The sequence below is a fragment of the Lepidochelys kempii genome, chromosome 10 (genome assembly GCF_965140265.1).
Source record: "Lepidochelys kempii isolate rLepKem1 chromosome 10, rLepKem1.hap2, whole genome shotgun sequence".
NCBI classification, from domain to species: domain Eukaryota; kingdom Metazoa; phylum Chordata; order Testudines; family Cheloniidae; genus Lepidochelys; species Lepidochelys kempii.
Window position 1 is genome coordinate 84883575 of NC_133265.1, and position 135180 is coordinate 85018754.

At 57.2% G+C, this 135180-nt stretch overlaps 8 protein-coding genes across 14 annotated transcripts; 3 read left to right on the forward strand and 5 right to left on the reverse strand.

Annotated features, from left to right (window-relative positions):
* Positions 1-8579: 8579 nt before the first annotated feature.
* SERF2 (small EDRK-rich factor 2) lies at positions 8580-11661 on the reverse strand. Of its 2 annotated transcripts, none has more exons than XM_073361506.1 (3): positions 11557-11661; positions 9808-10020; positions 8580-8952 (listed from the first exon to the last, which is right to left on the reverse strand). In XM_073361506.1, the coding sequence occupies exons 1-3, from the start codon at positions 11625-11627 to the stop codon at positions 8889-8891; spliced, it is 348 nt and encodes a 115-aa protein (XP_073217607.1). In that variant the 5' UTR covers positions 11628-11661; the 3' UTR covers positions 8580-8888. The 2 variants fall into 2 exon arrangements, with proteins under 2 accessions (XP_073217607.1, XP_073217608.1); XM_073361507.1 differs by having other exon boundaries at positions 9808-9916; positions 11557-11643.
* A 1495-nt stretch (positions 11662-13156) lies between these two features.
* LOC140895183 (peptidyl-prolyl cis-trans isomerase FKBP8-like) lies at positions 13157-22072 on the reverse strand. Of its 4 annotated transcripts, none has more exons than XM_073304618.1 (8): positions 21255-22072; positions 20070-20239; positions 17521-17609; positions 17019-17236; positions 16607-16779; positions 15869-15946; positions 15279-15392; positions 13157-13706 (listed from the first exon to the last, which is right to left on the reverse strand). In XM_073304618.1, exons 1-8 carry the CDS (start codon positions 21580-21582, stop codon positions 13620-13622), a joined length of 1257 nt encoding a protein of 418 aa, XP_073160719.1. In that variant the 5' UTR covers positions 21583-22072; the 3' UTR covers positions 13157-13619. The 4 variants fall into 4 exon arrangements, with proteins under 4 accessions (XP_073160719.1, XP_073160721.1, XP_073160720.1 ...); XM_073304619.1 differs by having other exon boundaries at positions 13613-13769; XM_073304620.1 differs by lacking the exon at positions 15279-15392.
* Positions 13209-32953, forward strand: ELL3 (elongation factor for RNA polymerase II 3). 3 transcript variants are annotated; one of them, XM_073304616.1, is made up of 14 exons: positions 13209-14679; positions 16751-17027; positions 18876-19033; positions 23270-23311; positions 25094-25221; positions 27211-27374; positions 28033-28277; positions 28357-28481; positions 28836-28926; positions 29983-30253; positions 30774-30831; positions 31300-31471; positions 31541-31585; positions 31661-32953. In XM_073304616.1, exons 3-14 carry the CDS (start codon positions 18962-18964, stop codon positions 31766-31768), a joined length of 1521 nt encoding a protein of 506 aa, XP_073160717.1. In that variant the 5' UTR covers positions 13209-14679; positions 16751-17027; positions 18876-18961; the 3' UTR covers positions 31769-32953. The 3 variants fall into 3 exon arrangements, with proteins under 3 accessions (XP_073160717.1, XP_073160718.1, XP_073160716.1); XM_073304617.1 differs by lacking the exon at positions 16751-17027; XM_073304615.1 differs by lacking the exons at positions 13209-14679; positions 16751-17027; positions 18876-19033 and adding an exon at positions 22573-22833.
* A 1476-nt stretch (positions 32954-34429) lies between these two features.
* On the reverse strand, positions 34430-48311 carry PDIA3 (protein disulfide isomerase family A member 3). The gene is made up of 13 exons (XM_073304622.1): positions 48066-48311; positions 45635-45713; positions 44096-44213; positions 42779-42886; positions 40687-40816; positions 39904-40020; positions 39166-39291; positions 38134-38316; positions 37423-37531; positions 37062-37190; positions 35868-35947; positions 35151-35208; positions 34430-34775 (listed from the first exon to the last, which is right to left on the reverse strand). The coding sequence occupies exons 1-13, from the start codon at positions 48212-48214 to the stop codon at positions 34659-34661; spliced, it is 1503 nt and encodes a 500-aa protein (XP_073160723.1). The 5' UTR covers positions 48215-48311; the 3' UTR covers positions 34430-34658.
* A 6257-nt stretch (positions 48312-54568) lies between these two features.
* CATSPER2 (cation channel sperm associated 2) lies at positions 54569-66345 on the forward strand. Its single transcript, XM_073304623.1, has 13 exons — positions 54569-54643; positions 54716-54875; positions 55706-55879; positions 56559-56627; positions 57740-57912; positions 58606-58761; positions 59184-59308; positions 60076-60254; positions 60970-61069; positions 64439-64484; positions 64831-64927; positions 65329-65490; positions 66314-66345. Exons 1-13 carry the CDS (start codon positions 54599-54601, stop codon positions 66343-66345), a joined length of 1518 nt encoding a protein of 505 aa, XP_073160724.1. The 5' UTR covers positions 54569-54598.
* Positions 66346-68553: 2208 nt separating this feature from the next.
* LOC140895187 (zinc transporter ZIP1-like) lies at positions 68554-70392 on the reverse strand. Its single transcript, XM_073304624.1, has 3 exons — positions 70296-70392; positions 69806-69936; positions 68554-69629 (listed from the first exon to the last, which is right to left on the reverse strand). Exons 1-3 carry the CDS (start codon positions 70390-70392, stop codon positions 68973-68975), a joined length of 885 nt encoding a protein of 294 aa, XP_073160725.1. The 3' UTR covers positions 68554-68972.
* Positions 70393-82020: 11628 nt separating this feature from the next.
* On the forward strand, positions 82021-109886 carry STRC (stereocilin). Its single transcript, XM_073304663.1, has 29 exons — positions 82021-82968; positions 83065-83092; positions 83197-83221; positions 84161-84512; positions 84617-85048; positions 86757-86819; positions 87092-87182; positions 87318-87531; positions 87935-88121; positions 89677-89792; positions 90078-90210; positions 90750-90932; positions 93101-93139; positions 93471-93638; positions 93892-94035; positions 94150-94208; positions 94316-94439; positions 94607-94698; positions 96184-96319; positions 96402-96601; positions 96684-96774; positions 97651-97819; positions 98191-98360; positions 100038-100193; positions 100401-100543; positions 100860-100996; positions 107903-108000; positions 108857-108994; positions 109777-109886. The coding sequence occupies exons 1-29, from the start codon at positions 82021-82023 to the stop codon at positions 109831-109833; spliced, it is 4893 nt and encodes a 1630-aa protein (XP_073160764.1). The 3' UTR covers positions 109834-109886.
* Positions 109887-110158: 272 nt separating this feature from the next.
* On the reverse strand, positions 110159-133951 carry CKMT1B (creatine kinase, mitochondrial 1B). The gene is made up of 9 exons (XM_073304625.1): positions 133595-133951; positions 123546-123744; positions 120165-120260; positions 116427-116648; positions 115443-115528; positions 111748-111871; positions 111401-111535; positions 110809-110934; positions 110159-110383 (listed from the first exon to the last, which is right to left on the reverse strand). Exons 1-9 carry the CDS (start codon positions 133741-133743, stop codon positions 110267-110269), a joined length of 1254 nt encoding a protein of 417 aa, XP_073160726.1. The 5' UTR covers positions 133744-133951; the 3' UTR covers positions 110159-110266.
* Positions 133952-135180: the final 1229 nt, after the last annotated feature.

The window sequence follows — 135180 nt, forward strand, 5'->3', positions numbered from 1 at the left end:
CTTTGGCAGTCCACTTCAACTCCTTAGTCCAGTGCACTGGCCTGGTTGTTACTCTACTCACAGGCATAGTTTGATTTCTATGTTTGGGGAGGCAGGGCCCTGGGAGGGAGCATCACCTCCACCCCTGACTCACCTCAGTAGGCCACCCAGCCTGTCTGGGTTGGGGAGGGATAGGGGAGCACAACCAAAAATTTATAACTCAAAGTGGGAGACTCAGCTCAAGAAGTTAAAAAAAACACAGGGTGCAGGCAGGGGTAACTAGGGGCTGTGTGCGGGCAGGGGGTAGCTCAGTGCAGGGAGGGGGTAACAAGGGGCTGTGTGCGGGCAGGGGGTACACCAGGATGCAGGAAGGAGGTAGCTGGGGGCTGTGTGTGGGCAGGGGGTAGCTTGGTGCAGGGAGGGGGTAGCTGGGGGCTGTGTGTGGGAAGGGGGTAGGTCAGGGTGCAGGGACGGGGTAGCTAGGGGCTGTGTGCCAGGAGGGCCCCCCTGCAGTCGCTGGTCCTGGGTGGCTCTTAGTGGCTGTGTGCGCAGTCAAAGGGGGCTGGAAGCTGAGGAGCAGCCGCAGCCCCGGGCATCAGCAGCAGGAGATGGGGGAGTGCTGTGGCAGCCTGCTCTACAGGACCAGCCAGAGCATCCGCCTCCCGGCACTGCCCAGCTCCCGTTTCCCACCTCTGACCAGGCCAAGGGGTGGGATGTTGGTGGGGAGGGAGAGGTGGGGGTGGGTTTGAAGCTGCCACGGGGGCTGCCCCACTCTGGTTACAGCACTGCAGGTTTTTGGGGGAAACACCCTCCTATGTCCCCCCAAACTCTGCCCATGACTCCACCCTCTTTGTCCCCCTCATCCTTTTGTGGACGGGCTGCTCATTTTTACAATGCTTGGGGCTCAATTAGCTCTGAGAGCTGGGTCCTAGACACGGTCAGATCAGGCTACACAATCCAGTTCCTCTCCATGCCCCCTTCCCACCCCTCTCCCCATTCCCCTCCAGGGCCCCCTTTCATGAGACGCTGCTGATCCCAACTTTGGGGGCAGTGGGTGAGGTTCTGCAGGAACACCAGAGCCACTGCTTTTACCCCTGGGACTTCCTGATACCAAAATCCAAGGGGCGGGGAGGAGACACATTCTTGACCTTTGTGGCCTCAACAAATTCATGGAGTACGTGAGTCACTCTGTTGGCTATCCTCCCTGTGCTGTCTTACAACTCTTTCGCTGCTCTGGATCTTCAGGACACTTACTTTCAAGAGGCCATTCTGCCAAGCTACAGGAAATTCCTTCGTTTTGTGGTTGGAGAACCCCAATTTCAGTATACTGTTCTCCTGTTCAGCCTCTTCTGCCCCCTGAGTCCTCACCAAATGCATGGCAATGGTCATGGCATATCTCACGAGGAAGGGAATCCACATCTTCCCACATCTCAATGACTGGTTCCTGAAGGGCAGCTCCATAGAGGAGGTTCTCACCCACATCAACACGATGTTGTGTTTGCTCAAGAATCTGGGATGCATTTTAAACACTGCAAAGTCAACCTGGGCTTCCACTCAAAAAATTGAGTTCACTGGGGCCCTGTTAAATTCCACAAGGCCAAGAGTGTTCCTGTTGACCAACTGTTTCCGGGTAATTCAACAGCTCTGCCTCTGTTGGTAATCTCAGCCCTCCATGCCACTCCGGGTGGGTCTGAACCTGCTGGGACACATGGCCACTTATACACATCTGGTCCAGTTCACCACACTGCACCTTTGCCCTCTTCAGATATGGTTTACCACCCTGCCTTGCCTTCTCTGGAAAGGGTAGTTTGCCTGCCTCCACCCGTCCCAGATCTTTGCACAGGTAAGAATCCCCATATGAGATTTCTGTAAGGGCTTCTCCACTTACATCCTCTGGTTTGAGAGTTGGGCCCCCCTTTTAAGCCTCTTGCTTCCTGTCTGGTAGCGAATGGCTACGCAGGTGGTGTTGGAGAGAAGGCTTTGGATTCTTTGTCCATGGGGTGGTGTTCCAAGAAGGAGGAGTGCTAGCCAGAGACGGGCTCCACCTAAGGAAGAGAGGGAAGAGTATCTTCGCAAGCAGGCTGGCTAACCTAGTGAGGAGGGCTTTAAACTAGGTTCACCGGGGGAAGGAGACCAAAGACCTGAGGTAAGTGGAGAAGTGGAATACCAGGAGGAAGCACAAGCAGGAGCGTGTGAGAGGGGAGGGCTCCTGCCTCATACTGAGAAAGAGGGGCGATTAGTGGGTTAGCTCAAGGGCCTATACACAAATGCACGAAGCCTGTGAAACAAGCAGGGAGAACTGGAAGTCCTGGCAAAGTCAGGGAATTATGATGTGATTGGAATAACAGAGACTTGGTGGGATAACTCGCATGACTGGAGTACTGTCATGGATGGATAAAAGCTGTTCAGGAAGGACAGGCAGGGCAGAAAAGGTGGGGCAGTTGCACTGTATGTAAGAGAGCAGTATGACTACTCAGAGCTCAAGTATGAAACTGCAGAAAAACCTGAGAGTCTCTGGATTAATTTTAGAAGTGTGAGCAAGAAGGGTGATGTCGTGGTGGGAGTCTGCTATAGACCACCGGACCAGGGGGATGAGGTGGACGAGGCTTTCTTCCGGCAACTTCTGGAAGTTACTAGATCGCATGCCCTGGTTCTTATGGGAGACTTCAATCACCCCGATATCTGCTGGGAGAGCAATACAGCGGTGCATAGACAATCCAGGAAGTTTTTGGAAAGTGTAGGGGACAATTTCCTGGTGCAAGTGCTGGAGGAAACAACTAGGAGCAGAGCTCTTCTTGACCTGCTGCTAACAAACTGGGAAGAATTAGTAGGGGAAGCTAAAGAGGATGGGAACCTGGGCAGCAGTGACCATGAGATGGTCGAGTTCAGGATCCTGACACAAGAAAGAAAGGAAAGCAGCAGAATACGGACCCTGGACTTCAGAAAAGCAGACTTTGACTCCCTCAGGGAACAGATGGGCAAGATCCCCTGGGAGAATAACATGAGGGGGAAAGGAGCCCAGGAGAGCTGGCTGTATTTTAAAGAATCCTTATGGAGATTACAGGGACAAACCATCCCGATGTGTAGAAAGAACAGTGAATATGGCAGGCGACCAGATTGGCTTAACAGTGAAATCCTTGCTGATCTTAAATACAAAAAAGAAGCTTACAAGAAGGGGAAGATTGGACAAATGACCAGGGAAGAGTATAAAAATATTGCTCGGGCATGTAGGAGTGAAATCAGGAAGGCCAAATCACAGCTGGAGTTGCAGCTAGCGAGAGATGTTAAGAGTAACAAGAAGGGTTTCTTCAGGTATGTTAGCAACAAGAAGAAAGTCAAGGAAAGTATGGGCCCCTTACTGAATGAGGGAGGCAACCTAGTGACAGAGGATGTGGGAAAAGCTAATGTACTGAATGCTTTTTTTGCCTCTGTCTTCACAAACAAGGTCAGCTCCCAGACGGCTGCACTGGGCAGCACAGCATGGGGAGGAGGTGACCAGCCCTCTGTGGAGAAAGAAGTGGTTCGGGACTATTTAGAAAAGCTGGATGTGCACAAGCCCATGGGGCCGGATGCATTGCATCCGAGAGTGCTAAAGGAGTTGGCGGATGTGATTGCAGAGCCATTGGCCATTATCTTTGAAAACTCATGGCGATCGGGGGAAGTGCCGGACGACTGGAAACAGGCTAATGTAGTGCCCATCTTTAAAAAAGGGAAGAAGGAGGATCCTGGGAACTACAGGCCAGTCAGCCTCACCTCAGTCCCTGGAAAAATCATGGAGCAGATCCTCAAGGAATCAATTCTGGAGCACTTAGAGGAGAGGAGAGTGATCAGGAAGAGTCAGCATGGATTCACCAAGGGCAAGTCATGCCTGACTAATCTAACTGCCTTCTATGACGAGATAACTGGCTCTGTGGATGAGGGGAAAGTAGTGAACGTGTTGTTCCTTGACTTTAGCAAAGCTTTTGACATGGTCTCCCACAGTATTCTTGCCAGCAAGTTAAAGATGTATGGGCTGGATGAATGGACTATAAGATGGATAGAAAGCTGGCTAGATTGTCAGGCTCAACGGGTAGTGATCAATGGCTCCATGTCTAGTTGGCAGCCGGTATCAAGTGGAGCGTCCCAAGGGTCGGTCCTGGTGCCGGTTTTGTTCAATATCTTCATAAATGATCTGGAGGATGGTGTGGATTGCACCCTCAGCAAGTTTGCAGATGACACTAAACTGGGAGGAGTGGTAGATACGGTGGCAGGTAGGGATAGGATACAGAGGGACCTAGACAAATTGGAGGATTGGGCCAAAAGAAATCTGATGAGGTTCAACAAGGACAAGTGCATAGTCCTGCACTTAGGATGGAAGAATCCCATGCACCGCTACAGACTAGGGACCGAATGGCTAGGCAGCAGTTCTGCAGAAAAGGACCTAGGGGTTACAGTGGATGAGAAGCTGGATATGAGTCAACAGTGTGCCCTTGTTGCCAAGAAGGCCAATGGCATTTTGGGATGCATTAGTAGGGGCATTGCCAGCAGATCGAGGGACGTGATTGTCCCCCTCTATTCAACACTGGTGAGGCCTCATCTGGAGTACTGGGTCCAGTTTTGGGCCCCATGCTACAAGAAGGATGTGGAAAAATTGGAAAGAGTCCAGCGGAGGGCAACAAAAATGATTAGGGGACTGGAACACATGACTTATGAGGAGAGGCTGAGGGAACTGGGGATGTTTAGTCTACGGAAGAGAAGAATGAGGGGGGATTTGATAGCTGCTTTCAACTATCTGAAAGGGGGTTCCAAAGAGGATGGCTGTAGACTGTTCTCAGTGGTAGCAGATGACAGAACAAGGAGTAATGGTCTGAAGTTGCAGTGGGGAAGATTTAGGTTGGATATTAGGAAAAACTTTTTCACTAGGAGGGTGGTGAAACATTGGAATGCGTTACCTAGGGAGGTGGTGGAATCTTCTTCCTTAAAAGTTTTTAAGGTCAGGCTTGACAAAGCCCTGACTGGGATGATTTAGTTGGGGATTGATCTTGCTTTGAGCAGGGGGTTGGACTAGATGACCTCCTGAGGTCCCTTCCAACCCTGATATTCTATGGTGCCCCTCCTTTCCTGTCTCAGAAAACCCCATTCCTGATAGCCATCACATCTGCAAGAAGAGTTGCAGGCCCTGATGGCTGAGCCGCCCTTACACTCAATGCTCTCGGGACAAACAAGGTAACGTGACCACATTTATCCAAAGAGTGTTCTCTCTGTTTCATCCTGTATCAAGACTGTGTATGAAATATCTTTGGCTGCGCCTCCTCAGCCGATATGGGCTCACTCCATGAGGGCGCAATAGCATTCCTCAGTGACTGTTCCATACTGGACATTTGCCGGTCATCCATACATATGTTTACGGACCATTATGCGATTACCGCATCTTCCAGAGCGGACACAGGCCTCAAGGGCAGCCTTGTGATCCGCATTTCAATAGACTCCAAGCCCCACCTCCAGACTGGGGTACTGCTTGTGAGTCACCAAAGTGGAATATGTGTATCCACTCAAAGAAGAAGCGGCTACTTACTGTAATTGGTTCTTCACGATGGGATGCAGCTGTATTCCACAACCAACCTTCCATCCCCTCTGCAGCGGAGTCTTCTCTCATGGGCTTTCAGTGAGAAGGAACTGACGGGGGTTGGGATGGCACTGCCTCAGATAGCCAATGGAGCGGTCACAGCCATGCGCACCACCCCTCTACACGTACTGCTCGGCAAAAGGCTCCGGCATGCTGGGCACGCACACACCTCAGTGGAATTCCCATCTCCGGCACATCTCAAAGAGCCACAGTTACGGCAAGTAACCATTTCTTTCCTGTATTCTCAGGCCTACAACTCACTGTTCTGCGAGACCAGCGCCAAGGATGGCACCAATGTGGTGGAAGCTGTGCTGCACCCGGGAGGAGAGAGCCCAGCAGTAGGAGTGGGTGCAGCCCCTTCCCTGGGCCTTTGGGGTGGGAGACTGTTGGCTGCAGAAGAGCACCTTGCTTGCCACCCAGAGGCCCAGCCACACTCAGCCCAGGGGGAAGAGTTAAATGTGCACCATCCCCCTCCCTCTGGGGGGAACGTCCTTTGCCCCTGCTGGGAGGTGCTTGGGAGATGAGGGTTTGTTCACAGGGCCCCGCTTCCAGCGCGGGGGGCAGGAGGCTGCATGCTGGTAACATTTGTGCCCCTTGGCTCTGCAGGGTGGTGCAGACGACCATGGAGCCAAGTGAAGATGCTAGTGGAATCCTAACTGACCTGAGTGCCCCTGCCAGGCAGGCACCTCACTCTAGCTGCTGTGGGACCTAGTGCAGAAGAGAAGGGTTGAGCCTGTGGCTCCTTCAACCAAAAGAGGCAGATGGTGCCCTGCTGTCGCTTGGGCAAGACACCCCATGGAGTGGGGCGGGCCTAGGGCCCTGGCTGCAAGCTGAGACCACCCTGGGGCAGAAAGCAGGCACCTTCAGTACTTACCATGCTCGAAAGCCTGGGCATGCAGGGCATGGTTTGTTCCTGCGTGGAGCAGCTCTGGGAACTGTATTCTGAGTTTAATGTAGGTATCGCTGTCACTATGTCCCAGGATAGTAGAGACAAGGGAGGGAAATAATAATATGCCCCCCTGGCTGACACCCTGAGAGCAAAGGGCTACGAGGTGCAGATGACAGGTTTCAGAGTAACAGCCGTGTTAGTCTGTATTCGCAAAAAGAAAAGGAGGACTTGTGGCACCTTAGAGACTAACCAATTTATTTGAGCATAAGCTTTTGTGAGCTACAGCTCACTTCATCAGATGCTGTAGCTCACGAAAGCTTATGCTCAAATAAATTGGTTAGTCTCTAAGGTGCCAGAGGTGCAGATGGACTCCCTGATTGTCGGAGCCTTGGGCACTTGGGAGCCCTGCAATGAGCATGCGTTGCGGACCCGTGGGATCGGTCGATGCTACGCACAGCTCATGTGGCGCCTCATGGTCTCAGACACCATCCGATGGTCCAGGGACATCTACATCGAACACATCACCGGCCACCAACAGTACCAGGAGGGGTGAGCTGGTACGAGATCGTGCATCCACTACGGGAAAGGGACTGAGAGACTTTTTCCATTGGACCGTATGAACTGGAACCATAAACTCACTGAACATTAAATCCCACCAAATGAGGGTAAATCCATCCTCATCATCGTATCTACTCATTATACTCCACACCTGAACATAGCCGTTATATGGACAACATACCCCCATAGCTCAATGTCTGTACTTTGACCCGTTAACCTTTTACCCCCAATCGGGGAGATTGCAGATTATGTATTCCTTACGTCACCCGTTCCTAAACTGAATTTCGCAGCCCTTGATAATCTGTACCTTATTCCCTGATAACCAGAAACTTCTATGCTTAAACTCTGTACTGTTTTCTTTTTACTTCAACGTCATCTTAATAAAATTATTAAATCTCTTCTTGGACCGACTTCTGGGGGTAAGAGTGATAAGCTTTTGAGCGCCACAGGGACTGGAGGAAGAGCTGGCTCAAAAGCTTGGCACTCACCCCCAAAAGTTAGTTCTTATTGGACAATTACCTCCCCATTTGGCTCTGAGATCTTGAGTTGAAGTGGGACATCATTCTGCTGCCCCAGGCAGACCCCTCTCCATGTTTAACCCTTTGCTGGCTGCAGGGCTCTGGTTGGGTTGCCTTGATATTTTAGCAGCTGCTTTGCCTTACGGTACAGGGGAGGAGAGAAATGGGCATCAGGCTTGTTCTGGCCTCTCCTGGGGCAGTCTTTAACAAACTTTTTTTGTAATCTCCCTCTGGCTGGGTGGAGACTGTCCCCTCCCTCTGGGAGTGATGCAGGGCTCTCAGTTCAGCTCACCCACCATAGGGCTCCTTTCTTTTCCCTGGGTCCCCCTGCCATTGAGTGCTTGGGGCAATAGGACCTAAACTGTTGCTTCCCTGCTCATGCATGACCCAGGATGTGGTGCTGCCTCCTCCATGAGCACCTGGCACCAGCCAGCTTGCTCCACCCCAGAAGGCTAGGGTCAGGCTACATCTGCTCAAAGGATAGCCTAGCCTACAGCTTGGCATGGTGGGCTCCATGCCCAGGGAAGCAGCCAGCAAGGGGAGAGGTGGTCTGAGCCTGCTGCCTCTTAGACACATAAATCCCCCCCCCAACCCCCAAATAAATAAATCAAGCCTGCCCTGCACCCTCTCCCCTGGCTCCACCACTGCCTCCCCCATTTCTCTGGGGCTGGGACCCAGCTTTGACCACTGGGTGCCAGAGAAACACCATCGCTGCCTGTTGACAGCTCTAGGGGAGGCAGAGGAGAGAGTGGGGTCACCCCTGGCACTGCCAGTGCATTGGCCTTTAAGGATTCAGCCTGTGGCTTCCCCTGCCCCTCCTGTCATAGATTCCCCTAAGCCCTGCCTTGATGCTAGCTAGGTCCAGGGCCATGCTTTCAGCTTGGGAGGGCTTGAGCCCTTCCAGACTCCCCTGAATATGGCAAGCAGCTCCCAACCCAACCCCTCAGTGGCAGGAGCAGGGAGGGAATGGCACGTCAAGGGGGAAGGCTCTGCGGGGTCACGAACACCTACCAATAATCCAGCACCCCTGAAGAATCCAAAAGCTACTTTAATACATAGAAGTGGGTCTGATGTGACTAAGAAGGGTGAGGGGCTCCTGCAGCTGCTTGGCTATGCAGCCATAGGCCAGCCCCTCTGGGCCAACACTGGCTGCACATTGTAGAGAGTGGGGAGAACATACATCGGGGCAGACAATCCCGGCAGGGCTACATGCTTTGCATTCTACAAGCAAGAGGGCCAGGAGACTGTGGTGGGCTGGAGATGAGGGCAGGGCAAGCGCAAAGGTGAACGGCAGGGATGCTGCCTCACTTCTCCTGCGACAGACCAAGTTCCCCACACATTATTTTGGTTGCTCCTTCTTCTCACTGGCCTTTTTCTGCTTCTGCTGCATTATCTCAGAGTCTCTATTGGGAGAAAAGGAGCCTGTTAGTGGTGGGCCAGGAGGGAACAGGGAGAGCATCTCAGGTTTTCTGATAGCAAAAGTAGTAGTTTCTGGAGGCAGAGGATTTCAGCACGAGGGAGCTACTGGCCAGAGCAGGAGTGGCAGATCCAGGGCACCCAAACTGCAGATTCAGGAGAACTGAATTTGGAAACCTTGGGTGGATGGATGGGGCAGGCAGGATGCAATTAGTTGAGGGAGGTGGGGATACAACAGGGCCTTCTCAAAGCAGTAAGAAGAAACACAGGACAAAAGCCTCTGCTGGGGAACATAGGTGGTGGGGTGGGTACATGCTGCTGGAGGACAGGAAGAGCAAGTTACTGAGCATGCCAGAGAAATCTGATTGATGAAAGAGACATCATCCCAGAGAAGGGAAGACACTGCAGGAAGGAGGGGAAATGAGAAGACAGGGAGGCAGGACACTTATTCACCGTTATTTCAGAGAAAGCTGATGTTCTGCCCAGGGCCCAGCTCTATACACATTGCAAGTGAGAATGCTGGGCTGTGACCCCCCATGCTAAGCCTGGTTCCCGGCAGAGGATGCTACTTCCATGGCTAGACCATGGACTGACACAGCATGCAGGAGCCCAGGGCCCATTGAGCATGAACCTCACTGTTAGAAGGGAGCCAAGACCCTGCTTCGTAGGAGCCCTCCAGAAGCAGCTCTGGCAGGTGGAGTTGCTGCAGGGAGCATGGGGTTGCAGCCCCAATCAGGAACCTAGGGCCTGGTTAAGTCAGATGCTGTGTACCAGAGTCACAGGCCAGGAGGGGGAGAGAAAAAGCCAGCCTCTTGCCTCTTCCTCTCATCATGGACAGTTACCTCTGCTTCCGGGCAGCAGCCGACAGGCCGTCATCGCGCCGCTTCCCCTTGCCCGAGTCAGTCTGCTTCTTCATGTTCTTCTGACGGGCCAGTTCACGCTGGTTACCGCCTGCAACGACACCAGCAGAAGACTGACTCGCTGCACCCTGGATGAGATAAGGCCCCACGACCCAGCCCCACTGGACATCAGCTGCCCTCCTGTCTGAGGTACTTCTGGAAGCAAGGAACACAAGCCTGAGATGAGAGGTTACTGGGAGTTCCCCTGGTGCCAGCACTCAGGCTGGGTGACTGGCACAGCCATCAGCTCACAGAGAATGGTCGCCCGACCACCTGTCTTGAAGAACAAACTGGTCAGTATCCAAGGGCAGCAGCACTGCACTCTCAAAGCGGGCAGTCCCCGTGGAGCCCCAGGGAAGGGCTGTGTGCAGGGTTAAGGAGCCTGACTCAGGGTGGGGCAGCTGGGTGTGTGCCCTGAAGAGCCCGGTTAATTAAACAGCCAAGGCAGCAGCCGCTGGAGGAGGTATGCGGAGAACAGTCACTTGGGCAAGTGCGAGAAGAGCTCCACCTAGAAGCCCTACTGAGCTCTGACAATGGCGTTGCCAGCCCGCTAGCAGAGGGAGCTCTCGGGTATCCTGGCACCAGGACGGGCGCTGCTTCCAACAAGCCTGGATGCAAAACCCAGGCCATTCACGCAACCTTTCAGCCAGCACTGAGAGGGTGACCCCTTGACCCCACAGCCTCTGGCTCTCACAAGTAGGGCTGCCTACTCCCACACCCCTGCTCCCTACATAACCCCCCGGGCTCCCCAGAAACCTCCCCCCCGCAGACTGCCCCCAGGCAGAGACCTGGGCAGCCCTGCCCCACATCCCCCTGCTCCCCACATAACCCCCCGGGCTCCCCAGAACCCTCCCCCCCGCAGACTCTCCCCCTCCCCCCAGAACCCTCCCCTCCGCACTCTCCCCCTCCCCCCAGAGAGCCCTGGGCAGCCCTGACCCACATCCCCCTGTTCCCCACATAACCCCCCGGGCTCCCCAGAACCTTCCCCATGCACAGACTCCCCCCCTCCCCCCAGAGAGCCCTGGGCAGCCCTGCCCCACATCACCCCCCCGGCTCCCCAGAACCCTTCCCCCCGCAGAGAGCCCTGGGCAGCCCCGCCCCACATCCCCCTGCTCCCCACATAACCCCCCGGGCTCCCCAGAACCCTCCCCCCCGCAGACTCTCCCCCTCCCCCCAGAGAGCCCTGGGCAGCCCCGCCCCACATCCCCCTGCTCCCCACTTAACCCCCCCGGCTCCCCAGAACCCTCCCCCCCTGCAGAGAGCCCTGGGCAGCCCCACCCCACATCCCCCTGCTCCCCACATAACCCCCCCGGCTCCCCAGAACCCTCCCCCCCGCAGAGAGCCCTGGGCAGCCCTGACCCACATCCCCCTGCTCCCCACTTAACCCCCCCGGGCTCCCCAGAACCCTCCCCCCCGCAGACTCCCCCCAGAGAGCCCTGGGCAGCCCCCTGCTCCCCACATAACCCCCCAGGCTCTCCAGAACCTTCCCCCTGCACAGACTCCCCCCCTCCCCCCAGAGAGCCCTGGGCAGCCCCGCCCCACATCCCCCTGCTCCCCACTTAACCCCCCCGGCTCCCCCGAACCCTCCCCCCCCCAGAGAGCCCTGGGCAGCCCCGCCCCACATAACCCCCCGGGCTCCGCATAAGCCCCGCCCCGCCCGGCAGGGCCACGCCGGGGCCGCCCGGCACCTACGGGTCATGGCTCCGCTCGGCTGCGTCCGCTCGGCGGCCACGTCCCGGGTCCCCCCCAGGGCCGCTCCTCATTGGCCCGGAGATCGCGTCAGCGAGGCCCCAGGCGGCCCAACCGCCACATAGACCCCGCCCACTGGAGGCTCCTCATTGGCTCAACGCAGTGAGGGGCAGACTTGTGACCGGCTTGTGATTGGCTGCAGGAAGTGGGGGGGCTCCAGGCTTTCTGAGGGCGGGTGAGATCCAGGCGCTCTGAGGGGGGGGGTGCTGTGTTGGGGGGGGTGAGGTCCAGGCGCTCTGAGGGGGGGGTGCTGTGTTGGGGGGGGTGAGGTCCAGGCGCTCTGAGGGGGGGTGCTGTGGCGGGGGGGTGAGGTCCAGGCGCTCTGAGGGGGGGTGCTGTGGCGGGGGGGTGAGGTCCAGGCGCTCTGAGGGGGGGTGCTGTGTTGGGGGGGGGTGAGATCCAGGCGCTCTGAGGGGGGGGTGCTGTGTTGGGGGGGTGAGATCCAGGCGCTCTGAGGGGGGTGCTGTGGCGGGGGGGTGAGGTCCAGGCGCTCTGAGGGGGGGGGTGCTGTGTTGGGGGGGTGAGATCCAGGCGCTCTGAGGGGGGGGGGTGCTGTGTTGGGGGGGGTGAGGTCCAGGTGCTCTGAGGGGGGGTGAGATCCAGACGCTCTGAGGGGGGGTGCTGTGTTGGGGGGGTGAGATCCAGGCGCTCTGAGGGGGGGGTGTGCTGTGTTGGGGGGGTGAGATCCAGGCGCTCTGAGGGGGGGGGTGCTGTGTTGGGGGGGGTGAGGTCCAGGTGCTCTGAGGGGGGGTGAGATCCAGACGCTCTGAGGGGGGGTGCTGTGTTGGGGGGGTGAGATCCAGGCGCTCTGAGGGGGGGGTGCTGTGTTGGGGGGGGAGTGAGGTCCAGACGCTCTGAGGGGGGGGTGCTGTGTTGGGGGGGGTGAGATCCAGGCGCTCTGAGGGGGGGGTGCTGTGTTGGGGGGGGAGTGAGGTCCAGACGCTCTGAGGGGGGGTGCTGTGTTGGGGGGGTGAGGTCCAGACGCTCTGAGGGGGGGTGCTGTGGTGGGGGGGTGAGGTCCAGGTGCTTGGGGAGGGGGACTGTGTTGGGGGGGGTGAAGTCCACGTGTTTGGGGGGGGTGCTGTGTTGGGGAGGTGTGGTCCAGGAACTCTGAGGAGGGTGCTGTGTTGGGGGGGGGTGAGATCCAGGCGCTCTGAGGGGGGGGTGCTGTGTTGGGGGGAGTGAGGTCCAGACGCTCTGAGGGGGGGGTGCTGTGTTGGGGGGGTGAGGTCCAGGCGCTCTGAGGGGGGGTGCTGTGGCGGGGGGGTGAGGTCCAGGCGCTCTGAGGGGGGGTGCTGTGTTGGGGGGGGTGAGGTCCAGACGCTCTGAGGGGGGGTGCTGTGGCGGGGGGGTGAGGTCCAGGTGCTTGGGGAGGGGGACTGTGTTGGGGGGGTGAAGTCCACGTGTTTGGGGGGGGTGCTGTGTTGGGGAGGTGTGGTCCAGGAACTCTGAGGAGGGTGCTGTGTTGGGGGGAGTGATATCTAGGTGCTCTGGGGAGGGTGCTGTGTTGGGGGGGAGTGAGATCCAGGAGCTCTGAGGGGGTGCGGTGTTGGGGGTGAGGTCCAGGCGCTCTGTGGGGGTGCTCTGTTGGGGGCAGGGATGAGGTCCAGGCACTCAGGGCTGGGGTTCAGTATTCACTCCCTCAGCTGGAAGGGCCCATTCCTTCCCAGCTCTGTGCTGCCCAGTGTCTGGGGCCTGTCAGCAAGGCAGCAGCCGGAGAGCAGGTCCCGTGAGCCCTCTGCACACCCCAATCCCCCGCGCTGAGATCAGGCCTGGCTGCAGGGCTCTGGCTAAACAACAGCCACGTTTATTTTCAAAGACACAAAGGTCACTGCTAAGTCCTGTCAGCTGGTGACCCTGGCTTCACTGAGAACATGGTCTGCGTTCTGTGCTGGACAACCCAGGGCTCGCACAGGAGGAGCCAACAGGATCATACCTCCCTGGCCCCCCCCTTTGCCGGTGGAGGGGCTGTAAACCCCCTGCATCTCTGGTGTCCTTGGCTAGTCTCAGCTCCGTGTTGTCAGGAAGATGGAGGTCACCATGCTGCCCAGAGCCACAGCCACAGCACCAAAAAGCAGCTTCCAGGGGGTGACCTGGAAAAGACAGGAGGCAACTCAGCTAGTGTCCTTAAACGGCAGTGGGTCATTGGGGTCCATCTGCAAGAGGAGAAGAGAGAGATGGAGCGAATGAGCTTCACAACAGCCACCTGCACTGCGAGATCCCCACAAGGCAGCCCGGGGCCACGCCGTGTGCAGGCTGGCCATGGGCAGGGGTCACCAAGCCCGTTGCCTTGGGAGGAGAACGCAGCCCCTGTACCTAAGAGATGGAGGTTCTCTTTCCATTTCTGACTCCACAGGTCATCTGACTGGCCTGTGGTCTTGCTACTTGTGATTCAGGGACAGTGATGCTGACCTGCCTTGTGGGGAGAGGGTGCAGCTAAGGTTGTTATTGTGTGTCAAGAGCTTTGAGATGACAGGGGTGGGCCAAGGAATGCTCTGATTCATCTCCCTCGCCCCTCTCCCCCTAACCCGACTGGCAGCCAGGCTGCTTGTTCCTGCCTTAGTTTCTGGGTTTCATTACTGGGTTAGGGGCAGTTCTTCTCATGCCCAAATGGAGCCTCTGCAGCCTTCCAGCCCATCCCTGCACAATGCCAGATGGGGCTGGGAGTATCTCTGCATGGGCCCTAGCTAGGCAGGGACCTTGTGAATGGGTGTGATGGGATGTGCAAGCCCCACACTGGTGAGGGAAGGGGTAAGGAGCAGCCCTGGGCCCAGAAAGTTCTGCCCAGCGGCCCCTGCTGGGTATGCTTTCGGTGAAGGCTGAGCTCAAAGGGGACAGCTCAGCTCATTCTGGGGGGCAGTTGTGTGTTGCAGGCTCCTGCTGAGAAGCTGCTGGGGCCCGGGTGGCCGGGCCCAGGCCCTGCTGCCAAGCCACCGCAGAGGATGGCATTGCTGAGCCACGATGGAGAGAGGAAAACTCTCCAGCGGGGACCTGAGAGGACTCCAGGGAGGACGTAAGATGGCACCAGCAGAGGAACCGAAGCCAGGAGAGGAAGTGGCCCAGGGAGTAGGTGTACGCCACACATTTTTAAACTATCATTTGATGTGCCCTGAGTTGGAACCTGGTAGAGCAGGGACGTCCTGGGTTCCTCTACCCAGGCCCTGGCCTCTTGCCGCCTGATCAGACACCACCTCCCTCCCAGTCCCCTAACAATGAGGACCTGGGTTCTGCACCATCAGCATCAGCCCCTGGGAGAACATGGGGAACTATAAGAGCCTCACGGCTCCTTTCCGCAGTGCTAGCATCCACCCGCCAGCTTTCTGCTCACATACACTAAACCAGCAGACGGCCCCGTGTGTAGACCATGCTCTCCTGTTCGTGGGCAACAGGAGAAGTGTCTTCACCCACGAAGAGGTGACATAGCCTCTACCTGAGCCTTCCAGCTGGGAATGAATCCCTCTTTGATAAAACTCAGGGCCTTGGGCCAGGAGTTCCAGCTAGGCAGGCAGGTTGGGCAGGTCCAGGTTAACAAGGCAGGGCCCTAGGTGATCAGGCTTTGGACGCAGACACAGGCATAACTGCGACCAGGGACAGTAATGGGGAGGCAGAGTTCTGGTTCCGGAGCAGCACCAGTGTCCCGGTTGGGCCGGGCCAAGCCAATGTACCCATCTGCTCTGGCACGCTGCCGGCTGCACCAGGTCGCCCACGTCTGTGGGGGCAGGGCATTCCGCCTGCCCTTTCTGACGCTTCACTAGCTTTGAGAGCTCAGCATGAATTGCCTGGAAGAGACCAAGAGAGGACAGCAGGTCATTAACCCTGGAGCACTCCACCTGCTTCCTTCTGGAGCATGAAGAGAGTTCTTCTGTCCTGCGACTGTCATTCCTCCTGCCTCCCCACCCTTTTATATGGCAGCAGCTTCAGTAGGAAGTCTACTTGAGTTCACTCCTGGTTAGTCAGGGCTCCTGGCCTCTATTTCCTGTTCTGCCAGAGACCCGTATGACCTTGGGTAGGTCACTGCCCCCTGGGCCTGTAACATGGGGGGAACAACACTGAGTGCCTGGCTAAAGCACTTTGGGATCTTTGCGTGAAATAAGCAGGATATTGGCCACCCCTGTAAATGTGCTGCTTGCCTACTGTGCAAGGTAAGCCTCCCCTTGGAGCCAGGAGGGACGGCGCCTCGCTACCCACCCGCTCCAGTGCGAGTGGATAATTCAGGAACTAGCCCCTGGAGGGGGGCCCTTGCTCTGCTCTTTACCTTCGTGGTGGGCTCAAGCTGCAGGGCTCTCTTTAGGATTTTCATGGCTTCCTGGTCCTCTCCTCTTTCTGACAGCAGCTGCGAGAGGGAGGAGACAGTAAAGAAAAGAAGGGAGACAGATCAGGAGGCATAGAGCTGTGGGGGATGGGACACAGTGATAAGGGGGAAGGGCTCACAGAGAGAGAGCAGGAGTGTAGGGACATGGAGAGAGCTTCAGATACACCCAGAGGAAAAGCTATTTGGTTACTAACTCCTAGTACTTTCCTCTTTGCTTGTTTTCCTTCTCTCCTGCTGCCTATTCTCCCCCTGTCCCCTTCTCTCTAACTCTGACCTTGCTTTCTCATACAGTCCCTTTGGTGTAAGGCAGGGGTTTGTGACCCCTCAGTCAGTCGTGAGCGGTCAGCCTCCACCGCCAAGGCCTGCATCGCCTCCTGCATTTATAACAGTGTTAAACATAAAAAAGTGTTTTTAATTCATAAGGTGGGTCACATTCAGAGGCTTGCTTTGTGAAAGGGGTCACCAGTACAAAAGTTTGAGAACCACTGGTGTAAGGGTCTCCAACCCAGACTCCGAGAAGTTGGAGAAAGAGGGCCTGACTGGTGAGATCTCTTCCTGGAACCTGCAGATCCAATGCTTCTAGTCTTCTCCCTCCCCTCCATCTCCTACCAGCCTTTTCCCTCGTCTCCCAGGCCATGCCCCAGTCTCCTGGGTTCCCTTGGTGCGAGTGCTGGGCTGTACCTTTCCTTTCCTGTAGAGAGCCTTCACGTTGTCGGGGTCGATGTGCAGTACTGTACTGCATGATGCCAACACCTCCTCAAACAGCTGCAGCTTCAACTGGGCAGCTGCACAGTTATTAAGACATTTCACTTGATGCTCTTTCAGCTCCTCTTCCTCCTCGGGGCTTGGAGGGACTGGGAATGAGCCCAACAACAAGGTGGTCAAAGCCAGCTGGACGAGCTAGACGAGCTAGACGAGCGCTCTGCAGCTCACTCAGAGCTGCTAGGGAGAGGAGAATGTGCAACCCCAGTCCTGTGCCAGCCTCTTATCTCTGACTCTCTCCCTGCTAAACCCAGATCCTCTTAGGGTGAAGCCCCGAGACTCCCCTCCACTCAACTCATGTGCCCTGAGCCCAGGTGGCCTCTTATTTTACCTGCACCAGGTGAGTCCAGGATGCCCAGGGCCAGCTGGTAGGATTGCATAGCCCACTGGTACTCCTCCCGCTCAAAATGGAAGTTCCCTCGCTTCCTCTTCTGCTTGCTGAGGCTGATTCGCGTGGAGGGTGACAGGAGCCCCAGATCAGGGCTGTCCCGGATCTGTAGCAGGGTCACCTCATACAGTAATGAGGCATCCGATGGGATATCAGGGTCCCTGGAGGGAGGAAGTGAGATTTTTGCCTTTCCCCAGTACTCCCGTCCCTGGCCTCCTGCACTCTGGGAGTCAGGGTGCAGAGCCCGTTGGCTTCTGGAACCACAGAATCACGAACAGTGCAGGTAGCTGTGATTTTACTAGGGACAGCTGGGCCAGGACGAGAGGACCCCTTCAGGCAACCAGGGCTGGGATTACTCTGTTCCTTTTGCCAAAGGAACAGTGAGAGGTGGGCAGCACCTCGGTGCTCTAAGCCTAGAGCAGGGAAAGGATCAAGTCCAGCCTACCTGCCCAGGTGACCGTATGCATACTGGAAGCTGGTGAGAAGGAAAGACACCTCTCCTAGCTGCATGGACTGGACACCGAGCTCCAGGGCCTGTCGAGAGGGGGACAAAGTGGTTTATTCCTGCCCCAAGACTTGCACCCACTGCACTGCATGGAGGCTCCCCTTGGCCCAGCATGTTTGACATGGCATGCTGCAGAGAAGTTGGAGCTCAGCAGTGCCTATGCTGAGTTCCACCATCTGCCCCCTGGCATTGGAGGGAGGTGGCTGGCTCCTGGTGCTGGGAGTTCTCTAGGGAGTGGGAGTAGGGTCTCTACTCCTCTCCCTGTCGCTGCTGAATGCCAAAGTCAGGGGAGGAATCTGCCCCACAGGGCCCCATTTTTGTGGCATCTGTTCCCTTCCTGCTGCAGATATGGGGTGGAACAGTGAGGGGGTGTGGTAGAGAGGGGTCAGATCAGGTTCTGAATTGCCGCTGAATTGCTGGACCTTGCATCAATAGCAGGGCTTGGGGTGGTTGTGGTTCTCTTCCCCCTGACCTGGGGTCTCGCTCTGGGCAGAGGAGATGTGAAACTGGGAGTGTCTCTCCTCTGAGGAACCCTGGGGTCAGGATGGGATGGGAAATCTCAACTACTTCCCCCTGCCCCAACCTTGCCCCAGGAGTGTTGATTCTAGCCGGACCCAGAGGGGCTTCTTGACAAGAATCTTTTTCTGTACCTGTCCTCACAGTTTTCGAGGTGTTGGCTGAGCCACAAGCAGGGTGAGGGGTGGGAGCAGCAATGCCGCAGGATAGGTGTGCAAGCAGGGTGTAAGCCAGAGACCCCTGGGTGGGTCTGGCAGCAAATCTTGTCACTACACCTCACATGTTTGTCATGATAGATCCCCAAAGGTGGCATGTGAGCTATCACTGGGAAACGAATAACTTACTGCTCATTAATATTCTCGTGTGATGTCTGTCTGGGGGATGTATGAACAGTTACGTATGTGCGAGACTTATGTTCTCAGCCATGCACAGGCCCAGTCTGACCTAGACACTGCAAGGTATTTGCTTGGCTGACCAGCCTTGGCGTCAGGCAGGGAGGATGAACGTGCATGTACAATCAAAGGTAAACAGAGCCGTCTGGCTACTAGGGGGGTGGTAAGAAGTCAACTATCACCAGCGGGCCAGGGAGGAACCAGCCTGACATCTGAGAATGCATGTCAGTGGTTTACAGCCAGGGCTTAAGTAGTTGAATCAGTGGATTGTGTTATACACGTGTATCGAGTATGAAAGCTGATGACACACTGGTGATTACCATCTTTGGTATCTCTACTAACACTGTTTGAGGAACTGTGGACACTCACTGATATTCTGCTTTATAGTCTGTGACCGAACAAAGGGAAAACAGCCTGTCTCCCAATGACATCAAACAAGGTGTGACCAAAACCAACGGAAGCCCCAGTTATATATGGCTCAATGGGATGGGAAGTACACAGCAGGGAAGACCAGCCTGGGGTCGTCTGAATCTCGGGACAAAACAGTGAGTTTGGAGAGAGAAAAGAAGCCATCTTGGCATCCATCACTGGCCAGACACAAGGGCATAGCACTCTGCAAGCTGAGAAAGACAGGTCCTTCAGCTAACGGGGTTGGAGTCTCTAGGAACTGAATATAAGTGAAAAAGCTGCTTAGTCAAGGGTCTTTCATCTAAGAAGCCAAGGGAAACCACCCCCTTGTACTTCTGTGGAAGGTGACCGAGGGACAGTCATCCCAGTACATCTTGCATCTGTGTGGGGCAGGGACTGGCTCCATTTTGATCCCTGCACAGTCAGCTTTTAGCAAGTGATCAGAAAAACAGGGCCTTGGTGGGGCCTGCAAGCCACTGTGTGAGGCTGGATCCCGTGCAACCCCACAGCCGTCTCACTCCCCCCTTCCCAGGTTCTCCAGGAACTGAATATAGGTGAATACTGACTGGGACCCATTGCAGATGTGTGCACGTGTGGGTGTTTTAATAGAATTCTAGAGCCTGCAGTTGGCTGCTACTTCAGATGACACTTAGGCATGCACCATAAATGTCTGAGTTACACGCCTGTGGTCGTGCTGAGCTCAGGGACTGGAAGGGCCCAGGAATGATTTTAGACGTAACAAATCCTGCACTTGGCAGTGGGTTCAACTGGATGACTCTTGCAGATGGTCCCTTGTTACCCTGTTGATCTGTGATTCTCGTTGGCTGGACTGGCCCCCTGGGCAGCTTTCCAGCCAGTCAGCCCTTCCCCTGGGCTGAACCCAGGAGCTGGGAATTGACACCAGGATTTCATTTGCCTCCCTGTTTATGCCCCAGCACAGCCTGGAAGAGGTTTTGTTACTGCCTTGCAAAGCCAGCAGGAGGCGCACACGTGTGTTGTGTAGGTTTCACACAGCTGATGTCTTTGCAACAGCAAGAGGAGATTAGAACATGGCCACTGATGCCTGTGGCTGGAGTCGGGCATTTCAAAGCTGGCAAATGCCAACCTGCAGGGGCACCAAACCATCCAGCCTTGATGGTGACTCTGTCCTTAGGGTGCAGGAGGAGACCAGACCTGTATGACGTCCCCCTGCTCCAGGGTGAAAGTCAGCATCGGGTCCTTCTCCACCAGGCTACCATCCTCCAGAACCCCCAGCAGCTTCACAGTCACCTCCTGGCCTGGCTGGGGCCTGCCGGCCTCTCCTTGGCCTTCTCTCACCAGCAACTTCCTCAGGAATCTGTCCTCTGGGGGAAGCAAACAGGGAGAGGGGAATCAGCCCAGGGAGCAGGAGCCCCTGCCCCAGGACCTGTGGGACTCACCTGGGCAGAGAGGGACCCGTTCTTCCCTCTCCAGCCAGGGGCACTCCTCGCTCTCGCTCCGCCTCCCCCTCCCCTTAGGGGGTTCCTTCATATTAGACCCCTTGTTTTAGTGTTTCTGCTCCTGGCTTTGCAGCATGGGGGGACCTCAAGGAGATGACTGCACTTCCCTCAGGGCAGTTGTGCTTTATTATGTGTATTACAGTAGCATCGAGATTGGTGCCCCACAGGGCCAGGCGCTGCACAGGCAGCGGGAGAGATGGGCCCTGCCCACAGGCTCTTTACTCCAGACAGAGCCAGGCTGTGAGGAGAGACAGGCCAGGAGAGGGGAAGCGACTTGCCCAAGGGCACCCAGCAGCTCAGTGGCTTAGCCAGGACTAGAACCCAGCTCTCCCGAGGCCCAGCCCCATGCCCGACCCTCCGGCCCACACGGTTTTAAATGCATGTTTCTTTGGCAGCAGTGTTGTGGCCTGGAAACCAGCCCAGGGCCCCTGAAGCTCAGCTGCTGGAGTTCGGGCCACACCCCCGCTGCCCAGCAGCTGTGAAGGGGCTGAAAATGCCCCATGCTCAACACTGGGTGTCTGTGCACCCAGCAGATGCCATGCTGGGGGCTCGCCCATGCCATGTTGCCCCGGACTGGCCAGCCGAATGGCACTGTGCCAGGCCCAGCTGGCAGGCCAGAGACCCACCATCTAGCAGGGCCATGCCCCCATGATGCACTGCAATCCAGTGCCAGTCGGGGGGCAGCCAAGCGAAATGTGGCACTGACAACGCCAGTGTGGGTGCTCCGGGAGTCCGTCAACTCTCTGCCTTGCTCTCAAGAGACTGGGGGGTGCAGTGGCGAGGGTGGGGGGCAGATGGGAGCTTCCCCAGAAGTGGCTCTGGGGTCTTGTTTTCCGGTCACCCCTTCCTGCCTTCCCTCCCCCCAGTCTTGCTGACTCACCTGTGACATCTGCCCAGCCGGTGGCGGCGAACAGCTGCCGGAAGCAGCCTTGCTTTGGCCCCAGCAGCCGCTCCAGCCCCCGGTAGAATTGCTGCTCCTCCTCCTGGGGCAGGGGGGCCTCAATTGCAGTGTGAGGCAAGAGGAACCTGACCACCCTCCCCAGACAAGGGCTCCCCTCCAGCTCCAGGGCCGCTGCTGGCCCAGCTGATGCGGGCTGCTTGGCCCGCTGGCTCGCCCCTCCTCCCTCCTCCGCCACCTCCAGAGGCTCCAGGGCTTTGGCCCCGGGAGAGGGGCCCTGGGGCTGCGCGCTCGGCTGCGGTCCGATCATTCCCGCGGGCCCCTCCGCACGCCCCAGGCCGGCCACGCGGCAGACTCGCAGCCCAGCTGCCCAGGGGCTCTGCCGAGCCGGAGAGGCGGCGGCGGGGAGTCCGGGCAGCGACGCCCTGCCCCGGCTCTAATGCCATCCCTGCGTTCGCCGGGCGGATTAGCCTAAGCCCCCTGCAGCCTCGGGCCCGGCTGCGCTGCCCTCAATCCGGGGCGCTGCCCGCTCAGCCCGGCCGCGGGGGGCCCGGGCCCGGCTCCCGCCTGCCGGGAGGGCTCGGCTGGCTCCTGCGGACACGGAGGCTGTGTCCGGGTCCCGATCCCGGCCCCTCAGGCCCAGCCGTCAATGAAAGGGGCGCGGGGGGGCAGCCCAGCCCCCGGGCCGGGACCGCGCAGCGCGGGGGCGCGGCTAATGCGCTTAGGGGATTTGCTCAGGCTGCCGCAAAAATAGCCCCGGAGGGCGGCTACCCCGCTCCAGGCCCGCCCCGCTCGGACACGTCCCTCCCGCCCCAGCCCCGCACCGCTCCTCCCGGCCCGCTCCAGCCCCGCTCCTCCCGGCCCGCTCCCCAGCCCCGCCCCGCTCCGCTCCACCCCACCCGTCCTGCCCCAGCCCCGCTCCTCCCGCCCCATCCCGCCCCAGCCCCACTCCTCCCGGGCCGCTCCCGCACCGCCCCACCCCGTCCCTCCCGCCCCGCTCCAGCCCCACTCCTCCCGGCCCGCTCCCGCACCGCCCCGCTCCTCCTGGCCCGCTCCCGCCCCGCCCCAGCCCCAGCCCCACTCCTCCCGGCCCGCTCCCGCACCGCCCCATCCCATCCCGTCCCTCCCCAGCCCCGCCCCGCCCCGCCCCGCTCCTCCTCGCCCGCTCCCACCCCGCCCGTCCCGCCCCAGCCCCGCTCCCGCCCCGCTCCTACCGCCCCAGCCCCACTCCTCCCGGCCCGCTCCCGCCCCGCCCCAGCCCCGCTCCCGCCCCGCTCCGCTCCTACCGCCCCAGCCCCACTCCTCCCGGCCCGCTCCCGCACCGCCCCAGCCCTGCCCCAGCTCCGCCCAGGCCAGACCAGACTCCGCCCCTCGGCCCGCCGGGCGTCGGGGGGTGCCGCAGCCCAGCCCGGCCCCACTCCCAGCCATGCCGTGGCCGCGAGCGGAGCTGTCCGGGCGGCTCCGGTACCGGGGCGGCTCCCGCGGGCCCTGCCTCAGCCTCCTGCACCTGAAACTCACCGACCCGGCGCTGCGGGCGCTGCGGGACTGTCAGCGGCTGCAGGTGAGGGTGGATCGGCGCCCCCTCACCTGGGCCGGGTCCGGGTCCGGGTCAGCGGCCCCCATCTCACCCCGGGCCAGTTCAGCGCCCCCCCTGTGTACTCTGCCCCCCCCCCGCGCCGCGGGACCGGGTCAGCGCCCCCGCCCCCTCCCCCTCCCCCCCCCGCGCCGCGGGACCGGGTCAGCGCCCCCGCCCCAGCCACCCCTCCCCGACCGGGGTGGCAGCAGGCTGGAGGTGGGGTCCGCTCCTGCAGGCGGGTCGGTGACCCCAGACCAGCCTCTGAGGGGCCTGGTGGGTTCCCTGTTGCTGCCGCCCGGCCAGGGCAGCCCCGGGCGGTGCGATGCAGGGCCCGGCTCCGTGCTCCCCGGGGCAGGGCTGTTGGATGTGGAGGGGTCTAGACAGGTGCAGCCGCTAATTGTCCCTCTTGTTCCCTTTGCAGGGCTCAGCCCGGCCTGTCATCGCCTTCCAAGGGAGCCAGGGGGTGAGTGGGGCGGGGCTCCCTGGGGAGCGTGAGACTCACTGGGGGGGTTGAGGGGGGCCGCTGGGCTCCCCGAACACGGAGTGAGTGTGAGAGGGCTGCCAGCCCAGCCCCCGCTGGCTTTCCACAGCCCTGTCTCCGCTCCGCTTTCCAGTCTGGGTCCGCTAGCCCCAGCCTGTTCTGGGCCTGTCCCCAGACCCGCAGCCCAGCGCCCTGGGCAGTGACCTTGGAGCAGCGCTGCCCTCACAACCCCTTGGGCTGGGCTTGGGTGAGGGCAGCGCTTGTTCCTCCTTGCTCTGCTTCCTTGCCTCCCGCTGGGGCAGGGGCTGGGGGCTGAGCTGTGCTGAAGGAGAGACGATGGGGCAGTTCAGCAGCAAGGGGGAGCCCAGCCAAGCCCTGCTCTGGGGGAGGGGCAGGGTGCAGCTGGGGGGACCTGGGCTGAGCGCTCATCCTAGGCAGGTGGGAGCTCTGTTGCTTGGGACAGCTAAAGCTGGACACGGCCTTGGCACTGCGAGCGGGGTTGGTCTCTAGCCCCGGCAGCAGAAGCTGTCGATGGGACCCATGGGGTTTCCCCACCTCCATCCCCTGTGAGCCTCCTTCCAGGACTGTGGGGCTGGGGCTGCTCAACGGACCGTGGGGCCCCTCAGAGGCTGGGGAGCAGCTAGGCTGGGGGGGAGAGGGGCCCTTTTGATCTGTAGCCAGGGGAGGGGCCCACAACACTGCCTGGGGGGTGCCATGGCCTGTCCAGGCCTGACTGGCTCTCGGCAGCCCTGGGGTGGGGGTGGAGTGATTGAGCTCTTGCCAGCCGCAGCCTTCCTTGGCAGCTCAGGGCCCCGCCCTGTGCTGGGCCTGGCCGAGTCTCTTCTCTGCTGTTTTCTGGGGGCTCTGGGGTCGGGGATTTGCCTCCCTCCCCTTTGGCTCCAGGCTGCTGCAGCACCTCAGCTGCGCCACTTGCTAACTAGCTCTGCAGGGGATTCCTGCGGGGAGCTGCTGCCTGAAGCTCAGATAAGGGTCCCTCTGGCCTTTGCTTGCAAACACATTAAAGTTCCCTCACAGGGGGGCCGGGGGGGCAGGTGCTGGGCTGCGAGCTCAGCAGAGGCAGCTGGAATGAGAAGAGGTAAAGCGCTGGCTCCCCCCATGTACCCCCCTGCCTGAGCTGGGGCCAGTGTGTCTGGGGGTGCCTGCCCCATGTACACCCCCCACCTGAGCTGGGGCAGAGCCCCCCCAGGGTGTGTCTGGGGGTGCCTGCCCCATGTACACCCCCCACCTGAGCTGGGGCACAGAGCCCCTGGCTTGGCCAACAGTCCCCTGCCCAGGACGCCAGCCCTCCCTTCTGCTAATCCCTCTTCTGTTCTTCCACTCAGAGACCCAGCCCCAGCACCCTGGCTATGTACCCCACTGCTGGGAGTAAAGCCATTTCAAGTCTCCCATTGGCTTCCCCAAATCTGGAAATGGTCCAGCATGGTAAGGGTTAAACCTCTGCTGGTGATCTGCCCCCTGGAGAGCTGCTGCTAAAAGCAGGCTGTAGCCTCCTGGGGGGATCCTGAACCAGACAATTAGAGGGCAGTGCTGCTGGGGTCCTTCGTCTGTAAACATGGGGTCTGGGGAGCCCCCAGTCCCCCTCCCTGGGAGAGCCTGGAGCGTGTGCAGCTGAGCCCGCAGAGAGCTGCCAAGCCCCAGGCAGGGATGGGGATGTGGGGCAGGAGGATGATGTAGAGGAACAAGGACAATGCAGTGCACCACTGTGCTGGAAATGGTCCCATGCACTCCCTCTCTTCTGGATAGTATATCAAGATCCCCTGTGCCCTGGGCAGCCCTGGGGAAGGAGCTCGCCTCTTCACCTTCTACCTGTCCCGCTACAGCAAGGACAAGCCGCAGGCCAGCTTCGACTGCATCCGGCAGTACGTCTCCAGGTGAGTGAGTGGGCAGTGCCCAGCGCCCAGCCTGGGGCCGGTCTGTGCCCCAGAGGCCCTGTCCTGCAGACTTCCTGGAACTGGAAGCTTTTTTCCTGACCTGAAGCTCTAGGCAGGTAACCAGATTCCTGGCCTCTGCCCAGCTTGTGGCTGGGGGCAGGGCCAAGGGCTTGCGGGAACCTGACCTGGCTGAGTAGGGGCATGGCCAGCACCTGAGTCCAAGGCAGCTCTGAGAGGGGTGGTGTGTGAGGCTGGAGATGGGGCACAAGTGGTGGGGAAGGGGCTGTGTGCTCTGGTGTCAGGGAGGGAGCTGGCTCTTTGCAGATGCACCTGCCTGGCCGTGCTGTCCAGTGACAGTTCTGTATGGTGCTGCAGCCCCTGCTCTCCCCAGATCCACTGGGGCACTGTGTGCCAGGAGCTCCCTGCCTGTGTAGCCTTTCTCCTCCCCTCCCCGCCCCCGAGGACCGTCTCCTTCCGGACAGCGGAGGGGGGTAGCAGTGACCAGGTCGGGGCTGCTGTCCCCACACAGGCATTGCAGCTGCTCCTGAGCAGAGGGCAGTGCCGAGTGAAGGGGTGACTGATGCTCTCCGGCTGTTCAGCAGGGCGGGAGGTGGCTGGGAATTGCCTCAGCATGGCAGGAGCAGGCTGCGTGAGTTGCTTGGTGAGAGCTGCCGCAGTCTCAGAGCAGCCCGATCCCCTAACTCTTCCCACTGACCCCTGCTAACTTGCGGGGAGGGGGGGGAGAGGGGAGGGGGCGCTGCCCTGCTCTGGGGGCGGTTGCTGTTTGTTCAGGGTCAGGGAGGAGTCACTGGTCCCACTTCAGAGCCACGAGCCAGCCCAGTGCCCCTAAGGTGGAGAGGGCCTGCCATCCTCACCAACCGGAGCCTGCCAGAGAGGCGGGGAGGGAGGGAGGGAGGCAGCAGGGCTCTGAGACCTACTGGCCTGTGGGAGGGGCAGCCCCACATCCCTGCTGACTCCCCGGTGGGGCGTCTGCAGAGAAGGCGCTTCCATTCCAGAGTGTGTAGGAGTCACACGCCCACCAAACTGGTGCTGTGACCCCAGCTTTGGAACAATCTCTGGGAGGGCTGTTCAGTGATTCAGACCCCCGAGGGGTCTCACTCTTCCTCCAGGGTAAGCCACGCAGTGTCGCCGCCTCCTTAGACTGCATCTCTGGCCTGTTTGCCACTCTGCTTCCCACCATGAGCTCTGGTCAGCGAGTCCCACTGAGGCAGACCCCTGAGGGAGACTTGTACTATCTTAGGGAGCAATGCAGCCCCACCAGCATCTGCAGGGGCACTCACACAGTGCTGAGAAAGTTGGTTTATAGTCGGCTGGCACACAGCATAGGGAGGTCTTCGGTAGCACAGAAAACAGACAGTTACAGCACAGTCCATCCTGGTCAGCGTGAAGCCTAAAGCCCTGTCCCTCTGACCCCTCTTTGTCCCAGGTCAGGTGAGCCCTGACTGCTTCCCACACTTCACTTCCACCTCCACCCCCCAGTCCCAGTTGTTTGTTCTCCAGCTGGGCAAACTCGACTTGGCTTCCAGCAGAGAGGTGGAGCCATCCATGGTCCCTAGCCGCTAGGTATCGAAGTCCTGGTGACTGGATTTGCTGTTGTCGTCATGGACTCGATTGATGAGGTGCCAGCCCAGTGCCATTCACACCTGCGCCAAAGCCTGCCTCCGGGCCTCGTTAGCAGTGCAGCATATAGGGGAACCCGCGGCAGGCAAACTAGTCACACACAATGGGACAGAAAATCTCCGCTCCACCACAGCAGGAGGCTGCCCTGGGGAGTGGCCGTGTTGGGCAAGGACTGGGGATGAGACAAGACAAGGGCATACCACTGGCTCTGACCCCTGCCCCTGCCGTGTGGTAGCCAGTGCCCCTGGTCTGAGGGTGTGTCTAGGCTCCCTCTCCTAGGCATGTTCTCAGGGTGTGGCTAGCAGAGAGCAGGGGCCAGGCCAGTGACACAGGCTTCTGTGCTCTTAGGCTGGGTCAGAACCAGCTGGACTGCGTGGGCAGCATCCAGGAGAAAATCACCATCTGTGCCTCCGAGGACTCGTACCAGCTGACACGGGAGCGTGTGTCCCAGGCGGAGAAGGAGGCGTGGAGCAGAGCTGCTATCGAGATCAAGCCAGCAGCCCCAGGCCATGGTAAGGCAGGATCCTGCCTGGGTGAGGGCGTGGCTCAGGAGTGGGGCTGACCTTGGGAAGCAGGAGGAAGCACTGAGAGAGCAGAGCAGCCCCTCCCGCTCTGCGCATGGGCACAGGGCAGCGTGTGGCCTGTGGGAGTGCTGGCAGCTGGCTCCGTGCCATGCATGGGAGAGTGGGCAGAGCTGGGCTCCCATGGCCAACTCTCTCTGTCCCACACCGCGCACAGCTGTTCTGTGCCCAAGGTGCGGGGCCCTGGGACTCGGCCTGCACCCTGCTGGCTGCCCTGGGCCTGCTGGGCGGGGCTGGCAAGGCTGGGTTCAGGAAGCAGCTGGGCGCTGAGCTGGGGTTGCAACAGCTACTGGGTGAGCCCAGCTGCTCTCTCTGGGTGCCGTCTCACCTCCACGACCCCTACTCAGTCCCCCTGAGCTGCAGCAGAAGTGCCAGACCGCAGCTTGGCAGGATTTAGCCCAGACTCACAATGAAGTGGAGGGACCCAGGGGCTGCAGAGGAGAAGGCTCTTGCGCCAAGGGGGGCCAGCTGTGGGCGGGCAGAGAAGAGTCTGGTGCTAGCTGTGAGATCCGGGATGAGAGGCCTTAGGGGCACATCTGGAGGGGTTAGTTCTTTATTAGCAGCCATTTGTGCATTGATTCCTCTGCAGGTAAATGTGTTACCATCCCGAAGAAGCTGGGCATGAGCACCCCATTGGGGAAGTGCCCCGCTGGGAGCCCTGCTCCAGAGAGCAGGAAATGCAGCCCCATGGGGACAGATCGCAGTGTTCTTGTGAAATGCCTAGTGCAGCTTCTGGCCCTGCGGCCCCACTGCAAACATGAGCTCCTGGAGCGGCTGGACAGGGTGCAGATCAGCCTGAAGGACAAGGCCCAGCTGCTGCCCATGCTGGAGGAGGTGAGTGCGGGTCAAGGGGGCAGTGCGGCGTCTCCTGCCCCCTGAGCTCTCGCTGATTCTGCTGCTCTCATCCACGCAGGTGGGGCAGCTGAACCCCCGGGAGAGCAGCTACAGGCTGAAGGAGGAGCTCTTTGGGCAGGTGCAGGAGGACTGGCTGGGCTACACGGCTGAGGAGCGGCAGGAAGTCAGGCAGCTCCTGCGCAGGTGCAGCCCTGGGGCAAGGGGCAGAGAGCTGCCCTGGTGCCCCCAGGGTTAATGCAGAAGTCCCGGCTGTCTGTGGGAGGGGGCCAGATGTTTCAGAGCAGGGAGGGTTGCAGAGCACGCCTGTGTGTATAGTTGGCTTTGGGCACAGAACGCTTCACAGCCAGATGGTGGGTTCACACCTGGTTCCCCTCCCGTGAGCTCAATGCCATCCCAATGCCAAGGCCCTGACCGCAGCCTGCCTGGCCCCATGGCCAAGGCCTAGGTGCTGACAGGGCATCTCCTCTCCTGTTCTTGGGTGATACTCAGCCTTGGCCCATGGTAGCTGCCCCAGATCTCTTCTCTCTTCCGCTGCAGGAAACAGGCCCACGGAGCCGTGGCCAGGCCCTTCTTGGTGCCTCTGGAGTGCCCGTCTTGCCAAGGTGCCAGCAAAAGGCCCTTGGGTGTGGTAAGTATTGGTGATATGAAGCCTTAGGCAAATGGATGGCCCGGCGCAGGGACCAGAACCAGGCAAGGGCAGGAGAACAAGAGCTGAGAACCTGCTAAGGCTAAACGTCCAGAAATCTGGAGATCATCAGGATGACTTAATATCCTGATTTGCATATTTGAATATGCATGGCTTTATTTGCAGAAATTGCAGATGTCCTGATTACGAGAACTGAGCTGATTTGCAGATATGTTGGTGCCACTTCTTGAAGCCACTGTGCCCCCCATCCGCCTTGGGGCAAGATCAACTCCCTGCAAAATCCAGAGCCCCAGCATCCTCCTCCACTAACCCTGGGCAGGCCGGACACTTGTTCCCCCTTGTTCAGGGCCACTGCAGCTGTCCGGCCACCCCTGGGCAGCTTCCACCCACCACCCTACTGCTTAACAGCGCAGCACAATTCCCCGAGGTCCCAGCTGCAGCAGGGAAGGAGCTGTAGAGTCATGGGAATGACTGTGCCCAGGCCACTGGCTGGGCAGCTCCTTGAGGCTCTGCCTTGGGCTGAGTCTTTCCTGGGCTGGGAGGGGTCTGGTCCCAGCTGTGTGCTGGGCCTGGCCCTTGCTGCTGAGCCATGGCTACTGCCCGGTGTCACTAGCCATAGCACCAAGTCTCTGGCCTTGGGTGGGTTGGGGGGGAGGCTCTAGGCTCCAGCTGGGGGGCTGGAGTCCTGGCGGGCAGCAGCTGCAGGGGGCTGGAACCATTTGTACTGTGGGTTGCTGAGAGCCATTGAACGAAACGGTAACCCTGTGGGATGGAAACCGTGGGATGGAACCACTGCAAGCCAGGGGGTGTAGCAGCCTCCCAGCATCCTAGTTCCAGCACCTGTGCCTGGCTGGCCTAGAACATCAGCTCTGCCCTCCAGAGCGGGGAGTGAGAGCACTGAATGTGGGGAGGGGTAGCCCCGTGGGCCATGATGAAAGGGGTGGATCCCTCCTTGCTCACCTGTTTCCTGCAACAAGGACTCCAGCCTGGGGGGTGAATCCAGGGCAGCCCCCACAGCTGGGTGGGTTTGTCTTTCAGAAGCGGCTGGCACTGCTGGATGCCTCGGACCCACAAGGGCTGAAGAAACCCTGTGCCCCAGAGCACCCCCCCAGCTCTCTGGGATCCCACCGCAGACTGCAGGAGCCTGTCCTGGAGCATCAGAGAACCCAGAGCCAGCAGCAGCCATGCCAGCTTCCCAGGCCCAGTGCGGAGCTGCAGAGCTCAGAGGAGGAGCCGAGCGAGGGGGAGGGAGGCGATGACTGGGAAGAGGGAGCTCTGCGCCTGGAGCAGCACCTTTCTGCCCTGCAAGGTGAGGGGCTGCACTGCTCCCAGCTCACCTCGGGGATGTCCTGCTGCCTGCCAGGCTCTGACCCACCTTGTCAGCCGGAGTGCCCCTAGCCAGAGCTGTCTGCCACATAGGGCTGCACGGCCCCCAGGCAGCGAGACTAGGGAAGAGCAGCCAGAAGCCCGGGGGGGATGAAAAAGGACTTGGGGTGAGTCCAAAGTGAGGCTCACATCTGCTTCCCTGGGGCAAGTCACAGCAGTGCTGGGCAGAGCCGCACCTACTGCTCACATGCCACCCGATAACCTCCCGGAGCACCTCTGGGCTGCGCGACATCAGGGCACCATCCCGTCCCTTCCACACACCAGCATGGCTGAGGGGCTCTGCTGGGGGCAGCGCAGGTGTCTGGAGCTCATGACTTTTCAGGCAGCTCCTGCTGGGCTTGTCGGTGGTTCTATAACCCCAAGGAATTGAGGGACAGAGGCTGGGGGTGGAGGGGAAATTACTTTGAAGAGTTTCTACCCAAATTCTTTTGCTTCCTCCCCAGACAGCGGCTCCCAGGCAAGCCTCCCAGCCTCCTTCGCTGAGCTCCCAGATTACTGCCGGTAAGCATGGCTGGGCGGGCAGTCCTTGCCAGGCACATTGCTCCTCCTCACCTGTGTGACAGGCTAGCCACTCTGCAGGTACCATGAGGGGGTCCCTGTCCCAGCTCCCACAGTCTGAGTAGAGGGGAGAGGGCTGGGGCGTGGAGCCAGGCTGAACTGCAGCTTCCCAGCCTGAAAGTCCAAGTTGTAAATGGAATCTCAAAGCTGGACAAGAAGCAGACCAGGCCCCACTCCCTTAGGCTATGGAGCTACCGTGTGGGCAGTGGTGTGACAGCTCCATCTGCTTCTGGGCAGTGCCCGCCTTTTCTCTTCCTCATGCACAGAGAAGCTGCAGTGGTGCGGGTCAGAGAGATGGAGTTGCTCCTACAAAGCAGCATTCTGGCATGTGCTCCTCATACAGAGCCCCTGCTGCTCAGCTCACCTGGCCTGATGGAGGGACTAGTCAGTAGTTTCTCCCGGTTGTGCTAGGAAATACAGAGCCATCTGCTCCGTGGAGCAGCATCACGCCTACGTGGAGGCATTCAGTGCGGATTACGCAGAGTACCGGCGCCTCCACACCAGGATTGGGCATGTGAGCAGGACATTCATCCAGCTGGGAGCTAAAATCAAAATGCTGCCACGGGGGACGCAGCAGCATAAGGTGAGGCTGGGCTGGGCGGCAGGGCAGCGCGCCTAGGCCGAGTGCTGAGTCAGCTCTCTTGGTTTGCAGGCAGTGGAAGACAGAATCTTACAGGAATACCGGAGGTTCAAGCAGGTGAGGCTGGCAGTGGGGGGCTGGGGCTGATGCTCCCTGGCAGGAGCTGATGTGGGTGCTCTCTTCCTCTTGCAGACCTACCCCAGCTACAGGAAGGAGAAGAACCGCTGCGAGTATCTTCACCAAAAGCTGTCCCACATCAAGGGCCTCATCCTAGAGTTTGAGAAGACAGGGGCTACCTAGGGGAGGCTGCGGTGCTCTGAGCCTGCAGGAAGCGCTGCCCGTTCTCCTTTCCCTTTGCAGGGGAGCAAGGGGTGGGGGTTAGTGAACTCTCCTGCAGTAGTAGTTGCAGTCCCCCAGCCTAGTGTCCAATGCAGCCATTTGACTGATCTGGGGTGGGGTGAGGGAGGGGTTCACAGGACAGAGCATGGGGCTGCCACAAAGTACAGAGAGTGGGTGATGGTCTCAGTGAATTGTCCCCTGTGAGCTGCTGTCCCGCTGGTCCCAGCTCCCAAGGGGCACCCGGGCCTAGTGGTGCAGCTCCAGGTTAGGGGCAGCCTGTACCATAGAGCTCTGCTGGGGAGGGAAGGCTGCTGGGTCAGGGCAGGCTCCCTGGCTTCAGGCTTGTAACAGCCAGCTCCATGCATTGCCCAGCCTACGCTGCCTGCTGGAGAAGTAGGCTTTTGCTATCAAGTGGGACCTGCCACCTTCCGTCACTGGCTTCCTCCCCCAGGGGCTTAGAGCTAAGGGCACCATGCCCCTGGGGCTGAGTCTGGGCTGGGGTTTGATTACTGACACCTGCTTGAGCAGTGTTCTGTAACAGGAGTTGAGGGGACAGGGAAGTGCCTCACATTCCTTGGCTGTGCACCCCATTGTTGGTGTATTTCAACTCTCTCCCTGCTGCCATCAGAACTACCCTGGGAACCTGCTGACCTTGCTACATGGAACTGCAAGGTGTGGGGGCGGGAGAGATGGTAATGATTGCTTATGAATGCAGGAGGGGTGAAGGCCCTGGAAGTTCTGCCTTGGTTCTGGTTTATGGCCCTGGGTTAAACAGTTCATTGTACAATATGGAGGCACGTGTGGTTGTGCCCTTCAGCCCTCTCCCAGCACCTGCCTCAGCTCCTCCTGCTTTCAAAGTAACTAGCCTGCCCCAACCCAGCAGGAGAAACTGATGTGTCAGGGCCTGGCTGCAAGTGACGAAACCCTTTGCCTTAATTACCAGCCGGCCTCAGTGGAGGGGATGGAGCCCTCACGCACAGGCTCTGCTGCCTTGTCCAAGGAAGTGTGTGCACAGCACCCTGGGGCTGTGCTGAGGGTTCCTGGGTGCTCTCTGTAATAATAAAGCCACTCAGCCAGAGTGCCCTGCTGCCAGGGATAGGCCCAGGGTGCGTTAGCTGCAGGATGGGCCTAGCTTGAGCAAACAGGAGCATTAATATGAACACTCTACTGGCTAGGTGGGTAACAGCTATTCATGGCTGACATGAACAGCTGTTACCCACCTGACCAGTAGAGCATTCATATTAATGCTCCTGTTTGCTCAAGCTAGGCAAAGCCAGTGTGGGAGGTGGGGAGACCTTGTAAATGCTATCGTGCAAGCTACTGTACCTAGAGCGTGCCCTAGTAATAAAGGTGTAGAGACCCAGCCATGGTGTTTTGTAAAACACAAGTTACAGGGGAGGAGAAGCCCTGCTGGAGTGGTTTGAGTGCAGAGCCAGAACACAGCAGTACTCAGATTTACCAATCCTCCCCTGCAGTTCTCTGCCTCCAGGACTAGGAAACCACTCATCTCTCATTCCTGCTGCCCAGCACAGTGGCTCCTACCTGCACCAAGGTAAATACAGAAGGCCATCTGTTCATGGTAGTTCAAACACCTGTGCACAAAACCTTGGAAGGGATGTAGGCTTGGAGCAGCCAGCCAGCAGGAGACAGGACAGCAGGCTACAGTCAAAGGCTAGCTCCTTAGCAGCAGGGTTAGGAGCCTTGTGGCCAGCAGAGCTGTGTCTTAAAGAGGCCCTTGTCTGAGAAGTAAGAGGCACCTAGAGGCTGGCTCAGCTGCAATCTCAGCTCTGGCCTGCCCTCAAGGGAGCTGAGCACCAAGCAAAGTGCCCTGCCCTTCTATCTGGCTGGGGGATGCTTTCATGGCTGGTCCTAGCCTCTTGTGGCACAGCAGGGTTTGCTCACACCATTGCCACACCTCTGGCTACTTGCCAGGGAGAGCTGCTGTGCCTGCCAGGCCCAGCACCAAGTGAAACCCACTTAATGTTTGGCACAGCTTGAGCTGCTCCCACGCAAAGCCCAGACTCAAGCCCTGGAGATAGCTGCAGGAACACCAGGAGCAGCCCACAGCTACCAGGTCACCTGCAGCCCTGGGCTCTAGCAGACCAGGCCTGGACCTCAGGCAGGCTTCTTGCCACTTCACCACTGCCATCTGGGGCATTCATGATGGCAGCTGTGCCCTGCCACAGAGCTTGTGTTCTATACTCAAAGGGATGAAAGGACTCCTCTGCACCTCCTGCCCCTAAGCAGCATGCAGTCCTACCCACAGGCCCCATTCTAGGCCAAGTTCCCACAGAAGCATAGCAGTAGCCAGTTCCCCACCAGCCTCTTGTACTGGACCTCATGGACCACAGGATGAAGTGCACGGTTGGGTGGGATCTGTTCCCCATGCAGTCCCACAGTTGTCAGGAAACACCCAGGCAAAGCTTCCAGCTGGGAGCAGGGCAACACACAATAAACCATGGTCTCCTAGCCAGCGCATGGATGCTGGGGCCACTTACACAGGGCTCTCAGCAGCAGCCAGTTGCAGCACTGGGCACAGATGTGTGGTTTAAAGGGGTCCATTTTATTGTCTCACTTCTCCAAATGTACAAAAAAATTAGAAAACACATCTCCCCCTGCCCCACCCCCCTTCCCCACCCCCCCAATCACCACCCAAGTCTGGGGCAGCCCCATAAGAATGCAGCAAAGAGACAGCAGGAAATTAAACACAACTAGGTACAGCAGTTGGGTCCCTTCAGCCCACATTGCATTGGGCACAGTTTCTTCACTCCCCACAGCTGGCCCCAGGACACCCAGGGCTTCCCCAATGCCCCCACAATTCCTCCTCTGACACACTGGTAAGTTGGGTGCTTTACAGATCCTCCTGGGCCTTCTTCCTTTTCTTGGGCTTTTCCTCCTCCAGCAGCACAGGGGGGCTGGTTGCCTCCCGCTTCAAGTAGCTAATGAAGTCGCTCACCTCCCGGCCCCCCTGCAAACAGCACAAGAGCATGAGGCCATGGCTGAGCACTAGGATCCTGGCTTTGACACTCCCTGTGGTCTTGGGAATATCTGGACCTGCTGGCCCCAAATGGGGAGTGTTCACTGCCTCAAGAGAGACCAAACTTCCCCAGACCATTTCCCTGAGAGCCCTTTAAGGCTCTCCCGCAGGATGCACCAATGTGTCCTAGAGATGCAGCTACAGTGCAGGCATCCCGCAATGTGCAGGGCAGCGTTCCCAGGGGCCTGTGCAGCCCCACAGCACTCTTCAGCTGCAGGAATGCAGCTGAATGGGTGCTGCCAACAGCTACAGCAGCAAAGAGGAAACCTGCATACAGAGCTCCCAGGACAGGAAGTAGACACTCACCTCATATTTCTTTGGATTCTGCTTGTTACCAGCTGGAGCAAAATAGAGAGTGGGGAAGCTGGGGAGAGAAGAGACATGTCAGCTCCACTGAGTTTATCATTCTTCAGGTCCCAACCCCTCAGGAGTGAGTCTAGCACTCACTGTGCAGGACACCAGGTTTGCCTGGAGCCACAGAAAGGGGAGAATCACTGTTGCATGGAGTCTATTGCCACGCAAGTCAAGGGACAAGCAGTTCAAGGCACCTTCAGCCAGAGGAAGCCCAGAACAGTAGCAAGCCATGCCCCAGGAGGAGATATGAGCACCTTCTGTTTGGCCCTGGGAGCAGGGCTGACTGAGCACCTGGATTCAGGTTTGCAGAAAGACAGGTGCCCAGTGCAGTTCATCCTCAAGAACAGTCTCAGAAGTAGAAGGAAGGAAGGGCCAGAGACATTCAGGAAGTTGTGTGCAGGTATGGCTGGGATACACAACACCCTGCACAGGAGCAAGGGCAGATGCTTTTGTTTGGGTTACTCCAAGTCTAAATTTCTGCTGACAGCTGCTCAGAAGCAAGACAAGCAAGTTCCCAGCGACTATAACAAGCACATCGGCCCCCAGCTGCCATCAGAGCCAGTCTCTCCACCCGCAAAAAAAACCCAGAGAGATTCCCTAGCCCTTCTGTAGCACAGTCACTGGCTCCCCTGCCACCCCACCCAATATCATACAAGCTGAAGTTCTTACCCTCGAACTTCATATGGAGAAGGCACATCATTGGCTGTAGCATCCATCTTGGCTATGACAATGTTGGGGTCTTTGCTGAGCTGTTGGTAGGATAGCACATTAGTGAACAGATCATCACTAGTGTATTGTGGACACTGGGGGAAGATGCTGACCCCCCATGTTCCACTAGGGCCAGGAATGTGTGTTCCAAGGCCAAGGGGAGACAGGGGGGCTCTTGGCTAGATGTCTATCAGAACAGCTGGGGGAGGCTGGGGCAGGATCTGGGACAGCAGCATTCATTTGTACAGCGCCTAGCATAAAGGCTGTGGTAATACAAATAATCTAGTGAGTCCAAGCTTTGTCCTGGTGAGAGACTGGGCAGTGCCAGTTCAGGCTGGTATGGGTAGTAAGGAGGGCACAAGCTTGCTGTTGATATCCAGGCTAGCCCTAGAGATACATGGGCAGGTTTAGGAGGCTATCCTTCCAACTTACACCCTTACCCATTGCCTGTGGGAGAGAAGGCCAAGGCTTCCTGGGTGAGCAGGGGGAGTTGCTGCCTCTAACAATGTATAACGAGTTCACAAACTCTTGCCATATAAAGATCAGAAATAAAATCATAACAGGAAACTTCTGTTTAAAGAGACATTATACAGGAATAGATTCATCAGATTTTTCTATTTAGCAGGATGTTACCATATTACAGAGTGGGAGCATCACTACACCACCTTGTCACTTCTGGTGCTTTGATTAAGTTGGTTGCTGCCTATGCTTGTCCCCATGTGCCTTCGCCCTGTCCCAGAGAACTAAGAACTGAGGACTACAGGAGCCAAGGGACCAGACCTGAGCCAAATACAGCCAACCCTTCCCTCAGGCAGGCATCTTTCTAGGAAGGATTCCCTGGGGACCAGCTCTCAGCAGTGTTTGGACAGAGGACAGTAACCTGGAGACATGCAGCCACTGACCAGGGAATACTGGTGTGCCCTGGCCAGCGCCAAAGGAGATGCTCCTGGTGGTGCCCAACCTCAAATGTAACTAGAGGGCAGAAGTAGCCAGCTGCTTACAGACCAGTGCCAGTTTAGATAGCAGTCAGAGGAGGCCCCTTAGGCACATTCATGCCACCTTATGGCTCGGCCAGCTGAGCACAACCCTGGGACCGCTCAGTTCTGGGGGAGGACTGCTGCCTTCAAAGCTGGCAGGCAAGAGCTCCCAGCTTACCTTTTCTCCAAGTTCCTTGTACTTGGGCTCCAGGTTCTTGCAGTGGCCACACCATGGGGCATAGAACTCAATCAGGACGTCTTTGTCCTCTGCATTAACAAGGTCATCAAAATTTTCAGCAACCACCACCTGGAAAGATCGAATTCTCCAGATGAGCAGCATTTCTGCACGTTAATAACCACATGCTCACTCTCCAGGCTCTGACCTGAGTGAGCCTGATCCTCATGCAGCAAACTGCAGGCAGTGGTCCTTGAAGCCTGCACAGAACACTTCTGTCAGCTCAACATACAGTGTTCTAGCTGGAGAGAGGCAACAGCCACATACAGCCTTTGGCTGAACAGCATGTCTCAGCTGCACTTACCTTCACAGGGCCATCATTGTTCTCAGGGATGGGCTCCGATTTCAGGTATTTCTTCAGGTTACCATCAAAGTAATCCTGCAAGAATCTTTCCAGAGCTTTCCCATCACGGCTACAAATCAAATACAGGTGACATTTCAGAGCCATCTGGCACATAAAACTAGCAAGTGCACCCTACAAATCGAGGGAGTTTTGTTCTACCCACAGACAGCAGCACACTGAAGAAAACGACTCAGATCCTCAGTGCTAACCCAGAGCTCTAACTCCCACAGATGACCCAGGGCACAAAAGCCACGTGGCCACCTCCAGGATTTTGGGAAAGTCTGCCTGGTGCACATGTTCACCCTGGTAAGTCAGGCTTCCTGCCACCCACGCTCCTCCCACCCAGGAGATAGGCTGAAGTGTGTCTCCCATGCCCTTTATTTTAGGTATTCACTCTTTCGGCTGTTCAGTCTCATGTTATTTTCTATGCCGGTCTCTACTTTTTAGGTATCCTGGAATTAAACCCTCAAACCTTAGAGCTTGCAGCTCCTAATGTAATCCTTCCATAGTGTGTAACTACCCAGGGACAGGCTTGGCCTACAGCCACAGCTACTCCTCTGAAACACAAGCATCCAGCTCAGGTGTCCTCCCAATGAGCCCAGATGGGTAGTAAGTATCTGAAAGGCTTTGCCTGTGACTGGACCAGGAGGGTGCGCCACGCCCAGGACTTACGAGAATTCCTCCTGCATGACATATTTCTCTCCCTTGGCAGTTCTGATGGCAACGACAGGAACCTCCCCTGTGCTGCTGTCCAGGCCAAACTCTGAAAGCTCATGGCCAAAGGTTTTTCTACTAGCAACAGCAAAGTAGAGCTTGTGTCCAGCATCCAGGAACTTCTGCGCCACCATCATCACTCTGAGTAAAGCAGAGGAAATGTGCTGTTATGCTTACGAACATTAAACAGTTTCTCCAAGACAACAGAGCACTTGGGGAGAGGAAGAGAACCACCTCTTTCAGCTGAAACGGAAAACAGCTAGAAACATGAATTAGTGGGGGGGGGATCTGCTGGTTAGGAGGTTCTGCAAAGAGAAGGAACATGAAAATGCAGCTGGAGAAACAGGAAAGAAGAACATGCTACTAAACTGGGTGTAACCTAGGGATCTCCCGATGCATAGCTTCAACAAGTCTACATTTTGCACTGAATACCCCATAAACCATCAGTCAGCTCTGATCAACCAGGTCTCCTGTGGCTGCAGCACTGCATAGGGAATCAAGTCCCAGTAAGGTGGAGTACGAAAAATGGAATCGAGCATGAGCCTCCTCAGCAAGATTAGTTGTTCTGGGCCTCAGTCAAGCAACTTTGCTATGGACAGATAAAGGAATCAGAGCTCCTGATAAGCATGCCAAATGCACTGTCTACACCTGATGCTGAATTAATGCTCCAGACATGTTAGCGGGCTGCCTGCAACCTATGGAAACACCAACTGCTTGCTACAGAAGCACAAGTTGGGAGAGTCAGTTTTCCAGAATTAGAAGCAACATTTCAAGGAACTGGATGGTGGCCTGCAATGCCTCTCTACTTGTAGTGACAACACACCCTGTAGACAGAGCCAAGTGAAAGAAGAATTTACTAGAGTCTCAGAAATGATTTCTGAGTTTGCACACTGGGGACAGCGTTCTGCCAGATAAACCATAGGAATCCACCAAAACAGTGCACTGCAGAAGGGAGGAAGACTGGATTAGGATCTATCTTCCTCTGCTTACCTGTTGCGCCAGTAGTTGGAGCCCTTGGCATTCTTCTCATAGTCCACGTCATAATAAGCCACCAGCAAGTCCTTCCCTTGGATCAAGTCTTTGTTATCTTCCGTCATATGTGGACAGATGCCAAAACTATCAACAAAGTAGTAGTTAGCAACCTGCATCTCACTATCTGAGCCCTTCCTCCCCACCCAGAAATAACCTTGTCCTAGCACAGTCTCGTTCTCATTCAAGATCACAGGATCCATACAATTGCCGATATCCAGCAGGCCTATTTGAAAAGTGTTTTCTTCAAATAGCTCATTTGTGCATCAGGCCAGTTTGTGGGGTTCTGCTACTGTAGCTGGACATACAAAGTTACACACAGGTTTTGATCAAATTAGGGACCTACTTTTATTTGTGACAAAAACTGACCTAAAATCAAATGAGCAAACCAGGTTACTGGAATGCTAGATCAAGTGCCCAGCAGCCATGGTTAGTGCAGAGGAAAAACCCACATAGAAATCTCATTCTTGAGAATGAATGATGGACCTGTAGTGCACTAAGTGCCCACAAGCCAACTATTCTGTGTGTTCCATTAGAAGAGAAGAACCCCTAAGTTCAGCTAGAATTTAGTAGCCCAGAGGCAGTGCTACTAGCCATGCCCAGGCAATAGGGCTGAAGCCAGACTGCTCACAGTGTAGGGAATTTAGCTGAACTCTATCACCCACCCAAGCCCTGAGATGGAAGTGAGACATCACTCACATGTTCTCCTGGAGAAACTTCTTGATCTTGCCACTGGTGATTTTGTCCTCTGTGTACCTCAAAGTGCTGTCCTCAAATTTATTTGCCAGGCGTTGAGGACGGAATAAGATAACACCCCTGGACGGAGGTGGAGAGCACAACATGAAACAGCTGAAGGAACTAGCAGTATGGGGATACGGTGGCAAGAAGACTGGTCGACACCTTTCCAAGTACACAGTGAAATCATCCAGGTCCTGAACAAAGCTACCTGTACCTCAGCCACCTGGCCGAGTCTTATGCTACTAGCCAGAACAAGCAGCACGTTTTCTTGCAGTTAACAAGTAAACAACCCCCACCCCGTGGTGACAAGGGAAGAATAGGATGGGCAATAAGGGAACAAACAGCCAGGCTTGAAAAGCCAATTTAGGTCCTCCTGGTACAGTACTTTCCATGTGAGGCAGGAGTCTGACACGCATACACCAGCCCAGCAGGTAAGGGAGACCTTACAAGTGTTTATAGGTCAGCTTCTCTCCCCTGCCCCTCCACAAGAACCATGACCCACTCACTGTAGTTTATGGCTCAAGGGCCTCAAGTGCCCAACAGCAGGACATAGGCAGGCTGCTCTGAAGGGATTTCCAGCTGGACCCAACAGTACTGATTTTAGAAAGATTAACCTCCTCTGGTCTTGGCCCACATGGGAAGCTATGAAAGGAAATCACTTTCCAAAGCACAGCTGTCTGAGAGGGGTCTTTGAGGTTGTCCCTGCTGCCCCAACAAGAACCATGAGTACACTGAGCCACTTACTCTCCATCTGCCTCATACTTCTGTATCAGCTCCTCCTCGCTGGTATGTGCAAAGCGGTAGCTCTCTCTTAGGTTGCTGGCTGCTTTCATGAACTCTGAATAAGCATCACCAAATGCATCTTTGAAGAAGCCTGCAACAGAGAGAGACACGGGGACCCTACAGAAACTCTGCCTCAGCACATGTCATTTCCCTGTTTGACTCAACTCTTCTGTATTTACTCTGCCTGAGAATCCGTCACTTCCGAATGGGCTCTTCTCTGCCCAGCTCAACTCCTTCTGTTTAGCAAGGTTCAATTTCCCTGTGTTCCTTTAGAAATACACCAGCATTTCCTTCCTTCTTTCTGCCCCAGCAGGAGCCAAGCAGCTTTCTTTGGGAGTACATCCGGCTCAATCACCAGCCCAGAAGAAGTTTGCCACTTGCAGCCAGAGATGGAGCTGCACGCTGGGCAGCTGGGATCTGGACAGAGGCAGTGCCCTATAGCACTGGTTCTCAAACTGTGGGTTGGGACCCCAAAATGGGTTACGACCCCATTTTAATGTGGTCACCAGGGCTGGCTTATACTTATTCGGGCTCAGGGCTGAAGACTGGAGCCCCACAGCCTTGGGTGGGTGGTGGGACTCGGGCTTCGGTCCCCATCCCAGGGTCATGTAGTAATTTTTGTTGTCAGAAGAGGGTCGCAATGCCACAAAGTTTGAGAACCCCTGCCCTATAATACTACTCCACAGGAGACAGAGGGCAATTTTTCCACCCAGTTCTGGTCTCCTTCAAGCTCCCATTTGAAATGTTCCTTGGATTAGCAGAGCTCCTGGTGCGATGACCTGAGTCAGGCTAATGTGGCGAGACTGTTGAGTGCTACAAGGCTGATGTGACAGCCATCCCTGCATGTGTCAGGTATGGCTGGGTACAGTATGTTGCCCCCAGGGGATGAAGTCAGAACAGGGTCCTTGGGGAGACCTGGCTATTTCTTCACATTTTAAATACATCTACAGGTGCCTATCCAGTGCTCCAGCACGAACCTTACCCCGAAAGAAAAAGCAAAGCCTTGTGATACATCATCCAGAACTGTTCACCAAGGCATTATTCTCAGCTAAGCGGGCTGCTTGCTTTGTTAACCTTAATAGTCCAGCACCAGCAGTTCTGAGGCTATTTCACCGGCTATACTGGTGACTCATCCAGATATTTTTTGGACGCCACTGTCTAAGGCAGGGTTTCTCAACAACCGTTCCGTGGACTGCACCCTGGGACCCTGACACAGTTTAGCAAGGCAGCAAGCCATTCCCAGGTATCACAAAGGTTGAGAAATACTGGTCTAAGATACTCACCCAGTTAGAGTGGGTGTCAGTGGATCTGCATGAGTGATGGGGAAGGATGTTTTGGTATCATCCATATGCCATCATAAGATCATGACTTGAAATCAGGATACTCTGGAGGCATCTTGTGATATAATACGGAATGGGGGTGCGGAAATTGGAATCATGTTTTGCTAAAGGGGGAAATGGGAACAGGGAATGGGAGTAAGGAAGTTGGAATCATGTTTGGCTAAGGGTAGGAATGGGAACAGGGACACAGGTGTAAGGCTCTGTGGTGTCAGAGCTGGGAAGGAGGATACTAAGGAAGGAAACTGGAATCACGTTTGCTGGAAGTTCACCCCAATAAACATCGAATTGTTTGCACCTTTGGACTTCGGGTATTGTTGCTCTCTGTTCATGCGAGAAGGACCAGGGAAGTAAGTGGGTGAAGGAATAAGCCCCCTAACAGGGAAGGATGTTTTGGTATCATCCATATGCCATCATCAGATCATGACTTGAAATCAGGATACTCTGGAGGCATCTTGTGATATAATCCTTGATGTTCATGTTTGGCTCCAAGAGCTCAAGGCAATCAGATTCCAGCAAGCGGGGAGAGATGGGAGAGAAGGAGTGGGATGGGGACTGGTGGATGCGCAAGTTCAAGGAGAGATCTCCAGCTATTTACAAGTTTCTGAGAGCAGTAGCAACATACTTTGTAGGGGCTCGGGGACTTGAAAGACAGACTTCCCCCAGGACAAAGTATCCAATGTAGTTTAAAGGCTCTGTTGGCTTGTACTACTCACCCACCACAGAAGCATCTTTATCACTGATGAATTTTTCAAAATCTGCCACAGAGCGGAGAGCCACTGAGGCAGGTCCTGCCTGTTTCTTGAGGTGACTAACAATCCCATCTAAGGAAGAAGGAAGCGAAGCATACAGCAGTGTTAGAGTGATGGTTTTATGGAGTTCTAGGAGACTGATTCTATGCTTTTAGGAGAGGGATTGTTTCTGCACCATATGCCTGTTCAGTACTTAGCTAAATGGGACCCCAGCCAAGTCTCTAAGCACTACTGTAATACAAATATGTATGCATCCCAGCCCTACAATGGAACTTCCATGAAAGCATGTTGAGCTGGAAGAGATCCATAGAGGATTCCCAGAGCATCAACATCCCAGCAGGACCTATTCACCCCCAAGTTTACCATGCAAATGTAAAGCCTTCCTCCCCTAGCTACCAGTGCAGTAGCATAAGGAGTCAAAAGACTTGCAAGTTTCAAGAGACAAGTGCACAATGCTCATCACAAGGCATTACATAAACAGAGTGTCTTTCTGTCTACTCTGAAACCTGACCTTGGAGCACTAAACCAGTGGCTCTCAACCTTTCCAGACTACTGCACCCCTTTCAAGAGTCTGATTTGTCTTGTGTACCCCAAGTTTCACCTTGCTTAAAAACTACTTGCTTACAAAACCACACCTAAATACACAAAAATGTCACAGCACACTTACTAAAAAATTGCTGACTCATTTTTACCCTACAGTTACAAAATAAATCAATTGGGATAGAAATACTGCACTTACATTTCAGTGTATGGTACACAGAGCAGTATAAACAGGTCATAGTCTGTAGAAAATTTTAGTTTCTACTGATTTTGCTAGTGCTTTTAATGTAACTTGTTATAAAACTAAGCAAATATCTAGGTGAGTTGATATACCTCCTGGAAGTCCTCTGCATACCACTGGCCGAGATCACTGCACTAAGCAACAAGCCCTGGGCAACAGCTACACTGCAGTAGAATTTCAGAGATAGGCAGATACATTCAGCAATCTGGTACACTCAACATGCAGCAATATTCTCTCCTTCCCATGTCTTTTGGCCACTGGATCTCTCCCACTGCTGATCAGATGTTGTGGACAAGGCAGACTTGCAGTGCCTCATCTTTACCAGGAACCAATTAGATACTCAAGTATCCAGTGCTTCTACCCCCATCCCTCCCACCAACAGGCAGACAAATAAGTTGAGCCTAGTACTGCCATGCAGCCAGGACACTCCCATCTCCATAGCAACAAGTCAAATACAATCCAGATGGGAAAGTGCTGCAGCACCATGCCAGGATCCTTACCTGCTGTCCTGGGCCCATCATAGGCACCTGCCTCTTCACCATCCCTGAAAACCTTCAGGGTGGGATAGCCGCTGACTCCATATTTGTTACAGGTGTTTGAGTTTGCTGTACAGTCAACCTGAAGAAGAGAAATACTGCTCCTTAACACACCATCACATTCATGCAGTGTTGGCACATAGCACAAACTCCTCTGCTGCAGAAATCAGAAGCAGCACAAGGCAGCTTCCCCATAGAGGGCCCACCACATAATCCTATGAAGCAGAGAAATGCAACCTCAACAGGGCATTAAAAGGCAAAGTGTCTATCCACAGGGAGGGGACTTCTGGCGGAAAGTTACAGGAACAAAAGCAAGCTTCGGCTGCCACCTTGTATTCCTTTACTTGCGGAACATGCAATCAGTGCTCTAAAAAATATGGAGCAGACTATCCATGCCCATGGAAGCTTATAGGCCAGATCTAGTGCACCCACAGGGTGGCTGGGACATGGACTTTGGGAGATCTGAAGATTTAACCTGGCTAACAAGGCTAGGGAAGTACATGGTAGGACACTACAGGAGAGACTAAAGTGCACCAGATGCAATGTGAGAGACTCCACTGATAACCCTAAAATTCCATTCATCACCCAATGTAACAGTGCCTAGAGATGGCTGAAATCGAAGAACGCTCCCCATGCCCAGAGGGACGGATACGAGTAAACTGGGACTGGATGGTGTGAAGAGACTGCGATGAGGCACTGGCTTAGTGGAGTTGTACAAGTTAGTGATAGGTTCCCTGTACTTCTTAACCACCTCACAAGAAAGCTTCCCTTTATAGCAGCCCTCTGCCTCAAGGCAGTGCTGTAAGGCACATCCCTACATTGGCCCCCTGCAGTGAGCTGAGTAGGGCCTAGGAGAGCTTCTCCATCACGACTTAATGAGGAAGGAGTTTGTTTGCATGCAGGGATACAGACTCTTTTCTAGTGTTCTGCACAGTGGAGAGGGAGAGGCAGGAGATGCAAGTGCATTAGGCCTCAAAATCCCCTAAACCCAGGATTTGAGCGTATCATTTACTGCATATAATGCCTGCAGACACGTCCTTTGTTTTTCCCAAGCCCTGAGTAGTAGGGTACGAAAAAGGGAATTTCATTGCCGCAGTAAAGGGACGGGCTCTCTAGCTTGCCCTGCACAGGAACAGACCAATCCTCTTGGCAGCAATGAACACCAAGCGCTCCAGAGGCGGACAGCACACTACTTGCACAATACTGCCTCCAGTGGAGGAAATCTGCTTAAGATCTGGGGCAGGAGGACTCGGGGCTTTGTAGACTATTCCCTCCATACGGAGCAGAACAGAAACCCACCCCCTCACATTTATGAAACAGAGGAAATTAAGTCAGACCCTAAATCTCCATGGAACCACTGGATGCACTAGTCAGGGTACAGCCCCAAACACAAACTTTTAGTAAGTGGACTGTAAGTGTAAAAATCTGCTGCCACAAAAAGGTTCCAGCCCAGTCAGAGCAGGTAACTTGTCACAGAACCATGAACTCGGGCTAGGTCCATACCTTTACTAGAGGGACAATTCCTTTCAGTCTGGTAGCAGCAGCCTCGTACTCCGGGGCTAGTCGTTTGCAGTGCCCACACCTGAAGGGGAAGTGACAGTTCGGTTACAAGGAAAAGCCTCCCTACAATTGGGCAGATGCCATGTTTCCATTTACCAAGGATCTCCACACGGTCACACACAACCGACCCAAACAGCCTTCATAGAAACAATGAGGCTTACTGGAAAGATTTTCAACTTGGAGCTCAGGCAAGGGCTGAGGGAAAGAGATGGGATAAGTCACATTGACATTATTCCTTCCCAACATTTTGGAGTTCCCCTACTTGACCAGGGTGGGAAGAAGAAAAAAAAGTGCTGATCTTCCCAAAGACTTTACTCTCTTTGCTAGAATACACGCCAGCGCACTATTGTCTTCCTACAGATGCCGAACAAACATTAGCACTAAGCACTGCAATTTAACTCCTGCCCACTGAGATGAGTGGAATTAAGTCTGAAACCGAATATTCATGAATCATCCAGTCAACATATTTACCTACTGTGAATGGACTTGCCATGTCCTGACTTTCTATCCATTGCAGTAGAAGATACACAGGATCAAGACTTAAGGTAAATGTAAGAGCACCTGAAGATTCCATAACTTAATTCTCACACTAACCACAGAACCATGATATAATTTGATGCTTAATACAGGCCTGAAACACCTTGTATTTGCAGCTTTGTCACCCAGTGAACTGCTGTCTAGTTTACAGAGGTCTGACATTTTCAGCAACAGGTAAGTTAAATTCATTTTAATAATCCTGAAAGTTGAGTAACTCCTTACAGAACTTAAAGTAAAAATAAATCACTATTTTAATCATCCCAGCTAATCAGTAACCCAAACAAAATGGCAACATTAGTCAAACATCTTCTGGTGCCAATAGCATTATCCACCACACACTGTAGCTTTCCATCCTCTGGCAACACATAGCGAGATAGATACTGCAAAATCTAGTGGCACAGAATGAAAGGGACTATATCCAAGACATCCAGTTCCGAAGTTCCTAGAAATCCTAGGTTTCTTTTGCTCTGCTTCCCTCAAGCAATTTAACTAATGAAAGCTTGTCCATGAGCTAGTATTTTCTCCTTAATTCAAAAGGATCTGTGTAAGTGACCAAGATTTGCTGTTCCATTTGTCTAGCCAAACAAACGTACTCAGTGAGTTGCTGACTTATTCACTATTCCATAGTGTGGAAGGGATTTTTTAGGAAGTCCTGCATATTTTTGAAGCTGGATATTAATTGAGAAGTATAAGATAATACATCAAAATGGGTCCACTCCTATTTCACCAATGACTTGCAAACAAAAACCCATTTTCTAACCAATTAAAAGCAGACACCACAGCAGAGATCCTCCTCATCTTCCTGCAACCTAACGCATGATGGAAGTTGTAGTTCTCATTCTATACCAGGCAGTTCAATTAGAAAATTGTGTCAAGTCCGTAAGTAAAGCAAGCAGTTAGTACTTCCTAGAAATGCAGAACATAGTCCCTTATCTTAAGCTAGAGAACACAGACCCTTATTTTAAGGTGTCCAATTTCCAACTAAGAATTGTTTTGATACCACAGAACCCAGTGTTTTATCAGATTAAGCTGGAAGTAGTCTACCATCATATACTGCAAACACCCTGTTTAAAGTAAGTTGCGATAACACTGCACTTACGCTTTTGTTTTGTATTTTGGAAAAAGACAAGGCAACAAGCAGCACAGAGTCTGCCAGAGTGAACCTTGATTGCCTGCCCTAGGGTCCCTGTGCTGGAGCCCAGTGTAGAGGGAGGGCCTGGGGGTCCTCCACCAGCCACTTCGAAGCATGAAGCCCTTGAGAAAGGAATAAAGATGCCCAGAAAGAAGCACGGACTCGCCACTGGGCCCAGAATCAAGGGCTGCACACTGGACATTCGGTTTTGCCGGATTTTGTCACCCCACAAGGGGTGGGACTAAAAGCCAACCGGGGGGGGGGGGTTGGGTGAATGCCAAAGGCGGCCGCCCACCGCAGGGCGCTCAGCAAGGGGTGCTAAGGCAGGAGAGCCGGCTACGCCACACCCAACTCGCGGCCAGGGGGTCCGGCTCCCCACAGAGAGGCGGAGACCCAGGGCCTTGTCGACGCGGGGCGCGTCAGGCCCGTGCTGCGGCCCTCCCGGACCCGGCGCACGAAGGGGCAGCGGCGTCGCCCCTTCCCGGGCCCCCCGGCCCGACAGGCCCCGGGCCCCCCGGCCCGACAGGCCCCGGGCCCCCCGGCCCGACAGGCCCCGGGCCCCCCGGCCCGACAGGCCCCGGGCCCCCCGGCCCGACAGGCCCCGGGCCCCCCGGCCCGACAGGCCCCGGGCCCCCCGGCCCGACAGGCCCCGGCCCCCCCGGCCCGACAGGCCCCAGCCCGACAGGCCCCGGCCGCCCGGCTCACCAGGGCGCGTAGAACTCCACCAGCACCAGCCCCGGGCGCTCGGCCAGGCCGCTCTCGAAGTCCGAGTCCCCGAGCTCCAGCACGTCGGAGGCGCGGCCCGCGCAGGGGCCGAGGGCCAGGAGCAGCAGCAGCGACCCGGGCAGAGCCATGGCGGGCAGCGGCGAGTCGGGGCGGGCGGCTCCGGCTTCGCTCCCTCCGCGGCGGCGGCCAGACTCCACTCGAGCGGCCTCGGCGGGGCCGGAAGTCCCGCCCCCGAACCGGATCTGGAGTGTGGCAGCTCCCCATTGGCACCCGCGTAGCGCGTCACGGAGGCTGGGCGGGGCTTGGGGACCTCAGAGCCCCGCCCCCCGGCCCGTGCCCTATAAATGGGCTGGGTCACTAGCGCAGGGGCTGAGAGAAGGTCGTGCCCCGCGCGCCCCTGGGCGCCATGGCAACGGCTGGGCTGGGGCCCGTCCCCGCGCCTTACCGCCCCCGCCAGTTCGCGGGCCCCCCACCCCCCCTTCCTGGGCCGGCTCTCCAGGGAAGAGCCGGGGCCGAGCCAGGCCCGGGTGCGCTGGGAGGCCCGGCCCGGGTGCGCTGGGAGGCCCGGCCCGGCCCCTGTCGTAGCTCGCCTGTGGGGCGAGCCCGGGCGAGGCGACTCGGCCTCAGGCGGAGGGACGTGTCCTGGGCGAGGGGGCCCCGCCGCTGGCCCTGGCCCGAGGCCGTAGTAACCCGCGCCCCGAAGCGCGGCGAGACGCGCCCGCGGTTCCCGTCGCTACGCGGGCGCTTCAGCGGGACCCTGGGCGGCGGCGGCGGCGGCGAGAGCGGCGGCCAGGGCCCCGGCGTCTGCTGCCGCCGGAGAGGCGCTGTCACGCTCTCCAGGGAGCGCTGGGGCTGAGGAAGGGCTCTGGGGGCTCGAGTTTGTCTCCCGCCCCAGCAGGAGCTGGCCCCATACAAGAGATTCCCTCACCCAGCCTGTCTCTAACGGCCTGGGAGCGCCGTGGCTGCGGCGCGGTTGCATGCAGTCTGGAGAAGAGCACAGCTAGAGGGGTCAGCCCCATGGTCCGTCTACCCCAGCGTCCTGCCTCCCAGCGGTAGCCAATGCCACTTGCTTCGGAGGGAATGAACAGAGCATGCAACGGGCCAGTCCCTCTTGTCCACTTCCAACTTCTCACAGAGGCTAGGAAGAGTCGGAGCATGGGGTTGCATCCCTGGCCATGTTGACTAACAGCCATTGATGAACCGACCCTCCATAAAGGAAAGGAGTACTTGTGGCACCTTAGAGACTAACCAATTTATTTGAGCAGAAGCTTTCCTGAGCTACAGCTCACTTCGTCGGATGCATACCGTGGAAAGCGTAGAAGATCTTTTTATACACGCAAAGCATGAAAAAAACCTCCCCCCACCCCACTCTCCTGGTGGTAATAGCTTATCTAAAGTGATCACTCTCCTTACAATGTGTATGATAATACAATGCGTATGGCCATTTCCAGCGGGAGAAAACCTGGATTTGTGCTGGAAATGGCCCAACTTGATTATCATACGCATTGTAAGGAGAGTGATCGCTTTAGATAAGCTATTACCAGCAGGAGAGTGGGGTGGGGGGAGGTTTTTTTCATGCTTTGTGTGTATAAAAAGATCTACACTTTCCACAGTATGCATCTGACAAAGTGAGCTGTAGCTCACGAAAGCTTATGCTCAAATAAATTGGTTAGTCTCTAAGGTGCCACAAGTACTCCTTTTCTTTTTGCGAATACAGACTAACACGGCTGTTACTCTGAAACCCGCTCCTCCATAGTTCTTTTATGAACCCCATTATAGTTTTGGCCTTCATAACATCCCCTGGCAATGAGTTCCACAGGTTGACTGTTGTACCAATAAAATAAAAGCCAGCAGGATCTTATTAAAGGGAAAAAGGCAAAATACCACATTTATTGTGAATACAGAAAGAATCATAGTAAGCAGTTAGTTATAGCTATAACATTCCATTCAATCTCATATTTATTCTCACATTCATTCATACAAACACACACACCCACACACACAGGTTCTGCAAGGTTGTTATCATAGTTACCAGCCTTAGAGTTGCTCATGCCAAGTCACTGGCCAGGTGGCCTGGACATGAGGAGGGAGCAGGGCCTTGTCAGATGCTCATCTGATGCTCCTGGAAGTTGGTTTGCAGAATCAGACCCCAAAGTTCTCACTTTCTAGAGTCTATTTTTATAGGAATTTCTTCCTATGCCAGTCTATGGGAATTGCTTCATCATGCTGTTGCTGAATCAATCAGCAGATAGCACATTCCTGACGGCTCCAAGATGTTATCTTGTTCTTTGGTTCTCCCATTCTTGAGGCTGTTGGGTGGATTCCAGTCTGCCCTCCGGGGGGGGGGGTCCTCTGGTTATTTCCACTTGACGCCTTCTTCAGCCGATGGACACTGGATTCTTAGGCTGGCACCTCCCTGATCATTCAGTTATTATCCACACCAAGCATCCATCCACATACATCCTCTATCTCTATTTTAATCACAATTGTTAATACAACAAAAGGGCGAGGAGTCTCTGGGTGCTGTTTCTGTTGTTAGAGTATTGCTTTGAGTCTCTCTCTCTTGTGAATTGCTTTGAGAACAGACTCTGTCTTAGAATGTACTAACACAGTTAGCAGCTTGCAAGTTTCACACATAGAGGGAGAGAAACAGTACCAAAAACCAAGAGACCTCTTAATTAGTAATACCCTGGAGTTTAAACTCTGGGGAATCAAACTCATTTGTGATTTTAATACAGAACTTCTTTAATATGATCCAACATGACTGCGCATTGTGTGAAGAAGTACTTCCTTTTGTTTGTTTTAAACCTGCTGCCTGTTAATTTTGTTGGGTGACCCCTGATTTGTATGTTACGTGCAGGGGTAAATAACACTTCCTTATTCACTTTCTCCACACAAGTCATGATTTTATAGACCTCTATCATATCGCCACTTAATCATCTCTTTTTCAAGCTGAAAAGCCTCAGTCTTTTTAATCTCTCCTAATATAAAAGCCATTCCATACCCTTAATCATTTTTGTTGCCCTTTTCTGTACCTTTTCTAATTCCAATAGATCTTTTTTGAGATGGGGTGACCAGATCTGCATGCAGTATTCAAAGTGTGGGCATACCATGGATTTGTATAGTCGCATTATGATATGGTTAGTGGAATATGTACTGCATGAATATGTTTGTTTAGTTTAATAGAGGGCTGTCAGGAAAAACAAAGAGGAAGGGAAACAAATGGTCAAGATAAGCTCCACCTCTTGATAAACACTTCAGAGTTGTTAAGAAAGACTGTCCAGACTAGTAAGATCAGAAGATTCCACCTCCTTGCTCCAGCCAAGTTATGAAACTGGTTTTGACCAGGATGGCCAAAGTATAGGAACTAGCAAGCTCAAAAGGCCAACAGTAGTTTAAAGATGAACATTGAAAGGGGAAGTTGTTTCGAGCAGTGGCTCTCAATCTTTCCAGACTACTGTACCCCTTTCAGGAGTCTGATTTGTCTTGTGTACCCCAAGTTTCATTTCACTTAAAAACTACTTGCTTACAAAATCAGACATAAAATACAAAAGTGTCACAGCACACTATTACTGAAAAATTGCTGACTTTCTCATTTTTACCACATAATTATAACATAAATTATTTGGAATATAAATATTGTACTTACATTTCAGTGTATAGAGCAGTATAAACAACTCATTGTCTGGATGAAATTTTAGTTTGTATTGATTTTACTAGTGCTTTTTATATAGCATGTTGTAAAACTAGGCAAATATCTAGATGAGTTGATGTACCCTGTGGAAGATCTCTGCATATCACTGGTTGAGAACCACTGATTTAGAGGAACCAGACTAAGATGCAAGCACCCACTGGGAAGAAGAAGAAGGGAGGTCTGCCTGGTTACTGCCAGGGGCTGGTGTCCATTAGGTAAGACAGATAGACTGTTTTTAATCCTTTTATGCATTGTTCCTACTGCAAAGGAAACAATCCTTTGGGTTTTAAGAAGGCTGTCTAGTCATTACATTCACCACTCGTTGCAGATTCTTAATGGGAAGAATGGCAGCTGCTGAACCCAGTCAGACCTCTTAGGCAAGCACAATTAATAGACTTGGCCCTGGCCTTCAGTATCCTGTCAAACAGTGAGGGTGTGATGAAGTGGGGAACGTTAATATTTTGTATAAATACTGTATGTGCCTCAGTTTCCCCTATATGCTGCATTGTCACTTTGGGGTGGAAAAGAGCTGTTTTCTCTAGTGAGGCCCAGAGATGCAGGCATGATGGATGACTAGCTGTCTTGAGTTTGGGACCCAGGTCAATGGAGAGTCTGTAAACACAATGGCAAACCCAATCTCTGGGACATTTGCTACCTGTGTTTGACCAGCCAGGGAACAAAGGACTGAGGAGAGGCCAGGTGGGACTGGCACCAGGAACTTGAACAAAGAGGAGAGAGAGACAGAGCTGGAGCCAAGGGGGTCACACTGCTTGGCTGGGGCTCTGGTCTAACCATAATGGACCATGCTGTAACTTTCTTCTCTCTGTGCTAACCAAGGCCTTTCTATGTTGTATTCCAATTGATAATAAACCGGACTGTTTCTTAGCACTGTGTGAGTGCCCCTGCAGATGCTGGTGGGGCTGCATTGCTCTCTAAGATAGTACAAGTCTCCCTCAGGGGTCTGCCTTTGTGGGACTTGCTGACAGGTGCTCATGGTGGGAAGCAGAGTGGCCAGAGATGCAGCCTAAGGAGGTGGTGATGCTGTGTGGCTTACCCTGGAGGAAGAGTGAGAGCTTCGGGGGTCTGGCTCACTGAAGGGGTCCTCCCAGACACCGTTCCAAAGCTGGGGCCATAGCACTGATCCTGGGGATCCGTGACAGGGCGTTCTGAGGAGAGGTAAAGGCAGGAGGACTTAACGGGTGCGCCAAGATCCGAAAAGGGACAGAGGTACAACTGACCCTGTAACCATGACAACTTGGTTTTTTTTTTGAAGCAGCTGCATGGCAGTTCCTTCACAGCTCCCTTCCCGCTCAGGAGTGACTCAAAGGGAAAAGTTTCAGAGTAGCAGCTGTGTTAGTCTGTATTCGCAAAAAGAAAAGGAGTACTTGTGGCACCTTAGAGACTAACCAATTTATTTGAGCATGAGCTTTCGTGAGCTACAGCTCACTTCATCGGATGCATACCGTGGAAATGCATCCGATGAAGTGAGCTGTAGCTCACGAAAGCTCATGCTCAAATAAATTGGTTAGTCTCTAAGGTGCCACAAGTACTCCTTTTTTCAAAGGGAAAAGCAGCCCTCATGATTCGTCAGCAGCACTTACAGCACTTCTAGGTGCAGGCTTGAGTCCCAGAGAGCCACAATTGGTAGTTCAAGCATAACCTGAGATGCTGGAGCATATACCTGGCCAGTGGTTCGTCAAACACTTTCAAACTGAAGGTTGCTTCTTTATCTGAGACCTTCTAGGATGCTTTCCACTGCACTGTCCTGCACCTTCCCTACGCAACAGTAGCACCTGGGTCCATGAAAAAGCTCTTTGTGCAGGATGAGGAAAGGCCAAGTCCACACAAGCTGAGTAGGGTCAAAACTCACCCTGCCTGGTCTGTGACTTCATTAACAAACAAATCAACAATAAACATCTAGCCCAAGCATCTGCTTCTAGGGACCCGGCTCAGCCCATGGCCTAGGACGGGTAGCCAACCTGAGTCTGGGAAGGAGTCAGAATTTAGCAATATACATTGCCGAAGAGCCACAGTAATATGTCAGCAGCCCCCATCAGTTCCCCTGCTCCCGCTCTCCCAGGGCCTCCCACCCACTGGCAATCGGCGCCTCCCCCTCCCTCCCCTGGGAATGTAAAAGACGTTAACAGAGTCCAGGACCCGAGTCAGACAGAGGAATAGAAAGAACGCTGCTTGGAACCTTTGCCCACGGGACATTTTCCCCCATCCCTTAGAGTGCAGCTTTCGCTGAAGACTGCCAAGGCACAGCAGAAGCTTTTTAGATGGCCAGGCTGCCTCTGATTTCAGGAGCACATGCTCAGGCTTGGAAGGATTTGATTTTTGTTATCAGTAAATGTTGGCAAACATCGATGTCACCGCACACTGACAACCGGCAAACAAATATTTCCAGTGGTGATAACAGAAATTTACAGATAGGCGAAGTAAGACAAATGCTGCTTGGGAACTTCAGAGTCAGCTTGAAGGATATTTACTCTGTATGTTCTGATATATGATGCTGACAATTTGTGCTTTGATCGTTATAACGTTTTAATTTTTCGAATATCGGGGGCTACTGTCATCAAATAACAATTTTCTGATCCCCTCGACTTCGCACAACTGTGAAACTTTAAATAGATTAAAGTAAAAAAAAAAAAAACCTTAAAAATAAATATTGATCCCACTTATCAAACCTGTTAAAAAAGAAATCAACTTCTGCCAAGCTGCTCCACTGAGCACCTGCCAGCTGTGTCCCCTTCCTTTCGTCCAGACTGTGAGGTCACTGCAGAGTTCTGTGATGATACAGCAAAGAACCTTCTGAGCCATGCAGGGAACAAGGAGAAGCCAAGCTGGACTCATGAATCCTCAGGTAACAACTCTCTTTGTGGGGGTCTCCATTTCAGACTGAATTCACGCTGCTGCTTTCTCTCTCTCTTTTCAGAGCCCAGAGAGTGCTTCCCAAACCAAAGTCAGCTCCCCGTTTACGCTGCTTCCCCGAGCTGATGCCATTCGCTCCAAGCTGATCTACACCTTCTACTTGATTGACCACCTTCAGGGCCTGAGCCATGCCATCCCACGGCACAATATCAAGGATTTCCTTGGTAACAAGCCACTCTCACTATGCCAACAGCTGGGGTCCTGTGAGAGGGTGGAATGAATGAGGAGCTCAGACACCTCTCAGTATCTCACCTTGAGTGCCTCTCTTTGCCCACAAACCACGTGCAGGGACCCCCACGCCCCAGCAACATGCCCTATGCTTCTCGCTCTGCTGGGCAGGCCTGCCAAGTTTCTCCAGGCTGACTGGGTAAGCTGAGGTCACTGGAGAGAGCTCTGGGCACTGAGGGTGGTGAGCCCATCTTTCTCCTAGGGTTTGACACAGTGCCCACACTGCAGAATCAGAACATACGGGAGTTTCTCTCCCCAGGAGCAGGATTGCTGACATTAACCTAGCACTGACTCCGGAGGAGGTGTGGGCTTCACAGGTAGGGTTCCTGGAGGTGCCAGCCTGATTTGCTTCCCTCCACATCCTAGCTGCAAATGGCTATGTGACGTGGCTGCAGCTGGGCTGTGGCTCTATACTGGGCTTTGGGTGAGTTGTCTAAGCTGCTCTCCTACCTGTATTTATTCTCCACAACTGAGGCAGGAAAGGCCTAGATCCTCAAAATGAATGGACATGGATGGACGTTAGAAGCCTACATACGTTTGAGGATCTGGGCCAAAATGTGTGTTTTTCTGCACCCATGCAGCTCCCCCAGGGGTATCACTCAGCAGTGCAGGCAGGGGACAGGCATTTTCAGCCCCCCTCCTTACTGACTGAAACGCTCTCCTGCTAGGAACAGGTCTAGCTGTGCTGGACTCTCTGGCTCCTCTTCCTCCCTGCATGTCCTCCGGGACCCCCCTGGGAGGAGTTCTGTGTCACTGTTCCCTACAGACCCCAAGAAGCAGAGGAAGCTGATGCTCACAGACCATAACCAGCTGGTTCGTTTCAACATCACCCCAGTCAGGAACACCATCATCACCCCAGAGAAACGCCTACGTAACCGCATCCAAGTGCGCTGCAGCCGCTGGCCTCCCCTGACCATGTGGGCATCCTGGGTCCTGAACAGTATCCTTTGACAAATCAGGACTGATGCTGCCATCGGGCGAGTAAGGGAGTCTGGTATGAAGAGAAGGAAAAAATAGTCCCCAAGTGTGATAGACAAAATCAGCTGCAAGAGAAGTGATGGAATCCCAGTAGCTTGGGACTGGACAAAGCGGAGAGTTGACCAGCAGGGGGCTGGATAAATTTTTCCATCTCTGTATTCTGTGGTTCTAGTTGTCAGTGCTTCCCACCTGTACATAAGGTCCAATTTAGTGGATGAAATCTGAATTGTTGCCTAATGAGGAGTGGGGTAAGTGCCGTGAGGAGGGTGGTCAGGGTAGAGAAGGAACAGAGGTACAGGCCAGGAAATGGGCGCTTCGAGGCTCCAAGCTACAGGTGGATGGTGGTTTCCCCACATGCCTTTCCTCTGACATGGGTAAACAGCTCATGACCTCCTGTCTACCGGTTCAGTGGCTGAGGCACATGGTTGAGGGTGTGTTAGGATGCTTGTGCTGGTATTTGGGCTTGATGGGATGCTGTACTCCTTTGGGGGTTGTGTGTGGAGCTCTGTTACTTCAGCAGTAGAGCTGCTCTGGATACTACCCATTGTCTTATGAGTTCTCAAGTGTAGGTGCCCCAGCCCCTGTAGAGTCTGACAGAATAACACAGAGTTTCCTGCATATTTCTCAGCGAGAAACCCCAGGTACCATCTTCAAAAGCTTCATCATCTTTCTCATCTTCCTGAACATGCTGGTTCTTATGATCAAGAGCGGTGAGAGGGAGACGGGGCCTCTATGCATGTGAAAGTAGTGCCAGCCTGGCAGCCTTGGGGGCAGAACCCCTCTGTGCCCAAGCATATATAGTGTTTGTGGGCTCAGGCCCCTGCAGCCTGCCTCCAGAGGCAAGACAGGGATGCTGGGGCAGTCTATAATTGGAGCAAGGGGCTGCCAATGAGAACCAAGTTATGGTGGTTTTGTGGTGTAGGCACCTGTCCATGACGTATTGAATTCAGAGCACCATCTAATTTCAGCTAAGCCACCAACAAGTCATCAGATGGTGACGGCTCTCCATCACCGCTGCCCTGACCTAGAGTCAGTGACATAAAAGTGGAGAGCCCAGAGCCCATCACCAGTCTCTAGGCAACTCAGCCCTCATTACTGGACACCAATTCCTTCCTCAGGCTCATTCCCCTGCTCAAAATCTCACCTCTCCCAGCTCTTCCACTCCTGGCTGGTGCTGTCTCCCCTCCACGTCCCTATCTCCCACCGGGCTTAGGCACTCAGCCCCCACTGTTCTTTTCACTAGGGCTATGTCCTTCTACAGTGCTCCACTTGTTACAGAGTCTCTGGTACCTGGTAGAGATTGAAGTCCCTGCTCCAAGGAGGCACAATCCAAGCTTGGGATGACTGAGACAGGATGTTGGGGAGGGAGTTGCTAAGGCCTCTCCTGTGCTCACCTCCCCCAAGAGTCCTAACATCTCCAGTCTCCACTAGCGAGGAGCCACTTCCAGGGCCAGAGGAGAAGGACTTGACTATGCTAAACATTAACAAGCAGGGGACCAACTCCACTAGCACCTTAGGAGTGTATGTACCAGCAACGTGCGTCCTGAACAGTCTGCCCCACAGGGCACAGCCAGCAAATGCCTGCGAGTTCCCAGAGACCAGTTACTCAGTGCTTCTCAACTGGTGCCCTCCCCTGCAGACCTCTGACTCCAGGTCCAGCTTTGCCTCTGAGCATGGCACGATCCTCAGCTGGGGCTGGACATGTTGAATAGTCAGTGATACACAAGGAGTTTCTGTCTATCCCCCTCTTCATGCTATTTCCCTTCCCCAGTCAACACTTTGCTGGAGCCAGGCTTCAGCAACTGTCTCTTGTGCTTCCCAGAGGTGATGGACAATACGGATGTCAGCCTGGTGAACCTGAAGCTCGCCTTAGAGGTGACCGTCTGGGTCATCCTCCTCATTTTTATCATGGAGATTTTGCTGAATTGGATTGTTAGTTTCAGAGGCTTCTGGAAAAGCAGCTGGAATGTCTTCGACTTCAGCATTACCATAGTGGTGAGAGACACGGGGGAGTCTACAGGGGAGGGGAAGCAAAGGGCAAGGCATGGACCACAAGACTAGCTCCCTGTTGCTTCATCGCCTTGGGTAGCCTTGTGCCCAGAAAGTTCTGGTGGGACTCACAGTTCAGGGGACTTTCTCAAGGGGTCCCAAAGCAGGACAGAGACTGCTCCTCTTTGGCTACTCAGGCTCATTATTGGTCATGTATTGTGGTGCCCAAATGCCTCAGAACTACCAGTGGTTTTGTGATGCTTACATCTGCCCTCTAGGGAGTTCCAGTCCATCACCAAGTTCCAGCATCACCACTTTGGGCTATGTGGTGTCTCTTCTGGCCCCAGCTCCTGGAGTCATGTGATTGTGAAGCTCAACTTTCATTATAGGCAAAAAAATGTAAAAGGGAAATTTCTGGTTAGGAAGAAAAAGCTGGAAAATGTGACCCCTAAAGGCTCAAAACTTAGAAAGCAAAGACAAGACCCAGAATTTATTATTTTTAAAGCCATGATTCTGTGGGCACTGACTCATGCTTACCAAACCTTGAGGGAAGAAGGCTGCAATGCAGAGGGGTGGTAGTGGGTTGATGCCCTGTTAAGTGGCTGTGTGGGGGGCAGGTGGGGTGTGGCTTGGCCTGACTCTGCAGGGCAGCATAACCTGAACATGGTCATCTTGCTGCTCTGTTCCCTTGGCTCATAGTCCGTGATCCCCGAGTTCCTGGACATCGTTGGCGTAACCAACAAGATAGCTGCCATGAGTTTCATCAGGGCCTTCCGCATCCTCCGCACCTTAAAGCTCTTCTCCAAATTCCGGCAAGTTCGGGTGATCATCCTGGCAATAGCAAAGACCTTGAAGGTACAAAACCGGTGAGGTGGGGGCATGCTGAGACAGGTGCCAGAGCTGGGGGGCGGAGCTGCATGTATGCCAAACTCCTTCCTGTTGGTTAGTCTCCCAGCACTCAGCCTTGCCCTGGGTACATAGCACTGGCCTCCCAGCACTGCCACCTGCCCCTTGCCCCCATTTACGGAACCCCAGCCCCTAATGCTCACATACTGATGTTAATTTTTAACAGCCCCCCCCCCCCCCCCCGCCACAAGCCCTTGGCTGTACCTGCCCTGTTTTGCTCCTCGCTGCTGCAGGCCTTGGCCTAGCCCACCCCCTGTTGCTGAGCAGCATCCTTGTTGTTCTGTGTCTAATCTAGACTGTAAACTCCCTGGGCAGCATCAGCCCCCAAGCTCCCCTCAGCCCTGGCTCCTCTCTGCTTCTCCCCTGCCCAGGCTATGACCTTCATCCTGCTGCTCTTGCTGGTTTTCTTCTATGTGTTTGCTGTATCTGGCATCTTCTTCTTTGAGAGCTACAGTCGGTCAGACCGCACCGACCTGGAGTTCAGCATGTATTTCAGGTACATCTCCTTGCTTATGTTAGTGTAATGCCCCATCACCCAGCAGCAAGACACCCTCGTTCCTCTGGTCATGGGGGGGGGGGGGGCACTGTTCTACTCTTTCACCTTTCTACTCCTGTTCCTCAGCTGGGTGATCTCACAACCTCTGGGAGGACATGGGGCTGCAGAGCCAGCTGCAAGGAGTGGAGCAGTGGGGATGCAGGTGGCCCTGGGCTGGGGAATACATTGACACTTTACAGCTTGACACTGATGGGTGCTGGGCTCCAGGGGGACACCCCCAAGGCCTAGCAGCTGCCAAAAGCTGGGCTTTGTGCTTGATGACACCCCCCTCCTCCCTCGGACTCCAGTGCCTTCTCTTTGATGTATGTATGTGGTCTAACTGTGGAACTGCTGGATGCTCTTGGAGATGCTGAGGACAGTCGTAGTGCCATGTAGCAGTGATATAAGGCTGCAGCTCACAAGCCCTGGCCAGTGTCTGAGTTGGACCATGTTAGTCTAGACCTCCCTCTGACGGGGGCCTGCCCGTTGTACATGGCAGAATGCTGGGGCCAAGCAAACTGCTTACCTGAGTGTCATGCTGTCACCTTCCCAGCAAAAGGGCCACAACTAACTGATGCCAGCCCCCTCCTCTGCAGCATCCCTGCACTTAGACTCAGCCGAGAGATCACCAGCAAAGCAGCGGGTGGCCCTGAGCCAACTTGGACCCCACAGGCTCAATAGGCCTCAAGGTCAATGCAGCATGCCCTGAAGCTGTTCTCCGCCCGCAGGGATATCCCCAACACCTTGGTGACACTGTTCATCCTCTTCACCATGGATCACTGGTATGCCCTGCTCCAGGACACGTGGAAGATACCTGAGATGAACAAGGTCATCAGCAGCCTCTATATCATCCTCTGGCTGCTGATTGGATCCTTCATGTTCAGGAACATCTTTGTGGCAATTATGGGTAAGTGCCTGGGCCCTACACACTGCCCAGGCCGCAGGAACCCTACAGCCTCCCATGCTGGCACGTGGTGGGGCTCTGACAGTCCCCATGCAAAGCCCTCTGCCCACAGTGGCTCCCTATTGCTACATCTAGTTCCCCTGCAAAGCAAAGTTTGGGCCCTTCTCAGCTTCTGGTGGTACCTGCTTCAGGCTAGTGTGGGAGGCTTCCACCTTATAAACTCAGGACAGGTCTTGCCCCTGTCCTTGCAGACTCTCTGGACAACTAGAAAACTCCTAGAATCACAGCAGGACAGGGACTACGCATGGGAAAGCAGAGTAACTGGTGGGTGGGGATTGTGACTTGGTCACACCTGTTTAACTGAAACATCTGACAAACCAAGAGGACTGGTGCCAAAGGTTCAACACCCCAGCCCTTTGGTTTAGGGCTGAAGGAATCCCCGTTCAGCTCTCTGGTACTTCAAGGAGACCGTGAGCAAAAAGAAGGTAGTATTTGATGTTCCTATGGTAAGAGACAAGCAGAAATAAACCCTGTTTTGAAAAATAACCTTCTGGCTGCTGCCCTAGATCCCAGCTCACCAGGTATAAAGTCTAGCGGGTTCTGGGCAGCAGTGGCACACAGAAGGGTAACAGTCTGTAGGGAAGCCTTCACCCCCCCCCCCGCCCCTTCTAAGAACCTCAGGACCCCCAGGGCTTAATGGGGGCTCTGGGTTTGTCAGTGACTAATTTCCAGATGATCCGGAGTGACCTGGCTGAAGAGGTGAAGCAGATAGAGGCCCAGAAGAAAGCAGATTTATTTAAAACACAGATTATAGAGAGGTGAGTGAGTACAGCACCCACCGCACCTCGGGCTGGTCTGGGGACTATCACACCATCTAGTCTGCAGCCCAGGCCACTGCCCCACCGCAGCCACTACCACCACACCAAAGTATGACAGCCCCCAGGAGATGCAGCTGTCCTGTACCCCAGCAGAGACTGATGGGCACCAGTGCCCAAGGCCCCTGCAGTGGTGGCAGGTGATTATGTGAGGTGGTTATGGGGTTGAGGGTGCAATCCAGACCAACAGGGGATTGAGTCGCTACCTGCCCTATAACTCTGGTGTCTCAAATTCTTTGCTACTTTAACTCCCTGCCCAGCACGTTCACAGTCAGCAACAAGCAGGCAGGTCCCATCCTGAGTGTCTGTGTGCTTCATAGCCCTAGTCCAGCAGGTCTGACCCCAGCACCCTGCCAGCCACACTCCAGTCAGAGTCCCCGCTCTCTACCAGCCTCGGGTGCTACTTGCAGAGTGATGCCAACACACACCCACTCCTAAATCTTCCCACATCCATGTGCTCTGTAATGTCCAGTGCTCACCTGGACAGGTCAGAGACATAATATGGCTTGTTTGTTCCTCAAGACACAAAAAAGCATCACAGCACATTTACTGGGATAAATACACACTCTGCTACATGCACAGCATTGAGTTGGTTTACAGTAAAAATAAAATAAAAATCTATTAACAATAGGTCCTAGGATCAATGATGCCAACAAATAGGAATAAAGTTAGAAGGGTTACAACACACATCTAAAAGTCTCAGACTTAATCTAGCAAGCTGCAGGCTTTGTTCAAGCTGTTGTCTCTGACCAGTCATTCATCTTTGCCACCATGGCTGGCTTTCCCTGTCCAGGACCTTCCACAGAAGTACCAGGTGCTGGTTTTCCTTGTCTTCCTAGGTAAAAGATCTTTGCCTAAGAAGGTTTATCACCTACACTTAGGCTATGTCTACACTGGCAATTGACCGATAAAACTTTTGTCTTTCAGAGGTGTTAACTCTCCCCCTGCCTGAAAGACAAATTTTGGCATGACAAGCGCCAGTGAGAACAGCACGTTTTAGGCAGGGGAGCGCTCCTGCCAACAACAGAAACGCTGCTTGTTGGGGGTGGAAGTTTGTCAGCAGGAGAGCCGACAAACAGCAGCTACACTGCACGACTTTTAGCAACACAGCTGTAATGACAGCTATGTTGCTAAAAGCTGTGTAGTGTAGACACAACCTCAGTTCCCAGAGACTTCAACCCCTGTTTGGCTGAAGGGCCTGTCTTTCTAAGCTTGCACAAGTTCTGTTCCCCTGAGTCTGTCCAGTGACACATGCCAAAGATGGCATCTGTCCGTGCTTATAGCTCCTGAAGTTCAAAGTCTTTGTTTCAAGAGGCAGATGGTCTCACGCTACTTCCCCCTTCCTGTGGGCTTCCCACCCTCTGCATGTAAATGGGGCTGCCATTGTTTTGAGACAGGTGCCTTCCCTTGGTCTGGGAGGGACCCTTTTTCTCCCTGGTTGAGCACAGACTTAAAGCACAATATCATTAAGTATCCAGATTCCTCATACAGGGTTAATACAGACATCTCTCAATGATATTACTCACCAGTGTGGCATCAGCTTCCAGAAAAGCCCTCACTTGAGACACTTTTGTAATACAGTGATACTGCATTCAACCAGCTGATTCCATGGCTGTTCATTCAGGCTCTTTATAGACCAGTAAATCTTTGCAATGGACTTTTCTGAGGTCACCCCTAAAAGTGACGTTCATTCAAGCTGAGAAAGGCAACAGGGAGTCTGGTGGTGAAGGAAGCGCCATGCTCTTTCTTCCTCCAGGGGGTAGCTTAATAGCTTTGTCTACCTAATGTGTAAAAATGGACCTTCATTCTCCTTGCCTGAAGACCAGGCTGACACATTCCTCTGTTTAGGGCAGACTCCCCCAGCATGCCCAGTTTAGTCATAATTGCAGCACATATCCATAACTCTCAATCCACACCATGTACATACTGATCAATAGCATTCTTGTGATGTAAGTTAGTAGTTCTCAAAGGATAGCGTACAAAATGTGGCTTGCGAGATATTACAATAGCATGTAGGGTGTGAATACCGGGGGGTTACAGTCAGAGATATACCCAGATAATCTGGGCAAGTGGCCCACACTCTCACGCTGCAGAGGAAGGCAAAAGCCCCTTGTCACAGATCCACCAGATTGGTGCTATGCCCCCAGCTTTGGAACAGTCTCTTGGAGGGGCTCCTTTGGTGAGCCAGACCCCCTGGGGGTTTCACTCTGCTTTCAGGGTCAGCCACATGCTCTCACCACCTCCAGAGACTGAACCTCTGGGGCTCCATCCCTCCTGCTTCACAGCAAATCCAACTGCAACAGCCTGGCAGAGACTTGCCCACTCTCCAGGGACTAAGCACCTTGCCCAATGGCTGCAGACACATGCTGTGAAAACAGGTTTATAGTCACCTGGACACAGCCTAGGAAGGCCTTCGGGCAGCACAGAGAAATGAAGGTCCATGCTAGTCAGCCTAGAGCACTTCACCAGCCCCACTGCTGTGAAGCCCAGTTCATGCTTGGTCTCTTCCTGACTGCCTTCCTTAGTTCCTAAGTGAAAAGCCCAGTCCATTTTTCCCCACTTTCCCCTCCGCATCCTTTGTTCCCTCTGATGAGTTAGAAACCACCTTCTAATTTCCAGCCTGAATTTGTTCTTGTGCCAACATTGTCCTTTAGCGTCAATAGCCCTTCACCCTCCCTGGTGCTCATCTCCCTGATGTATTTATAGCTAGTAGTCATAGCCCCTCTCTGCCTTCATTGTGCCAGGCTAAACAAGACCAGCTCTTCCAGTCACTTCTCATAAGGCAGGACCTCCATTCCCCTAGTAGCTCTTCTCTGCATCTGTTCCAGTCTGAATTCACTTTTCTTGCCCATGGGTGACCAGAACTGTACACAGTGCCTCACACACTGGCATGAATACTTCTCTCTCTGCTGGAAACATCTTGCCTGCCAGGAGCACATTTGCGTTTTTTGCAGTGCATCACTGGTAGCTGATGCTTGATCACAGGATGACTAACACACCCAGCTCTCTCTCCTCCTCTGCTGCTGCTTCCAACTGAGGTCTGCAAAACTTAGACTCTAAGTGCATGACCTTGCACTTTGTGCAAGGTGTTGAGCTCCCCTCACAACCGAGGCCACTGCCCCATGGCTTACATCCGTCCTGCTGGGGGGCAGGGATAGGGATCTCCCGACACAGCCAACATCCATGCCAGGCACCCTTCTGCTCCCTGCTGGGAGCAACTGCACAGCCCGTGCTCTCCCAGGGCAGCCCCATGTGAGTTCTCTCACTCCCTGGGTTGGGACCCTTATTAATATCTACTTTTTGACTATATAGGAGACACAGCCAGCTCATCTCAGCAGACAGCCCACAGATGCCCTTGGTGAGCATGGGTATCCATAAGCATTAAGGGATGGCAATGATGGGTAAGCACCTGAGGAACCTGTCCCCCAGAGCACAGAAGGGCAAGGACTGCTGAAGAAGCCCTCAGAAGGGCAAGGACTGCTGGGTTTGGCCTTAACTCAGAATTCAGCCCTGGGCACAGGCACCTGCCTACAATACAGGGCTCCGCCCCTGCACCCATGCCCACCCTAGCTGGACTCTGACAGCTTGCCTGCCAGGCCCTTTATTCCAGGTCATGTTGTGGCTGACCTAGATCACCATCCATGGCAGGGTTTAGAACCAGCAGCGTTTCTCTCCAGCGCTATGTTGGGTTCCTCTCTCTTCAGCAGGTCTCAGGCTTGGAGGTTTGCCCAGGAGCAGAGGCAGCCCCTAGTGCGCAGCAGCCAGAGTACATGGTGGTAGCGAAGCAGAGTGTGAAGGACTGTAAGTGCACATGCCCCACATAGGGCAGGGGGAGTTTCCGCCTAGCTGCAGGAGCCTGAGCAGAGCTATGCTGAGCTAACTCGGCTCCTGCTCTGCATTTCGTTGTGCTGGGGAGACTGCAGTCCAAGGGATACCCCTTCCTGGGAGCACCAAACCCAAGGCCTTGGGTGCAGGGGCAGAGAGCAGCAGAAGGGAGGACCACAGCGAGCCACTCTCCTTCCCCCAGCAGCAGGAGCCCCTGTTCCATGTGCAAGGGGAGGGGGCATTAGAAACAGAAGGGCCCTTTCTGTCCCCTCACAGCAGGGCAGGAATCTCATACCACCATGCAGGAGGTGCATGGAAATCATTGGGGGGGGGGGGGGCTTTGCCAGTCCTGAAGCTGCAGCCTTTGCCTCTGCTAGTGGACTGGGAGACATACATCCACCAGAACCTGCAGAGCCTGGTGGAGGTCAATGAGGATGGATGGGTGGTGTGGCCCAGCGACTCCCTCTTCCGCTACTTTGAACTGCTGGAGCAGCTGCAGCACAACCTCGAAGAGCGCAAGAGGCTGCAGCATTATGCAGGTGAGTAGGAGGCAAACAGCACGGGGGGGGGGGGGGGGGAGGTTCCTGAGCACACAGGGGAAGACGTGCTCCTTCTCCTCCTTTGGGACACTGCCTGGCCTTCTTTCTGCCTGCAGCATTTCATTCTTCTCAGCCCCTCTCCCACCAGCAGCAAAACAACCCCCCAGCTAGGGAACAGGGCTCCCTGCAAGGCAATTTCCATGCCCCAGGACTGCTCCCCTCCCCATTTGCTCTTGGGGCAGGGCATGCTCATTGCTATTGACCAGGAAGGCTAGTTGTCCCCCATTCATAACTAGGTGCCCAGAATGGAAGAGACTGTTCTGGGGGAAGTCACCCCAGGGCAGGGTCTGCTGTGCACATAGAGCCCACTGCCTTTGCCCCAGGTCCTGGCACCAGCACCCCAGCATTCTCCTAGTCTGAACTGCATTGAATTGCCTACCCCTTCCATTTATTTCTCTGACCTCCCTGGGATGTGTGGGTCCTCCCAACTTGGCACAGTGGTTACATGCTCAGATGATGCTGTCTAGCCTCAGCTTCCTGTCATGCTGGTAGATCAGCACCTCTCCACCCCTGCTGCTCAGCACAGCTGCACAAGTAGCTGAGTGGCTCATGCCCCTCCAGGATCACAGCAGCTCTCTACCAGCAGAAAGCCGCTAGCTGCAGAGATCTGAGCACAGGAGTGGTTGGCCCTTGCCATTCTGCAGGACTGTCTCCTCCACTTATGTAATTCGCTACAAGCTGATCAGCCCCTATGGTTGGGGGAAAGTGCCATTACTTTACCAGCAGCAAACAGCCAGACCTCTTCTACCTTTCTTTCCTACAGTCATGGCCTTATTAAACATAGAGGACAAGTAAGGAGCCACGTCCAAGGAACTCTGTGCAGCAGGAGAGCCCTTCCCACCAGGGGAGAAGTTAGCACCACTATGCTACAGAGAGAACTACAGAACTGCCAGCAGGAACAGCTGCCCCAACTCCTCCCTCCCCTGAATTTCTGCATTCCCTCTCCAATCCCCACACCAATCCTGTTGCAAGCTCAAGGCAGCTGGCCTTAGAGGCAGTGTTTAAGACCTGGGCTAGATTAAATAGGAAGTAGCTGACCTTTGTATTCTTGGCAGCATGGGCTGATTACACAGCTGATTCAGCCTTCCTCCCCAGGGGTCAGCCCTCCTCCCCAGGGGTCAGCCCTCCATTCCCTTCCCTTAGCTGTGGCTGCTCCCCCCGGCACTGCACAGCATATGTGCCCCACAAGCCTGCCTCCCTTTTCCCTTGGGGTGTTGATGCAGGCTAACTGCACCATGGTTGGCATGCTGGAGCTGCCAACCTTCAACAAGGATGCTGGGTCTGGGGCAACTCAAGAACCATCCTCCAAGCTGCAGGCCTTGCCCAGCCTGTGCTACATAGTAGTGCTTTGGGGAGGGTGGGGAAGTGCTTCCCCTCAGCTCTCTGCAGGAAGTGGCCAGCAGTGGCAGATAGGGAAGGGATGGCAGAGCCTAGATTCTTTATAGATCCAGTTTACAGGATTCTCATCTGCTCTTGCCCACAGCAGCAGTTCCTTTGGGGTCCTCCATTACTGGTGCCACCCCCATCTGCTAGCATCAGGAAATAAAAAGAGGCATGGGCTAGAGGTCAGCACTGCTACTGTGGGAAGTGGGGCTCCGTTCCCAGTTCCTCCAGGACAGACTGCAAGATCACAGGGAAGTCTCCCCATCCATAGAACAGGGTTAAGGCCCAGCTCACAGGAACACACAGATTGATTCTTCAGCTGGAGACCAGGCTTGTCTCAGCAAACTCAACCCGGGCACCGCATTCCCTGCAGCACCTGGGTTGTGGACCCTGGGTACTACCCAGTGGTTACCTGGGGGAAGCATCTCCTCCTCTGGGGGATGAGCCATTGTGCCCGAAGAGCAGTCCTCTGTCCTGGGCACAGCCCCTGCCACCCAGGTCCACAACCTAGCCTGCCTTCTCCTAAGCCTGCAAGGAGCTTGCACTTCACTCTCCATTGCTCACCAGAGGGCACTGCAGCACCAAGCAAGCCTGGCCTGAGAGAGGGCTGTTCCCATCCCCTGCCCCAGGCTGCTGCCCACAGGGCCATAACAGAGTATTGTCCTGCCCTCCCTCATGCCAGGCCCCTTCTCCCTGCATTCATAGAATCATAGAATATCAGGGTTGGAAGGGACCTCAGGAGGTATCTAATCCAACCCCTTGCTCAAAGCAGGACCAATCCCCAATTAAATCATCCCAGCCAGGGCTTTGTCAAGCCTGACCTTAAAAACTTCTAAGGAAGGAGATTCCACCACCTCCCTAGGTAACACATTCCAGTGTTTCACCACTCTCCTAATGAAAAAGTTTTTCCTAATATCCAACCTAAACCTCCCCCACTGCAACTTGAGACCATTACTCCTGTTTTGTCATCTGCTACCACTGAGAACAGTCTAGATCCATCCTCTTTGGAACCCCCTTTCAGGTAGTTGAAAGCAGCTATCAAATCCCCCCTCATCCTTCTCTTCTGCAGACTAAACAATCCCAGTTCCCTCAGCCTCTCCTCATAAGTCATGTGTTCCAGTCCCCTAATCATTTTTGTTGCCCTCCGCTGGACTCTTTCCAGTTTTTCCACATCCTTCTTGTAGTGTGGGGCCCAAAACTGGACACAGTACTCCAGATGAGGCCTCCCTCGATCTGCTGGCAATGCCCCTACTTATACAGCCCAAAATGCCATTGGCCTTCTTGGCAACAAGGGCACACTGTTGACTCATATCCAGCTTCTCGTCCACTGTAACCCCTAGGTCCTTTTCTGCAGAACTGCTGCCGAGCCACTCGGTCCCTGGTCTGTAGCGGTGCTCCACGGTGCTTCCTTTGCTCTGCTCTCTGCGCCAGGCTGGGGCAGCGGTTTCAGGGCTGACTCTGGCCCTGCTCAGCCACCACACTCCAGGGCATCTCACAGGATTAGCTCTCTGCCTTTCCCATGCAATGGAGATGCACCCCCACACACAGAAGGGCACACCCCAGGAGCCTGTCTCCTGCCAGAACCTGGACCTCCCCCAGCAGGGAGTAGAGGAAGCTGGCTTTCCTGGGCGCAGCAGAGTCTTTAATAGAAGCCATACAATTTCCACTTGTAAAATCAGTACAATAGCCGTTTAAAAGGATAAAATGGAGGGGCTGCTGTGGTGATGGGGGTGTTCACGAAACATTGGAGTGATCATGATCAGGCATGATCGGCCCAAGTGCAGGCATTACACTTATGAACAGCATGCTGCTAAACTATTAAGCCAGGCCCTACTCTGACTCCAGAGCAAAAACCAGGCTGCCCTGAACCCACCCCCAAGACCCTCCCACCCCTAAAACTCTGCCCAAGAGGCATCCCAGTCCATCTCCAGGAGACACTGGTAGCAGGGGCTGAACCTGCAGCTGATGGTTTCCCAGGCCAGTGCCTGCCTCAGTACATGTGAGCGCAGCCAGCAGCTGCCCAAGCAGGGCCAATGGCGTCAGCCCAGGAAGCGCAAGGCAGCCATGACTGAGAAGCCCAGCAGCATGGAGAGCACTTTGGGCAGGCGGCACTTCGGGGAGTTCAGTTCATGAGGCAGGATCTCAAGGAAGGTGATATAGACAAAGGTCCCTGCAGCAATCCCTTCCAGCAGGCACTGGGCCATGGTGCTGCTGGGGCCCGGGTTCTGCATCATCACAATCCCCACTGCGATGCCAAGGGGAGACATGAGGGCAAAGGTGCCAATCAGAGCCACAAACCAGCAGGCGGGGACCTGGCTCTGGAGCAGCAGGAGCGAGAGGCTGACAGCAATCACGCTCTTATGTGCCACAATGGCGATGCAGATCTGCAGCACCTTGGACTCCGTGTCCTGCAGCCCCACGGCCAGGCCCTCGAACAGGGAGTGCACCGATAGAGATAGGAAGAGGACAAAGGAGCGGAAGGACGAGTGGGCCGGGAAGTCTGCAGGCAAGTGAGGCGCACCCGTCTCCACCACCCACTCACCAGTGTCTGCTGGCTGAGGGGTGGCCTCCCCACAGGAGAGGAGGGGGGTGGCCTCCCCTGACCGCCGCTCACTGCAGTCCAGGACCATGTGCTCGATTATGAGAACCAGCAGGAAGCCAAGAGTCAGGACGAATTCAGGAAAGGGAAAATCCACCTGGGGAAGCAGAGAAAGCATTAGCCCGAGCAGAGGCCTCCGGACCCCCAACCCAGCAGAGACGGTGGAGATGACCCCAGGCCAGCTGGTGGGGCTGCAGCTAGGAACCGGGAGGAACAGCAAGCCCAGCTGGCCCATCCCAGCGCTATTCGGGGAGGGGGCTGCGGGGTACCTACCGTGATCTGCTGGCTCCGCAGCTCCTCCCGCATGTCAGACAGAGAGTCAGGGACGATGTCCAGCAGGCAGGTGGCCAGGAAGATTCCTCCAGCCACACAGCCGACAAAGCTGCGCCACCGCCCGTGGATCCCTGCTCCAGAGAGGGAGCAGTCAGCGTGACAGCCCCCCCCGGGAGACCCCGTCCCGCGGGGGGGGGCAGGGTCCCGGCGTCCTCCCCCCCCCACTGGGAGACCCCGTCCCGCGGGTGGGGGGCAGGGTCCCGGCGTCCTCCCTCCCCCCCCACTGGGAGACCCCGTCCCGCGGGTGGGGGGCAGGGTCCCGGCGTCCTCCCTCCCCCCCCCACTGGGAGACCCCGTCCCGCGGGGGGGGCAGGGTCCCGGCGTCCTCTCTCTCCCCCCCCCCCGCACTGGGAGACCCCGTCCCGCGGGGGGGGCAGGGTCCCGGCGTCCTCTCTCCCCCCCCCCCCGCACTGGGAGACCCCGCACGCACCCGCGCCCCGCAGCCGCCCGGGGAGCAGCCCGCAGAGCAGCGGCAGGAGCAGCAGCCCGAGCAGGCCGCCCAGCTTGGCCGCCAGCAGGGACCGCATGACGCCGCCTCGGGGCGCGCGGCCGCCGCGCGAGCTTTAAACCCGCGCTCCGCGGGACAGGCCCCGCCCACAGCACTCCCGCCCCCGCACGCGGATTGGCCAGAGCCGCCGAAAGGGGCGGAGCCCTCACGGCGAGGGGCGGGGCTTGCGCGCAGGCGGACGCGCCCCAGCTGGGCTGGTTGCACGTGGTCGGTGCCGAGCGGGGGGTGCGGTTCGCCGCGGGCCCCGGGCTCGCTGCGCCGAGCTCGGCTCCCCCCGGCGGGGCGGGGCGGGCCGAGGGGCTGCCGGTGCCTGCTGGGGGCTGGGGCTGGTAGCTCCCTGGGAGCGGGCCGCCTCTCTGCTCCCGGGCCGGGGCGGGCTGCAGAGCTGGTCGCCCGCGGTTCCTGCTCTGTCCCCGCAGCCCCCTGAAGTGGAGACGGGAAGGGAGGTGCCCGGCAGCCGGCGGAGGGGGCGCTCCTGGGCCTCGGGGCAGCGACTCTGGGTTCAGAACCTGGCCCTGGCGTCCCCTCGCCGCTCTCCGAGGGCTGCTCGTGTGGGTGGGTTCCTGGGCCGTCTGGCAAAGAGGAGGGATGGGAGAATCTAGCAGCAGAAGTTTTAATGCCCCTCAGTAAGTCTCACCCCCTTAGCTGCAGTCTGCTGGCCAGGCCCACCCTCTTCTATCAGCGACGGTGTAGACAGAGGGTTTGCAGCCCGGGTGTGTGTGCGGCACCCCTGAAAGACCAGGGCAGCAAGGCTCCCCCTCCCCGTCACCGTCTCCGGGCTCCTGCCCCAAGACTGGTCAACACAGGGGGCTGCAGAGATGTTCTGAGCCCTCACAGGACACCTGTGTGCCATCCACTTCCAGGGAGATGCCATTCCTGGTCCCAGCTGGTGATCCCCAGCGGTAGCCGGGGTAGCAGCCATGTAATCCTGGTGCAGCAAGGCCCGCAGACTAGCTTGATGCTGCCAAAGCACCCGCGTTTCCCTCCGGTCAGCTTTGACGCCACAGCTTTTGGCTTTCACTCAGTGCTCTTTTGTTCTCAGATCCTGGGACAGGAGTAAATAGGGGCCAAGCTGGCTCATTTTACATCCCCGTCGTAGCCTGTTCTGTCTTGTTCTGCTTTCCCAGCTAAGCAGCTTTAGACACAGGGGGGCTGCACCAATTAAAAATGATAGTGGTGTGTGACGTTGTGAGTGTAATATAATATCTCATTGAAAGGTGACAGGGTCAGAAAGAGTTAATTAACTCCCAGACTGACATGAGCCATGGCCGAACCTTAGAGACTGGTTAGGAAGAGATGGAAATGAAGAGAGCTTTGAAATGCAGCCTGCCTTGTGAGAGACAGAAGGGGAGATAGAAAAGGAGTACTTGTAGCACCTTAGAGACTAACCAATTTATGGTGTTACCATACACATTGTAACGAGACTAACAAATTTATTTGAGCATAAGCTTTCGTGAGCTATGTAGCTTACGAAGGCTCATGCTCAAATAAATTGGTTAGTCTCTAAGGTGCCACAAGGACTCCTTTTCTTTCTGCGGATACAGACTAACACGGCTGCTACTCTGAAACCTGTAAGGAGAGTGATCAGGTAAGGTGTGAGCTGTAGCTCACGAAAGCTCGTGCTCAAATACATTGGTTAGTCTCTAAGGTGCCACAAGGACTCCTTTTCTTTTTTCAGGTAAGGTGAGCTATGACCAGCAGGAGAGAAAGAAAACCTTTTGTAATGATAATCAAGGTGGGCCATTTCCAGCAGTGAGGAACAGTAGGGGGGGAAATAAATAGTTTTACTTTGTGTAATGACCCATCCACTCCCAGTCTCTATTCAAGCCTAAGTTAATTGTATCCAGTTTGCAAATTAATTCCAATTCAGCAGTTTCTCGTTGGAGTCTGTTTTTGAAGTTTTTTTGTTGAAGAATTGCCACTTTTAGGTCTGTAATCGAGTGACCAAAGAGATTGAAGTGTTCTCCGACTGGTTTTTGAATGTTATAATTCTTGACGTCTAATTTGTGTCCATTTATTCTTTTACGTAGAGACTGTCCAGTTTGGCCAATGTACATGGCAGAGGGGCATTGCTGGCACATGATGGACCCATGGAAAAGAAGCCCTTGAGGAATTCCATCATGATTTCAACAATTTCCATCCCACCATCAACCTCAAACCTGGACCAGTCCACACAAGAGATCCACTTCCTGGACACTACAGTGCTAATAAACAATGGCCACATAAACACCACCCTATACCGGAAACCTACTGACCGCTATTCCTACCTACATGCCTCCAGCTTTCACCCTGACCACACCACACGATCCATCGTCTACAGCCAAGCTCTGCGATACAACCGCATTTGCTCCAACCCCTCAGACAGAGACAAACACCTACAAGATCTCTTTCAAGCGTTCTTACAACTACAATACCCATCTGCTGAAGTGAAGAAACAGATTGACAGAGCCAGAAGAGTTCCCAGAAGTCACCTACTACAGGACAGGCCCAACAAAGAAAATAACAGAACGCCACTAGCCATCACCTTCAGCCCCCAACTAAAACCCCTCCAACACATCATCAAGGATCTACAACCTATCCTGAAGGACGACCCGTCACTCTCACAGATCTTGGGAGACAGGCCAGTCCTTGCTTACAGACAGCCCCCCATCCTGAAGCAAATACTCACCAGCATCCACACACCACACAACAGAACCACTAACCCAGGAACCTATCCTTGCAACAAAGCCTGTTGCCAACTGTGCCCACATATCTATTCAGGGGACACCATCACAGGGCCTAATCACATCAGCCACACTATCAGAGGCTCATTCACCTACACATCTACCAATGTGATCTATGCTATCATGTGCCAGCAATGCCCCTCTGCCATGTACATTGGCCAGACTGGACAGTCGCTACGTAAAAGAATAAATGGACACAAATCAGACGTCAAGAATTATCACATTCAAAAACCAGTCGGAGAACACTTCAATCTCTCTGTTAGTCTCTAAGGTGCCACAAGTATTCCTTTTCTTTTTGTGAATACAGACTAACACGGCTGCAACTCTGAGAAGAGTAGATGTTTGCTCAGGTCTTGTGATGTCAGCAAACAAGTCTTGTCGATGGCTGTAGCTTCGATTCAAAGATCAGAAAAGGAATATTAACATTTAGGCAGATACTTGAGTGACATAGTATTATTGTCTGTATGTCTCTTTGAAGGTTGTGGTAACCTGTGTCTGAACTGTTTAACGGATAAATGACCCTGTGCTAATTGCCAGGATGTTTGGGAGAAGGAAAGTGAAGCCGATTGTTTTCTCAGGCCAAAAGGCTGCAGGAAATGAATAAAAACCTTGGGACACGATCCTTCTTCATCTCAGATCTGCTTTGGGTTTCAAGAGGGGGAACCTTAAGCCATAAGGATTGAGATCCCCAGTCACTGACTGGAGTCACCCTTAATATGGACATTGGACTGTAACCCATGGACTATTTCTAAAAGGACTTTTGGCAACGACAAGCTCATCTCTGCCATGTATCTGAACCTCAAGAATTGAACTCAAGTCTGTCTGTATATTGATCTTTTAACCAACACACTCTCTCTTTTCTTTTTTAATAAATGTTAGTTTAGTTAATAAGAACTGGCTGGAAGCGTGTATTTGGGGTAAGATCTGAGTTATCATTTGACCTGGGTCTGGGGCTTGGTCCCTTTGGGGTCAGGAGAACCTTTTCTTTTATATGATGAAATAAGATTTTCAGAATTTATCATCCTATGTTTGACGTGTGTGTCTGGCTGGAGGCCTGCGGCTAGCTACTTTAAGGGAACTGCGTTGTGTGGACGTCTGAGAACCCAGGGAGGTGCTATAGAAGCTGTTTTGGGCTGGCTGGGTAAATCTAAGTATTGGACTATCCACCACCGTCTGAGGTTTGTCTGCCCCGTTCTGTTTGCAGTTCACCCGGATTGAGTGACCTCAGCTGGCTCCCACGGGCAGCACCGTCACATGATGCAAAAATTTTGTGTGGACAAGGCCTTAGTCTCACCTTGCACTGGCAACCCTGGCCACTGCCCCCAGGCCTCCAATCACCTGTGTTGATGTTGACCTTATCTGGAGTTTCCTTTACTCTGTCTTTTTGTGAGAGATAGGTGATCTCATGCTGTATGCTTGAGTGGGATGGGGGGAGGGTTGTCTGTTGTCTGCGTGCACAGAATTATGGGGAGCAGGGAAACTGAACCAATGTATCTGCCTGTGGGGTGGGGGGCAGCTGAGGTATTTCTGCCTGCTGCATCCCTGGAGGAGTGTGAGGGAGAAGCTGCCGGGGCTCTCTGCTCATGATACTTCTGAGGTAAGGGTGAGCAATGGGAGCAGTTTTCATGTTAAGGAACATTTTGCTGCAGGGTTCAGCTTGAGAGAGTCACATGCAGAGCTGAAAGGAAAAAACACTGTGTCCTGTGAGCTGGGGAGGGAGCAGTGAGAAGTCCCGTGGTGGGGTGCGTGGCAGAGGACCGGCAGGGGAAAGGAGCCAGAACCCCCAAGTTCTGGAGGGGCCATGCCCTGGACTCCTGGGTGAGACCAGTCAGTCCAAACTCTCAAGGGGCTGAGTCTCTTAAAGGTGAATGTCAAACATTTCAGGAAAACCAGTCTCTTCCTCTGCTCAGAATCCAGTATGTGGGATCTGAGTCCATTTCCTTGGAGTGACTGTGATTCACCTTAACCCTTCAGACTATACAGACAAGAATCTTCCCTGACTCCCAGCCCCCTAACCCTAGCCATGGGGCCCAGCCCTTCACTAGGATATTTGTCAAGGTAAGAAATTCCTGCCCCTTGACCTGTTTGTCCATTGCCATTGCAGAGGGAACTAAATGGTCAAACAAACCCCAAACATGAAATCAAGCAAGCTAATTATGAGCTAGCTATAGGGTTGCCAGTTGTCTAATTGCACAAACCCAAACACCCGGGCCCTTCCCTGAGGCCACGTCCCAACTCACTGCATCCTCCCTCCCTCGCTCGCTCCCTCTCCCCTGCCTTCCCTCGCTCCCTCTCCCCTGCCCTCCCTTGCTTTCACGGGGCTGGGGTAGAGGGGGATGTAGCTGCTTTTATTTACTTCCTTGCTTGTCCGAGCAGCTGTTCACGTCATCTGCCCAGGAGGGAGCTGTGAAGCCTCAAGACCTGCCCTCGTCACCTGGACTAAGCTTGCCTCCCGTTTTGTGCCTACCCCTCTTGCTCCTGCTTGGCCTGGAAACAGGTGTATCTCATTACCAGTTCAGGCCGCCAATGGGGGTTAGTATGTGTCACGGAGTCCCCGGGCGATGCTCTGGAACGGCTCCCTACGAAGCCAGTCAGGACTCTGGGGCAGTCTCCTTTCTGTGAACAGCCTGTCTGCAGGACACACAGCTCACACAGCTTCCACCTTCCTGGGTCTGACCTCGGAGCATTCAGCCTCCTCTGCCCCTCTGTGCGCTTCTCACAGCGAGTCCACCCAGGCAGGGTCCTGGGGAAGCCAGAGGGTCCGGCACCCCAACTCCGCAGTCAGACGGGACTCTCAGCCAGCCAGTAAAATAAAGGTTTATTAGATGACAGGAACATGGTCTAACACAGAGCTTGTAGGTGCAGAGAACAGGACCCCTCGGCTGGGTCCATTTTGGGGGGCAGTGAGCCAGACAACCCCGTCTGCCCTTCACTCCATGTCTCCAGCCAGCCCCAAACTGAAACTCCCTCCAGCCCCTCCTCCTCTGGGCTTTGTCCCTGTCCCAGGCCAGGAGGTCACCTGATTCCTTTGTTCTCCAACCCTTTAGCTCTCACCTTGCAGGGGGTAAGGGTCAGACCATCAGTTGCCAGGAAACAGGGTGTTGGCCATTCTCTGTGTCCAGACCCCTGCACACACCTGCCCTCTAGGCCTCTGCAATGATCATACACCCTTACCCCACCACCTAGATACTTAAGAACTGCCTAGGGGAAACTGAGGCACCCCCACACTATTCAGAGGAAACATTAAGAACAGTCCCACTTCGTCACAGTGTGTCAGATTCCTGACCATGTTTCGCAGATGAAGGCAGGGTCCCATGGCCAAGTGGTCCAGAGTGTCTGCTGTCTGGAGCCTGGCTGCTTCCCCAGCTCGTCCTGCTGTTTGAACGTGCCACATAGTGAGCTCCTGCCCCGGGGCCTTTCCAGCATGCGGAACTGAGCTGAGATGTAAACACTCACCAGGGAGAAGCATGTGGGCAGGGCAGTGGATGCCCCAGCGTGGGCTGTAACCTACCATATAGGACTCACAGCGCCCAGGCAGTGGGCAGGTAAAGACCCGCTGGAATGCAGAACAGCTGTCCTCTGGGCCTGGAGGTGGAGGGTCCCTTTGTCCTGCAGACCCCTGCTCTACCCCAGGCTGCTGGCTGGGACCCCCAGTTGTCAGGGTGACTGGGCCTGGCCTGCTGGGAAAGGCAGGCAGCTGCCCCCATTCCAGGACATTTCAGTCTCCTCAATTATTTTGTTGATGAATGGAGCCGAGCAGGCCGTGGCCCAAGACATCAATAATGGAGCAGGCTGGCCATTGTTCACAGGCAGAGGCATCCGGGCTGGCGGAGATCAGCCAGGCTATGCAGGGACAGGCCTCCGGTTACAGGCTCGCGCCAGGGGCTGTCGGAGCAGAGACCCAGCACAGTGTCAGGTGTGGTGCCCCAACGCTTTGGCAGGTCAAATACATCGATTGTGCAGAGCTTCTCCGAGTGCTGAGCCCAGTGTGGGGCTGGGCTGCTGGTACCGGGGCTGAGGGGCTGGGCTATGGGGACAGAGGATGGGCAATGGCTACAGGAGGGGCTGGGAGATGGACAACTGGTACAGAGGTGGGGGAAAGGCTCGGTCTCTATCAGTGGGGGAGGGGAGCAGTCCGTATGGGAGGGTGGGGGGGTCGGTCTCTGTCACCGGGAGAGTGGAGCAGTCTGTATGGGAGGGTGGGGGGGTCGGTCTCTGTTAGTGGGGGAGGGGAGCAGTCCGTATGGGAGGGTGGGGGGGTCAGTGTCTGTTAGTGGGGGAGGGGAGCAGTCCGTATGGGAGGGTGTGGGGGTCGGTCTCTGTTAGTGGGGGAGGGGAGCAGTCCGTATGGGAGGGTGGGGGGTCAGTCTCTGTTAGTGGGGGAGGGGAGCAGTCCGTATGGGCGGGTGGGGGGGTCAGTGTCTGTTAGTGGGGGAGGGGAGCAGTCTGTATGGGAGGGTGGGGGGGTCGGTCTCTGTTAGTGGGGGAGGGGAGCAGTCCGTATGGGAGGGTGGGGGGGTCGGTCTCTGTCACCGGGAGAGTGGAGCAGTCTGTATGGGAGGGTGGGGGGGTCAGTGTCTGTTAGTGGGGGAGGGGAGCAGTCCGTATGGGCGGGTGGGGGGGTCAGTGTCTGTTAGTGGGGGAGGGGAGCAGTCTGTATGGGAGGGTGTGGGGGTCGGTCTCTGTTAGTGGGGGAGGGGAGCAGTCCGTATGGGCGGGTGGGGGGGTCGGTCTCTGTTAGTGGGGGAGGGGAGCAGTCCATATGGGCGGGTGGGGGGGTCAGTGTCTGTTAGTGGGGGAGGGGAGCAGTCCGTATGGGCGGGTGGGGGGGTCGGTCTCTGTTAGTGGGGGAGGGGAGCAGTCCGTATGGGCGGGTGGGGGGGTCAGTGTCTGTTAGTGGGGGAGGGGAGCAGTCCGTATGGGCGGGTGGGGGGGTCGGTCTCTGTTAGTGGGGGAGGGGAGCAGTCCGTATGGGCGGGTGGGGGGGTCGGTCTCTGTTAGTGGGGGAGGGGAGCAGTCCGTATGGGCGGGTGGGGGGGTCGGTCTCTGTTAGTGGGGGAGGGGAGCAGTCCGTATGGGAGGGTGGGGGGGTCGGTCTCTGTTAGTGGGGGAGGGGAGCAGTCCGTATGGGCGGGTGGGGGGGTCGGTCTCTGTTAGTGGGGGAGGGGAGCAGTCCGTATGGGAGGGTGTGGGGGTCGGTCTCTGTTAGTGGGGGTGGGGAGCAGTCCGTATGGGAGGGTGGGGGGTCGGTCTCTGTTAGTGGGGGAGGGGAGCAGTCCATATGGGAGGGTGGGGGGTCGGTCTCTGTTAGTGGGGGAGGGGAGCAGTCCGTATGGGAGGGTGGGGGGGTCAGTGTCTGTTAGTGGGGGAGGGGAGCAGTCCGTATGGGCGGGTGGGGGGGTCAGTGTCTGTCACCGGGAGAGTGGAGCAGTCTGTATGGGAGGGTGGGGGGGTCAGTGTCTGTTAGTGGGGGAGGGGAGCAGTCCGTATGGGCGGGTGGGGGGGTCAGTGTCTGTTAGTGGGGGAGGGGAGCAGTCCGTATGGGCGGGTGGGGGGGTCGGTCTCTGTTAGTGGGGGAGGGGAGCAGTCCGTATGGGCGGGTGGGGGGGTCGGTCTCTGTTAGTGGGGGAGGGGAGCAGTCCGTATGGGCGGGTGGGGGGGTCGGTCTCTGTTAGTGGGGGAGGGGAGCAGTCCGTATGGGCGGGAGGGGGGGTCGGTCTCTGTTAGTGGGGGAGGGGAGCAGTCCGTATGGGAGGGTGGGGGGGTCGGTCTCTGTTAGTGGGGGAGGGGAGCAGTCCGTATGGGAGGGTGTGGGGGTCGGTCTCTGTTAGTGGGGGAGGGGAGCAGTCCGTATGGGCGGGAGGGGGGGTCGGTCTCTGTTAGTGGGGGAGGGGAGCAGTCCGTATGGGAGGGTGGGGGGGTCGGTCTCTGTTAGTGGGGGAGGGGAGCAGTCCGTATGGGAGGGTGGGGGGGTCGGTCTCTGTTAGTGGGGGAGGGGAGCAGTCCGTATGGGAGGGTGTGGGGGTCGGTCTCTGTTAGTGGGGGAGGGGAGCAGTCCGTATGGGAGGGTGTGGGGGTCGGTCTCTGTTAGTGGGGGAGGGGAGCAGTCCGTATGGGAGGGTGGGGGGGTCGGTCTCTGTTAGTGGGGGAGGGGAGCAGTCCGTATGGGAGGGTGGGGGGGTCGGTCTCTGTTAGTGGGGGAGGGGAGCAGTCCGTATGGGAGGGTGTGGGGGTCGGTCTCTGTTAGTGGGGGAGGGGAGCAGTCCGTATGGGCGGGTGGGGGGGTCGGTCTCTGTTAGTGGGGGAGGGGAGCAGTCCGTATGGGAGGGTGTGGGGGTCGGTCTCTGTTAGTGGGGGTGGGGAGCAGTCCGTATGGGAGGGTGGGGGGTCGGTCTCTGTTAGTGGGGGAGGGGAGCAGTCCGTATGGGAGGGTGTGGGGGTCGGTCTCTGTTAGTGGGGGAGGGGAGCAGTCCATATGGGAGGGTGGGGGGTCGGTCTCTGTTAGTGGGGGAGGGGAGCAGTCCGTATGGGAGGGTGGGGGGTCGGTCTCTGTTAGTGGGGGAGGGGAGCAGTCCGTATGGGAGGGTGTGGGGGTCGGTCTCTGTCAGTGGGGGGAGGGGAGCAGTGAGCCCAGTGAGTCCATATGGGAGGGTGGGGCATGGTTCCTCTCAGTAATGGCAGAGAAATGTCAATGGGGCACAGATCCTGCAGGCTATTCTTCCTCCAGGGGTCAGGAATTGGCTAATGGGGGTCACAGCCCTTATCTCTGGGGCTGTGCTGCTACCCTGGCTAGGAGCCAAGTTAGCACCTGCTGCTGTCCTGTGGGTGGCCCCAGGGGGCAGGGCGTGCTCACCCTTCCCCCTGCTGCTGAGCCGAAGGGGCGCTGGCATCTCCCTGCCTCAGCCCTGCCGCTTCGGGTTCCGTGCCAAGCTGTCAGGTCCCCGTCTGGGCACAGAGCCGGAATGGCACTGGGCAGTCAGAGGAAGGCACGCCAGGAAGCAGATGCACCTTGCTCTCCCCTCCCCCATCACCAGGTAAGGTGCGTCTGCCTCCTGCAATGTGCCCTCCTCCTGGTGCATGTTGGCCCTTGGGCTGACTGGACACGTGGCATTAGCTATTATCATTAATGCCGGTAGTCCTGGAGCACTGAGAGCCAGCAGCCAAGACTGGGCCCATGTTGCCGGGGGCTGCATGGACCCAACTGAGATGGGGGTCCCCTGGTGCTGGGGGCTGCACAGTCCCTGGCTGAGCTTGGGGTGCAAGGGGCTGCACAGACCCTGACTGAGATGTGGCCCCCGTGGTGCTGAGGACCATATTGTGGCTTTTCGCGTCCATTGATTTCAATGGATCTGGGCCCAAGTGACTTTCCAAAAGCGACAAGGGGAGTCTCTGGCTTTCCTCCCCTCCTCTCCCTGTGAGTGGAAAGTGTAAGGTAGCTCTGAGCTGGACTCGTCCTTCCAGGGTGTAAGTAATGCTCGGCTGGCGGAAAGAGATCAGGTGAGCTGGGATTCACCTGCCAGCCCCGCTGACAGTCTCTGGTGTCATGGTACAGGTCCTGTTCCCTGACAGCGAGCTCCCCGCTCCCCAGTCCAGCTGAACGCCCCTGTGACCACCAGCTTCCCCGGCCTCTGGCTTCTGGGGGCTCCTGCCCTGCATAAGAACACAGAGAAATGGCTTTGTCCCCCTGGTGCTTCTGGCTGCTGCTGCTGCAACCTCTGCCCCTGGCGGGTGAGTGTGGAGGCGCTTGGGGCATGGGGGGCATCGGCACGCAAAGCATCTCTTCCTGGGGTACGTTCCTGAGGGGCAGCGGCTCAGCGTCACAAGGGAACCAGGGGGCAGCAGGGAGCAGAAACCCAGGTTGCCGTCGCACAGGTGTTGGGGTGGCAGGGCAGGTCAGGCCAGCAGACCCACTAGCCTCACATCCCTGGGCCTGACTGGGGCCAAGTGCTGAAAACCCTGTCCCAGGACAGTGCCAAGTCAAAGCCCACCCAGCCCCCTTGGGCCGATCTCGGGTGGCTGGCCGGAGCCCCCCCATTCCCCAGTGGCCGCACTGCTATTTTTAGCATGCTAGCTCAAGCAGAGGTAGAGTAAGTCTGTCTGCCCAGGCAGATGTGCCCTTGTGTCTCCCAGCAGGATAGCCCCTGATAGCAGGAAGATGTTGCCTGCCTGGGCCAACCAGTGATATCCTGTGGCAGTGAGTCCCACAGATGAACTGTGTGGCATGAAAAGGTATTTCCTTGGATCAGATGTAAACGTGCCACCTGTCAGTGTTGCTGGTGCCCCTTGCTTGTGCATTACAAGAGGGCGCCTAGTAACGCCGTGGGCAGCTCTCTGGGGAGTGGCATGTGCCTGGCTACAGCAATGACCCGTTTCTCGCGTCACAGGGCTGGGACAGGGAGGTGAACATGCAAAGGTGGTGCTGAGAGCCCAGGCACTGTCACGGCAGCAGACCCCATGCACAGGTGGGCCCAGGGATTCCTGGACAGCCAGGTCTGGAGCGGCTGGGGCATGGGGAGCTGCAGGTGCTCAGCCCCTCTCGGAGACCTGAGGAAGGCGTGAGGTTGGTAGGGCTAGATGAGCACAGCATGGCTGGCGTTGTGCAAGTCCCGGCCCTGCAGCCTGCACACGCTGGAGCTGAAGGGGAGAGGGAGCGGAGTGCCCCGCACTCAGCCAGTTGCTGGGGGAGGTCCTACCTTATGGAGCCTGAAGGGCACCGTGCGCTTGGCAGAGAGCTGAAAGACACCGGCCCTGCCCCAGCGTGCTCCCAGGTGCCCAGGCAGGGGGGCCCGAGCCAAAATTGCAGATGGGCAGATATGAAAGCCTATGTGCTGCACCTGATTGGCTGGGAATTGCTGCTTGATCACCAGCTGCAGGGTGATGTGGACCCACAGTCGCTGGGCAGGTAGATGGGATCCTTGGTGGGTATGAGGCCAGGTGACCCTTGTTCTCAGTCTGGGGCCCTGCTCCAGGCCATTTCAGCCAGCTTGGCTTCCCCTGCAGGAGTATCCCCAGAAGGGCACGGGGTCCCAGTCCAGGACCTCATCTCCTTCCTGATGTTGGAGGGCGGGCGGCGGTCTGGTGGCTCTGTCCTGTCCAGCCTTCCAGCAGGCCTGAGGCAGCAGGAGGACGTGCAGTCTCTGGTGAGGAGCTTGCTGGTGGGGCTGGAGTCCCTGGGAATCCTGCCTACGGCCGGGAGTTCCCCACTCCGGGCCCTGTGGCAGAGCCGCGGCAGCAGGAGCTGGATTTCTGGCTTTCTCTACAACATCTCCATGCACCTGGAGAAGCAGGAGCTGGAAGAGCTGGGGGGCAAGTCCTGGGGGAGCCTGCCGCAGCACTTCCTATCTCAGCCCTCCCCGACCCCCAGTCTGCAGCTGAGGGACGTCCTGGTCTCGCTGAGGGGCAGCCGTGACTGGGACATGCTCCAGAGCCTCATCCACAGCCTGCTCAGCCTCTTCCGCAGAGACCAGACCCTGCTGCTCTTCCTGCAGCAGAACTGGGCGCGGCTCAGCAGCCTGGGGGAGGCCCTGGCCCTGGCGCTGCCCACTGGGGTGCTGGGCCAGGGCAGCCCTGACTTGCAGGGCACCTACTGCACCCTGACAGGCCATGGGAACTGCAGCTCCAGCGCAGACTGGATGTCGCAGCTGCTGAAGCTGTTTGAGGGCACCCGCCGGATGCCAAGGGTCCATCTGCAGCCTGGAGGCCCAGTCCTGGCTCCTGACCACTGGAAACCCTTCCGCGTGCTGCCCTCCCTGAGCCCCAGTGCCAGCAGCCTCCTGCAGATCTCCCGGACCAAGCTCCCGGACTCCGGGGAGGGCTCCGCGGACACCCTGTGGGGGGCCCTGGAGGAGGCCAAGCAGCGTCTCCTGCGGAGGGTGGGCTGATCGCTCTACACCAGCTTCAGGAGGAAGGTCTCACGTGTGACGAGTTTGCTAGTGGATGAGGTCTCGGTGGCCCTCGGCGTCCCTCAGTCGGATCGAGGGGGGAAGTGCACCGTAGGTGAGTCATTCCTTCCCAGGACTCATGGGGCACTGAGGCACCAGGCACGGGCCGCACAGCCTGGCTCCAGACGCTCACTCATTTCTTCCCTTCTCTTTTCTCAGGGACCCTGCAGCAGCTCCTGCTGTGGTGAGTCATGGATGCGGGCCGGCGTGTGGCCGGCCGTCAGACCCACGGGCTCCCAGCACTGCTAGATGGAAAACCCCTGCTCGTGCCAGGCTCCACGCAGGGTCACCCCAGTCCTGGGCTCAGGGGCTCCTGGGATTTCAGCAAAGAAGCCTCGGCCGTAACCTTCCTCTGGCCCGCCCTAGGTCCAGAGCCGACTGCTCATCTGCCTGGGGAGAGTCACTGGAGGAGCTCTCGGAGCGGGGCCTGGCTGGGCCGGGGCAGAGGGGGAGCATGGCAGACACAGTGCTAGCTGCTGGGGCCACCTAGGGCCCATGAGCTCTGTGGCTGCGTCCCTGGCCTCTTGAGGGAGGACAGGAAGAGACATCCCTTTCCTTCCTCATGGACAGGGGCTGCAAAGGCAAGGGGAAGCTGTGCGAGCTGGGGGGCTGGGATATCACATGGCAGCCGTGGCTGTCACACCCCCTAACAAACAGGCTGTGAATGGAGCTGGTTCCCGCACAGGTGCTGATGCCCCCCATGGCCTTGCTGTGGGGCAGGCTGTGTTGCCTGGGAGAGGAGGGGCTCTCCTGGCCCATGGGGGACTGGGGTCAGGCGGGGAAGTTGTGGGACTCCCTGTGAGAGGGGCCCAGGTCCCAGGCGAATGCTGAGTGCTGCACAGAGGAGGAGGAGAACCTGCTGGGGGCGAGGAGCTGCGTGGCTAGGCGGTGGCTGAGGGGTATGCGGTGAGGCAGGGCCCAGGCATGGGGGGTGTGGTGGGAGGACTGAGACGGCAGAGTGTGTCCCTGGGCCCTGGCCTGTGGAGTGTGGATTGCAAGGCCAGAGGGTTTGGGAAGAGAGCGAGCATGCGGGATTTCCCCAGCCCATGCAGATGGGCTCCAGGGAGAGGGTGATGGAGGCTTAGCGAGGTGCGTGACCAGCTCCTCTGTCCGCTGCTAACAGGGGCATCAGGCACAACATCAGCTGGAACGCCCGGAACCTGGGGTTCAGGTCTAGGACCTTCCCATCTCCTCCACCAATCCTGAGCTGCATGCAGCCTGCCCGCAAGCCCCCGCAAGTCACAAAGAGGGCATCTGGAGACGCTTGGGGTGAGCCCTGGCCCTCAGCCGAGGTTATGGAGTCTGCCTGCAATGACACTATCCCAGGCCTGCCTGGCATCTCCAACTTCACTGCCTATCTTTACTGCAGCCTATTCAATGGCTCAGACAGCTCCAGCCAGCCGCCCTCAGGCCTGGGGGCCGCATGCTCCAGCTCCGCCTGGTATTCCTCCTCCACCAGCGGGGACTCCATGTGGGTGAGGACGTGCAGGGAGTACTTCCCTGGCCAGTTCAACATCACGGTCTGTAGCAATGCCTCCCTGCTGCAGCTGCCCAGTCCTAGTCTTTGGTGTCTTCCCAGCCCTGGCTCATGGATCACTGCCTGGACTCCCTGCAGAATGGGCAGTGCTTCCTGCAGCGCCTCCTGGATATCCTGCCTATTTCCTCCCACGTGGACGCATCTCAGCTGTGCCGGGACCCTGCGTCCTACCTGCTGGGGCTGGTGTCCCAGCTCACGCACTGCGAGGAGGAGCCTCCCCGCTGGATCCTCAGCATGAACTATCTCCTGCGGCTGCTGGACTTCACCCTGCCCTTCTCCGAGCTGGACGAGGTGGGGCAGGCAGCCAGGGACCAGCTGAGTGAGGCCATCCTGCTCTCCAGCCTCCTGGACAACGGCTCCTTCTGGGCCTCGCTGGAGGTGAACTCCTCCCTGAGCATCCTGCGGGCTGTGGGCCAGTACTTGAGGCAGGAGCATGACGCCTCCTTCAAGGGAGAGCTGCTGAGCTGCTTGAGTGTGAGTGGGGCCACTCCCTGCCCCTCACTGGTGGGACGCTCCTGCTCCCTGCCCGCCTCAGCCCCAGGGCCCGCTGCATGAGCCATGCTGGGGCTGAGCTCCAAACCTTGGTGCACCCCGAGGTGTGGGATCACTCAGGGCTGCAAGCCCCAACACAGCCACTTTGTGCATGTGCCCTGGGGTCAGACAGATCCCGAACTGCTCTTGTCATCAGCTCTGTATGACGACCATAAGCCTCCCGTGGAGAGCAGGCCCCCCAGCACTGGATGCTGCAAGGACACTATGTCCCAGCCCGGGGAGGCCAGAATCCCTGAGTCAGGCCCTAAACACCATGAGATCTGACAAGAGAATGAATTCTGTGTCTGCTGCTTGGCCGCCGGCTTTCAGGGCTGTTCTGGGGCTTGTTTTCAAGGCTCCCTCTGCAGCCACGTGCTTGGTTCACAATGAAAGCTGAGCTTCTCACGGAGCCTGACACCAGGTGCACGAGGGCTTGCAGCCCAGCAGTGGCGGGAACAGATCTGCAGTCTCCGAAGTCCTGGCCCACTGCCCCCTCCCTCACCCATACTCCCCTCTCATGTGCCTGGACTAAACAAATCATAGACCCACAGGGCCCACAAGGGCCATCTAGTCTAACCCCTGCCAAAGTGCAGGAGTGGTTGTGGTGGAACCACCCAAGGCAGATGCCATGTGCAGGGCAGGCTGGTGTGTGTGCATCAGGCATGCCGAGGGCAGAGCTGTCTGGCATGGAAGGCAAACCTGCCGGGAGAGCAGGAGACCAAGCGCTTTGAGCAGCTGCAAACTGAGGTCTGTGAATGCTGCTGAACCCAGAACCCCCTTGAAGCCCCAAGAGAACTGCCGGCCACCCAGCACATCTTTCCAGAACGGGAGCCAGCAACGCCGGGCGAGCAGCGGCGCTCTCTGGCAGGGCCCGCGAGCTGCAGCGACTCGTGCTGCTTCCTAGGGTTCATTGCTGGGGAGCCCTTCGACTAGGTTCCATGCCCTGTGGGGGTGGAGTGGCCCTTCTGCCTGTAGCCATGTGCCGAGCTCCAGCAGACCCCCTCAGAGAGCCTGGGGCGAGGGCCGACAGCAAACCCTTGGCTGCGAGCTGCCCTATTTGTGATGCTCCCCAGCAGCAACCGTGGGGGGCCAGCCCTGGAACTGGCTTAATGGGTAATTTAACAGCCAGCTGAGCAATTGCGTAGTCCCCCCAAACCTCCCCCTGAGATTCTGGGTCCCATCAGGCTTGGCACCGTTGGGCAGCGCTGGGCCCGGAGGCCTTTGGTTAACGCAGTTTCCTTTTGGTTTCACGGTGGCCCACTGCAGGGAGCATAGTCCCAGCTGCCCTGGCGTTCCCCTGCCCCATTTGCACCAGACAGCCCAGTGACTCCTGCGCTGTGGGAAAGGGTCAGGCCTGCACAGCCAGGGGCCCAGATTAACCCATCTCTGGAATAAGAGCCCCTGTTGGTCTGCTGGAATCCAGGACTGTCCTGGGGCCAGGAGAGTGACAGAGGGAAAGAGCCCAGACCTCTGGAGAAGTCCCACCTCTGGCCTCTCTGTCTCTGGCACCAGCGCCCTAGTGGCAAATGCAGTTTATTCCCCTTCCCAGGGGATCGGAGGGTAGCTGTAGGCATGCTGGGGATCGAGGGGTGCCTGGGGGAAGGGCCAGCGGAGGGTCCCTTGCTGAGAGCTCTCCTGTTCTCTCCTGCAGCCTGTGCTCTGGGATCTGATCCAAAGAGAAGAGGGTTCCCCGGTGCTGGAAGTCCTTGTGCAGGTACTGACCCCGCTCAGCAGGGTCTGGGAGCTGTTTCCACTCCCTCCCTGGCAAGAGCCCCTCCCCGCGGCCCCAGATTCCATAGGTGCCCCCGGGTGAGGCGGGTGCCCTGTACTCCAGTAAGACACTTGCCACTTTCCTGCAGCCCATGCACCTTGCCCTGGCACTAGCTCTTGTGTTGGATGGGGACTCCAGCCTACTCGGCCTGCTGGGCCCCGCCCTGGCCACGCAGCTCCGTGGGCCCGGCTGTGACGCTCTGTCCTTCCCCACAGGAATACCTGCAGATGCCGCAGGAAAATTTCCAGCAGCTGCTGCTGTCGGCGGAGAGCGAGGCAGTGCGGCGTTTCCTGGCCCCGGCTGCAGGTGGGCAGCATGCACCTGGGGGAGGGAGGGGGGAGGGGAAGGTCACTGGTGCCTTGGAGGCGAGGGTGCATGGTGGGCACTGGCCCACCTTAGGGGGGTCTCCTCGTGTGGGCGTGGGGGCATCTGGCCCGCAAGGGCTGGGGTCCTGCCAGAGTGTGGGGAGCCCTAACCGGCTGCTCCCGCAGGTTCCCATGTCGGATGAGCAGTGCTGCAGTCTCTCGCCCCGCGCTGATGGGCCGGCCCCCCAGCTCGCCCCGCAGCTCTTCGCTGACCTGCCGCAGCTCATACCGTTCGTGGCCGCGCCCGACATCATGAGGGTCCCTCCTGCCCTGCTGGCCAACGAGAGCGTGTGAGGGAGGCCCTGGAACGTTCCCCCCAACACCCCCTGCCTCAGCCCTGGACCCATCTCACCCCAAACTGCCCCCCAACTCTGAGCCCCTGACACCTGGTAATGCCATTCCCACGCTGAGCCCCAGTGCCCCGCGTGCCCCATAACCCACTCGCCCTGCAGTGTGCCCCGGTCCCTCACACACGCACCAGATCGGCCCCCAGCACCTGGTCACCCAGCCCCTGCTCTGACCCCCAGCTCCCACATGTCCAGTGCTAGGGCTGAGGAGCGGGTGCTGGGGTGCCTCCTGGGGGTGCTGGGGAAGGGGAGCCAAGCCAGCTTGGCACTGGGCGGGCTGAGTTCAGTGGGGTTCTCTCTAGGCCTTGCCAGCTCTAACTCTAGCTCTAACGTGCCGCCCCTCCAGCTTAGCGGCTCTGGGGACTCACAGCACCCACATGAAGCTGGTGCAGAAAAGTGCCTTTGCCAAGCTGCTGCTGCAGGTTCAGCTCCCCGGGGACGTGCCCACATGGCGCCCGGGCTTCCTCCGCGCCATCCTGCCCCTGCTGCCTCGCCTGCCACTTCGTCGCTTTGTGCAGCTCACTCCTCAGCAGGTGGGGATGCAGCACCGTCCAGCCAGCGGGCCCGGCGGCTCGGCCGTGTCGGAGCTCTAGCCCCTGACAAAGTCACCGCTGGTGGGGGCTGATCCCATGTCCGTTCTGTCCTGGGGCCACTGGCTCTGTCGCACGGGGCCATTTCTGTGTCACTCCCTGCCTCCCAGGCTCAGTCCCAGTGTTCCCGCATCCCCAGGCCTCAGGAGCCTCCCCTCCAGGCCCTGCACCCCCAAGGGCAGGGACCCCTCCAGGCCCTGCACCCCCAAGGGCTGGGACCCCTCCAGGCCCTGCACCCCCAAGGGCAGGGACCCCTCCAGGCTCTGCACCCCCATGAGCTGGGACCCCTTCAGGCCCTGCACCCCCAAGGGCAGGGACCCCTCCAGGCTCTGCACCCCCATGAGCTGGGACCCCTCCAGGCCCTGCACCCCAAGGGCTGGGACCCCTCCAGGCCCTGCACCCCCAAGGGCAGGGACCCCTCCAGGCTCTGCACCCCCATGAGCTGGGATCCCCTCCAGGCCCTGCACCCCAGGACTGGGATCCCCCCATGCCCTGTGTGACGGTGCTGCCCGTGGGAGCCCGCTGAGGTCACTCAATCTGGGTGAACTGCAAACAGAACGGGGCAGACAAACCCCAGACGGTTGTGGATAGTCCAATACTTAGATTTACACAGCCAGCCCAAAACAGCTTCTATAGCACCTCCCTGGGTTCTCAGACGTCCACACAACGCAGTTCCCTTAAAGTAGCTAGCTGCAGGCCTCCAGCCAGACACACACGTCAAACATAGGATGATAAATTCTGAAAATCTTATTTCATCATATAAAAGAAAAGGTTCTCCTGACCCCAAAGGGACCAAGCCCCAGACCCAGGTCAAATGATAACTCAGATCTTACCCCAAATACATGCTTATAGTCAATTCTTATTAACTAAACTAACATTTATTAAAAAAGAAAAGAGAGAGAGTGTTGGTTAAAAGATCAATATACAGACAAAAAGAAAAGGAGGACTTGTGGCATCTTAGAGACTAACCAATTTACTTGAGCATAAGCTTTCATGAGCTACAGCTCACTTCATCGGATGCATACTGTGGAAAATACAGAAGATGTTTGTTTTTATACACACAAATCATGAAAAAATGGGTGTTTATCACTACAAAAGGTTTTCTCTCCCCCCACCCCACTCTCCTGCTGGTAATAGCTTATGTAAAGTGATCACTCTCCTTACAATGCGTATGATAATCAAGGTGGGCCATTTCCAGCACAAATCCAGGTTTTCTCCCCCTCCCAAACAAACCGACTCTCCTGTTGGTAATAGCTTATCTAAAGTGATCACTAATGTAAGGAGAGTGGCTCTGTCACCCTTCAATGAGGTATTATATTACACTCATAACGTCACACTGTGCACCCCAAAGGCTGGGATCCCCCACTTCCCAGGATCCTCACCTCCAGGCCCTGCACCCCCAAGGGCTGGGATCCCCCCATGCCCCTGGCAGCTGAGTGTTGCAAAGGATTTGGTGGTGATGCCCCTCGAGTGCACTAGGCCTGTCTCTGCTGCACAGATCCAGGGGCTGGCAGACGGTTGGCAGGATGTCCGGCTGGGGCTGGCCCAGGGGCGACATGTGGCTCACAGCTTGATAAACATGAGCCATGGGGCTGGTGAGGAGCAGGTGCACAGGTGAGGGGAGCCCGCGGGGGGGTGGGGAAGTCGTGTCATTGCTGCAAGGCCTGAGGGGGGTCCTGGGGCTTGTGTTGCCATGTAGGGGTCGTGTCATCTCGTGGGGTTTGTGTCATTGTGGGGAGGTTGTGGGAGTCGTGTTGTCGCTGCAGGGCCCATAGTGGGGAGTCAGGTCGTCCCTGCAGGGCCCGTGGGGGGTCAGGGTGATGCCATTCCTTGGGGCAGGCTCACTCTGTGGGGCCCAGGCTCCTGCCCCCAGTTAAGGGACTTCTCTTCACTCTCCAGGTTGGGGGTCCTTGCTTGCTATCTGAGCCCTGAAGAGTTGCAGGCCCTGGCCCCACTGCATGACCCCTTGGGGCCGGTGGAGCGGAGCTTGCTAGCATGCGCTGCCAGTGGGGTGCTGCGCCAGCATGGACGGGTGAGCGGAGCTGCTGTGGGGGCTCCTGTGTGTGTGCAGGAACAGGACTGTCCTGCCCCGAGCCGTGGGGCCAGCAGGATGTAGGCCCAGGCCTGGCCTCCCTCTGGGAGGGAGCAAAAGCCCCTTGGAAGCCAGCCTCGGGGCAGAGCCAGTGCCAAGTGGCGAGGCAGAGGAGTCATCAGGGCCAGGGCTGGGCTCTGCATACCATCATGCCTGGAGCCCAGGGGCCGTAGCGTGAAGGGCTTGGCTCGGGGGGCTGCTGGGGTGACAGCTGAGTGGCCAGGGCCCGTGTTGGTTGGCTCTTGCTCTGAGCTGCAGGGGAACATGGCTGACGGGCAAGGTGCTGGCTGAGCTGGCTCTGTTGCAGGGGTTAAAAACTTCCCCAAGGCACAAACCCTTTGCCCTTGGAGGGTACACTGCCGCCCCCAAGTGATTTAGACAAAGAATCAGGGAAAAGATCACTTGGAATTCCTATTCCCCCCAAATAGCCTCCCAAGCCCTACACCCCCTTCCAGCATGCTCTCCCCTCCTGCTTGCAGGTTGCTTACGCGTTGGCGGATTTGTTGCGCTCTGCCAGCCTGGCTGGTGTCCGGCCGCGGGAGCTGCGCGCCTGGCGAGGCGTTGTTCCAGAGCTGGGGGTGAGGTTCCTGCAGCGCCTGTCAGCCGCACAGGTCAGGGCTCTCCTTCCAGAACTGCAGGCTGCACACCTGACACCTGCCCAGGTGAGTACCCAGCCTGCTCACCCTCCCTGAGCCCCAGTGCCCCTGCTGTCTCTCATACCTGGAGCCGCACCTGGGCACCAGGTCACACCATGCAGCAGGGACGTGTTCTGCGGCAGGCACGTCTGGGACACACTGCTGGCTGCTGGAGGCCCTGTGTGGGGAAGGAGGGTGACCAGCCCAGCCTAGCCCAGCCACCTGGAGCCTTCATGGGCTTGCCAAGGTGCTCCATGTGCCAGGGCATCCCAGGAGCTCACTGTGTGCAGGGCACACATTGCGCTGTACAGGCCAGCCTGCCCACGGGCAGCTGGACATCACCCCCAACTCTGGCAAAGATCAGGGAGCTGAGTGCTCGGGCGGAGCCACAGGATCAGTGCTACACCCCCAGTTTTGGAACAGTCCCCCAAAGGGGGTCACTCATCCTTCAGGGTTGGCCGTGCAGCCTCCCTGCCTCCGGAGACTGAACCTCTGGGGCTCCAGCCCTCCTGCTTCACAGGGTGAGCTCTGCCCAGCGAGTCCAACTGCAACAGCCTGGCAGAGACTCACCCACTCTGCAGGGACTAAGCACCTCGCCCAGTGGCTGCAGGGACGCGCACGCTGTGAAAACAGTCGGGTTATAGTCACCTGGCCACAGCCTAGGGAGGCCTTCGGGCAGCACAGAGAAATGGTCCATGCTGGCCAGCCCAGAGCACTTCACCAGCCCCGCTGCCGTGAAGCCCAGTTCAGGCTCCGTCTGTCTCTCTCAGGCCTGCTCTGTGCTAGAAAATCAAGTTGGTTTAACTGCATCAGCCAAGGGTGTGAAAAGTCCACCCCCTGAGTTAAGCCAACCTGGGTCCTGGTGTAGACAGTGCCTCCTGGGTAGATGGGTTCCTACCCTCGGGAGACCCCCGCACCAGGTCGGCAGTGTCTGCACTGAAGCGCTGCAGGGGCACAGCTGGGCTGCTGGAGTGTTGGAAGCGGAGACAAGAGCTCGGTTTGAGCTCCTTCGTCAGGTCCCCGGTGAGAGCCCCGACTCCCTCCAGCAGCCGGCTCCTGTCCTTGCACCTTCCCCAGCCTTTGGGCTCGAGCTGGCACTTTGCGGGGAACTTCAGCTCCCTTGGGGTCCATGTCAGTGACCTGGCGATTGGGTTTCCATGGAGATGAGGTGGGGCCCTGAGAGCAGACAGTTTCTCCCCCGCCCCGTAGCCATGCAAAATACAGGGGAAACTGAGGCACACATTGGATTTAAGACAGTATTACAGAAAATTCCCACTCTATCACACATACCAGTGACCCTGCCAAGCCGCCCAATGCTGCAGCCTAGGCAGCCACATACAGACTGTCACAGAGTTACCAGGCGATGCTCTGGACCTGCTCCCTACGAAGCCAGTCAGGACTCTGGGGAAGTCTCCTCTCTGGGAGCAGACTGTCTGCAGGACACACAGCTCACACAGCTTCCACCTTCCTGGGTCTGACCTCGGAGCATTCAGCATCCTCTGCCCCTCCTTGCGCTTCCCCCAGCAAGTCCACCCAGGTGGCGTCTTGGGGAAGCCAGAGGGTCCTGCCCCCCAACTCTGCAGTCAGATGGGGCTCTCAGCCAGCCAGTAAAACAGAAGGTTTATTAGACGACAGGAACATGGTCTAACACAGAGCTTGTAGGTGCAGAGAACAGGACGTCTCAGCTGGGTCCATTCTAGGGGGCAGGGAGGCCAAAGCCTGGGTCTGGGCCTCCCTTCATGTCCCAGCCAGCCACAAACCGAAACTCTCTCCCGCCGCCCCCTCCCAGCCCTCTGTCTTTCTCCCCCGGCCTGGAGGCCACCTGATTTTTTTGTTTTTTAACACCTTCAGTTGGCCCCTTTGCAGGGGGGAAGGGCCAGGCCATCAGTTGCCAGGAAACAGGGTGTCGGCCATTCTCTGTGTCCAGACCCCTGCACACACCTGCCCTCTAGGGCTCTGCAATGATCATACACCCTTACCCCACCCCCTAGATACTTAAGAACTGCCTAGGGGAAACTGAGGCACCCCCACAATATTCAGAGGAAACATTAAGAACAGTCCCACTTTGTCACACAGACCCTGATGCCACAGGACTGTGCAGGGCTCCCTGCCCTGCAAGCTGCCCCTGGCCTGGCCCGCAGCCCCAGGCTAGGGTTCCGGCTTCCAGCTCTTCACAGTCTCATCTTTTCTTCCAGGCGTCTGTGCTGCTCATGCAGGCTGTCCGGACCGAGAATGTGAGTGTGGGGCTCTCCCCAGAGCAGCTGCCCCGACTCCCCTGAAGTGCTCTGCAGGGTGGGAGCAGGCCCAGTGTCCGTAGCCTGAGATGTGGTGCCCCCCTCTCTCATGCCCTGTTAAAATTTCCCTCTGCTTTGGTAGTGGCCTTCCACCCCTGGGTCCCCCACTGGCCCCCAGCCCTCCCTGCTGTGGGCACAGCACCTTACGCCCCCCCCAGCCCTCCCTGCTCTGGGCATAGCCCCCTTGCCCCCCCTCCTGGCTCTAGGATGGACGCCCCCCAGCCTCGCACTTCCCTCCTCCAAATCTCTTCCTCTGTTGTTTGCCTGGCAGGTGACAGAGGGTGTGGTGAGCAGGCTGTGCCCCCTGCTGCCAGGCCTTGGGCCCGAGTCCCTCCAAGCCATTCCCACTCACACCCTGGCCCAGGCGTGTGAATGCCTGGCCACTGCTCTGCCTCTGCTCTCGGCCCCCCAGAAGGCAGCCCTGCTGCAGGCTCTGCAGGTACCAGGGGGCTGGGGGCTGGAGGGGACGCTGAGGGCTGTTGGGCGGAGAGGAGAGGGTCTGGGGATGTTGGGCTGGGGGGCAGAGGTCGGGGCACTGGAGGTGCAGAGTGGGCAGGACCTGGGGGGGATATTGAGGGGCCTGCACGGATAGCTGTGCCGAGCCCAGCTCCCTATGCAGCAGGACCTGGCTCTCACTCTGCCCGCCCATGGTGCCGTGTTCTCCTGGGTCACAGGCTCTGTCTCCCCTGCAGAGGCTCAGCCGTGAGCAGCCGGCCCGGAGCATCTGGCCAGACTGCCTCCTGCCCTTGGTGCCCCTCAAACTCCTGCGCCTGGATGCAGCGACTCTGCTGGGGCAGAGCAGCCGGTTCCGGGAGCTGCCCTGGTCCCAGCAGCAGGTAACATGCTGTCACCAGGTTTGGAGGGAGGAGCCAAGCTCCCAGGGCAGAGCCGGGCTGAGGGCTCTGGGCTGCTGTGCCTGGCTGACCCCTCCCCTCCCTGCTTCTCCGCAGACCCAGTTCCTCTGGAGGAAGGTTGAAGCGGGCACCAATGTGAGCCAGGATACGATTCGGTGAGGCATCATGGCAGGGCCTAGCCCAAGCGTCTGGCCCCTCCAGAGCTGGCTCTGCTCGAGTGGGGTGGTGGACGAGGTGCTGTCTGACACTGTCCCCTTGGCAGGGCGCTGGGGACTCTGGCGGTTGGCATGGGCTGTGCCGGCCTGCAGCAATTCAGTCGGAGGGCGGATTTCCTGGGGGTTCTCCGGCTTCTCTATGCGTGTCCCAGCAGCCTGCCTGGGAGCCTGGTAAGAAATGAGTTGCTCACTGTGACCCTGGCCTGGACGTCCGGTGCCCTCTGCACTGTGATGGCACCCCCAGCCCCGCTCTGAGACATGCATTGTGGACCCCTGCCCTGGCCGGGTCCAGGCGAGGCTGTGTGTCTCCTTTGCCTAGCCTCACTTTGTGTCCTCAGAGGCGGTGTGTCTGGGAGGAAATCTGCAGGCGGCCAGGACTCTCTGGCGAGGAGCTGGTGTGGCTGGGACCAAAGTTCCTCATGGATTTACCGTAGGTTGTCCTGCTGATTCACCTGTCATGGGGCATTAACAGTTGCACGAAGAGCACTGGGTGCTGAGCCGGTCCCCCCTCCTCTCCCACCTGGGTACCCCCCCACACACACACCTGATCTGCATACCCCTCCCTGCTCTCACCAGTGCCCCCGCCAGCCATGCATGGATACCCCCTGCACTGGGACCCCTGCTTGGGGTCACAGATCTGATTGGGTGCCCCCTGCTGGCTACCACCACACTGCTGTGCGGGAAGTCCAAACCTGCAGGGTCCACCCCTGCCCCAAGCTTGGAGTCCCTAGGCAGACTCTAGGGTTCAGACCCGCAGTCTGGCCAGGTGCCAGATTCCCACGGATTCTGACTGTGCAGACCCCCCTGCTGGAGGTCACCCCAGAGGGTGGCCTGCTGAGGATGAGGGAGCTCCCGGCAGTCAGAGCACAGACACACATGGACACAGAGCCCAACACGTCTCTGCTCTTGGCACTCAATTCCCGGGAGGCAGGTGGGGAGCTCGCCCCCAGGGCCACTGAGTCTGAGCCATCAGAGCCAGGATTGCGAGTCCCAGCTCTGCCTGAGCACCCCACACCCTGGGGGCTGGATTCTGGGAGGCTTGAACTGCCCAGGGACCTAGCGGCTGGGTCCCTTCGCAGCTGCCTGGTGGGAGCCGAGAAAGGGAGTGTGACAGACCCCACTGAGACCCCCATTGAGGCTCTGTGCTAAGGTAGCCCCACCCCTTGGCCCTGCTAGTCGGGCATGGTAGGGCAGAGGGCTTTAAAAGGGGGAGGCTACAGTCAGCAAGGGGGACGCCCTGAGGTGGGAAGGTCTGGAGTGGCTCCTGAAGCAGCAGGAGGAGCCCCCACACCAGACACGTCCCCCCCACCCCAGCCCCTCGTGAGAAGCCCAGCGAGCCCAGGGGGCAAGCCCAGGAGGGCGTTGCTGGCGGTGACTGGCCAGAAGGAGTTCAGGAAAGCTGCTCTCCAGAGACCCCTGAGGTTAGACGGCACGAAGCTGGAGACTCCTGTCTCCAGAGGGAGGAGACAGCTCACCGGCCCTGGGTGCCATACACCTCGCCTTTCTGGTGCCGAGGGCAAAGGCCAGGCACAGCCGGGAGCCGGCTTCCCCCAGCCGCCGGCCCAGCCAGCATAGCCCCAGAGCCTGTGGGGAGCAGTCCCCACAGGACCCTTGACTTGGTGCCCCAGACCTGTGGGTGCGTTTCCTGAGTGCCTGCTGGGCCCTGCCTTGGGCCCTGCCCCACCCGACCCTGCACTTCTCTGTCCCAGCCGCTACCCTCCACCCCTTGCCTGGCTCTGCCCCACCCCATCCCAACCGGAGTCCTGCCCTGCCTCATGCCCTGCCCTGCTGTATCCTTGGCCTTTTCCATCGCCTGGCTCTGCCCCGGCCCGTCATGGGCCCTGCCCCCCGCTGAGCCTTGCTTCCCCCCACCCAGGCCCTGCCGGCTGCAGTGAGGTGTCTCTGGCTCTTTCAGGGTGAAGCTTGTGGACAAACTGCCCAACAACTCGGTCAGGCTGATCCTGGACTATGTGAGCAGTCGCCCGCAGAGCCTGCTGGTGCTGCCGCCCCACCGCCGGGCTGCCCTGGCCCACAGGGCCCTGTGCCTCCTGGTAAGGAAGGGAGGGGTTCCTGGCAGGCAGCTGCAGGGAGGGCAGGGCAGGGCCTGACCCGCTCTGCTCCCTCTCCTGCCAGCAAGCGCCGACCGAGACCGAGATCCCAGGCGAAGTTCTGGACCTTCTAGGCCCGCTGCTGGGGTTCCTAGGCGCAGAGGCTGCTGCCCACATCCAGCCCGAGAGCCTGCTGCTGCGCCTGGAGGAGCTGCAAGCGGCCTGCCTGGCAGAGGGGTTTGCTGAGGAGCTGGGGAGGCTGGTGCTGACGGAGCGGGTGCTAGGGTAAGGCGGGCCCCAGCCCTGCAGAGCCGGCCCCGGTGCCACTCGCTGCCTCTTCCTGCCTCACCCTGCTCTTCCCACGCAGCCCGCCGCAGCGCTGGAGCCTCCTGGACATGCAGCAGCTGGGACGTCTGGTGTTCCTGCTACCGGTGGAGAGCATCCGGCTCATCCCAAGGGTGAGACCGGGGCCCCCGGGCCCTGTTCCTCTGCCCATCCCTCCGTTCCTCCCGCACTTCGTCCCTTTCCCCAGTCTGTCTCTCCGCCCGTCCCCTCCCTCCGTCTCCCTGCCTGTCCCTCTGCCCATCCCTCCGTTCCTCCCGCACTTCATCCCTCTCCCGCACTTCATCCCTCTCCCCGGTCAGTCTCTCCGCCCAGCCCATCCCGTCGGCCCATCTGTCCCTCCACCCCATCCCTCTGCCCATCCCTCCGTTCCTCCCGCACTTTGTCCCTCTCCCCGGTCTGTCTCTCCGCCCGTCCCCTCCCTTCGTCTCCCTGCCAGTCCCTCTGCCCATCCCCCTGTTCCTCCCACACCCCGGTCAGTCTCTCCGCCCATCCCGTCGCCCCATCTGTCCCTCCACCCCATCCCTCTGCCCATCCCTCCGTTCCTCCCGCACTTCGTCCCTCCGCCCGTCCCATCGCCCCGTCTGTCCCTGCACCCCATCGCTCTGCCCCATCCCTCCGCCTTGTCCCTCTGCCTGCCCCCTCCCCGCATCGCCCCATCCCCTCCCCCCATCCCCCTGCCCATCGCCCTGCCCGTCCCTCTGCCTCATCCTCCCGCGCTTCATCCCTCCGCCCGTCCTGGGTCTCGTCACCTTGCCTGTGCTTCACCCTGTCGCCCCATCGCCCTGTCCCTCCACTGACGCCACACCAGCTGCACCCCATCCCTTTGCGTGTCCCACACTGGCCAGGCTGGTCCCTGCCCTCCACCCCCCACGCGTCTCGTGCTGGGGCCCACCCCTCTCCTCTGTCCTGGGCCTCTCATGTCATGCCCCGTTCAGGTGGGTGCTGCAGCAAGCTCCATGCTCAGCCCTGCTCACTCTTGTGTCCCCCAGGAGGTGCGGAGCAGAGACACCCTGGAGCAGCTGCTGCAGAGCCAGCGGGAGTGGGAGCAGAGCGAGCCAGGCCGGCTGTGCCAAGCCCCTGGTGCCCAGGGAAGGGTGAGGAGCCGGAAGGAGGCGCTGGTGGCCTGGCTGGTGAGGAGCAGCCCGGTGGGGGGACAAGGTGAGACTGCGGGGTCACACAGCCCCACTGGCACTGCCCGTGCTCTGCCCCATCCCCTCCCCCAGCACAGTACCATCACCTTTCCTGCTCCCCCGGGCAGCCCACCCCAGGGGGTGCCATCTCCATGTGTCCTTCCCCTTTGGGGCAGGACCCCTAACTGCCACGGCGCCATCTCCGTGTGTCCTCCCAACCCGGGACAGGCCCCCCCTCCAGCACAGTACCACCTCCATGTGTCCCCGCAGGGGGAGGCTCCACCAATGCCAGACACACCAGCTCCCTTGCCCCGCAGCGTCTGTGGGGAATGGGGTGGGCAGGGCAGAGCTCGGTGACACCACCCTGGCCGGAGAGCGCTCACGCTTCGTTCTTGGCAGACCCTGTTCCCAGCTGTGCTGACATGCGTGCCACCTACCCTGCGGCCTGGAGCACGGCACAGATCGCCAGCATGGCTCTGTCCCACTTCGAGGGCTGCCTGGGTCTCATCAGTCAGGACCCCGCACTCTCCCCCGAGCAGCTCCGCGCCGCTCTGGGCAAAGCCAAGCAGGTGAGAGACAAGCCGGTGTGCTGGGGGCACTGGTGTGGCCAGAGCCCTGGCTGAAACCCCTGGGGCCTGGGGCAGGCAGAGCGCCGTGGTTAGGTCCCAGCCAGCACTGGTACCACTGAAGGGTGTGAGTGGGGCATGGAATGGGAGATGGGCGGGTTCTACGCTCACTGAGGCAGGGAAGAGGGTGGGGGGAGCTGTACTCATCAAGTGGGGGAGGGGAGATCCAGGCTCACTCAGTTGGGCAGCCAGCAGTGGGGGGAAGCTGGGCTTGCTGCGGGGGAGGCGGGGGGGAGAGGTGTGCTTGCTAGGCTGTGTCAAATGTGAGAATTTTGGTAATATTTTTATGATGCCTGTATGTGCCTCAGTTTCCCTCTGTGCTTTGCATTGCTAGATGCAGAGCGAACGGTTAAAAGCTGCTCTTGAAGCAGGGCATGAGCTGTCTGGGTCAGTCTGACTGTCTGGGGTGAGATAAGTGCAGAGCCAGCGCTGGGCCTAAGCCCACTAAGCAATTTCTTAGGCCTCTGAGCAGCTCAAGGGGACCCCCATTCACTTTGTTTAGAGGTTTAGATTGGTTTAGATTGGATATTAGGAAAAACTTTTTCACTAAGAGGGTGGTGAAACACTGGAATGCGTTACCTAGGGAGGTGGTAGAATCTCCTTCCTTAGAGGTTTTTAAGGTCAGGCTTGACAAAGCCCTGGCTGGGATGATTTAACTGGGAATTGGTCCTGCTTTGAGCAGGGGGTTGGACTAGATGACCTTCTGGGGTCCCTTCCAACCTGATATTCTATGATTCTATGTATTAGAAGGACGTGTCTGTTTTAGTACTGGGGGGACGTTCCTGTGCAGGGCCCCGACAGGCTGGCCCCAGCTCTCTAGGAATGGGCCGTTACGGACCCACATCACTGCAGGATCTGGAGGGACAATGGGAAGCCCAAGGGTTATTTCACAGCTAACAATGTGAGCTCTGTAGGAATCTGGCCATGGACAGAATCCTACTGGGCTGGGATCAGAACTGGCCTCTGGGGAGACCAGTCCCCTGGGACCGACACAACGGGGCCAGGAGGGAGGGGAACCAAGATGGTTCCTTCAGCAGCCTGGCTTGGGGAGCCTGGCTTGGCCAGGCTGGATAATGGCTGAACCCGGGCGGCTCTGTGCTGCCCGAAGGCCTTCCCAGGCCGTGCGCAAGGACTAATACACTGGCTCTGGCTGGACAAGGCTGCCTGCCGGCGCTGCAGGTGCGTGCTGCTGGGCATCGCTCGCCCAGAGACTGCAGCTCGGCCCAGCTGGACTGGCAGGGCAGAGCTCCTGGGGAAGACGCTGCAGGGCTGCGGCCCAGAGGCTCGGAGGTGGGGGGGCCACGTGCCCTGCCCTGAAGGTCGGGTGGGACCCTCAGGGTCTGGGACACTGAAGGGCTCCTCCAAGGGGCTGTTTAAGAGCTGGGGCATAGGAGAGCCTGGGGAGCTGTGCTGGGGGGAGCCATGCCCATCGTGGGGAGGGGGGAGCTGTGTCCATTGGGGGGAGGGGGGAGCCGTGCCCATTGGGGGGAGGGGGGAGCTGCATCCATTGCGGGGAGGGGAAGCCGTGCTGGGAGGAGCCGTGCCCATTGGGGGGAAGGGGAGCTGTGCTGGGGGGGCACCATGCTTGCAACATGCTGTCCTGTCCTTCGTTCCCTGCAGCTGTTTGGAACCGCCCAGCCCATGCAGCCAGTTCATGTCCTGCAGCTGGGCCTACTGGCCACCCAGCTGAGAGACCAGGAGCTGCAGGAGCTGGAGGTCTCCAACTGGGGGGCCCTCTCTGTCCTGGGGGTCCTGGAAGGCTGGACAGCAAGACAGGTAAGGCCTCATTCAGTGCCCCTGGGCCATGGCAAGGAGCCCAGCCCTCCTGTGCCCCAAAAGCCCCTGGCCCCGCTTCCCAGCCCAGCCCCTGGCTCATGGGGATCGGGGCTGGGGCCCAGCCCTGCTGCCCGCTGAGTGTGGGTCTGGCTGGGGCTGAGGGGGCTGCCCTGGGCTATGCTGACAGGGGCCGCTCTTCCCCCCCAGATGCAAGCCACGGTCTCCAGCTTTCTGCGCCAGAGTGGGGTGAGTGTGCAGGGCCTGGCACTCCCAGAGCTGGCTGCCCTCGGGCACCTCCTGTGTGGTCTCCGTGCCGACGAGATGCGGATGCTGAACAGCCGGGAGTTCAGGTCTGGGACTGGGGGAGCAGCCACGGGGAGGGACTGGGGGGGCCCTTTGGGGGCTGAAGTTCAGAGAGTCCCGGTTTATAGGTGTTAATGCTGCTCTGAGTCCAGCAGCCAGAGAGCGAGAGGTAATTGGGAGTTGTCAGTAGTGGGGTGTGAGACGTGTGTGCTGGTCCAGGGGAGCAGTGTCAGCCCTGGGGGCACTTGTGGGGAGGTTCCTGGGTGCCAGCCCTGTCTCAGCTGGCCATCGGTGTTGGGGGCGGAGGCAGTGACTCAGGGGGATGGGTCTCACATGGGTTCTGCTCCCTTCTCCCACAGCCAGGCTGCCCAGCTCCCTGCGGCTTGGTTGCTCGGAGAGGCAGCTGGAGACGCTGGCTGAGCTGCTGACGTCCCGCTCGGCATTTGGCCCCGTTAGCAGCTGGGGCCCCGAAATCTTCACTGAGATCGGAACACTGGCAGGTGAGGGGGGCTGGGTGGGGCGGGGCAGTAGGGCTCTGGGAAAGGTGGTGGGAGGCAGAGCAGCCGAGGACTGTGAAGTGGGGAAGTGTGGGAATGGGCCTTCTGCTCTGAACTGCCTGGCCAGTGCCCTGCAACTCCTAGCATCCCCTGTGTGTAAGACAGATCAGACCCACAGCCCATCTAGCCTGGAACGCCCTGGCCCCTTGCATCAGCTCTGACCCACGGCCCATCTAGCCTGGAACGCCCTGGCCCCCTGCATCAGCTCTGACCCACGGCCCATCTAGCCTGGACCGCCCTGGCCCCCTGCATCAGCTCTGACCCATGGCCTATCTAGCCTGGAATGCCCTGGCCCCCTGCATCATTCTGACCCACGGCCCATCTAGCCTGGAATGCCCTGGCCCCCTGCATCAGCTCTGACCCACGGTCTATCTAGCCTGGAACGCCCTGGCCCCCTGCATCAGCTCTGACCCACGACCCATCTAGCCTGGAATGCCCTGGCCCCTTGCATCAGCTCTGACCCACGGCCCATCTAGCCTGGAACGCCCTGGCCCCCTGCATCAGCTCTGACCCACGGCCCATCTAGCCTGGAACGCCCTGGCCCCTTGTATCAGCTCTGACCCACGGCCCATCTAGCCTGGAACGCCCTGGCCCCCTGCATCAGCTCTGACCCACGGCCCATCTAGCCTGGAATGCCCTGGCCCCCTGCATCAGCTCTGACCCACGGCCCATCTAGCCTGGAACGCCCTGGCCCCTTGTATCAGCTCTGACCCACGGCCCATCTAGCCTGGAACGCCCTGGCCCCCTGCATCAGCTCTGACCCACGGCCCATCTAGCCTGGAATGCCCTGGCCCCCTGCATCAACTCTGACCCACGGCCCATCTAGCCTGGAATGCCCTGGCCCCCTGCATCAGCTCTGACCCACGGCCCATCTAGCCTGGAACGCCCTGGCCCCCTGCATCAGCTCTGACCCACGGCCCATCTAGCCTGGAATGCCCTGGCCCCCTGCATCAGCTCTGACCCATGGCCTATCTAGCCTGGAATGCCCTGGCCCCCTGCATCATTCTGACCCACGGCCCATCTAGCCTGGAATGCCCTGGCCCCCTGCATCAGCTCTGACCCACGGCCCATCTAGCCTGGAACGCCCTGGCCCCCTGCATCAGCTCTGACCCACGGCCCATCTAGCCTGGAACGCCCTGGCCCCCTGCATCAGCTCTGACCCACGGCCCATCTAGCCTGGAATGCCCTGGCCCCCTGCATCAGCTCTGACCCATGGCCTATCTAGCCTGGAATGCCCTGGCCCCTTGCATCATTCTGACCCACGGCCCATCTAGCCTGGAATGCCCTGGCCCCCTGCATCAGCTCTGACCCACGGTCTATCTAGCCTGGAACGCCCTGGCCCCCTGCATCAGCTCTGACCCACGACCCATCTAGCCTGGAATGCCCTGGCCCCTTGCATCAGCTCTGACCCACGGCCCATCTAGCCTGGAATGCCCTGGCCCCCTGCATCAGCTCTGACCCACGGCCCATCTAGCCTGGAACGCCCTGGCCCCTTGTATCAGCTCTGACCCACGGCCCATCTAGCCTGGAACGCCCTGGCCCCCTGCATCAGCTCTGACCCACGGCCCATCTAGCCTGGAATGCCCTGGCCCCCTGCATCAGCTCTGACCCACGGCCCATCTAGCCTGGAACGCCCTGGCCCCTTGTATCAGCTCTGACCCACGGCCCATCTAGCCTGGAACGCCCTGGCCCCCTGCATCAGCTCTGACCCACGGCCCATCTAGCCTGGAATGCCCTGGCCCCCTGCATCAACTCTGACCCACGGCCCATCTAGCCTGGAACGCCCTGGCCCCCTGCATCAGCTCTGACCCACGGCCCATCTAGCCTGGAACGCCCTGGCCCCCTGCATCAGCTCTGACCCATGGCCTATCTAGCCTGGAACGCCCTGGCCCCCTGCATCAGCTCTGACCCACGGCCCATCTAGCCTGGAATGCCCTGGCCCCCTGCATCAGCTCTGACCCACGCTCTATCTAGCCTGGAATGCCCTGGCCCCCTGCATCAGCTCTGACCCACGGCCCATCTAGCCTGGAATGCCCTGGCCCCCTGCATCAGCTCTGACCCACGGCCCATCTAGCCTGGAACGCCCTGGCCCCCTGCATCAGCTCTGACCCACGGCCCATCTAGCCTGGAACGCCCTGGCCCCTTGTATCAGCTCTGACCCACGGCCCATCTAGCCTGGAACGCCCTGGCCCCCTGCATCAGCTCTGACCCACGGCCCATCTAGCCTGGAATGCCCTGGCCCCCTGCATCAACTCTGACCCACGGCCCATCTAGCCTGGAACGCCCTGGCCCCCTGCATCAGCTCTGACCCACGGCCCATCTAGCCTGGAACGCCCTGGCCCCTTGTATCAGCTCTGACCCACGGCCCATCTAGCCTGGAACGCCCTGGCCCCCTGCATCAGCTCTGACCCACGGCCCATCTAGCCTGGAATGCCCTGGCCCCCTGCATCAGCTCTGACCCACGGCCCATCTAGCCTGGAACGCCCTGGCCCCTTGTATCAGCTCTGACCCACGGCCCATCTAGCCTGGAACGCTCTGGCCCCCTGCATCAGCTCTGACCCACGGCCCATCTAGCCTGGAACGCCCTGGCCCCCTGCATCAACTCTGACCCACGGCCCATCTAGCCTGGAACGCCCTGGCCCCCTGCATCAGCTCTGACCCACGGCCCATCTAGCCTGGAACACCCTGGCCCCCTGCATCAGCTCTGACCCATGGCCTATCTAGCCTGGAATGCCCTGGCCCCCTGCATCATTCTGACCCACGGCCCATCTAGCCTGGAATGCCCTGGCCCCCTGCATCAGCTCTGACCCACGGTCTATCTAGCCTGGAACGCCCTGGCCCCCTGCATCAGCTCTGACCCACGACCCATCTAGCCTGGAATGCCCTGGCCCCTTGCATCAGCTCTGACCCACGGTCCATCTAGCCTGGAACGCCCTGGCCCCCTGCATCAGCTCTGACCCACGGCCCATCTAGCCTGGAATGCCCTGGCCCCCTGCATCAGCTCTGACCCACGGCCCATCTAGCCTGGAATGCCCTGGCCCCCTGCATCAGCACTGACCCACGGCCCATCTAGCCTGGAACGCCCTGGCCCCTTGTATCAGCTCTGACCCACGGCCCATCTAGCCTGGAACGCCCTGGCCCCCTGCATCAACTCTGACCCACGGCCCATCTAGCCTGGAACGCCCTGGCCCCCTGCATCAGCTCTGACCCACGGCCCATCTAGCCTGGAACGCCCTGGCCCCCTGCATCAGCTCTGACCCACGGCCCATCTAGCCTGGAACGCCCTGGCCCCCTGCATCAGCTCTGACCCATGGCCTATCTAGCCTGGAATGCCCTGGCCCCCTGCATCATTCTGACCCACGGCCCATCTAGCCTGGAATGCCCTGGCCCCCTGCATCAGCTCTGACCCACGGTCTATCTAGCCTGGAACGCCCTGGCCCCCTGCATCAGCTCTGACCCACGACCCATCTAGCCTGGAATGCCCTGGCCCCTTGCATCAGCTCTGACCCACGGCCCATCTAGCCTGGAACGCCCTGGCCCCCTGCATCAGCTCTGACCCACGGCCCATCTAGCCTGGAATGCCCTGGCCCCCTGCATCAGCTCTGACCCACGGCCCATCTAGCCTGGAACGCCCTGGCCCCTTGTATCAGCTCTGACCCACGGCCCATCTAGCCTGGAACGCCCTGGCCCCCTGCATCAGCTCTGACCCACGGCCCATCTAGCCTGGAATGCCCTGGCCCCCTGCATCAGCACTGACCCACGGCCCATCTAGCTTGGAACGCCCTGGCCCCCTGCATCAGCTCTGACCCACGGCCCATCTAGCCTGGAACGCCCTGGCCCCCTGCATCAGCTCTGACCCACGGCCCATCTAGCCTGGAATGCCCTGGCCCCCTGCATCAGCTCTGACCCATGGCCTATCTAGCCTGGAATGCCCTGGCCCCCTGCATCATTCTGACCCACGGCCCATCTAGCCTGGAATGCCCTGGCCCCCTGCATCAGCTCTGACCCACGGCCCATCTAGCCTGGAACGCCCTGGCCCCCTGCATCAGCTCTGACCCACGGCCCATCTAGCCTGGAACGCCCTGGCCCCCTGCATCAGCTCTGACCCACGGCCCATCTAGCCTGGAACGCCCTGGCCCCCTGCATCAGCTCTGACCCATGGCCTATCTAGCCTGGAATGCCCTGGCCCCCTGCATCATTCTGACCCACGGCCCATCTAGCCTGGAATGCCCTGGCCCCCTGCATCAGCTCTGACCCACGGTCTATCTAGCCTGGAATGCCCTGGCCCCTTGCATCAGCTCTGACCCACGACCCATCTAGCCTGGAATGCCCTGGCCCCTTGTATCAGCTCTGACCCACGGCCCATCTAGCCTGGAACGCCCTGGCCCCCTGCATCAGCTCTGACCCACGGCCCATCTAGCCTGGAATGCCCTGGCCCCCTGCATCAGCTCTGACCCACGGCCCATCTAGCCTGGAACGCCCTGGCCCCTTGTATCAGCTCTGACCCACGGCCCATCTAGCCTGGAACGCCCTGGCCCCCTGCATCAGCTCTGACCCACGGCCCATCTAGCCTGGAATGCCCTGGCCCCCTGCATCAACTCTGACCCACGGCCCATCTAGCCTGGAACGCCCTGGCCCCCTGCATCAGCTCTGACCCACGGCCCATCTAGCCTGGAACGCCCTGGCCCCCTGCATCAGCTCTGACCCACGGCCCATCTAGCCTGGAACGCCCTGGCCCCCTGCATCAGCTCTGACCCATGGCCTATCTAGCCTGGAATGCCCTGGCCCCCTGCATCATTCTGACCCACGGCCCATCTAGCCTGGAATGCCCTGGCCCCCTGCATCAGCTCTGACCCACGGTCTATCTAGCCTGGAACGCCCTGGCCCCCTGCATCAGCTCTGACCCACGACCCATCTAGCCTGGAATGCCCTGGCCCCTTGTATCAGCTCTGACCCACGGCCCATCTAGCCTGGAACGCCCTGGCCCCCTGCATCAGCTCTGACCCACGGCCCATCTAGCCTGGAATGCCCTGGCCCCCTGCATCAGCTCTGACCCACGGCCCATCTAGCCTGGAACGCCCTGGCCCCTTGTATCAGCTCTGACCCACGGCCCATCTAGCCTGGAACGCCCTGGCCCCCTGCATCAGCTCTGACCCACGGCCCATCTAGCCTGGAATGCCCTGGCCCCCTGCATCAACTCTGACCCACGGCCCATCTAGCCTGGAACGCCCTGGCCCCCTGCATCAGCTCTGACCCACGGCCCATCTAGCCTGGAACGCCCTGGCCCCCTGCATCAGCTCTGACCCACGGCCCATCTAGCCTGGAACGCCCTGGCCCCCTGCATCAGCTCTGACCCACGGCCCATCTAGCCTGGAATGCCCTGGCCCCCTGCATCAGCTCTGACCCACGGCCCATCTAGCCTGGAATGCCCTGGCCCCCTGCATCATTCTGACCCACGGCCCATCTAGCCTGGAATGCCCTGGCCCCCTGCATCAGCTCTGACCCACGGTCTATCTAGCCTGGAATGCCCTGGCCCCCTGCATCAGCTCTGACCCACGGCCCATCTAGCCTGGAACGCCCTGGCCCCCTGCATCATTCTGACCCACGGCCCATGTTTGACAGGGCCCCCAAACCTGGTGATGTTACTGTCACGGAGTCCCTGGGCGATGCTCTGGAACTGCTCCCCATGAAGCCAGTCAGGACTCTGGGGTAGTCGCCTTTCTGTGAGCAGCCTGTCTTCAGGACACACAGCTCCCCCGGCTTCCCCCTTCCTGGGTCTGACCTCGGAGCATTCAGCATCCTCTGCCCCTCCGTGCACTTCCCCCCAGCGAGTCCACTCAGGTGGGGCTCCTGGGGAAGCCAGAGGGTCCTGCACCCCAACTCCGCAGTCAGACGTGACTCTCAGCCAGCCAGTAAAACAGAAGGTTTATTAGACGACAGGAACATGGTCTAAAACAGAGCTTGCAGGTGCAGAGAACGGGACCCCTCAGCTGGGTCCATTTTGGGGGGCAGTGAGCCAGACAACCACGTCTGCACTTCACTCCATGTCCCAGCCAGCCCCAAACTGAAACTCCCTCCAGCCCCTCCTCCTCTGGGCTTTGTTCCTTTCCCGGGCCAGGTGGTCACCTGATTCCTTTGTTCTCCAACCCTTTAGCTCTCACCTCGCAGGGGGGAAGGGCCCAGGCCATCAGTTGCCAGGAAACAGGGTGTCGGCCATTCTCTGTGTCCAGACTCCTGCACACACCGGCCCTCTAGGGCTCTGCAATGATCATACACCCTTACCCCACCACCTAGATACTTAAGAACTGCCTAGGGGAAACTGAGGCACCCCCACACTATTCAGAGGAAACATTAAGAACAGTCCCACTTCGTCACAGTTACGACCTGGTGCACGGGGATGCAGCACCATTGAGGTTTGCCCAGTAGCCCCTCTCTCGTCATGATGGACGGATGGCCAGGCCAATCATGAGTAGTGCTGCGAACCTTTGCCCCTGGTCGCAACACCTGCAGGGGGGGTGCTGGGCCCAGCCCCACAGAACAGGAGCCGCCTCGGCCGGTGAGTGCAGGCCAGGCCCCCTTTCAGACCCACCTCCCAACACACTCTCCAGGGGCTCTCCTCAGGGGTGGTAGGTTTGGGTGGGGGAGAAGCTCAGTTTCAGATTTTGTTCTGGGCCCCCCAAAATCTCTGTGCATCCCTGATCACCACCACCGCACTGGACCAGACCACGGGGTCCACCTAGCTCGGTCCCGCCCGCGCTGGTCTCCGGTGCATGGTTCCCTTTGGGGCTGGGCTATGGGGCCGGGGAGAGCCTGGGGTGGTGACCAGCCCTGCTCCATGTCCCTCTCCAGCTGGGCTCCAGGACATCGCCCTGTCCTCACTCGCCCCTGAGCAAATCCAGGCGCTGACCCCGCTGGCCATCGCGGTGATCCCCGCACCCAAATTCACCGTGAGTTGCACCCCTGTTTGTGCCAAGAAAACCTCTTCTTCCTGCACTGCCGTGTGGCTGGGGCCTAGCTCCAGCATAACGAACCACAAAGCTGAATTCTGACTGGGAACAAAGGGGTCAAGTCTAAGGAGGTGGGGTTTGGGACCTCTGCCATGGGCAGGGCTTGCGGGGGACAAGGGACTGGGATCCTCCCCCCAGTGGGCAGAGCTCAGGGGGGGAAGGAGCTGGGATTCCCACTGTGGGCAGAGCTCGAGGGGCTGGGTCCCACCCCAGGCAAAGTTCAAGGGGCAGGGGGGTGGGACCCCCCCCCCGTGGGCAAAGCTCGGGGGGGCAGGGGGCTGGGACCCACCCACCCCGTGAGCAGAGCACAGGGGGACAGGGGGCTGGGACCTCCCCCCCACATGGGCAGAGCTCAGGGGGGCAGGGGGCTGGGACCTCCCCCCCCCGGTGGGCAGAGCTCGAGGGGGCAGGGGGATGGGACCTCTCCCCCACGTGGGCAGAGCTCAGGGGGGCAGGGGGCTGGGACCTCCCCCCCCCGGTGGGCAGAGCTCGAGGGGGCAGGGGGATGGGACCTCTCCCCCACGTGGGCAGAGCTCAGGGGGGCAGGGGGCTGGGACCTCCCCCCACCGGTGGGCAGAGCTCGAGGGGGCAGGGGGCTGGGACCTCCCCCCCCCCCCGTGGGCAGAGCTTGGAGGGACAGGGGCCTGGGACCCCCCGTGGGCAGAGCCCGGGGGACAGGGGCTTGGGACCCCCCGTGGGCAGAGCCCGGGGGACAGGGGCTTAGCCCCGGGGTCATTCTGCTGACCCAGGTACTGGCCCAGCTGTTCCGTGCTGTGACGCTGCGGCTCCTTCACAGGTGGTTTTCAGCCCAGCCCAGCTGCTGGGCTTCACCAGCGCCCAGGCCTCAGCCGTGACCCCCCAGCAGCACGCGCGGCTCAGCGCCGAGCAGTGGCCAGTGCCCAGTACGAGGGGGAGGTCGCCCAGGATGGCAGGGGTGAGAGTTCAGCTCCTCGCCCCCCCCGCCCCCCCATTCCCACCCCCTGCCCCCAACAGTTTCTCCTGCATGTTCCCAGCCGAGCCCACATGCCTCTGCCCCCTCCCTCTGGCGAGCTCTTCGCAGCCGCCCCGTGACAGGCCGGGGCGTCCACCTCCCTTCTGGGGCTGGACACACGGGCCGGTCTCAGGGGTATAGACTAGCAGGCAGGGCTGGGGTATTGCCCTGGGATTCACCCCTTGCCACAGGATTGGGCCCAGCCTCTCATCCCTGCTGAAGAGTCAGCCCTTGAGCCCCCAGGCCCAACCCACAGAGCCTGGCATCCCGGGGGGCTGGGCGTGCCCATGGGCTGGCACGCGGTCATGCCTGCGTGTGCCCGGGGGGCTGGGCGTGCCCATGGGCTGGCACGCGGTCATGTCTGCGTGTGTCCGGGGGGCTGGGCGTGCCCATGGGCTGGCACGCGGTCATGCCTGCGTGTGTCTGGGGGGCTGGGCGTGCCCATGGGCTGGCACGCGGTCATGTCTGCGTGTGTCCGGGGGGCTGGGCGTGCCCATGGGCTGGCACGCGGTCATGTCTGCGTGTGTCCGGGGGGCTGGGCGTGCCCATGGGCTGGCACGCGGTCATGTCTGCGTGTGTCCGGGGGGCTGGGCGTGCCCATGGGCTGGCAGGGCATTTCCATGACCACAGACTAAGGACGCGTGCAGCGGCATTAGGGCCGGTGTCGACATAACGCCCGGGGCTCTGGGAGGAGGCAGCTGCTGACGTCCCTTTTCCTCCTGCAGGCAGGAATCACGGCCGGCCCCATCCTGGCCCCAGCGCCCTGGCACTGCTCTGTCTGATGTACAGCGTTGGGTGAGAGCCGCAGGGCGGCTGGGCCCTGTGTTTATAATAAACCCTTCAGCCTGCTGCCCGCTGTGCTCGCTGGTCCTGCTGCGACCGCCACCATGGCTGCCTGGGTCGGGAGGTGCCGGCACCTGCTGCCGGCTCAGCCAGGGAGCTGCAGCCTCTGCCGCTGAGCCAGTCAACAGGGCCTGGCCTGGAGCCCTCTCCCTAAGCAGGGCCAGGAATGGGCTCAGGGCGTCCCAGCCAGGGGCCAAGGGCCCTGGGAAGCTGAGACGGGAGCCCCAGTGGATGCTGGGGGCTAAGAACCAGCCAGAGCCAGGCTTAGAGCCGCAGAGGTTTATGGCGGCTGGTGCAGTGCATTGGGGTAACACAATGGCCAGCAGGACCGGTCAGGCTCCAGGGAGGGGGAGGGGGGGCTCCAGGGATGGTTTAGTGCCTGAACTGAGGAACAGGCGAAGGGATGCGGATTTCCTGGCCCCTCTCCAGCCGCCGCTCACAGTCGATCAGGTAGTTCACTCCATCTATCACCAGCTGCACCAGCTCTACCTGAGGTAGGAACACAGAGCCTGAGTCAGGCACCGCCTCTTCCCGCAGCCCAGGGGCCACGGCTGCAGCCAGCAGCCCTCCGGGCTCACACAACACTTCCCTGGTAGCCCTCCCCGCCCCCTGGCTGAGCCCTCCCCGAGCAGGGCCTGGCTCCTGTAAGGCGCTGGGCATGCAGGCCCTGCACACCCACGAGCACGAGACACCCTTGGCTGTGGTAATCGCAGGCGGCACCCGCAGCTCAGCCTAGGCCCCCAGTGCCAGACAGCAGCACAGCCCCCTCGTTCCTCCACAGCCCTGCGCTTGGCTCCGTCCGTGGGCCAGGAGCCCAGCGCTTCCCTCAGCCGGCTGGCCTGCAGTTTGCCCCCACCCTGCTGGCAGTGCCCTCCCGTGCCAGGCTTTGCCAGAACATTGACGCAGGCAGGTACCTCAGATTTTCCCAGGCGATCCAGATTGGAGATGTCAAAGGTGCTGCCGGTGGTGGCTGTGTCCACCCCGCCCGTCCCACGCTTCTGCAGCCGCAGGTTCTCCAGGATCTTGGCGAATCGGGTGTCCTGGAAACGCAGAGAGGCGTTGGGTCAATGCCTTGCGGGGGAGACTGGGTCCCTGCTGAGGCAGTCGAGGAGAGCAGGGCTGGGGCCTCTGGAGCTAGGAGCCTGGAGAGGCTACCAGGCCTGGGTGTGGGACGGGGAGCCCAGCCAATGAGAGGGGGGAGTCTCTTCCCTGTAGGGCCCTTTGAGGAGTGCGCAGGGAACTGAAGCGGGAAGCCCTGCCATAGGGATTGTTCCCAGAGATGGGACGCAATCTGGTCTGCGGCTGGGCCCAGGGCCACCTCGGATCTGTGTCAGACGGAGCTGTCTGCACTGCTCCTCACACCAAGCAGCTGCTGTACCTGTCCCCCAACTTTGAGAGAAGCCCCAAATCCCGGGACCCTCAATGGCTGTTCTCCTGGCTTTGTGAGGTCTGACCACCTGCCCCTAGGCTCAGCCCTGCTCTGAGCAGCTACAGTTGCAGTTGTACCTTGCTCAGCAGCGGCAGTTTGATGTGGACCCCTGCGCGCAGCCCAGTGCCCAGGTTGGACGGACACGTCAGGATGTAGCCCAGCCTCTCGTTCCACATGAACTCCCAGCCTCGCTCCTGGATTAGTCTCTCCACCTGGAACCCAAGGAACAAGTGCAGGTCAGCCTCCCGGTCAGCTCTCCCAGCACTGCCCAAACAAAGCCTGGACCGGCTGCTACAGGACTTGGGGCTCAGCAGCCCCCCAGTGTGAGCCACTGACACTGGGCACTGTGGACTGAGCCTACTCCTCAGGGGGCCATTCCACTGGGCAAACCGGGAGGGTCAGGCCGGGGCGTCCTTGCGCTCACCTCCTTCAGGCCCTTGCAGAACCTCTCAAAGACCCGCTTCATGTTGCCACCCTTCTCCATGGAGATGAGGCGGGTGTGATCCTCCTCGTTGATCCAGATCAGGAAGGTCTTCTCATTATTGTGCCTGGGGGAGAGGACAGTTTGTCAGCATCCAGAGCCACAGCTGGGCTGGGTAGATGCTGGGCAGCCCACAGGCAGGAGGTGCCCAGCCAGGGTCAGCCCCTGTGACAGACTCACGGTGGGAGACTCTTGGGCCAGCTCTGGCTTGCAGGTGGCACCGCCATCCGGGAGGAAAGCATTGATCTAGCCCGTTGGGGAGCCAGCGAGGTCCCAGCAACCAGGCCAAGCCTGCACGCCGTCTGGGCCGAGAGCACTGATCCTGCCCCTGCTGGAACGGAGCCAGCTAGATCCCAGCAGCTGCAGCCAAACCCTGACAGCTACACTGCAGTTAAAAGAAAAGGAGGACTTGTGGCACCTTAGAGACTAACCAATTTATTTGAGCATGAGCTTTCGTGAGCTACAGCTCACTTCATCGGATGCATTCAATGGAAAGTGTAGAATGACCCAACACTCTCACAAATCTTGGGAGACAGGCCAGTCCTTTCCTACAGACAGCCCCCCAGCCTGAAGCAAATACTCACCAGCAACCACATACCACACAACAGAACCACTAACCCAGGAACCTATCCTTGCAACAAAGCCCGTTGCTAACTGTGCCCACATGTCTATTTAGGGGACACCATCACAGGGCCTAATAACATCAGCCACACTGTCAGAGGCTCGTTCACCTACACATCTACCAATGTGATATATGCCATCATGTGCCAGCAATGCCCCTCTGCCATGTACATTGGTCAAACTGGACAGTCTCTACGCAAAAGAATAAATGGACACAAATCAGATGTCAAGAATTATAACATTCATAACACTTCAATCTCTCTGGTCACGCGATTACAGACATGAAAGTTGCGATATTACAACAAAAAAACTTCAAATCCAGACTCCAGCGAGAAACTGTTGAATTGGAATTCATTTGCAAATTGGATACAATTAACTTAGGCTTGAATAGAAACTGGGAGTGGCTAAGTCATTATGCAAGGTAGCCTATTTCCCCTTGTTTTTTCCTACCCCCCCACCCCCCTCAGACGTTCTCTTAAATCCTGGATTTGTGCTGGAAATGGCCCACCTTGATTATCATACACATTGTAAGGAGAGTGATCACTTTAGATAAGCTATTACCAGCAGGAGCCTGGGGTGGGAGGAGGTATTGTTTCATGGTCTCTGTGTATATAATGTCTTCTGCAGTTTCCACAGTATGCATCCGATGAAGTGAGCTGTAGCTCACGAAAGCTTATGCTCAAATAAATTGGTTAGTCTCTCAGGTGCCACAAGTACTCCTTTTCTTTTTGCGAATACAGACTAACACAGCTGTTACTCTGAAAACTGCAGTTAAACAGTCCCACAGCCCCAGCCAGCGGGCACAGGCCAGCCACGGTGTGTAAGTGCAGTGGGGACACTCCCTAAGGCAGCGTGTGACGAAGTGGGACTGTTCTTAATGTTTCCTCTGAATAGTGTGGGGGTGCCTCAGTTTCCCCTAGGCAGTTCTTAAGTATCTAGGTGGTGGGGTAAGGGTGTATGATCATTGCAGAGCCCTAGAGGGCCGGTGTGTGCAGGAGTCTGGACACAGAGAAGGGCCAACACCCTGTTTCCTGGCAACTGATGGCCTGGGCCCTTCCCCCCTGCGAGGTGAGAGCTAAAGGGTTGGAGAACAAAGGAATCAGGTGACCACCTGGCCCGGGAAAGGAACAAAGCCCAGAGGAGGAGGGGCTGGAGGGAGTTTCAGTTTGGGGCTGGCTGGGACATGGAGTGAAGTGCAGACGTGGTTGTCTGGCTCACTGGCCCCAAAATGGACCCAGCTGAGGGGTCCCGTTCTCTGCACCTGCAAGCTCTGTTTTAGACCATGTTCCTGTCGTCTAATAAACCTTCTGTTTTACTGGCTGGCTGAGAGTCACGTCTGACTGCGAAGTTGGGGTGCCGGACCCTCTGGCTTCCCCAGGACCCCGCCTGGGCGGACTCGCTGGGGGGAAGCGCACGGAGGGGCAGAGGATGCTGAATGCTCCGAGGTCAGACCCAGGAAGGTGGAAGCTGTGTGAGCTGTGTGTCCTGAAGACAGGCTGCTCACAGAAAGGCGACTTCCCCAGAGTCCTGACTGGCTTCATGGGGAGCAGTTCCAGAGCATCGCCCAGGGACTCCGTGACACAGCGTGTCTCAAACACCGCCACCAGCGCATTTGTCTGCAGCCACAAAACTCCAGAGCATGGGCAGAGATTGGGGGGGGGGGCAAAGCCGCGTCCCCTCCTGGCAGCACACAGCTATTGCTCCTGACTAGCTGTTCCCGAGGCAGTGGGATGTGCCACCTTGGGGTTTGTGCTGGCACCACCAGCAAGGGTCGACGCCCTGTACCACGCAGCCTCCCCGGGGCTCTGGGCAGGGCCTCTGGAGACACGAGGGGCCAGTGTGTGCGGCACCGGAGGCGGCTCTTGTCCACGGAGGTGGCTATGGTGTTTGGTCACTGGGGCTCCCCAGGCAGCTCCCCCACTCCAACCTGCCCAGGGCATGGGGAGCCTGGGACGCTGCAAGTGACTGGTGAGTTCCCCCCCCCACCTTCCCCGGGGCCATGGGCTCTCTCTGAAGGGTTGCAGAGGGCAGGCACAGAGAGGTTTGTCAGAGCGGCCACCAGCAAGGGTTGGCGGCCACACCTTGAGGCCACCAGAAAATTGGTTGTGAGAATCTCTGGGCTAAGGGGTCTGGGGAGAGCCAAGTTTGGCTCCTACAGCACAAACAAGCCACAAACGATTTCTCTTGGAAAAGCAAGCGCCTTGCTGGGGCCTGGTTATAAGGGGCGGGGGCAGCAGGGGTATGAGACATGTGTGGGGCATGAGTTTACATGCATTTGCCTACTGCCAAGTGTAAACATGTCGGAACGACCCTAGGCCATGCTCACAGACTAGGGGACTCTGCTGGGAAGCAGGGGCTCTGAAAAGAGGTGGGGGTCCTGGTGAATGGTCAGCTGAACAAGAGCTCTTAGTGCGATGCTGTGGCCAAACGGGCTAATGCGATGTTGGGATGCATAAACGGGCAAATCTCAAATCAGAGTAGAGAGGGTTTTTAACGTCTGTATCTGGCACTGGTGGAGTTCTGTCCAGTTCTGGTGCCCACTGGTCAAGAAGAATGTTGATCAGTTGGAGGGGGTCAGAGAAGAGCCCAGAGACTGATTAACGGGTTAGAAACCTGCCTGCTAATGAGTGAGTGACATTGAAGGGCTGAGATAACTTCCAGTTGATCTCTTTGAAGATAAAGTCAGCCCTCAGGAGTGTTTGAACTGGGTGTATGGAGGAGGATGAGAAAGATGATGGGAGGGGGGTTGTAGAGAGGGGGATGTGGTCATGGTGGGCGGGTGGAGGCCGTGTGGTTATGGGGGGCTGGTTGTAGAGGGAAGTGGCTATAAGGGGGGGTGTGTGGAGAGGAATGGGGGAGGGTAATAGGAGGTGTAGTTGTGGGTATTGTGCTGCCTTGTGTGGCCATGGCAACTGGCTAAGGGCAGTGCCTGGAGTCCTACTGGTATTTCTGCCAGGCCCCTTTGCCCCACAGGCTGTGTGGTGTCAGCAGTCCAGATGAAAGCAGTGGATCCATACCAGATTCCTCGGGCATCCGGCCAGTCCCGGGCCATTCCTGATGCTGTCAGTAGGGGGGAGACGGGCTTGTCAAAGAGGAAGTGATCCTGCGAAAGGAGGTGGGGTGTGAGCAAGACACCCACAAGTACCGTTCCCAGGGGATACCCTACCCAGACCCTGAGCTCTGGCCTCTGCCCTCCCCTGTTGCCCTTCTGGTCAGCTCCCCAATGCAGGGCGGATGCAGCTGCCTTTGGGGCCTGCAAGTTGCACTCGGAGCTGGAAACATCAGGGGCAATCTGTGCTGTAATCACTGGGCAGGGCCAACTCCCAGCAAGATCAACAGTGGCTGTCCCTAAGGATCCCCTTCATTAGAGTCCGCTCCGGGGCTGGAACTGCTCTGGAGCCCCAAGAGGCTATGGCTGGATCTGCCCGGAATTGCCCCGGGTCCAGAGGCTGCAGGGCCCAGCAGGATGCTGGCAGCACCCATGAGGCCAATCCTAGGGAGACAAGGAGCAGGAAGTGCCGCAGGAGGTGCTGGGCTGCAGGGTCCGTGGCCCTTGGGACTAAGCAGCATGGCTGCGTTGTTCCCCTCTGCAGGCAGCCCGCTGAGGAGCCAGCTAGATCCCAGCAGCTGTGCCCAAGCATGCGCACGGTCTGGGAGGAGAGCACCTAGCCGGCCTGCACGGATACCATCTGCCGTGCAGGGCAGGGAACCTGGGTGGAGCAGGCAGGGGCAGCCACTGAGGAGTGTGAAGGGCAGGTGGACAGGGGGCGGGAAGGGGATGGGGGCAGTGGCAGGGAGAAGAAAAGGGCAGAAGCTGAGCTACTATTTCTGGGGTTCTTTCTCCAGGGCACCTGCCAGTTTTGGCCCATCTGTGTCATACCCTTCCCCAGCCTCCAGCAGCCCTATGGCTGGCCCTGGCCCTGCCCCACTCCCTAGGGGGGCCCTGATGTGTGTGTCCCCCATCACCCCATGGCAGCCCTGGGCCCCGTGTTGTTGCTCACATCAATGAGCTGCTGCTGCTCCTTCTCCGTCATCTCGCTGAGGCGATAGTACCGGCCAGCCAGGTCTCCTGTTAGGCCGCTCAGGGCATCCACAGTCACCTTCTCCACCTCTCTCCTCTCAGCACGGGTGCAGGCAGGGGGCAGGCTGAGCCCGCGGATGCTGCGCCCCGTCCGGACGCGCGATGATAGGACATAGCGCTCATCGAAGTAGCCGGACTTAATCTGGGGGTAGAAACGGGCTGTGGGAGGTGAGAGCCCCAAGATGGGAGCGAGCCTGGGTCATCAGTGAGGGGCAGATGGGGTGGGGAAGGGAAGCCAATGCTGGCTGGTAGGAGCTGGGTCAGTCCTTGTCTGAAAAGCCCCCCAGAGGGTGAGATGTGGGGGTTACAATGTGTTCCCCCTCCCCTGCCCCCCCAGGACTGCACCAGCATCTGCAGCCAGTGCCTGCCTGGAACCAGTGTTGGGCTGCTGATTATTTTTGCCAAAAGATTCATGCCCCAGGGTGAGTGGGTGGAGTCTCATTATGTGTGGGTGGGGCATAATGATAAGTGGGTGGAGCCAGGAGTTTTGCCCTCTATTTCCCATTCTCCCCAGTTGGGGATTAGAGCAGTGTCCTCTCTTGTGCCAGGGGTACTGGGCTCTGATTGTGCCTGTATGTCACATTTTGGGGTGCAAACCGGCAAAAGGGCAGTTATGGGCTAGCACCATTAACTGCCCACAGGGCTGGGCTGCACAACTAGGTGCTTGTAAGGTTTCCCAGGGCTTTCGGCTTTCCCTACGGGAGCTTCCCTGTCCAACTTTCCCCTTGGTGGGTTCCCCTCCAGGACAGCTCCTTGTGCACTCTGCAGCAGAATCTGCCCTCTGCTCATTTGCAAACTCTGGCAGCTGACAAGTGGGACAGTGTCCTCAGTCCTAGGTACTAACTCCCAGCTCTGAATGTGAGCGACTTTCCTCCACTCCATGCCCCCCCCCCACACACACCCGAAAGCACACTGCTTCCTTCTGCTAGCCCGAGCTAGACATGTCTTCCCTCCCCCAAGCAGTCTGGGTCTTCCCCATGCCCTTCGGGGTCCCAGAACTATATTCCATTTCACCATAGGGTCCGACGTTCACAGCCTGAGACACAGGTCAGCCGGCATTTCCCAGCAGCATTCCCATAGGAATGCAGTCCAACACCCCGTCTAACCCTTCCCACTTAGCCAGAGGTATAGGAATTTTATATCTGCCCAATGCCAGACGTTCTACCTCCCGGCCAGGTAACATGCCAGTCTCTCTGACCATGCTTTCCCTGGCCAGAGAAATCTGGGCACTGGGTCCCTTCTCCTATGCATTCTTTGCCATTCACCTTGGTAACGTTCATAAATTCCACAGCCACTTTCTCTGAGTCAGGCCTCACAAAATTAACGAGGGGCCCTGCAGGCTTCTCTGTGTTAATGACAGCTGCAGTGATCTGGGTTGGGCAGGGTGTGGGCTTATCTTCTCTTAGTTTAGGGCCATTATTTCTGGTAGCACCTTCTTGGACTGTTCTCCTGAAGAGGGAGTCTGTGATGGTGGTTTCTAGCAAGGGAGCAAGACTGGGGAGGTGAGTGCCTGGACTCCCAACCACCCTTTCTCTTCCCAGGGACAAAATGCCCCCCTCACTTAACACTGGGCTTCTGCCCTTTCCTCTGTGGCTTGCGCTCATTGGCCGCGCTGGCTTGTACATAGGAATCAGCCAGAGTTGCTGTTTTGGGGACAGGCCAGAGATTTATCCCAAATAGCTTGTTTGGCTTCTTCAGAACATTGCTCCTGTGCAAAAAGATCAAACAGCTGTTCACAGCCCTCTGCCTCCTTCCCCTTGCCCCCGTTTTCATCAAACCACATGGTTTATACACACGGTCTCTAGGACTCAGCTTGTCCTTCATTCTGAGGTTTCAAAATGTTCTCCTCACCTCAGGAGCCACCGGGAGCCTTTGCAGTGCGGCCTCTGTCAATTCCCCATAGTTCAAAGCTTGTGTAATTTCCGTTCCATTAAAAACATGTAAAGCTGCCCCGAGTAGCTGCTACGGAACGTTGGGCCCTTATGAACCTCCCAGCTGGGTGCTCCTTGGGGAGAGAGAGCACCTGTGAGCTCTGTCCACGGCTTCCCCTCATGTCCAGGCTCTGCAGTCTCTCCTCCTCCTTTGTCACTGCCTCCAGGGCTCACTGGTGCACAGCTGCTAGCGCTCTTTGGCTCCGCTGTCCATGTCCCATTGTTGGTATTCATGCTCTCCCTCCCTTTGTTCTGGTTCCTATTTCTGCTATTCTCCTGCTGCTTTCTCAGCATCTCTTGTTAGGGCTTTTTGCTCCTTTCCTACCTTAGCCAGCTCCAGCTACGTGGCTGTTTCACCAGCATTCATTTTAAATGTCCTTTGTTCTGTAGTTCTCGTACCCAAAATACACACAATAACCCTGTAACCTTTCTCTGACTGCTCCCAGCCTGGGCACTTGGCAATCACTTACACGGTTTTACCAGTGCTTAGAGTGGAAAACTTCAGTCCACACAGCAAGCCAGGTGAAAATCTTGTTTGACTACGAAATGATGACAGCTTGGGGTACAACTCAGACCAGTGAGGGGTTGTCTCACCGCTTGTCCCGTAACCCCGTAAAATGCTCTGATGCTGTAGCTCCCTGTCTGGACCCTCTTGGCCAGCAGACAAGCCCGCAACTCTGAATCCAGCAGCTGGTTTGTTACACCCCAGCCACTCTCTGTTCTCCACCAGCCTTGGTGACTGTTCACCAAGTCCCCCCAGTCCCAAATTTCCTCAAAACTGTCTGCCCTGAAGCGTCCAGCCCTCTCCTGGAACGTTCAGAGGAGTAGTAAGATTGGTTGGTCTGTTGAAGAGACAAAACCGCAGCATCTTGTTGCTTTAACTGAAGCTAACAAGCACCTCAAGTCAAACACAGCACTGGGCTGGCCTAGACTCCAAGTAAAACGTGTATTTAATCACAAGATCGGTTGTAGTGAGTTCCAGTGTAAGGGATAAAATCAGAAATGGCTACAAGCAAATAAAACACGTTGTAGTGACTAAGACTTACCACCACTCCAGCCTTGGTTCAAGGTCAGATTTTTACCACACGTCCTTCCAGCAAGAGGCTACCCTCCCCCGGGGGAGGGGTTCCCACAAAGTTCAATGTGCTCAATTCCTTTGTCTTCTTCAGTGAACGATCACTGGGGACTCTTTGCCCTCTCTTTGCTAGCCCAGTGAACTATTGAACTGGCCCCTCTCAGGGTCCCATGCCCCAGCTGCAGGAAAGGTGCCATGGAGTCTGATGGAGAAGACTCCATACTGGTGTCTTCTCACTGCTACTTTCTACAACACAAATCGATCTGTCCCTACAGCCTCCGATAGGCCAGTGAACGGCCACTTGACGGTGATTATTAATTGTGATTGCACCTGGAGGGAGGAGGTCAGCCTTTCCTTTGTCTGGCAAACACCTGTTTACTCACTGCCAGGCCTGTTGGCTTGAACCATACCATAGTGCCATAGTTCCTTCCCATTTTCTTTCCCTTGGGTGTTTATGGTACATGCTCCATGCAAGACTATTGTTGCTCAGCGTGTTATCGGTTTTCCAATGACACCTGACACAACACTATTAGATACAGGTTAGGCCATAAGGGAGTTGGGGACACTGCAGAGGTCAGGTCAGCTGGAATCATTACCTGACACCAGTGAGCCCTGGCCCTCTGGCACCGTTTGACCCCAGGGTGTTACACACCTTACTGGCATCCAGGTCCGTGGGGTGTTTCATGGTCCGTGGGTTGTAACCATTGTGTCTCTCCTGAATCACAGGGTCAAACAGGTCCGCGAATACCTGGAAAAGGCAGGGATTAGAGAGGAGTCATGGGGAGCAGGGGGCCATCTGCCTGCTGGGGGATAGGCCTACTCTCCATTCTGTGCCCGGCCCAGCAGTGCAGGGAAAGGGGAGATGGCCTGTCCCTGCAGCACTGTCCTGCAGCCCGAGTGCTCCCTAGTGCATCTTCCATGTAGGTCCAGTGCATCTTGTAATGCTGACCTTCTCTCCACCCAATGGGCCTGTGGGCCGCACAGGCATTGTAGCTTAGCTGTAGCCTCTTCCCAGGGAGAGGCCAGTGGAGACAGGGATTGCAGAGCAGGGACAGAGAAGAAACTGACTGGGTGAATGCACAGGGCACAGGCAGGCCAGGAACCCAGGGGAGTTCAGAGATGGTGCAGCAAAGACTCTGCCTGGGACAGAAATGAAGCTGTGGCAGCAAAACACAGCAATGCCCTAAACCAAGCCAGGCTCCCTCCTCCCCACTGGGCAGCCAAAACACTGCAACCCCCAGAGCCCCAGTGCACCCTCCCACCTCCGTGTCTACCTCCCCACCCCCCTGCTGCAACCCCTGCCAGTGGGGGGCTATGGGGTTAGAGTGTAGGCTCACTGCGCAGTGGTGGGGGCGTTTATGGGGTTAGAGTGTAGGGCACTCACAGGCAGTGATGTGGAGGGCATGTGTTTACAATATGGGGGCCTGCGCAGTGATGGGGGGTTATGGGGTTAGAGTTTAGGGACATCCCTTAAAGTAGTGGGGGGTAATGGGGTTAGAATAATAGAATTATAGAAATGAAGGGCTGAAGTGACCTCAAGAAGTCATCATATCCAGCCCCCTGTGCTGACACAGGACCAAGTAAACCTAGATCAGCCCTGACAGGTGTTTTCCAACCTGCTCATAAAAACCTCCAGTGATGGAGATTCCACAACCTTCCTTCCAACCTCTGGAAGCCTGTTCTAGAACTTAAACACCCTGAGAGTTAGAAAGTTTTTCCTAATATTTAACCTAAATCTCCCTGGCTGCAGATTAAGCCCAACACTCCTTGTCCTACCTTCGGTGGACATGCAGAACCATTGATCCCCATCCTCTGTATAACAGCCCTTCACGTAATTGAAGCCTGTGATCGGGTCCCCCTCAGCCTTCTTTTCTCAAGACTAAACATGCCCCATTTTCTTAACCTTTCCTCACAGGTCATAAGAACGGGCAGACTGGGTCAGACCAAAGGTCCATCCAGCCCAGTGTCCTGTCTACTGACAGCGGGCAATGCCAGGTGCCACAGAGGAAATGAACAGAACAGGTAATCACCAAATGATTCAGCCCCTGTCACCCATTCCCAGCTTCTGGCAAACAGAGGCTAGGGACACCATCCCTGCCCATCCTGGCTAATAGCCACTGATGGACCTATCTTCCAGGAACTTCTCTAGTTCTTTTTTGAACCCTGTTATAGTCTTGGCCTTCACAACATCCTCTTGCAAGGAGTTCCACAGATTGACTGTGCGTTGTGTGAAGAAATACTTCCTTTTGTTTGTTTTAAACCTGCTGCCTATTAATTTCATTTGGTGGCCCCTAGTTCTTGTGTTATGAGAAGGAGTAAATAGCATGTCCTTATTTACTTGCTCCACACCCGTGATGATTTTATAGACGTCAATCATATCCCCCCTTAGTTGTCTCTTTTCCAAGCTGAAAAATCTCAGTCTTATTAATCGCTCCTCATACAGAAGCCGTTCCATTCCCCTAATCATTTTTTTTGGCCTTTCCTGAACCTTTTCCAATTCCAATATATCTTTTTTGAGATGGGCGACCACATCTGCATCCAGTATTCAAGATGTGGGCATACCATGGATTTATATATAAGCAATATGATATTTTCTGTCTTATCTATCCCTTTCTGAATGATTCCCAATATTCTGTTCACTTTTTTGACTGCCGCCGCACATTGAGTGGATGTTTTCAGAGAACTATCCACAGTGACACCAAAGTCAGGTTTTCTAAACCTTTATCATTTTTGTTGCTCTCCTCTGGAGTCTCTCCAATTTGTCCACATCTTTCCTAGATGTGGTGCCCAGAAGTGGACACAGTGCGCCAGCTGGGGCCTCACCAGAGCGGAACAATTACCTCCCATGTCTTACATACAACACTGCTGTTAATACACCCCAGAATGGTATTAGCTTATTTTCAACTTCATCATATTCGTGACTCACATTTAGTTTGTGATCCATCACAGGATCAGAGCCACTCGAGGAACCAGAACAGCTGTGCCACACCCAGCCATCAGGGGGTGCACCCGGTGAGGCCACACTTCTTCATGGGGTCAGAGTATAGGGAACCCCGTGTGGTAACTGGGGCGGGGCGGTGGTTATGGGGTTTGAATGAAGGGAAGCCCTGTGTGGTGACTGGGGCTGGGGGGGAAGCCCCATGTGGTGACTGGGGCGGGGGTTATGGGTTTAGAATGAAGGGAAATCCTGTGTGGTGACTGGGGTGGGGGAGAGAAGCCCCATGTGGTGACTGGAGTGGGGGGAAAGGGGGAAGCCATGTGTGGTGACCAGGGGGTGGTGGTAGTTATGGGGTCAGAATGAAGGGAAGCCCTGTGTGGGTGTGGGTGTGGAGAGGGTTTATGGGGTCAGAATGTAGGGCAGGAAAGGGAAGCCCTGTGTGGGTGTGGATGTGGGGAGGGTTTATGGGGTCAGAATATAGGGCAGGGAAGGAGCACATGTGAATACCTCTGTCCTGCCCTTTGGCCAGCACCAGTGGTTGGTACAGGTTAATGTTCAACAAGGCAGACATGCCACTAGTTTAGAACAAGTTCCCCAGATTCTAATAAACCAGGAACCACTTGAAGGAGCAGCCAATGGCCCGTCCAGCTCACTACTGGACTCCACGTTAAGGGGCTGGAATCCCTCCCCTCTCCCCCCGCCCCGCCTCTTGAGCCCCATCGGGTCCCTTAGAGTGCCCAGTGCTGGGGTGTGTCCGGAAGGATCAGATGTCCCATAATGCACCTGCTTGTGCAGTGTTTTTCTGGAGATGGGCAGGTCATCCTGACCCCAGCTGGTGACCCCTGGGCCCTTAAAGCAGGAGGGCTAGGAGCCCATTTCCCTGCAGATGCTATTCTCCATCAGGTAAATGTCTGACGGTAAGAGGTCACAGCGTGGTGAGGCCAAGGAGATGCATGCTCAAGCTACGGGTGATGGTGCAGGGCTCGTGAGTGCTGGGGGCGTGAGATGCTGTCTGGCTGAGGCTGGGGGTTTTTGTGCTGCTAAGATTATTATGCGACGCTTTTGAGTTGCTCTGCAGCTCTGGCAGCTGCTCACCTCGTAGGACTCTTCATCACCTGCTACCATGCCCACAGTCTTAATGAAGGGGTGCCCAGGATTGTCCACGCCTGTCTGGATGCACTGGTCCAGGGTCCAGCTGTTGGGGGTGGTTTTATCGCAGAGCTGGGCGTAGATGGCAGGGGTCAGGTTACTTGCCATGCAGTTGTTGTGTTTCCGGAGATCTGGATATTCGGCGCTGTGGGGAGAACAGAATATGGGGAATGTTTAACCCTCTGGGCTGGAGCACTGGCCTTTTTGGATTTCAGTGTGTCCTGCTCGTGTGTCAGGGCATTGGGATCTGCTCCCTCTCGGCTTTCCACGTCCTCCAGCCCCAGTGGAGAGGAGGCCGCAGTGGCGGGAATACCACGTCGGCCAAGATCACTACTGGCCCCTGCAGACTGATGGGAGCCTAGCTGAAGCAGCAAGCTCGTGGCTTCCCATATGTGAATGCCAAGGATCTCCGTCTCTGGCCCCAGGCAAGGCACTGGCTTCCTCTCACCTCCCTCCAGCTCTAGTCCCATTGCTACCTCCTCTGGCCTTGCTCCACCTCACTCTCTCCTACACTCCACAGTGACTCTTGCCCCTCGTCCCCTGCACTGCCCCATGCCAGGAATTGCCTCCCTGCACTGAGGTGCTGGACTCCACCCCTCTCTGCTCAGCCCCTACTCCCCAGTCACTTCCACCAGGCGCAAACACAACCATCTCCTCCCTGGCCTGCCCCGTGTAAGCACCTCTGGGTGGAGGCTGTGTTCCCCGTCCCACACAATGCTGAGCTCGCTGCTGGTGCAAAACAGAATAAACGTCTTTCCAGTCACCATCCATGTGGCAAGAAAAGGGGAGCCCAGGCTGGGCTAGTGGAGGGCTGCAGGGCAGGAGTGAGGAGAATGGGCAAAGAGGGGGCTGGGGCTGCTCTGGCAGGAGAACCCAGCCCAGGTTTTCTGAAGGCTTTAAGAATATGGGAGCTTCCATTCTGGTTTATTTCTCCTCAGATCCATATTTTCTTCTCTTCCAGTCAATAGAATTAGGTGTCCAGCCTGCTCTCCACAAGCCCACTAGCCCCCGTCTGCATCTTTAGCCATCCACGGCTTTTGAAAATCTGGCCCCACATCCTGTGTGTTTTGTACAGGGTCAAGCACATGGATTGTTCCTAATAGGGATAGATCTGTGAGCCACTGCCCCTGGGTCCCTGCACCCCTTGGCTTCTTCATTGGTGTTACCTTGGCTGCTGGTGTCTGGACAGGAAGGAAGGGACGCGCAGAAGGACAGAGAAGGAGCCAGTGACCCCAATCTGCAGCTGTCAAGAACTGCTCCCAATGGTGCAGTTTATTGCATTAGGGAGACGCTTACTTTTAATCAGCTTAACAAGAGTTCTTCTCCTGACCTCATTCTCGGCTTAGAGAAGCTTTGTGCTTTTCCTGTGTTCACTGGGGGCTTGGCAGGGAGGGCACCTGGCCACAGCCTCTGTGAGCTGAACCCTTCCTCCTGCTAATGGGGCAATCTGAGACAAGCACCTGTTAGCTCAGACAAAAGGGCGAAAGGCTTGGCATGAGTCTTTCAGTGCTAGACAGCGGCTGCCATGGGTCACGGGGCCAGTCTCCGTCCTGGAGAGCATACCCTGTCCCCAGCCCCCATTGTAGGTGCTCTGATCCTAGTCAGGGGGTGACAGAGGTACCCAGAGCATTCCCATTCCTAGGAAAATACACACAGAGGTGACCGGTGAGCCCCACTGCAAACAGTGTGTTCTAGCCCCGCGAGGGCTGCCTCGTCAGGCTATTGGAGGGAAGCTGGGTGGGAGCTGGATGCTGGGGGGCCAGAGCTCAGCAGACCTTGGCCCGCTGAGGTAGGTTCCTGGTGTTCGGGAGCAGCATGCTGCAGTTCAGCACAGGCGCTGCCCTTGGGGCAGGGGTATCTGTAGCAGTCACAGTCCCCTTCTGTTGCTGCCTCCCCCACCCGGCATGCGATACAACGCACAGCGCTGTGAGTGCAGTCGCCTCCACTGTGGGGCCCCAGGAATGTGTCTGCCTCTCTCGCCTCCATGGGAACAGTGGGCCCTCTGGCTAGGCAAGGCCCTGCAGCTTCTCTGAATCCAGAGTGGGGAGAAAGGGAGGGACAGCTTCTGCTGACTGCTCTGCGCAGACACCACTGGCCACAGGCTGACTGCTCCATAGGGGGACTAAATCCAGTCTGCTCCAGGCTGAGCTCTCTTTCCTTCCCATACTGCCTCAAGCTGGCAGGAGTAGGGGCTGGCAGGAGTAAAGCTGGTCCAGACCACCTCAGCTCCAAGGAGAGCATGCCCCACCCTGCAGCATAGCCTGGCTCGTTCCAGTGTTCCTCACACTGGTGTTTGCCCTCTGCCACAAGCTAGCTATTGCCCCATGTACAACCTGACGCACGTTGTCACGGACACACGCTGCTGGTCCCAGGTGTGCATCGACAGCCTCTTCCCCATGACATTGTGAATACTAGCTGGGCAGATTCCCCAGGGGAAGAGCGGGGAGCCCCCCAGCCCTTTCAGTGTCTGCAGAGCTGGCTGAGCAGCTCCAGCTGGGGCTGGACATTTCAGCAGAATACAGCTTCTTGTAAGGTGTTAAGGGCTCCACTTGTAAAGAGCTGCCGAAGGAAACCATCTGCAGGGCACAAGTTTTGATTGGTCCTACAAAACCCAAGGATTGTGCCAAGCACGCCTCCTGAGCCCCCTGCTGGCACCTGTTCATTGTGTACTGTCTGTCCGTCACAGCCACAGAGCACTCCTGTACGAAGCGGGTCATGATACTGTCAATCTCCTAGGAGAAAGCATCATGGCATCTGGTGCTCCAGTTACTGGCTGCTGAATACTGGGGGGACCCCCATTTGACCTTTGCAGGGTTGCCTGCCCCAAACAATCTTGACTCACTCCCTCAAATCAGGAGATTGTGTTAAATCTCCTTTTCAGCCATAATACATATTGGGTTCTTGTACTTTGGCTTGTGGTCTCTGAGCCTTTGGGGTCCTGTTCAAGGCAAGGCCAAGCCAATAGGTATGGGGCAATTCTCAACAAAGGACCTTATTTCTGGAATTTCATGTACACCCCCCTCCCATCATAGATCATTAGAAAGCTTCTGTTATGTATGTTTCGATGAGGTATGATGTGGAGCTGTCAAGTGGTGGCATAAGCCTGTAGGTGAGGTGAAGCAATGGTACCCAAAATGAAAGTCATTTTTTGCACAGTTGCAGAGACACTGCCACGTGATTGTGACTGCCGTTATTACTGGTCAGTTTCAAAACCTTAATATGGGGTTTGGGTCAATACTACCAAACAATGTATCAAAAGATTTGTGTTGGTTTTCCATCAACAAGTTTTTTTCTCAGAAGTTAAGCTGTTTAGCACGTGGCAAAAGTGGTGAATATCAACATTTTGCAATATACTAACATGAAATATTTTCACATCACATATTTGTAATTGTCAAAGGATCTCACGAGTGATTACAATAGTTTTCTATGTTTTTCAGCTGAAATTTGCTGACCAGATCAGTGTCACACTGAATATTGTGAACCAGTAGCTGTAGATTACATGTTCTCAGTTTGTACTGCGTAGTGGGTAGATGTAAATGTACATGAACTTCTCTAATGTAATCTTCTCCAGCTGTAAGCTTTGCTCCATTCAAAATAACATCTAGTCTGCCTGGCAAAAGGTTTTAGTTTGTAATTGCCTATGCATGCAATACTAGCCTTTGAAATATTCTAGAAACTAGCTTTGTAATTCAGTGATACTTTTATGCACAGGTCAGCATTAGGGTTGGAGATGACAATTCACAGCTGCATATTGCACTTGGAACAAAGTGCTAACTAAACAAAAACAGCAAGTTGGATACTAACATACAGGTTTGTGCTAATTTAGATCTGTATATTGTACAAAATGAAATATAACAATATACTCTGGGACTTCTACCTCAACAGGGAAGTTATAATATATGAAGACATAGAGGATACAAGCCCCTTAAAGCTTACATCAAAGAGAGAGACTCTTCACAAACTTTGAATATGTGTTATCTGTCAAGAAAATGAAAAGAAGGCAAAACTGTCAAAAGCCACCAGTGCTCGTCAGAATTTGGTGATGCCAGCAGCAGAAAGCAGGAGAAGTGAATTCTACTGGTGGCTGCTGGATGAGTTTTCTAGTTTAGATGATGTGCTCTCTCCTGCTCTCTCAATGCTCTCTCCTGGGGGGTGCTTTCAGAAATACACAAGGAAGTTGAATTTGGCACATGTCAGAGTTGTACTGAACCCAGGAAAGACAAATTCTGAATCTGGTCAGAGAGCAACCTGTTCACCCACTTCTATAGCCACCTGAGCAAGCACATCCTCCAGCAACTGGTCCTGTTGAAGTGCTTTGCCGGAGAGAAACCCACAAGGGCAAACTTCATAAAATAGAAACATTTGAGAGAACAATCTGAGAGGAGCTGGTGACATGTTGCTCAGAATATCTGGGAAAGACAAACTGCATCCTTAGCAATCAAATCACTCACCATGACTTTCTTCCTACTTTAGTAAAACTAATCATAAAGCAAAACCATCCAGTTACACTGCAACAATAGTCAACTTGTGATATGGCATTTTCTGAGCTGATTGAAGAGAGACAATGATCTTATGTACAACAAGAAAACTCATGTCTAAGCGCCTTCAAAGGTATAAAGCCCTACTTCCCTCAGATGTGGAAACATCTTGCCATCTCACCACAGGCAAGGTGAGAAACACTATATATGGTCCTGCAATTTCAGTCCAGGCACAGCATGGACAAGGCAAGTCCACCATTGTTTTATGCAGCACAATAACGTTAGCTGGTGCTACCCAAGATGCTATAATCTGAAGAAGGAACTTTATCTACAAAACATTTGGATGACTTTTTTTCTGGTGAGTGAGCCTGACAAAATGCTTTCAAATGAAGAAGTGGCTTTGAATAATACCACTTTAATCCTTTGGTCTGAAATAGCCAAAATGAAAGCCTCTGAATATTATCCAAAGCCAGGTGATTGTAGTCTACAGAGATCAGTCACTTTTGTGCCCTAACTGGTGCAAGATTTTGTCCTTTCTTTGACAGATAAAGAGGCACATAATTCAGCCAGCAATGAGCATAATATTTAACAGTTCCAAAAGTATCACATGAATGCTCATAAGCCTTGCTGCACAGCCACACTGCGAGTCTGGGTCTTCCAATTGGACAAACCCTGAGCAGATCAGTAGTGACTACAGGGCTCTGGGGGCCAGAGCAAAGGGGCACAGGCTGTGTTCATGTCCATCCTTCCAGCTGAGGGTAAGGGCCCAGGCAGGGAAATGCACTTCCTGGAGATGAATGCTTGGCTATGCAGATAGTGTTGATGGGACAGCTTTGACTTCCTTGACAATGGGATGCAGGTCTGGAAGGAAGGTCAGGTGCACCCCACCTCTTCTCAGCAGACCAAGAGGCACCAACTAGCAAGTTAGTAAGGAGGGCTGTAAACTAGGTTCAAAGGGGACAGATGACAAAAGCCTATAAAAAAGATGACTGTAAGAGAGGGTTGAATGTTGGGGTGGGGGTGGAGGGTATGGGAAATTACAACAGAAGCATCAAGAAAGAAATCAGTAAGGGAATCTGCTCAACATCTTAGATGTCTATATGCAAATGAAAGAAGTATAGGGAAAAAACTGGAAGTATTAGTACATCATTTAGCTTATGATTTAATTAGCATCACAGAGACTTGATGGGATAAGTCTTATGACTGGAAGATTGGTATAAAGGGGTATAGCTTGTTCAGGAAGGACAGGTGGGTAAAAAGGGAGGAGGTGTTGCATTGTACATCAAGCATATACACTCTTTCTAAGATCCAGAAAGGGGTGGGAGGTAGACCAGCTGTGTAAAAAGGGGTTAAATAAGCATGACGTTGTGGTAGGGGTGTACTGTGCACCACCAAATCAGGAAGAGGAGATGGATGAGGCATTTCTGGAACAAATAACAGAAATATCCCAAACACAAGGCCTGGTAGTAATGGGGGACTCTACCTATCCAGACAGCTGTTGGAAAAATCATATGGCAAAACACAATGTCCAATAAGTTCTTATAATGTTGGGGCCTCTGTGTGTCAATCCCCATGGAGCAGAGAGATGTTAATTAGGGTGAAGGGCTGAGCTTCAACAGAAGGTGTTATGACCTTCCCAACAGGAAAGGTTGAGCGATACCAGATGGACTCTTGTGGCTTGTTGCAGCTGGAAGTTCCCTATGGACCTTCAACAAGAGGACAAAAGACTTTTGTCATGGTTCTGCCTCCTCTCGGTGAAAATGCATCAAGCAAGAGACTCCTCCTATCAACTGAGCTTTGCAGCTGAAAGCATGTGGGAAGAGGAGAACACAACCCCTAAAAAGAAGGAACTGATTATCCCTGCTGCTTGGAATATGTGTGTGGGGGGGTTGCCTTGAGGCAAAAGCAAGAGATCCCAAGCCACTTAGGTTGGGTTAGCCCTAAAGGACAAATAGAGCTGACTGATTATAGAAGCTTCTATTACCTCTAGAAACCAAGACTAACTCATTTGTCTGTTTGCTTGCTTTAACTTGGTAAATAATGCTCTGATTTCCTTTTTCTATTTAGTAAATCTGTATGGGATTGACTAAAAGTGCTGTCTTTGGTGTAAGATCTAAGGTGCAACTGACCTGGGGTAAGTGACTGGTCCTTTGGGACTTGGGTAACCAGAATATTGCTCAAAAAGAACGGGAGTACTTATATCTTCTTACTATATGTTCCATTCTATGTATCCGATGAAGTGGGCTCTAGCCCATGAAAGCTTATGCTCAAACAAATTGGTTAGTCTCTAAGGTGCCACAAGTCCTCCTGTTCTTTTTGCAGATACAGACTAACACGGCTGCTACTGTCACAGTGCCTCAGGGGTTTACATTTGGTAATTAGCTGGTGCAATCTAAGTACTGTACGGAAATCACTGCCAGTCTGGAGTTTGTGCCCTGGTTCCTAACAGCCTGCCCTGAGGTTGGTACTTGTGCTCTTGAGTCAGCAGGCAGTGTTTCGTTGCATTGCTTTAGTCCTCCTACATTAGAATGAACCCCTGTGACGTTATGAGTGTAATTTAATATCTCATTGAAAGGTGACAGGGCCAGAAAGAGTTAATTAACTCCCAGACTGACCTGACCCATGGCCGAACTTTAGAGACTGGTTAGGAAGAGATGGAAATGAAGAGAGCTTTGAAATGCAAGTCTGCATTGTTAGAGACAGAAGAGTAGATGTTTGCTCAGGTCTTGTGATGTCAGCAAACAAGTCTTGTCGATGGCTGTAGCTTTGATTCAAAGATCAAAAAAGGAATATTAACATTTAGGAAGACACTTGAGTGACATAGTATTATTGTCTGTATGTCTCTTTGAAGGTTGTGGTAACCTGTGTCTTAACTGTTTAATGGATAAATGACCCTGTGCTAATTGCCAGGATGTTTGGGAGAAGGAAAGTGAAGCCGATTGTTTTCTCAGGCCAAAAGGCTGCAGGAAATGTATAAAAACCTTGCAGATTTGGAAATGTATAAAAACCTGAGATGAAGAAGATCTTTCTTCATCTCAGATCTGCTTTGGGTTTCAAGAGGGGGAACCTTAAGCCATAAGGATTGAGATCCCCAGTCACTGACTGGAGTCACCCTTAATATGGACATTGGCCTGTAACCTATGGACTATTTCTAAAAGGACTTTTGGCAACGACAAGCTGATCTCTGCCATGTATCTGAACCTCAAGAATTGAATTCAAGTCTGTCTGTATATTGATCTTTTAACCAACACTCTCTCTCTTTTCTTTTTAAATAAATGTTAGTTTAGTTAATAAGAATTGACTATAAGTGCGTATTTGGGGTAAGATCTAAGTTATCATTTGACCTGGGTCTGGGGCTTGGTCCTTTGGGGTCATGAGAACCGTTTCTTTTATATGATGAAATAAGATTTTCAGTGATCACCATCATATCTGACATGTGTGTCTGGATGGAGACCTGAGGCTGGATACTTTAAGGGAACTGCGTTGTTTGGACGTCTGATTAACCAGGGAGGTGCTATCTAAGTATTGGAATATCCACCAGCGTCTGGGGTTTGTCTGCCCCATTCTGTTTACAGTTCACCCTGATTGACCACAGCGGGCTCCCATGGGTAGCACCCATCACAACCCATCACTCATGTCTTTCCCTAGTGGCCCCAAACACAGCCCGGACATGCTGAAGGTGGTAGGGGGCAGAGATTTGGGTGGGAGCACTCGGGCCAGTTACTGAGGGCAGGGGTGAGGGTGGGGAGAGGGTTCTTGGGAAAGCAAGCCGGGCCAGGAGCACACATGCCAGGCATAGGATGATCTGGGTGATCGGATAGCAAGTGTGGAAAAGCAGGATACTTTGGGGGGGAGTATAGTTGCCTATATAAGACAGCCCCTAATGTTGGGGCATCTGGTCACCCTAGCAGCGAGCCCTGTGGATAACTCATGGCTGCTCTGTCCAGCTATGGGGCCTTTCCCATGCTGTCTCAGGGCCTGTGCCTTTCAAAGTATGTATAGTGCCCATGCTCCAGCTACCAGCCTAGAGCCAGAGGGTTAAAAGAGACCGAGGGATCACCTACTCTAACCCTCAAAGAGTCGAAGGCTGCCTGCCACCTCCACGCCCAGCCTGTGAAATGTCCTCCCCCAAGGGTAAAGCTCACAGCTTCTTCAGAGCCGGGCTCCAGCTCCCTGGGAGCTAAGGCCCAGCCCAGCCCTCCCCAGGGCCACTCCCAGGGCCAGGGGCTGCTCCAGGGGCCCTGAGAGCATGAAACATGGACAGACCTTGCTGCAGCCCGGTGGGCTCAGCCAGAGCCTGCAGGGAGGAGGCCTGTGCTGAGGCAGGAGGTGATCTTAGCTCCAAGGCACAGAAAAGTCCCTTGCCCAAGGTCACAGGACCCAGGATGTAACCCGCAGACCTTGGGGTGGAAGGGGGGGGGGAATCGCAGGCCGATCCCCTGCCCCAATCACTAGCACCCATAGGTGCTGGAATGAGGGTGCTGGGAGGCTGCTACACCCCCTGGCTTGCAGTGGTTCCATCCCACAGGGTTACCGTTTGGTTCAATGGCTCTCAGCCCCCCACAGTACAAACGGTTCCAGCCCCCTGCAGCCGCTGCCCGCCAGGACTCCAGCCCCCTGCTCGCACTCCAGGAGCTTTCCAGCCAAGGCAACCTCCAGCCAGAGCCGAGCCCCCACACGGCGATCCAGCCTCCCCGCAGAGCGTCCCCAGCGCCCGCCAGACCCTGCCCCTGGCGCAGGGCCGCAGCCACCCGCCCGGCCCCTGTGCGCTGGGCAGGCGAGGGCAGGGCCAGGCCCGGAGCCGGCGGGTGACCCAGCCAGCCAGCAGGCGCCGGGGGAGGAGAGCCGCCCCGTCCCGTCCGGCTCCAGGTGCGCTCCCGCCTGCGCTGCCCGGCCTGCCCGGGGCACAGCGCGGCTCCGCGGGGGGAGGAAGCAGGGCGCCGGGAGCCGCAGCCGCAAAGCCGGCCCGCCTGCTGCGTTCTGCGGGCAGGGCTCAGCGCCCGGGGGTCCAGGCGCTTTCATCCGGATCAGCAGGTGATCCCCGGCCCCACGCGCTCCTCCTGAGCATCCCGGCCGGGAGCCAGGACGGCACCGACCTTGCCCCGAGGGAGACGCAGCGGAGCTGGGCTGGGGATAGTCCCCGAGTGGCCCGGGGCAGACATTGGTCCCTCTCCGCCGCAGCCGCCGGGGGAGGCGCAGCCCGAGATCTGCAGCAGCTACGTGATGGCTCGGGGCGCCAGCCGCAGCCTGCGCTGCCTGCAGGGACCCGGCCAGCTGGGACCGGCTCCTCTCGGGGGCGATCCGGGCTGGGCTCCTTCCCACCCCAACCCCCACGGGCCGGAGAGCCGCGCAGCCCGCCCGGCCCCCAAAGCGTCTGCGCCCCCCGCACCCGCCCCAGGGCGCTTCCCCCTGGCTCCGAGGGCGCCCCCTCCCCACACTGGGAGACCGAAGCCCCCCTCTAGCTTTGGCACCGAGCCCAGGGAGGGTCCCGGCCGAGCAGCGAGCCCCGCCCGGTACCTTGGCGGGTAGAGGCGCCGCTGCCTCTCGCCAGCGCTGACCGCGTCCTGGGTGAGCAGGAATCCGGTGGCCAGAGACCCGGCTCCCACCACGGCCAGGAGGCCGGCGGATTTGCGAGCGCACAGGACGCGGGCGAACGTGCCAGCCATGCCGCTGGAGCTGGGCGCTTGGAGCTCGGGGAGGCAGCCGGGGAGCGCTGGAGCCGGGCGCGGAGAGTGGGAGAGAGACGGGGAGGGAGGCAGGATGTGATGGGAACAGGCACCGCTCCGCAGCGGGGTGGGGGCGGGCAGGAGAGGAGATTACAGAGAGCCGCAGTGAGCTCAGGAGTGCAGCGTGCCCGCCTGCCCGCCCCAGCCTGCAACAGGCGGCCTGCCCCCCACCCCCGCGGTGCCGGCCACTGCACCCCCCTCCCCACAGCCGCTTCCCTGCGGCCCCGGCCACTGCACCCCCCTCCCCACAGCCGCTCCCCTGCGGCCCCGGCCACTGCACCCCCCTCCCCACAGCCGCTCCCCTGCGGCCCCGGCCACTGCACCCCCCTCCCCACAGCCGCTCCCCTGCGGCCCCGGCCACTGCACCCCCCTCCCCACAGCCCCTCCCCGCTCCCCCTGCGGCCCCGGCCACTGCACCCCCCTCCCCACAGCCCCTCCCCGCGCCCCCGGCCACTGCCCTCTCCCCCCGCCACAGCCCCTCCCCGCTCCCCCTGCGGCCCCGGCCACTGCCCTCTCCCCCCCGCCCCCGCCACAGCCCCTCCCCGCGCCCCCTACGGCCCCGGCCACTGCCCTCTCCCCCCCGCCCCCGCCACAGCCCCTCCCCGCGCCCCCTGCAGCCCCGGCCACTGCCCTCTCCCCCCCACCCCCGCCACAGCCCCTCCCCGCGCCCCCTACGGCCCCCACCATTGCACCGCCCTCCGCAGCCCCTCGCTGCTCCCCCGGCCACTGCCGCCTGCACCCCCCCCCACAGCCCCTCGCCGCGCCCCCTGCACCCCCCGCCACAGCCCCTCGCCGCTCCCCCTGCACCCCCCGCCACAGCCCCTCGCCGCGCCCCCTGCACCCCCAGCCACAGCTCCCTGCACCCCCCCCCACAGCCCCTCGCCGCTCCCCCTGCACCCCCCGCCACAGCCCCTCGCCGCTCCCCCTGCACCCCCCGCCACAGCTCCCTGCACCCCCCGCCACAGCCCCTCGCCGCGCCCCCTGCACCCCCCGCCACAGCCCCTCCCTGCGGCCCCTGGAGCCCCCCCGTTTTGTTACCCTCCCCCTGCAGTGACCCGCTCCTACAGAGTTGCCCTCCCCCCGCCCCCTGCAGTGTCGCCCTGCCGGTGGTTAGGGGACAGGAGCCCTGCGGCCCCGGGGATGTTCGCGGCCCGGGTCTCTCGCTGCAGGGCCGGGGGCCGCCTCGGGGCTCGGCGGCGGTTTCCTGGTGCGGGCGCCCGGGTCAGCACCCGGGCTGTGGACAGCTCAGCAGGGCTGGCGGCGAGCCGGGCCCGGGAGCTGGAAGCGGCCGGGGGAGGCTGGCTCGGGGCTGCGGGGAGGGTCAGAGCTGGAGGCGGGATGCGAGCCTGGGCGAGCCCCGTGGCCCGTGTGGCTCGC

Excerpts from the sequence above, each read along its gene's own strand:
- SERF2 (XM_073361506.1), bottom strand. The coding sequence starts at position 11,627 with ATGAGGAGCGGCCCTGGGGGGGACCCGGGACGTGGCCGCCGAGCGGAC. Across the intron at positions 10,021-11,556 it reads GCCGAGCGGAGCCATGACCC|AAGTACCTCAGACAGGAGGG; the intron begins GTAGGTGCCGGG and ends CCTTGCTTCCAG. Across the intron at positions 8,953-9,807 it reads GCTGCTGCCCGGAAGCAGAG|AGACTCTGAGATAATGCAGC; the intron begins GTAACTGTCCAT and ends TTCTCCCAATAG.
- LOC140895183 (XM_073304618.1), bottom strand. The coding sequence starts at position 21,582 with ATGATCGGACCGCAGCCGAGCGCGCAGCCCCAGGGCCCCTCTCCCGGG. Across the intron at positions 17,610-20,069 it reads AGCAGGGGGACGTCATACAG|GCCCTGGAGCTCGGTGTCCA; the intron begins GTCTGGTCTCCT and ends CCCTCTCGACAG. Across the intron at positions 17,237-17,520 it reads GCATACGGTCACCTGGGCAG|GGACCCTGATATCCCATCGG; the intron begins GTAGGCTGGACT and ends TCCTCCCTCCAG.
- ELL3 (XM_073304615.1), top strand. The coding sequence starts at position 22,699 with ATGCCGTGGCCGCGAGCGGAGCTGTCCGGGCGGCTCCGGTACCGGGGC. Across the intron at positions 27,375-28,032 it reads GCCAGCAGCCCCAGGCCATG|GTAAATGTGTTACCATCCCG; the intron begins GTAAGGCAGGAT and ends ATTCCTCTGCAG. Across the intron at positions 28,278-28,356 it reads TGCTGCCCATGCTGGAGGAG|GTGGGGCAGCTGAACCCCCG; the intron begins GTGAGTGCGGGT and ends TCATCCACGCAG.
- PDIA3 (XM_073304622.1), bottom strand. The coding sequence starts at position 48,214 with ATGGCTCTGCCCGGGTCGCTGCTGCTGCTCCTGGCCCTCGGCCCCTGC. Across the intron at positions 39,292-39,903 it reads AAGTTTCTCCAGGAGAACAT|TTTTGGCATCTGTCCACATA; the intron begins GTGAGTGATGTC and ends CTTTGTTGATAG. Across the intron at positions 38,317-39,165 it reads TCCAACTACTGGCGCAACAG|AGTGATGATGGTGGCGCAGA; the intron begins GTAAGCAGAGGA and ends TGCTTTACTCAG.
- CATSPER2 (XM_073304623.1), top strand. The coding sequence starts at position 54,599 with ATGCAGGGAACAAGGAGAAGCCAAGCTGGACTCATGAATCCTCAG. Across the intron at positions 54,644-54,715 it reads CTGGACTCATGAATCCTCAG|AGCCCAGAGAGTGCTTCCCA; the intron begins GTAACAACTCTC and ends CTCTCTTTTCAG. Across the intron at positions 60,255-60,969 it reads CATCTTTGTGGCAATTATGG|TGACTAATTTCCAGATGATC; the intron begins GTAAGTGCCTGG and ends TGGGTTTGTCAG.
- LOC140895187 (XM_073304624.1), bottom strand. The coding sequence starts at position 70,392 with ATGCGGTCCCTGCTGGCGGCCAAGCTGGGCGGCCTGCTCGGGCTGCTG. Across the intron at positions 69,937-70,295 it reads CGGGCGGCTGCGGGGCGCGG|GGATCCACGGGCGGTGGCGC; the intron begins GTGCGTGCGGGG and ends TCTCTGGAGCAG. Across the intron at positions 69,630-69,805 it reads TGCGGAGCCAGCAGATCACG|GTGGATTTTCCCTTTCCTGA; the intron begins GTAGGTACCCCG and ends CTGCTTCCCCAG.
- STRC (XM_073304663.1), top strand. The coding sequence starts at position 82,021 with ATGAGGCCAGGTGACCCTTGTTCTCAGTCTGGGGCCCTGCTCCAGGCC. Across the intron at positions 96,602-96,683 it reads CTGACGGAGCGGGTGCTAGG|CCCGCCGCAGCGCTGGAGCC; the intron begins GTAAGGCGGGCC and ends CTTCCCACGCAG. Across the intron at positions 108,001-108,856 it reads TCCCCGCACCCAAATTCACC|GTGGTTTTCAGCCCAGCCCA; the intron begins GTGAGTTGCACC and ends GCTCCTTCACAG.
- CKMT1B (XM_073304625.1), bottom strand. The coding sequence starts at position 133,743 with ATGGCTGGCACGTTCGCCCGCGTCCTGTGCGCTCGCAAATCCGCCGGC. Across the intron at positions 123,745-133,594 it reads CGGCGCCTCTACCCGCCAAG|CGCCGAATATCCAGATCTCC; the intron begins GTACCGGGCGGG and ends TTCTCCCCACAG. Across the intron at positions 111,536-111,747 it reads TCTGCAAGGGCCTGAAGGAG|GTGGAGAGACTAATCCAGGA; the intron begins GTGAGCGCAAGG and ends CTTGGGTTCCAG.